This window comes from Plectrocnemia conspersa, unplaced genomic scaffold (assembly GCF_051122295.1).
Source record: "Plectrocnemia conspersa isolate PC_06_02 unplaced genomic scaffold, ASM5112229v1 ptg000013l, whole genome shotgun sequence".
In the NCBI taxonomy this organism is placed as follows: Eukaryota; Metazoa; Arthropoda; class Insecta; order Trichoptera; family Polycentropodidae; genus Plectrocnemia; species Plectrocnemia conspersa.
The window spans coordinates 21,640,898-21,785,076 of NW_028277177.1; the positions used below are offsets into that span (position 1 = coordinate 21,640,898).

General features: G+C 32.1%; 11 protein-coding genes and 2 long non-coding RNA genes across 16 annotated transcripts in view; 4 read left to right on the plus strand and 9 right to left on the minus strand.

Moving 5' to 3' along the window:
* Positions 1-2,204: 2,204 nt before the first annotated feature.
* Positions 2,205-87,429, minus strand: LOC148227575 (protein amalgam-like). 2 transcript variants are annotated; one of them, XM_088202283.1, is made up of 12 exons: positions 87,364-87,429; positions 86,486-86,592; positions 10,595-10,759; positions 10,385-10,531; positions 7,750-8,072; positions 7,525-7,675; positions 7,366-7,456; positions 7,136-7,277; positions 6,878-7,054; positions 6,619-6,811; positions 4,173-4,217; positions 2,205-3,829 (listed from the first exon to the last, which is right to left on the minus strand). In XM_088202283.1, exons 2-12 carry the CDS (start codon positions 86,556-86,558, stop codon positions 3,717-3,719), a joined length of 1,620 nt encoding a protein of 539 aa, XP_088058409.1. In that variant the 5' UTR covers positions 86,559-86,592; positions 87,364-87,429; the 3' UTR covers positions 2,205-3,716. The 2 variants fall into 2 exon arrangements, with proteins under 2 accessions (XP_088058409.1, XP_088058411.1); XM_088202285.1 differs by lacking the exon at positions 4,173-4,217.
* LOC148227576 (uncharacterized) lies at positions 47,835-53,545 on the plus strand. Its single transcript, XR_015811952.1, has 2 exons — positions 47,835-49,080; positions 49,170-53,545. It is a non-coding gene; the product is annotated as an uncharacterized LOC148227576 (long non-coding RNA).
* A 1,691-nt stretch (positions 87,430-89,120) lies between the features above and the next one.
* LOC148227577 (uncharacterized) lies at positions 89,121-92,154 on the minus strand. The gene is made up of 3 exons (XR_015811985.1): positions 92,050-92,154; positions 91,847-91,956; positions 89,121-89,232 (listed from the first exon to the last, which is right to left on the minus strand). It is a non-coding gene; the product is annotated as an uncharacterized LOC148227577 (long non-coding RNA).
* A 16,640-nt stretch (positions 92,155-108,794) lies between these two features.
* Positions 108,795-121,946, minus strand: LOC148227578 (uncharacterized). Of its 2 annotated transcripts, XM_088202635.1 has the most exons (16): positions 121,747-121,946; positions 119,979-120,102; positions 119,668-119,908; positions 119,471-119,598; positions 119,237-119,410; positions 119,009-119,143; positions 118,403-118,497; positions 118,169-118,334; positions 117,943-118,104; positions 117,695-117,800; positions 117,492-117,625; positions 117,321-117,425; positions 117,148-117,256; positions 113,911-114,028; positions 110,198-110,286; positions 108,795-110,032 (listed from the first exon to the last, which is right to left on the minus strand). In XM_088202635.1, the coding sequence occupies exons 1-16, from the start codon at positions 121,920-121,922 to the stop codon at positions 108,927-108,929; spliced, it is 3,168 nt and encodes a 1,055-aa protein (XP_088058761.1). In that variant the 5' UTR covers positions 121,923-121,946; the 3' UTR covers positions 108,795-108,926. The 2 variants fall into 2 exon arrangements, 1 of the variants encoding a protein (XP_088058761.1); XR_015812056.1 differs by lacking the exon at positions 113,911-114,028 and having other exon boundaries at positions 109,809-110,032.
* Positions 121,947-127,644: 5,698 nt separating this feature from the next.
* On the plus strand, positions 127,645-128,788 carry LOC148227579 (zinc finger HIT domain-containing protein 1-like). Its single transcript, XM_088202807.1, has 2 exons — positions 127,645-127,724; positions 127,787-128,788. The coding sequence occupies exon 2, from the start codon at positions 127,790-127,792 to the stop codon at positions 128,255-128,257; it is 468 nt and encodes a 155-aa protein (XP_088058933.1). The 5' UTR covers positions 127,645-127,724; positions 127,787-127,789; the 3' UTR covers positions 128,258-128,788.
* LOC148227580 (UPF0488 protein CG14286) lies at positions 128,239-129,138 on the minus strand. The gene is made up of 3 exons (XM_088202806.1): positions 128,805-129,138; positions 128,603-128,737; positions 128,239-128,532 (listed from the first exon to the last, which is right to left on the minus strand). Exons 1-3 carry the CDS (start codon positions 129,031-129,033, stop codon positions 128,285-128,287), a joined length of 612 nt encoding a protein of 203 aa, XP_088058932.1. The 5' UTR covers positions 129,034-129,138; the 3' UTR covers positions 128,239-128,284.
* Positions 129,139-129,824: 686 nt separating this feature from the next.
* On the plus strand, positions 129,825-130,787 carry Tim10 (translocase of inner membrane 10). 2 transcript variants are annotated; one of them, XM_088202813.1, is made up of 3 exons: positions 129,825-129,954; positions 130,050-130,191; positions 130,261-130,446. In XM_088202813.1, exons 1-2 carry the CDS (start codon positions 129,917-129,919, stop codon positions 130,183-130,185), a joined length of 174 nt encoding a protein of 57 aa, XP_088058939.1. In that variant the 5' UTR covers positions 129,825-129,916; the 3' UTR covers positions 130,186-130,191; positions 130,261-130,446. The 2 variants fall into 2 exon arrangements, with proteins under 2 accessions (XP_088058939.1, XP_088058938.1); XM_088202812.1 differs by lacking the exon at positions 129,825-129,954 and adding an exon at positions 130,512-130,787 and having other exon boundaries at positions 130,261-130,445.
* Positions 130,788-131,412: 625 nt separating this feature from the next.
* On the minus strand, positions 131,413-132,806 carry PIG-M (Phosphatidylinositol glycan anchor biosynthesis class M). The gene has a single exon (XM_088202809.1). It carries the CDS (start codon positions 132,804-132,806, stop codon positions 131,544-131,546), a length of 1,263 nt encoding a protein of 420 aa, XP_088058935.1. The 3' UTR covers positions 131,413-131,543.
* On the minus strand, positions 131,413-139,061 carry LOC148227583 (cx9C motif-containing protein 4). Its single transcript, XM_088202814.1, has 2 exons — positions 138,935-139,061; positions 131,413-133,423 (listed from the first exon to the last, which is right to left on the minus strand). The coding sequence occupies exons 1-2, from the start codon at positions 138,984-138,986 to the stop codon at positions 133,245-133,247; spliced, it is 231 nt and encodes a 76-aa protein (XP_088058940.1). The 5' UTR covers positions 138,987-139,061; the 3' UTR covers positions 131,413-133,244.
* On the minus strand, positions 132,819-133,016 carry LOC148227584 (uncharacterized). The gene has a single exon (XM_088202815.1). The coding sequence runs from the start codon at positions 133,014-133,016 to the stop codon at positions 132,819-132,821; it is 198 nt and encodes a 65-aa protein (XP_088058941.1).
* Positions 136,448-138,907, minus strand: Vps26 (vacuolar protein sorting 26). The gene has a single exon (XM_088202810.1). The coding sequence runs from the start codon at positions 138,827-138,829 to the stop codon at positions 137,753-137,755; it is 1,077 nt and encodes a 358-aa protein (XP_088058936.1). The 5' UTR covers positions 138,830-138,907; the 3' UTR covers positions 136,448-137,752.
* A 2,695-nt stretch (positions 139,062-141,756) lies between the features above and the next one.
* LOC148227586 (mitochondrial import receptor subunit TOM20 homolog) lies at positions 141,757-143,886 on the plus strand. The gene is made up of 4 exons (XM_088202811.1): positions 141,757-141,951; positions 142,032-142,132; positions 142,354-142,458; positions 143,097-143,886. The coding sequence occupies exons 1-4, from the start codon at positions 141,825-141,827 to the stop codon at positions 143,220-143,222; spliced, it is 459 nt and encodes a 152-aa protein (XP_088058937.1). The 5' UTR covers positions 141,757-141,824; the 3' UTR covers positions 143,223-143,886.
* A 16-nt stretch (positions 143,887-143,902) lies between these two features.
* Positions 143,903-144,179, minus strand: part of Hmbs (porphobilinogen deaminase-like protein l(3)02640) — a 15,824-nt gene continuing 15,547 nt past the window's right edge. Inside the window, exon 4 of the mRNA XM_088202808.1 lies at positions 143,903-144,179. This exon is cut by the window's right edge and continues 1,786 nt beyond it. The gene's annotated coding sequence lies outside the window, so the exon portion shown is untranslated.

Consider the following 144,179-nt stretch of genomic DNA (forward strand, 5'->3'; position numbering starts at 1 on the left):
GCCAAGACAAGATTAACGATCATGTGAAAAAAGTTAACCAGAAATGCTCAAAGAAAAAGCATCTGATTTTGGACTTCTTGTAGATAAGAAATAAGCAGCTGATCTTTAATTAAATTTTGTATATAACCTTCAATCAGAAATATCCAGGTTCATAGTTCAGCCATTATCAATTCGCTAAAAAATTTACACTTCAAACTGGGCATTGACTGCCAATTTTGCATTCGTATCTTCATTGCTCGACCTATTTATATATGTATTTATTTTATTATGGTCAATACGTGGCGGCACTCTAGTAACACAAGTGACGGTCGCGGAAGGCAGGAGATTCTTTTGGTGGACTTCGATAGATAGACAATGGCCGATGTTGCCTCGTTCACCGATTCATTACAAATCTTAATAACGTCTAAACTTTACTATATTTTAATAAAATACAAGTGCAGCGGCTCAGTCTATGTCTAATTGCCATCCGTCCGTCAAACTTTTATAATATGACCAAATTATAATTAAAAGCACGTCAGACATATTTACTTCGGATTATCAAATCATTAGAGCATTCGCTTCGAAATATTTATTTTACATCAATTGAAAATGCCTAGATACATTTGCAAACATCCTTTAATTTAAAACCGCTAGTGTTACAGGAAAAGAATTCAAATACTACATCATCTGCCGAGAAACAGTATAAATTATTTTGAAGATTAAATATGTTTTCATTACAAAACACTTAGATAAATTTGTAAATACAAAAGTTAATATTGTGGGGCGCCTATTTATTTATTATTGCTAAAACTAGACGGCACTCTGGTAACACTGATGGACAGAGGCGTATGGCTACACTTTCCATTGGCGGATCTCGACAGGAAGATTACAACTGTCGGCGCCTCGGATATCGATCTCTCTTGTCATCATATTTCAACATGAAACTACACTGTACTAACTTAAATAAATAATACTGCAGCGCCACCCAATCTGTGTCTAATTGCCCCTCGTTCGCCAAAATATTGTAGAGGGCCTATTTATATTTATATATTTTCATTAAATTTTATTATGGCCAAAACTAGGTGGCACTATGTTAACACTGGACACTTCTCGTGGTAATTCTGGCGGGCTCGCACGCCGGTTTCCGAGTAAACTGTAATAATATTTAATAAAAATACTCTGTGTCTAATTCTACCCATCACCTCCCGTCGCCAAAATATATTAATTAAAAAAAATATGTTGACTTTAAATCACTTAGGATAAGTACGTCAAACAATTTTTCTATGCTCGTAGAATTTATAAAACATTTTCATAAGAAAATTCATAAAAATAAATAAAATCATATTGGGATGCGCGGACTGATAATTAAAACTCGGATCTAAATTCAAATGTTTTGATTTGCCGTGATTAAAGATTCGGCACACCAATTGGAAAAAGACCACTAAAACTTTCGTTGTCTTTTCGCCTTGTAACAAGGCGGTGTTCGCGAATACACATGGCATGCGAATAAGATGTTAACTAGAAAAATATTAATTCATTTTTGTTTAGGAGTTTAAGTAAATAATATGATATAAGAAGATACACATACATTAAAAAGAAACAATAAAATGGTTTTCATTATTTAATGCAATGAAAAACATAAAACCAAGTTGAATGTTGTGGGAGCATAGATTTGTTTTGGCCAAAGCTTGGCGGCACTTGAGTAGCACTGGCGTGACGGTTATTCTCTCAACTGGCAATCTTCCTGGCAACAATAAAATGTAAAATATTTTTATTTTAAGTCTCGATGAGCTGAAGACAAAATTGTGCTTTACATTCTATCGTTTTCCGCATGGAACGACTACGAGGTGTGTCACTGGAAAGCGGCAAGGATTCCACTCATTGTACTTTCACTGGTCAGTTATATTAGGAGGCTGGAGATTTACTGCTTACATGTGAGTTAGGATTCCTTGTATATTTTGTAAACTTGTACCCATGACATTTGTGTGTAAAAAATTGTTAAAATATTAATTGAAAAAATATTTTTTTTTAATAGCAAAAACATTACTGACAATTATATTTGTTTCCTTTGTATTATAAATAATATTTATTGCTTCTCTTTTTAGAATAAACAGAATATTGCAATTAAAGATTGAAAGTTAAAATAATCAAACCGGAATTTAAATAAGGTAAGTAATATGTAAGTATCGTTGTCAAATACCTGACTAAATAAATAAATAGAAAAATTCATTTTATAATTTATTTTTTATAATAAAGAAATTTACACTTCAACTAATAATTATTATGACAAAATAATACTATGTACGATAGCAGCGTATATTTTTAAGCTGTTCATAGAGTGCTTGCTATTCATGATTTTTTTACATATAATCGCTAAAGTGTGTAATTCTGTAATAAAATTCGTTCTCAACAAAAAAATACGTTTTTATATAAGTATTGTTTAAAAAAATATAGCAGTACATGAACATTGTTATTACATATTTATCTATTTAACTTTGATTAAGGCAGACTTGTAAATATATATATGATACATTATATATTATATATATATATATATGATTTTATAAAATGTAAATGTTGCTCATTTTTAATTACATATATAATTATTCGAATAAATACACATATAAAACATTTCGAAATTTATATAATAAAAAATATTACAAGTATACGTGTTTAAGAAATTGAAAGGCACTCTTTAATTTTAATCGTCAAGGCATTCGCAGTACACATGTGATACGCAAAATTTGAACATTTTACATTGTTCTAATAAATTTTGATAAACATTTTTTATATATAGCTAGTTTTAAGTACAGAATTAAGATTAACACAGAAATTGGAGAACATCTTATTGTTTTACAAAAATAAACGATCAAAAACATGATTTGCTGATTTCGTTGTGATAAAATAACCTATATAAAACACATCCGAGCAATTATTAATTTATTCCTATGGATTACATATACTTTGGTTTTTTTCATATCTTGATACACATTATCAACAAATTAAGCATAGTAACACATATGTATAAATATGGATATTATTTACGTACACGTGAAAAGATTGTTAATAATATTTCGTTTAAATTATACGCTACGACGAGATAAAACTAAAAATATAAAATATTACTAACTAAATAATAAACTAATATAATACAAGTTCGTTAAATTAATAAATAAATTTTATCATACAAATAGTAGCGTTGAGAGTTCTGTACAAACGTTGCAATAGTAACTCAGCCGAATGAGCGATAAAATGCATTGCAAAGTCAGCTGAGAAACATTTTTGTGTAAATTTACTTAACGATTCGTTGGAATGAATAGTGTTTTGTGACGCAATCCGTATTTAAAACTCTCCACTTCACCCGGTAAAAGTTTAATTCATTTGAGACACACGTTATATTAAATATTTACAATTGTTCCGTTTTGCGAAAATCATATTTAGGTGAACATGTAAACAGCTTTGTACAATCAATATTTATGTTTAAATGCTAAGAAATATTTTATGCATTCTTGAAAAAAGGACAAACATTCAGATTCCTATATAAAATTAAAATATTGACTAATTTTTTTTAAACAAATATAAGAGGCAATTATCCATCAGCACATTACACACAATCATCCCATTTAGTTTTAAATAAAAGAGCAAATAGTTTTTAAACGATTTTACCACAAAACGTTACATCAAGCTTTTTGCCCGAGGTGTTCGATTTGATACCATATTTTATACACGTAAGCCTTTTACAATACTACGGCTAAACACAGCGTGAATATCGATGATATGACAAACGACATTGTCACCGCTGATTTCCTATCCGCTCCGTTTCTGCCCTCAGAAATCTCTGCGATGGGAGCTGAAATTTTTAGAATACGTATTTAGATATTATTTTACAGCAAAGTACTAATTTTTTCCAACACCATTAATGTGCATTTTATTATCCAAAACCTCACTGAATGACTTCTATTTATCAATTGAGCATAATTATATAGAAAGCAGTTGCATTTAATTATTATATTTATATAATACAATTTTATGAATGAGACAAATTTTTATTTTGTTGTTGTGCTTTTCTGCATAACTATGCTTAATTATTTCGTATAGAATCAATTCATGAATATTAACAAGTTATTTATTAGCAAATGTATCATTAAGTGAGTTGTATGAATTTTTAATAAGCATGCAAGTGATTACATTACCTTCTTCCAATCTTTCTTCTGCTCTTATTTCATTGGTTTCATAATCTGAAGAGAGAATTAAACACAAATAAATAAAAAAAAGAGTGTAACCAAAATATAAATAACATGCCGTGAATTGAATAATTTGACGTAAAAAACACGCATTGTTGTATTATAAATATTATTTATATGCTTATGTTATAGGGGGAATCTCATAAATTCATCATCATATTTAGGTGGGCCTTGGCCTCATCCAAGATTATTCTCCACCTCGTTCTATCCTAGGCCATGCAATGCCAATCACTGGATTCTTTATAAAACCATTCAGCCAACACAGTCCCTCAGGTTTATAAATTGTTAGTCACTTTGCAGGTTTCAAGTCATCCGTATGAGATAGATGTCCGGTCCGCCTGAGACGTTGTATTTTAATATACTTGACGACGTCAGGCTTCTGATACAACCCATATAGTTCGTTGTTGTCACTACGAAGGCAAGTATGTACTGTCCTTTGCTTGAATATCTGCAGCCGCTGATAATCGCTGAAGCTCAGTGTCCACATCCCACACCCCTTACCAGTCTTATGTAGGCGTGTTTATGTTCTTATAGATATATTGGAGCTTTTAAAGTGTATGCAGATCAAAGAACCACTTGGCTGAAATTAATCTCCTACTAATCTCAGCGCTAATTATTACTAGATGATCAGTCAATGTTTACGTCTCTATATAGGGACGTCATTTGGTGGCATTTTCCCCTCCCCCCTTCCACCCCTTGAATTTGGTGAGAAAAATGAATATCATTTAATGAAATATGAATCTTAATGAAATCAAAATATTAAAAATAACGACCGCTGACTCGCCAAATTTTACCTCCACCCACCCTAGAAAAAGCTGAAATGATGTCACTGATTCTAAACCAGAAATTCTCAGGTTATTCCTCAAAGAAAATCTAAAAAAAGGGACTGAATCTCTCCAGAAAATATTTTTTTTCAGTGAAATGATATTGGAATACGCTTTAACCGGTAAATATATATGTTTACCAGTGAAAATATAATTTATCTGGTGGATGCTAGTAAAATTATATGATTTCAACTTTTCTATATGTAGTAAATAATGCATTTACATACTTATATTTTCACTAGTGAAGTGCAAATAGATTTTCAGCAGTAGATATATATTTTTACTAGCGAAAATATAATTTCACTGATAGGCGCTAGTTAAATTATATACTGCTCTAAAATGTCTATAAAATTTAATTTGACAATTATGAAACGTACATTTGCTGTCAAGCCCAAAACTAACCTAATGAAAGTTCTAAAAAGAATTAAAGTTCAAGAACTTTCATTAGGTCAAGTCCAAAAATACAGTATAGACAGACATCACATCTCACATATTGCTCTATAGTTAGTCTGCACTTCTGCACAATATTACACTGTGTTTTACAAATATGATAGCTATCCTTAACGATATTACTACTGACTTCTGATATGAGTATTGGTTAAAGTGTAATCAAACCGAATTTTGGTCAATAGGAGGGCGCAAAAACATCTATCACTTCTCAGAAGTCAAAAATTCACGTCAATAGCAATAAAATCGTGTCGGCGCTGTCGCAGTGGGAACGCTTGGTAGCAAGCATTCTTCTGAGAAGGCATAATTGTTTTTTATGCTCTTCTATTCGTCAAAATTCGGTTTAGTATGCATCATTCGATTCTCACGTAAAGTCGTAATATTATTTTTCAACGCTAGATAACCGACCGTTTTCACTGTGACAGCTCGGTTTTATTGCTTTTGACGTGGATTTTTGACTTCTGAGAAGGGATAATTGTTTTCTGCGCCCTCCTATTGGTCAGAATTTGATTTAGATATGCTTCATTCGATTCTCACTTATTGAAAGTTGTATTATTGTTATAAAAAGTCTTAATATAAATGTTAGATAGCCGAGCGTTTCAATTTTTATGTTTTTGACGTGAATTATAAACAGAGGCCCTCTTGAATTTTGTCAGAGAAATGCATTGGATTTAATTAAATACTATAAATATTAATGAAATAGAAATATTAAAAAAATGAACACTGACTGGCCAACTTTTGCCCCCCCCCACTGGAAAAATCTGAAATGACGTCCCTGTATCTATAGCTTCTCATAGATTTGCCCGATGTCTAGAAACCAAGGTGTTTTATTTGGTTAGAAAATTGGAAAGAACATTGTTTCCTACACAAAAATATTCATAAAAATTATGATGCAGTATATTATAATATATCTTCAAATCTTTTCAATGGTGAGTTTACGTCAAATTCGTCAAATTAACAAAAACATATGGAAATGAATAACTTAAATAAATTATAAGTTAATGTGCTGTGATTAAAAAGCGCTCAACCAATGTGTGCTTCCGTGTATTCAATGAAGTGATGATGTCCATAATCCAAAATCGTCCCTTTCCCACCGCTCCGTAAAAATAACATAAAAATCTCACCACCATCGAAGAAGTGCTGTTCAGAAAGTTCGCTCCAGCCGTGAGTGTTCCTAGCTCTCAATCTCGCCGCATATTTACCAGGCGTCAGACCTTCGAGAGCGTGTTTAATCGTGTATTTATTTCCGACAGGGTCGTCGATAGCTGGTCGGACAATGACCCAGATGCCGTCGTTTTCTTGGTTGTTAGGTTTTGTCTGAAATTTCATAACGTCATCGATCACATCACACGTCTATCGGTATTGTATGATAAAATGTATTACCTCATCGAGTTTGAAGTAGTGCAGTTCGGCTTCCGTGAGCGGTTGTACTGATTCGATTGTCCATTGCAAAACGGGGTTCGAGCTCTTGGGATCTTGAGAGCCGATAACCCACGTAGCGCGACTTGGCTGCTTTACTAAACGTATGTGTCCCGAATGGGTGCCGTATAAGTTCGAAGCCTTTTATAATTAATAAGAATGTTAATCATATTTGCATATAAATATTTAATTGAAATTGTGTTATGATAGAAAACAACGTACATTGCATGTGTATTTATCAAAGTCGTCAGTTGACAAGTTTTTGATTTTCAAAATGGAATGCGAGCCTTCACTGTCTTCGTTTATGTGATATTTTTCATTCTCGTAGAGCACTTCGTTGTTCTTTCTCCATGAAATGACAGCTCTGAAATGTGAAAATAAAACATGAAGTAAGCCGTTCAAGTATATCCATAAAGAACTACAATGATTTCGTATATATAATATCGAAATACCTTGGATTGCTGCGGACGTTGCAACTCAGCTGAGCGTCATAACCTTCATCGGCGTTAACGGTAGTCTTTTTAATATGTATCTCGGGAGAATCTAAAATAATGAACCATCCATTGCTTAATATGTTTAAAGAATGTGATATTATTATATGATAAACATACGCAAAACTTTAATGAAGACTGATCCGTGCACTGGTTTTCCTACACCGTTATCCGCTAAGCATTGATAGAGTCCAAAATCTTTTCTGTGAGCGTTTTTAATGTAAATGGAGTGGCCTCTTAAATCAGCGTGTTCATTGTCAATACGGTTTCCCTGATTGAAAAAATACATTTGAAAAATCATAAATACGATTCAATTCACATATATTATTTGTAGTAGAATATTACAGATTTGCTCCAAATGATTCTAGGTGTGGGAAGACCTGTAGCGATGCACTGGATGGTCACCGGTGAGTTTTCAACGACTAATCTATCATTGTTTTCCGGTAACATTTTTACGATTACTGGTGGAGTGGCCATATTCAAATGATATTCAACGTTAGCTTTGTTGTTTGAAAGTTTACACATGTATGAGCCGATGTCGCTCGCTTGGAATCTGCTTATGGACATGGTGTTGTTTTGGTACAGATTGTATCTATGTTCGTTGGTCGTTCTGATATTTGCTAAAAAGAGAGTTTCATCGCCCTTTGACCAAATGATATTGAGACTGCCTGTAAAAAGAAAATCAATATCGTTAATATATGCATATTTATACAGCTTGTGTTTAAGTCGCTTCACCATTTAAAATATAATATATATTATTAAAAAATTAGCCCACAAACTCAATGAGACCATGTTTAAAATTTATACTAGAAACTGTTGAATTCATTAAGGACTAGGATTGTCCATTCGAAAACTTTCTCATGAGTTGGGAAGAAAAATTGTATTTTTCGGTGAAGTTATATTTTCACTAGTGACGACCAGTAAATATACATGTATTTCTGCTAGCGAAAATATAATTTAATTGATAAGCGTTATTAAAATGTCTATAAAACTCAATTTTCCAGTTGTGAAACGTGCATTTGCTGTTCAAACACAAACCTAACCTACTCGAATTAAACAAACCCAAATTGATTAGTCTTAGAATTTTCATTAGGTCAAGTCCAAAATACAAACTAAGCCAATTAAGCTCTCAGGAGGAAATAATTTATAGTTAATGTGTATTTTTAAGTTATATTTTCACTAGTAAAGTCCAAATAGATTTTTATCAGTAGATGTATATTTCTACTAGCGAAAATATAATTTAATTGATAGGCGCTAGTGAAATTATATCCTGCTCTAAAATGTCTATGAAACGCAATTTGACAGTTGCGAACGTCCATTTGCTGTTTAAATCCAAACCTAACCTAATAAAAGTTCTAATATATTAGTCTTAGAACTTTTAATAGGTCAAGTCCAAAATATAAACTAAGTCAACTCATCCCTCAAGGGAAAATAAGCAGAAGAAGAAGTGCAGACAGGCGACGCATCTCGCATATTGCCCCATAGTTACTCTGTACTTCAGTATTACACTGTGTTTTAAAAATATGATAGCTATCCTTAACGATATTACTACTGACTTCTGATATGAGAGTATTGGTTAAAGTGTAATCAAACCGAATTTTGGGCAATAGAAGGGCGCAAAAACAATTATCACTTCTCAGAAGTCAAAAATTCACGTCAAAAGCAATACATTATTTTTATATTGAAATATTTACGTCAAAAGCAATACATTATTTTTATGTCGAAATTTGCTTAAAAGAAAATGGCAGTTTAAAGCAAATAAGCCCAATGCGTTACAACGGGATTAATCAATAGTTTAATAGTACAATATCAAAAATTTGCTCTCTTCGTTATTAATTGCATATTGATTTTATTTATGAAAAACTGCAGACTATGGTAAAATATTAAAAAAATTCATATTGCGCGTAAAATATACATTTAAAATTAATGCAATATGTTTTGAATTGATTAATATCCCGGAATCACTGATATTAGTTTTTAAAAATATGTTAAAAGAGGCATACAATTAATAGAACTGTGTATCTCAAATTTAGTAAAAATTCGGCGACAACAAAATAAAACAGTTATAGGTATCCGTGCGGATGTCCATTAATGGTATCTATTGATAGTTGCAAAGCATTTGCACTGAGACCGTTAGACCTGACTTTAATAAAATAAGGCATAAATATCTTCACCCAACATGTGCTAAACACATCATGTACAAATTTAAAATTCACCATTACATACAAAAACAAAGAGTCTAGTACCGCCCCGAGTTATCGGCATTGATCAAAATATTGAGGTTTAGAAGAGATGTTTGACTTTCCCCCATTCCTCACCGCCGTACTTGAGTACCTCTGGCAGGAAATTCTATCAGTACTTAAGCACTTTGCTTCCGTCTTTGAATTATGAGAGTTCAGCTGAACTTGAATCTAGCTGAGCTACGCTGAATCTACCGAGACCCAGAGAAGCCAGAGAAAGGCAGGGGATTTCACTTTGTCCGTTCGATCTATTTAAGCAACTCGATCTTCAATATGACTTTGAGACTACAATGAATATAACAGATTAAAGTAAAATACCCAAAAATTTTGCACTGCGCGGCAAAACACCCGAAGATGCGTTTATAATTAAAGACTATATGATTGTATTGTATAAATATTTCCATGTTTTGTAAGTATTACAAAACATACAGCTAGAAATAATTTTAAAATATATATAAATATGTATGTATATAATGAAAATAACAATAAAAAAAATCTTTAGAGACCATTATATTTCAATTTCTACTTATTTTCTTTATACTAAATAAGAATTCAGCTTCAAAGTATTCTAAATTATTGTGACCGCGTAACACTAAAATTTTAAATAATTTTTTTATGGGAAATGGAAGTTTAAAGAAAAATGTGGTATCTTTTTTAATTATATAAAATATAGAAATATTAAAAATGGTTAAGCGACTTATGTAACATAATATGTACTTAAAATATATTATAATGTATACCTGCATTAACAACATTGCATTGCAACCAAATCGATTGTCCTTCCTCCAATGTGTAATTTCCTGATCGAGATGATATACTTGCCATATCCTTTGGATTCCCTGTTCCTTCGACTTCAACGTCGTCCTCATAGTCGTTATCTTCATCAGCTGCACAAATATAACATATTAGTATTTATAATTATATTAATCATTAAATACAATTTTACTTACTATCATCATTCTGAAACTTTGAATCAGTATCGTCGTCATCGTTGGCGTAGTATTCGTTAGATGACAGTTTCGAATTAGCTGATAAATGATCTGAGCTTTCGTCTTTCAAACTTCGCACGTGCCTTTTCAATTGAATGTAGTTTTTGTGTACGGAACCAGCTTCGACTGTAACAAAAATAAATGACATTTAATAATCATAACTCAAATTGATCTTCAATAAATTATCTTGTTTAGTTTAGAGCGACGTTAATGAATGACATGGGTGTAAATAATTGACAAGATTGAACAGTCCTGCGATTTATTTTATCAGCATTACTGCTCAGAATATTTTTCATTGATAAATAGGTGTTTATTGATAAATAAATGTAAGATAAAAAGAAAAAAATCTTGAATGCGCGTTGCGAAGTTACCTAACCGGTTTAGTTCACAATTCAGGACATAAGTACTTCTTCCGATAAATATGCCCCGGTAAGGAATTTCCTGACTGTTCCGACTCCTGAACGTTTAACATATTTTCGATTGAAAAATGATAGGAATGACAATGTCAGCTCTTTGATTTCAACCGCCTTATGAAAGTTTAATATGCAGGATTGAATCTGTATGCTTTCTTCATCTGACAGTTATCATTCATATCATTCTATCTGGTTTTAAAAAGGGTAGATATAGACTATTGTATATATTCACAGAGTAGCATATTAGTTTAGCAAGAATCATAAACCAAAGACCATTGATCTTGTTCACTATAATATTAATAGAACATTGTCGTTCATTGTTAATTATGTTCGTTTCAGTTGCGAAACAAGACGAAAAAGGTTAACGCCCACTGCTCTATGGTCGAGGCGTTATTTATGTACAGTAAAGATACCTCAACATCCTGCCTCTGAGTACTTTAGATAAATCTGCGTATTTTTAGACGGTACTACTAATGCAACGGGCATTCGGCGATCATCTTCTCTTCATACATACATATCTTCTTTTATCCATGAAGACATATTGTTGAAACACATTTCGAGAACGACTTGTTTAAGTTATTGATTTTCTACTTAGCTACCACGTCAGATCTTTATTGGTTAATAAAGTTTAATTAAATGCAATGAATTAGGCTCTGAGAGAGTGGTACAAGTATGGGCATCTAATCTCTAAAACTCGTCTTAAACTCGAGACGCATTAGCGGTCGGGGTAAATTAATTTATTATCCTCTCACATTGGTGTTAGTTTTGTTATAAATTACTCCTTCGAAAGTAACTGAATATATGCGTTCACATAAAGACATAACACAGATTAGGACCCTCATATAGTTTTATTGACTTTGATTATCGTGATGAGAGAGGAATGTCAGTTCGATTCATCGATTCGATGATGCACTCGACGAGTTTGTTTATTCTTCGGAAAAAATAACATTGCTAAATATGCTTTTATCGTTCTGTTTTGTGATTGCGTTTCATAATACTATATCGGAAGTTCAAAAGGAAGTTATCGGGTCAGTTTTGTGTGTTGTTATTCAGGTCGAATTTCCCAATGCGATTTTTGTTAAGAAAACGAACGATGATATCATTGTTGCTCGACAACGTTATAATCATTAATGATATTATCCATAAACAATGAATGAATTTCATAGATGTGAGCCGAATCAATCGCGGTCAATAATAATAAGAGCGCTAGGTTATCGAGCATTTTTTTCGCTAGTGTCTAGGTCAAAGAAGTATTTACAAAAATATTACAATAATATTATACTACTATTAATTCACAATAAAATAGCATGATTTCAACCAATTTGAACCATAAATTTGGCAGAAGAAATTTGCAAAGTAGATATGATTGTGTATTTAATTTTTTTTGGGAACTCCAGAAACATGATAGAAAATCATTGATATATTTGTGATGAGTATACCACTAAAAATATCATGACTATTAGTTGTTGACATTTAAACGGATATCCAATAAGTTAAAACACTTAGAAAAAAGATCGGAACTACCTGAACAAATCTAAAGTGTCGGTGCATAATGCGAGGGAATGAGTTGCATATTTCTGCCGACGGTATCGAACGTTAGATGCACTGATTTTTTTAATAATCATGTGTAAATAGTCTAACTATATATTGGACCAGAACAAATAGACCCCGAATCATCGCATTTGCCAGACCATTGAAAACCGGACTGGACGTTGACTTCCCACCAAATCAAGGGGTATATAAACCCAATCACGGTTCTTACTGAAGCACTTCTATCAATATCTTCCATTATAAATATTTACGACAATTTAGTTGGCGGAGGGATAGAGCAATAGTTTTAGAAAGAATGTGTATGATATGAAGAATGTAAAATTTAACGTGATGCAGTAATGTTATTTCAGATTTTTCCAGGGGGGGGGGAGGAAATTGGCCAGTCAGTGGTAATTTTTTTATATTTTTTTTTCATTTCATTAAGATTCATGATATTTCATTAAGTGACATTCATTTTTCCGGCAAAATTAAAGGGGGAAGGGGCAAATTCCTCCACTAGCCCCCTTTTTAAATGACGCCCCAAAAAATTAAATCGAGCTGTCGCCTATTCCTATTGACCAAAATTCGGTATGATTACACTTTAACCAATACTCTCATACCAGAAGTCCATCGTAATGTCGGTAAGGATAGCTATCATATTTTTAAAATATGTTTTAAAATATGTAATATCAAAGTGCAGACTAACTATGAAGCAATATGCGAGATGTGGTCTTCTATACTTCTTCCTCCGCTTATTTTCCCCTGAGAAATGAGTTGGCTTAGTTTGGACTTAATGAAAGTTCTAAGACTGTAATCAAGTTGGGTTTGGTTATTTCGAGTAGGTTAGGTTTGGGTTTGAATAGCAAATGTACGTTTCGTAACTGTCAAATTGAGTTTCATGAACATTTTAAAGCCACGTAGCCCTGAAATATCGGTATTGTTTTTCTATTTACATTAATGATTTATAATTTTATAGTAACGAACATATTGTGATTTTGCTAGTAGTGGCCATACCCAGTATGTGTTTTACAAATTTATTTAATAAAACCGTACATTAAAGCTTATTAATCATATAGGAAATAAACTGATAAGACGTTTTAACTTTTTACTTTAAAATGTTAAATTTATTTTTCTTACTATTTTTTTGGTAGCACTTGAAAGTCTGAAATGTACAAATAGTTGAACTTTTTAACGGAAGTAGAATATTTACGGCTGACTCTCGAGAGGTCGACATTCCGGGAATGTTGAAAAACGAAGGGGGAGGCGGTCGGACCGCATTTTATTTAGGAACTCTGGTGCAGCGGTGTTGCTGAAACCACACACCAGTGTTCCTCAAATGCTTCCTGATTCTTTCAAATTTGGAATATTACTAAATACATTGGGCGAGATGAAGGGAATAGACCATAATTTTAAAGCCTACGCTTTGCGCGTGGCAACAATGCATAACAGTGTCCATATCGTAAGCGCATCAAATACGGCCATGAACGCGAAGGTGGATCGCTTTTCCGTATTACCCCACACGAAGAATATGTATTCTATGTATGAAAAAACTATTAAGAATAATGATATTGTTGGAGGTATATAATTATAATGCAAACAATATGCATATTGTTTGGTGCACAATTGTGGGTGTTGTAAAAATATTATTCAGGTTTAAAGTTACATGATAATATTTAACAATTATCTATAATATAATTGTTTTATTTAAAAAACTGTTGAATTTTTTCGTAAATAATGTCAGATTTATATCGTCTTTTTTCTGGCACGAATAACCAAAGTTGTTCAATAAATTAAACACGTAAGTGAATAAAACTTGCTCAATGTACTAAAATCGTGCCAGGATTGAAAATTATTTTTAGTTTTACTTGCGCTTGATACACAATAAGTAATTATGTAAAGCAGTATTTCGCAATATATTCTATACGTGGATTTTTTTCAATTTTCTCCCCTTTTTTTTTCTAAAATTTGGTTTAATTGTAGATAATTGTATTTTTATAAGAGGAGTGGCATCATATTTGTTTTATTTTTAATTTATGCCTTAGAGGAGAAATCGCGGTTTTCTTTTTTACGCATGCGACCTTAACGTAAGAAGGCTGTCTTATCGGGGCTCAAATGACAGTAAAAATACACTTAAAATCGTTTAATTTGTCGAATTTTACTTCTACGTAATATTATTAGTAGATTCATCCTCGCGTTCGCGCAGTACAAGAACGAACAGAGGGGAGTTTCTCGCTCGGTTTGGGCCAAACATCTCTCGGCCATAGCAATTTTTGTAATGGGCATGACCCAAATAAATCGGAATAGACATTAATATTATTTTTAAATAATAAACGGTTTCCTTCGTCTCATTGTCTCGCATTTCAAAACAAAATTAAGGCGCATAGAATCATGGATTTTCGATCGGCACTAAGAAAACACTGAAAAAATTTCATTCGAAATAGTATAAATGAATATATTACGAATATTCAGGCGAATAATTTGAATAATCGAATATTTGATTAAAAACCCAAATTTCGACGTTAACAATTTCCTTATTAAACAATAACGAATAATATGGTTCCGCCCCGATTTATCAAGATTGACTAAGCAATAGAAGACTGGAAAAAATGTTTGACTTCCCGTAATTGTCAAGGGTATATAAGCCTGAACATTGCCGTACTAAGTCACTTCCATCAGGAATATACTTCCTTGAGACACTTCAGTTAGAACTTGACACATAACTACCACTTCGATTTTGACTTGGAATAAACGACATTTCAGTCGAACTACACCAAAACGAGCAAGAAAACCCTTAAAATCTCGAGATAGCAGCTGCTTTCCACTCGTTTTATATGTATTATTGCACAAATAGTACTTCTATGGTTTTTGAATCGATTATTGAAAAAACCATACTGATTTGCTATCATACTACTAAAATCATACTACTTTGGTATACTAACAGTTTTCATTTTGTTTTGTTTTATCGTCATGATACTTCTTCTAAAAATAGAACTAGTACAAATCTCAGCCAAATTCATCATCTTGTTTTAAAATTACATTTATTAAAAAAATCATAACTCCGTTTTAAAAAATCTTAGAGAAAAAGTAAACATGTCAAAAATGTTTATCATATTATAAAGAACAGCTAATTACCATTAGGAATGTTTTCTTATGATCTAAAATTTATTAATGCTGTAAATATGTTATTAAAGATACCCACTATTGTAAAGATTGTATAATAAACAATTGATTGAATATAACAATCGAAGACAACGAACTTAAAAGGATAAAAAATATGCCCATCGCTATGATCGAAGTCTTCAATTTATCTCGAATAAATTGATTGTCACAAAAGGTTGTCCTGTTAACGAAGTCATCGTATACAATGTACGTATAATATACGTACATCACAGACGCGATGCCACCATGAACGACGCCTTTGTCAGGAGCTTCACACAACTCGTGACTTATCCTCGCGCATGAATCGTTCGCCTGTGTATCGAAGGGAATCTATTAATATTCACACGTCATCCTTCTCCCCTCGGCCGAAGATTCCTCGAGGATAATCTTACCGCGTCATAAATTATGCATTCCCTTCGAACGAATGCATTGTCACCGTGCCACCGAGGTTCAGGGTCAGCGATGTGAATATACCGGTGCAGGAGAGAGGAGACGAGATAGGTCAGGGTACTTTTTGACCCTGACACCTGCGAGTCCGGGAACACGGCGCGGCGAAAGTTTACTATATCGCTTTCTATGGTTTATGACAATCTAAAAGGCGATAAACGTGAGAAAGCGTCAGCAAATGCGTGATCTTCCAATATTGTTTAGAAAAAAAATCTTCGGATAGTTAAAACGGCCGTAAAAGAGACGACTCGATATTGTTTCAATCAAGTTATAAAAATACACTTTTTATAGACGATAGATAAAATTAATAAACATAAGCATAAGCCATTTGCCTACCGGAAATTAAAGTCTGATTTACGTGGCTCGTGAAGAATCTACTGATACCACTGATTTTTGACTAGTTACTTGTATAAAACGTTTTAGATTCCACTGTCGTTTAATATCAGTTCAGATTAATTCTAAATCAGAACACAATGCCATTATAAATGGGCTGCATTGCCGCAAACTGGTTTGCTTATTACGTATACCAGTTTTTTTGTCGTTTCATGTTAATCAACTTTTTTTATTATTACAGCCGCAGTCTGAGGTTAAGAGCAAGGTTAAGCTTTGAAAGCATATCGTCGCACATAGATAAACTGCGCTACAAAACCGCAGCAGCAGACTTTCTGTATACCATCGGATGCGAATCTTCAAATGGCGATGCATAAATATTATGACTGAATATGCTTTCAACCAAAGGCGATCAAGTCTATTCAATAGTCGTAAATGAAGTCATGATTTTCAATTTATATATTCGAAAATGCGATGAAGAAACGGGGTATTTTATGACGTGTGCGCTTGTAAAATATATAATGCGATACTTTCAAGAAATAAATCAAAAGTTCAATCGGTTGATTGTTAGTATGGTCTGAATGGCGTGCGAAAGCTGCAGTTTTTGAAAGCATCTGGCGTCCGAGGGGCACGAACGAGCTTTTGCAGCTTTTCATCCGACATGATCGGCAGAAATGTGCGAAAAAGGAAACAATGAGTAAAGAGGAATTTTAATCGAGATCCACGACGGCACTTATATCAATCATCTGTTGAGAAAGACAATGCTCAATTAATAACGACGTTCGTTGATGATGGACGACCACGTCCCTCGCTCGGGTAATCGATACAGAGATGAGGTGAAATGGAAAGATTAATATTACAAGATGATAGTATGTTGTGGCAGTCGTAGTAATATATTTATAAATAAAATACGATAACTTCAATTGAAGACGACCGTCGCCAACTCTATTGACAACCATCTCAGATTTTACGGTAAGATACTCGTGTAAATGTTTTCATCGTGAATATATAATATATTATGATAAGTGATAACATGTTATTAATACATACATAAGTAGGGTAGTTAAATATAGTCCATTAAAATGATTACAATTTTAGATTCAGAAATCCATTCTTTTTGATGTAATATTTGATTAGCAATAAGATCTTTTGATCTCGGCGGTAGCAATATATCAAAAGGTATATATATAGCTTGGCTTAAATACTAAGGCATCCTAATATGTTTCAATAATTTGAGAAATCATTGGTACACAGATTGACAATTTTCTCTACAAGTTTGAGCAACTTCTTCCTTAAGATATTCAACAAATGCCCCATTGAATTATGCAGAAGCGTAGTATTTATAAATAGTTTCTAAAAGGAATCTTTTAGATTAGATTCTAATTCTTATAAATTCATTATTTAACGATTTTTTTTATTTATTTCTATACTATTTGTTAACTTTTAACCGTTCTAATGCCACGCGCCTCATGCGGGGCTCAGTCGCTACACGCCTGTTACACGAATATGTTACTTACGCAATGAAATAATATAAGAAGTATATAAAGTAATCTATGAATAGTTGTCTTAAAAATAGCTTAAATTAATATGCATATTTTCAACGACGCCAAGGTTGCCACTAGTCACTTGCGCCTTTGTAATATATGAAACGTAATTTTTAATAGCAAATTATAATTGGTGTAGAACTTGACTAAAATTTCACGCGTTAAATGATAAGGAGACATACAAAAAATTTTGTATTATTGTTATATTGCTAGTTTAGATTTTATAAAAAAAATGTATTTTTTTATTCTGTATGTTAGTTTGCTAATAAGCAAAAATTAATTCAATATTGTTTTTTTGTGACAATAGCATTTCGATTTTTAACAGTTGAAAATGGCTGGCATTGGGGTCCTGTAGTATGAAATATATCGTGGCATGAAAGCGGTTAAGATATTTTTTTAAATCAGAAATATTCATCTAAAAAACAGACAATACATGTTCAATGTCGAGTATCGTGTTTCGTATATTTTAGAATATTATAATTAAAAGTCCTTCAGCATATGAGACAGACAAATATTTATAATTTATAATACTTAGTATATTCATTATATAATATATTGCAATAAACATGTATATAATTTTTTTTACTTTTTACGCGAAACATATAAACAACTAATTGCTATCATTAAGCCCTTAATTATTCAGTGAACCTTTTTTAATGTTTTTTTGACAGCGTGACGTAATAATTACTGTCGGAGAATCCACTAAAAATATATTTACTATTTGACCTTCAAGTATTTATAAAATGCTTTTAATAATAATTAAAATAGATGACATAAAAATGAAATACACAAAACCAGCAACTGAAATTGAAGGTCACTTTCACCGTCTGAATAATATAGACGACCCCGATCCTTTTATAATCAAGCAGTAAGCAAAAAAAAAACAGGGACGTCATTGGGAGCATTTGGCCATAAAAAATCAGTGATATTTAATTAAATACTATGAATCATAATGAAATATAAATATTAAAAAAAGGTGAAATGACGTCCCTAATTCCAAGCTAGAAATTTTTGGATTAACCCTCAAAGAAAATGTAAAAAATAGTTTTGAATTTATCACGATATTTTTTTAAATATGTCATTTTAGTGGAATCATATCGGAATACATTTTCACCAGTAGATATATATTTAACATTTCCATATATATTATCAAATCTAAAGCTGTTAAATTAATTCTATAGTATAGAGATACCATAACAATAATATAAAACCCAAAATCTTCGGAGCTTTTCATTTGCCATTGCTTTTTGCACTTTGAACATTTATTCTTTAGTATGAACCATATGATGTCAGTTGTTGTTAAACTGTTTCAAGATTATCTCTAATAACAGTGATCTGAGTACAGCGATTTACTTTTTAACTCCAAGCGGAAAAGGCTTAGAAAGATTTTGGAATTTTAGAGAAGAAATTAAAAAATATATTTTCAAGGTGCATTGAATGAATATTTGTTTGTTATTGTATGAAACAGCCACAGGAAACAATATATCACTGGAAGACAAAATAGCACCGTAAGGCCACAATATTACTCGTTACTCATACATAATTCAATCTCGGAGATATCCATCAAGCAAATGTCACTTTCTAAGGACGTATACTATTTTCGTTAATTTTAAGAAGCGAGAGGAGTGATTGACTGGATAATCGCTGCAAGCGTAGAGTGCTTATTTACTAAATAATATAATTTAGTTCCTAGTATTTCCCATATTTTTAATTATATCTACATCCAATTAATTTATGCAATAGTTTCAAATGTGTCCCGCTGTTATAGTATATGCTATGTAACTAAATTTTGATGAATTAAACTCGTCGCTCTCGAAAAATAACACTCAGTATAATATTATAAATTTACTCACACTCAAAACCGTGACCCACATATTATAACAACCCAAACATCCTCTGATCTCACCTAAAGATATTATACATGCATTTATGCAAACTGCATTTTGGTCGCAGGATGTAACCGCATCAAAAATGCGCACCGTTAATGCCAACAGGAATTCCTTAACAATTGCCAAAAAATGAGAAAAAAATATTGGCGACCGCTGTAATAAAAATGCGGTTCGTTGACACTGTAAATGTACGTACATACGCGTATTACTCGCATATAACTATACTAATTCCTTATGATTCGATCCGGGCTCTGAGATTTCCAAACAGTCATCATCTTGACTCGTCAGATTTTTTGAGCCGTTCTTTTTGTCCTTTGTTCAAAACCGTTGTCCGATACGTCGAAACAAATCAATATTCAGATACACGTGTCGATGCGTACTATGCGATGGGAATATTTTATCGAAGCCCGTCCCAAAATGATTGTACATTTTTGAATAAGAAAGAAAATATGCAAACGATTCTTTATGATTAGAGTGAAACAGAAAAATCTGAAAGAAAAATAAAAGTATGTATAATACATTAAATGTCGATTTGATCTTTAACTTTGGAGTACATGATCCAGTACAAGGAATGAAAGCTCATGGTTTTCTTTACCTTGTAAAAAAAATTTTTTTTTCAGAATTAAATCATATTTTCAATGTCGTGCATTTAGTAGATATATTTTTTTTAGTTATAGAGTAAACATAAAATTTCAACCAACATCATCAATGAATAAATAAATATTACACATGAAAGTAGTAAAAAAATTCTTCCAGAAGAAAGTGGGCGTTGATTCAAGACTCAAATAACACATCATATAAACATCTTTTTTTTGGTAACGTTCGCTTTTAGTATACATATTGCGTAACGTACAATTCGATTTCGTTTACGTTTGTAAGTAATTTCAAGGTTAACTTTGCCATATTTAGCACATGTGCAATGTTCTTCATAATCATAGATGTCAATTTTGCCACTCGTTAGAATCTTGTATCGAATAAGCTACAGATTGAGAAAGAGATACAGAAGAACGTGTCGGGGAGTATTGTGTAATTTTCTTTGAGAGCTACGATGGAAGTTCGTGGGAGGAGTTGGGCCAAATATTTTACTGTCATTCACAAAAGCGAAAATATGTCTTAACATTACGCCGCCAAGAAAACTTCTCAGATTGAATGCGAGATAAAGCTTTCGTTGCATGCGTGATTTGGGTCTCTGCTCATCGCTATTCTTATAAGATTGAATATGATAGTCGAGCAGATCATGCTCAATACTTTTTTCAGATCGACCTTCATGTGAAGCACGTAATTCTCAGTGTGTCACATACTTGATTTTGGTACTCTTCGTACATTTGTATGTAAATGGCCATACGCACTTCCCTTCTTCCATGCCGTACACAGGAACACCCACTCGCGTGAATATAAATTAACCAGCCGAACTAACTAACTAACCACCTAACTGTAAAGATATTTCCATTGAAAGTTTTTTAAGCATAGAGGGGGGCACGCCCGTTAAAATCATCGATCAATGATAAAACACACGAATGGGAGGTTCACTATTAATGACCCTCGTTTGTCAAAAATGATCGCCATGAAACGGATCCGACCGGAACAGGAGAGAGTGGCAGGTTCGACGCCAATTTCCTCCGTTTGTTCTAGCTTTCAATCGATTTAACGGCGGTGCAAGGAAATTTATACAGCCAACCAGTGCTTTTAAAAGCATAAGTTAAAAAATTAAATAAAGAACATACTGAATATCTTGAATTTGGCTATTCCGAAAGAGGAATAATGGCACAGAACAAAAATTGAATAAAAACCATGACGTATAAATATTTTGCCACATCGGAATTAAAAATAACCCACTCTTAGATATTTTGGCTATCGATTATTCCAGGTATGCAATCACATATTTATAATCATTAAAAATGTCGTTTATTGGATAACATTCAAGAAACTACACATTTATAAGCTGTCCGTTGGGTGATGTATATGCGTTCCCACTGCGACAGCGCCGATTTGATCGACATTAACTTTCAATCCTCATACATACTAAGGATATATTATATGTTCACGTTTAAAACATACCTGGTTTATTTGCAATTCTTAAAATCTAACGAATATGTGCATTAAATCGGAAGCAATGATAATGTTTATGTAATATAAAAGGAAAAACTCACTTTTTGGCCTCGGAGCCCGTCGCTGGGAATTCAAAATTTAAAGATTTCATTACGACGATTGTTTTATGATTGTTTATCTAGTTTAATCAATGTATTCTTCTAATCCTCAACACATTATGTATATATTTAATTTTCATGTGTATAACACACTTAGTTAATTTACAATCCGATTATTTATATTCAGTCAAATGACGAATTAATGAAAATTATTGTCGCGTAGCAAAATTTTATTATTAAATAATAATTATTTAAAACTGTCGTCATGGTACTGTCGGCCATCTTGTTTTATATTTGAATGCTTATTTTTTATTGGTCGAAACAACAGAACGCATTACCGGTGCCTCGGAAAGCAATGAAGCAAATTCAATTTTTATTTTTATTATTATAATTAAATTCCTTTGTTTACGTGTATTATTATACAACGTTACGAGAACAATATGAATTTATACTATCGCGCACATCGTAAGAGATGTTAACCCTTTTAGTGCCAAGCGAAATTAGGAAGTGTATGCTAAGAATTCCAAATATTTTTGCCATATATTGATGTTTTTATAAATATATTAAAAAAAATATTTCTGAAAATTTAATTTTTTTTTGTGTGAACTTCTATTTATTATAAGAACAAAATAAAATATAATATATTATACACAATTATGTACTCAAAAAGTAGTAAATAAATACAAAACTAGGAACGGCGTCTTTACGGCATTCAAACGGTTAAACTGTTACGGATAATGATAATTATTTATAATATCAATAAATTTGTATTAAAAAATAAAGCGCGACTGTAAGATTCACAAAGAAGAAAGAAGTATATGCTGAACGTTGATCAAGTATTTAATCACTTTATGTTTTTAAACGAGATTAACTCACGCGTGGTGCATGTGTCGATTCGCACCAACCCGAGTGATGCTCGCGCGTTTCGACTTAATACACGGAATAAGTCTATCCATAAATTCTGGAATAAAGTATGGTGAAGGCGCTGATGTCTTCTTGAATTAAAAATAAAGACTGTTGAAGACAAGTCATTAAGTCTGCATGCGATTGAGGATCATGTGAGGTGACGTATCATAATCATGATTCATGATGATCGTTACAGATTTAAAGTCTCATCCAAAACACTACCACTGCGGCAAAGCTTATTTTAATAAAAGTATATTTGACGAGCGAGCTACTTCATCTATAAGGTCATCCTAAGAAAAAATAGTAAATATAGGCCTTGGTTCGCCTCGGGAAAAAATACTTTGGCGTACCGATCAAACCATTAATATATTTTTAATATGCTCTATTATTCGTTTTTTTGGTCATTTCCGTATATGGTATTACATAATACAATATAAATTTTTAATTATATAAAGACGTTCTATTATTATTTTATAATGTAACTAGACTTTACAGATCTCAGTGATCTCGCGTATTAAACGTCTACACTTAACTACTGCCCCTTAAGTACTAGACAAGAATAATTGTTTAGCACAAGTATACTTATATATAAGATCGTCGGCTTATTGGCGTTAAATTGATTAAATTACACCTTGAGATCTCGAAACCCTGTCTTTACACTCATATAACCCTTTCGTTCGCCGCCTTTGAAAGGTCTTTATCCGCGCTAACTCGCACCAAGACACTTAATCGCTTCGATCGCCAACGAAACAGGATTCGTGTCCTCGTTGATTGAAAGCTCGCCAGCCGGTTAGGGGCGATAATAAATCAGCAATTACCTGAAACAAACGAAAAATGCCGGTTAGTGCGTATAATTGATGCTATTAAGCGTCGAGCTTTTTGTTCAGAAAAAGGGGTGTAAAATACACTAATTGTGCGTGCACACGACTTGCGCATAAACGAACGCCTGTGTGAACACAAAACGAATTGAAAGATACAAACATATAACGAAATGTTGTATATGGTCGTTTGTTAATTGATATTTTCCTCTTTGGATGCAGTCGGAACGTTTGCGTCAATTAATTCGCGCGCGCTTTGAGAATGTGGATGGAATTTGGACGATAGGCAGGGATGGATTGAAAAAGCACATTTAATAAAAATGTATTTATACGATTCTCAGAAGTTCTAATTATCATATACGTACATTCATTTTGCTTGGTATGATTTTGGCGCTATGAAACGCGACTGGTTTTGCCAAATAAGTAATTGAACACATGCTATGACAGCAAGGAGCAAAACCTACTGATGCTTTGGAATTCGAAATGACTATGATAATATCTGTATAAAAGCCTTTCACTGTTATTGGAAATTGTGCATACGTATTTAATCGACAACATCTTATCGTATGATTTATAGCATTTACATTAAAACATTAACTATTTAACCGGCGAATGAATCCTTACCAAAAAATACTCATTCATAAGCATTTTTGCATTTTTTTTCTGATCGTCACAAGTTCGAGGAATTCAAAATGTAATGTTTACTAATCATAATTCATAGTCGGTCACAAATCTTATATTGTCAAATATTGTTTTCGGAGTGTTAATCAGAAATATCTGTCCCTTTTCGTACTACCTACTATGAATATAACTGTAAATTTAGCAGATTAAAATCAATGCTCGTCATAAACGCGTATATATTGCACATATCAATACAGTTTTTTGTAGAATAATAATAGTCTAAATAAATTAAGAATTCCAGATAGTGTAAACATTTATTTTTAAACTCAAAGCTGCCATTTGGTCTATAAAAAAGCTTTAAACAGGTGTCACGTTAGGCGTCGGTTTATTTATATAATATCAGACACATTTCAGCACGTTCATACTGCAAACAAACATGCATTTATTCTCTACAGGCTTCTTTAGAATACGTCAAACTATTATTATAAAATATAAAAAATGTCGATCGACGGTTACTTTTTGACATTCCCTGGCAGACGGCCAAGCAATTAATAGCATCGGCTGTAGTTGTCTAGGCTCAAAATAAAAACACGTGCTCATAACGTTAATTCATTCCCATACGCATATTATCTAACTATTTTACGACCGCGTTCGATACGTTGTGTGTGTCTATATTGCTGATCAAAATTGAAGTTCGTTAAGCTCGCCTTCGTTATGGAAATTATGGAAAGGAGACACGCGACCATCTTCGGAATGAAAATCACGATTCGGTCGTAAATCCTCTTTTATTTAATTTATCGACATACGTAAATATTTTTCAACGGATCTCGTGTAGCGAGTGTGTTGTAGATATGAGATACTGGGTCGAGCCAAGACAAATTGGCGTGATGGTTTCCATTGCGTTTCGAGCCGCTCCCATCTTTTACACTACAGGTGTGTAGCTTGTAATGGCGTGGAACATGCTAAAAGATGAAGAGCGTTTTACATTTTTTACGTATTTTATTTTTTCCGGGTTGATTTAAAGCACGTAGACACTTCACAATAAAAAATAAGTCGTATTTAAAAAAAAAACATTTTTAAAAACATTGGTTAAATGTTCTAATTCTTTCTATATATTACAATAGTTTTTCGGATATCATTTTAAAGGATTCTATACTTTTTATTACATTACGTTAGTCAAGGAGACGTCATTTTGATTTATAAAAATGAAGCGTTTGTTGCTACGCAAAACATGGTTGTGAGCGAGTAACGTGAATTTTGCTGCCAATATAGCAGTATTAGTACGGAAAATTCTTTCTTTCGGGTTACACTCAGCGTTGTGTAAATTGTGTCATTATGAAATCTTTGAATAAAAAGGCTTGAAATCTACTAATTAAAACTTTCAGGTTTTTGATCAAATTTAGTGACACGCATTTTTTTAATATGTTGATTTCATTAAATTACATGCATTTTTTTTTGACAATTTAGAATTCACGTTAAAAGCAATAAAATCGTGCCGTCGCTCGATTATATACCGTTCACATTAAGACTTTTTATAACAATAATAAGTGAGAATCAAATAAAGCATATGTAAATCGAATATTGACTAAGAGGAGAGCGCAAAAACTATCCTTTCTCAGAAGGCAAAAATCCACGTCAAAAGCAAGAAAATCGTGCCGTCGCCGATGCAGTGGAAACGGTCGATTATCTAGTAATACTACTTTTATTAACAATATTACGACTTACAATAGGTGAGAATCAAATGAAGCACAACTAAACCGATTTTTGACCAATAGGAGAGCGCAAAAAAGAAAAAAATCCCTTTTCAGAAGTCAAAAATCCAGGCCAAATGCCACTTAGTTTGCGGCCAAATTATATATATTACGCTTCATATTGAGAAGAAAAAACATTCAAAGATGATTTTTGTAAAAATAGATATGCAAGTAAGAGACCATGGTCTTGGAACTGCAACACATAAGATACTATGTATTAGGATATAAAATTGAATTTTCTTTGTAAGATACGTAAAAAACACTGCTTTAATAAATTGTTCAAAACATGCTGTTGAGATTGAAACATGTTTGAAAAATAAAAAATGTTGTTAAAAATTAATATACGAAAGCAGAAGAAATGAACATGCATCAACATCAACTGCCGCAACTTAGATCATTCATGAATGATGATAGCTCAGTCTGCCAAACTGTGTGCTGCAGCACAGTAGTGCGTTGCGAGATATTCCAGGTGTGCCGATATGAACAATACCATATAAATAATTTTATGAAAAAAATAAAAGTTCACCTGAATAAACAGTTTACCTCATCAAAGCGAAAATATATAATGAAAAATATAATACATCCAACATGGTTTTATATTTGAAAAAGATAACTCGGTTCATTTCTGTATGATTTGTTCAACAACACTCTCAAATGAAGCGATAAGGACACAATAGAATAATTTGAGATGATAAAAAATAATTTTAAAATTTAATCAAAAAGGCAGAAGTTTTACTTGAAGCTATAAGACAATTAGATCTATAAGATTAATAGTTGCCAGAAAAATGTATTTTATTCATTGCATATTTTACTAGGTTCGTATAAGTATGTATATATATATACTTCGTATTTATTAAAAAGACAGTTTCGATTGATCCCTAAAGTACTTTATTATATATTGAATCAAAATTGCAATATCGTGTAGTAAAAATATGTCCAATCGACCTCACATGTGTGCCTCGTGTGAATTTGTTTCTTCGGCCATGAGAATGCGCTATGCGGTACGATTCTGGAAGCACTTTTTCTTTCCCTTCAACTACACTAACCAACAAATAAATTATCAAAAAAAACATATATGCTTTATGAGTTTATGACCCACATATGAGCGAATTTGAAACGTGGCGGCCATGTGTTTATGATTTTACGCCCCAATTTTTTCATTCATCCGCATATGTACATATACCATAAACATGGTACAACGAGTGCCCATTGTATAATAGTACACTGTGTATAGTTTCAAAAGTGCATCTTTATCTTATCGCCGGTAACTCGCGTAAACGATCGGTGTACGATTCGAAAACAAACAAAACGCATTAAGATGTTTGTTCGGTTTCCACCGAACGGAGGCGTTTAACCGGCTGTAAAAATAACTGCAGTGTTAAAATTGTACAATACAAATATATGTGTGAAATTAGAGTAAAAACATTACATATCTTAGCGATGACACATCTCGGTTAACCGAGGCGTGTGTGGCGCGAATTTTTGTCAGATTTAACCACAGACTACGATGGCTGTCACAGTTGTCACATTTAACATATGGTTAGATTTTTTTCAATGCGACGCCATATTAAAATTATTGCGCTAATCAAATTTGGGTCATAAAAAATAATAGCCATTGATAAGGTTTTAAAAAAAATGTGTGTATAGTCTGAAAGTTAACAAATTACCAAATAATATTGGGTTACGGGTTATATTGCATCAATTAGTCGTCTGCAAACATAATAATAATTTGATATGCATACTTCGTGCGTTTAAAACAAGTTCGACGGACGATGTGAATGATGTTTATGAAATTCGTCAGCGAAATTCCTTCGTACTGAGCATGGTCATGGACTTTAGGATGAAACATCGCGTGTGGGCTCTCTCTTTCAACTTTCGAGTCATGCACATAATGTTTATAATAAAATAACCCCTCTAAAGTATTTTTTTCCACGTTTTATCGTCAAATGTGGTATGAGGGAAGAGAGCGTTGACACGTTGATTGTATGCACACAACGAATGTGTGAAAGACATTAAATGCATTTAAAATATATATGTATATTTCACAAAGGTGCATATGTATACAGGGGAAAAAATACCTCTGCTTTTCAATGTGTCTTAGGTCCTAAGTTAATAATTATTTTAAAAAACAATGCTTAACCTTTCTTTTACTGTGATGTACAACGAGTGTACATTTCATCTTATTATATGAATATCTCTATATATATGACGAATAAAATGTTCATGCTTTATGTATTAATCTGAACGTATTCATAGTGCTTAGGGATTTACAAGTAAATTTAAATTAAAATCACTTTGGGTGATTCAAGATAGTGCTATAATTTTTTTGTTAAAATTGCCTTTTGATGCACACTAACTAAAACTAAAATTTTGCCTATAGCCATTCTTCTAAAATATGAACTAATAATGGTAACAAAAAAGAAACTCTAGAGGGAAAATCAATTATAAATACTAAAATTCGATTTAGAAAAGAGCCGATGATTTACACATTCCTCAAGTTTAGCACAAATTATTTAAAATATATTGCATTTAAAACATTTAACGATTTACCAAAATCAGCTATTTGTAGAAATAGTTGTAAAGAAATTAAAAAATATATTCTTAATGAATTCATGCAATTTTAATCAAATAAAATAAAATTAATAAATAATACAATAAATTGTTATTTTTGTTGTCGTTTAACATGCTTCTTATTTTTTTTTATTTATTATTTTAAAATTAAATAATAAATATTTTAAATGTATTTATTATATTTTTCTAAATGTATATGTATTCAATTCATAATTTTAATGTATTAAATTGCAACCGCAGATTGAGTTATCTCTTACTCATACGGAATTACGTAAATAAATAAATAAAAAAAAATATATATAAATTAAGTAGATAATAACAATACACAAATAATTATCGGAAATAACAAAAATTAACATTCTGTCAACAAAATCAAGGTTGCCGGTTGTTTTTTTTTTGTTTCGCACAGAAATGACGTTTGCGTACTGTGATTTCCAATGTATTTATTTATTTTGAACACTTTTAACTATAAATTTAATAATTATTTCGTAGTATTATTCGTGTTTTTCCTATTTTAAATCATTATTTTAACATGTACACTGAGTGTACATCACCGGAGCGCATATATTTTTTTGCTTATTATACGAAACAAATATAAATCGGCCGAAGCAGGGAAGTCATTTCAGCTTTTTCCAGAGGGGGGGGGGGCAAAAGTTTGCCAGTAAGTTATGCTTTTTTATTATTACGATTTCATTAAGATGCACAGATTTTTCTGACAAAATTTTCAAGGGGAGAGGCCTGTTTAGAATTCACGGCAAAAGCAATAAAATCGTGCCGTCGCTCGATTATCTAGCGTTCATATTAAGATTTAATATAGCAATATTACGACTTAAAATAGGTGAGACTCGACTGAAGCATATATAAACCGTATTTTAAGCAACAGGAGAGCGCAAAAAACAATAATCCCATCTCAGAAGTTAAAAATTCACGTCAAAAGTAATATAATCGGCTTCGCAGTGAGAACGCTCGTTACCGCTGCGACGGCGCCGACACACTTTTATTGCTTTTAACGTGAATTTTTGACTTCTGAGAAGTGATAATTGTTTTTTGGCGCTATTGACCAAAATTCAGTTTAAATACACTTTGACCAATACTTTCATATAAGTAGTCAGTATTAATATCGGTAAGGAGAACTATCATGTTTTAAAAACATAGTGTAACTTTGGAGCAATATGCGAGATACGACGTCTTCTATACTTTTTCATCTGCTTATTTTCCCCAAATAAGTTGGCTCAGTTTGTATTTTGCACTATAAATATTTTTAGAACTTTTATTATGTAGGTTTGGTTAATTCGTTTCGCAACTGGCAAATTGAGTTTCATAGACATTTTAGAGTAGCAAATAATTTCAAAAGTCTAGAAGATGAATAAAGTTAAGGACGTGCTTCTTCAGTCGATTAAAATCAACTGAAAGTATTACTTGAATCAGAACCACGTATAAAAAAAGTTCAACATAAATAATATTAACCACTTAAAACAGCAAACGAACATAAAAAAAAATCGAAAAATAAGTTCCGCACGAACTGAACAAAAGCAACGAAATACCGCCATAAGTTTGTTTTGCGTTTGTTATATTATATAGTTTTTATTAACAAAACAGCAAAAAAACTTTTGAACAAAGTGCAAAATGGAAATTCTACGCCAATAATGCATATCGCTCCGGATGAGACCATAGATTCTTCAGCGTTATTTTTATTCGCGTGCGACCTTGACACTTGTGGGAAGGCCTCGAAGGACCAGCGAAACTCTTCGTTTCCTGTTTGAATCCGTTATTATATCTAGTATACTTGCTTAACAACAAGCAAGCTTATCTCGCATCAGAATTCAGTATATGAACAAGGAGAAAACTCGCACAGCTTTTCTGAACATCTCCGAAATAAATCAGGAGAGTTGGGTTATGCATAAAACATTACTCCTATTACGGTTTAAAAATAGTGCCGCATCAATAGAACGATAAAAAATAGTTTGAAATATCTGCTTGCGATTTGTTACTAAAACACAATAAAAAGGAGTTGGACTCAGTACAATAATACTAGTTTAAATAAAATAACTGGTGTGATTGATAGGATATCGTGCACTGCTAGCTGCTGTCACAAACTATTGATTCCACCAAGTACTGTTTATAATTAACTAAACTGAAATAAGTAAGACCTCGTGTTTCTATGGAGACTTGGCTGAGATGTTTTAGTGCATCCACGGAAATAATTAATTCAGAATCCTTCAACTACCAGAAAGATGTAAGAATATAACGTTTATTATATTTTATTAATTTTATTAATGAATTAACAAATTAAGGATTATATATTTTTTTTAAAGAACAGGACGACTATATGCTACAAATTAATATATCAGCAATTTTTTATTTGCATACCTTACAACACACATGGTTTTCATTATTAAAAATGTATTAAAGTGTAATACAATATCAAGCAAATTCTATAATACGTAATAGTTTATTTTCTGCGTTTATTTTTTATACTTCGTAATATATAAATATATTGTACTATCCTAAATCGGTTTCAGATCTGATAAGTGAATTTATAGTACTATTATAATCAATCTTCACACCAGACACCCCTGGCGCGAGATTACACAAGGTTTTAGTTGAAGCTAAAGGTCCATTACTTAGGTTTAGACGTTTGAAGCTTCCCATAAGCTGCCAGTCATTCTCAATGTCAAGCTATTGAAGTTCTTTGAGCTATACGTACATTATAATACATGTATGTATAATTCTAGTTATTTTAATATTTTTTTTAATTTTCAATATGGTTAACATGGACGCCGCTCTGTTTTATCACATAATTTATGTTAGCCATAACAACGACACACCCTCTCTATGCAAATCGACCCCGCCCTTGCACCCAGATTTATCACATCTTTATTGTTTTTAAACCTACTATTCGACCTTAAAATAGTATATACTAATATATTACAATCGATTAGCTCAACTGTGAGAGCTAAAACGGTCCGCGCGTCTTCGACTTATTTATGTTTATGGACGAGTCTATTTTTTTCACAACCCTAACATTTTTGCGGTTGATGGGAAGTGAGCAAAACAACGCGGGGGGTAATTTTTGAATTTTATGTTTATAACGCGTCCAACACCTGTTCAACAGCGCTGCTGGATTGATTTGTTTGATTTTGTGATTTATAAAAAAACGTTAGTCATTGCTGCGACTGACTACATAAACGAGTGTGTTTCTTCAAAGATAAAAAAATCAAATCTCCCCTTTCAGTTGGCATGATAGGGGTGCACATAAATTATATATTATAAGGTGTGAAATTTCACGTTAACTAAAACCCATTATGGGAGCGCATGCGAAAAAACGGCAGAGGGGTAATGTGATGGCAAAAATATTTAAATGATTAATATGCGCAAAAATAAAATTAAGATTTATATGGGTAGCGTTCGATGTGAATAGTAATTAAAGATTTTTTACGCTGGTAACATTATTAAGCGATTTTTCAAGATTAAAATGTCAAACTTTGAACGCGAATATTTAGCATATTTAGTTTGAGCGCATTGTGCGCTTCGCATAAAATTTGAATGGATTATGTATTTCTGTCGTTTCATATAATTTGTAGTAAAATGAATCTGAGATATTATACTCTGATGTGATCGTCTCAATGACATATATCTGTATATGAAAATCTGTTGTGTGAAATATGATCATAACTTAAAAATCAAGTTTGGTGATTTCAATTTTTTTTACTGCAGCACGGAATATTTCAGTGGAATTGAACTGAAACCATTCTCTCAAATTGCACAGAGATTCGAATTCTGCATATTTTTCCCTAAATGAAACTTTTTTTATCTTGATGTTACGCAGAACGTCAGAGGACTTCAATATTCATAATTATATTCATCCAGGAACTCTTAAGCATACGTCTATAGATCCACATCTCAAAAGTCTCTATCTTTTAGATTATTTATTGATTAAATGTCCATGCCTTTACTCCATATAAGAGAATGGCAAAAATATAACATTACACCTGTGCATTTTATTCTATTGAAAGTGAATTATTTAGAGGAGTGTTTCAAGCATATGGCTAATTAAGTTTATTGTTCTATATTCTTGGCACTCTTTTACATTTGGATATTGAACCAGTTCTGATCTTGCTGAAAAGATAATTTGATATGTTTTACAATAGTTTAACCAGTTCAATGTATATGTTTTTATATATACAATTTTTTTTATAAATTTCATACACAATTTGTGGCGTAATTTTGGCGCACTCAATACTTATTATGACAGATTAAATTCTTCATACATGTGCGAGCTTATGTATAATGATACCGCTTTTTCCCCGTAAGTTTCAAATGGCGCTACCATGGGAACTTCACATTTGAAACCTATTAATTTGTTTGAATAGGATAGCAGCTCAACACGTCCATTTTTTGCACATCGCACAATACCCTATTTATCTATGGGGATGACACAAAGGTCGATTCACCCCTTAAGATTTTTTTTACGGAATAATAAGACGAAAGTGGCGTCTCCGGCTTTCGACAGCCCTCAACATATTAAATTATGGCGCCCCATATCTCCCGCTAAGATTTCGAGCATGTCAAAAAAGATAAGACCTATAATAAATTACTTCATTAGTGCAAACAAAATATTTTTAAGCGGCGCGTCGTAATCAAAATCGGATCAGATAATATCGGGGCGTACGCATGAATTATATTTATGCACACCCTGTTAATTTATACATCAATAACAGGGCAGCCACAAATGATTTAATTAAATATAGCTTGATGCAATCATTTACTAAAAAAAATACAAATAAATAACAGCTAAATTTAAATCCGGATTCCTAAAATAAAAAATACTATAATTAAATACTCAGCGGCCAGTCGGATGATTCAGTTTTTAATACGTGTCTATGGTAATGTGATTAAATATTAATAATGATACGAACAACTTAACTTGACTGTTTATTTAAGAGTGCCGCACATTCCTATGGTTAAATACATACATATGAATTAACCGGCACTTGACGTTTGTAATTTATTACGCGCTTCCTTCCTGCCTCGTGCGTACTATTATTAAAACCAACTTTTATTTTCAATCTAGTGCTCGATAGATTACGGAAGATGGCAGCTTAATTATGAGAGCGTGAATTGCTTTTAAAAGCTTGGATAATAATTATATGTTTACAGGGTTGTAACATAAGCTCGCAAAGCAAAGACAATAGAAAGATTGGAGAAGTTCAGTTCTCAACTCACTTTGATATTGGGATAAAATTACTTTACAGAGATTAGATGTTAATAGTGAATCTGCGAATCATTAATCGAGATATCAAAGATAAGGACGGAATAGCGTAGTCAGTAACGTCTCAGACTAGTAACTCCGAGGTTGCGGGCTCGAGCACCGGCAGCCGCACTCGAATTTTTATTTGTAAAAAATGCACTATTATTTAAAAAAATCGGCCCATCTGTAGTGACATCTATTGATATTAATAATTAATAACTAATAACATAGATCCGTTTCCCAGACTAGATATTCCATAAGTCTCAGTTGGTACAGATTTGCCCGTTGTAAGGCATTAGGCTTACGCCTGTCAGATTACAACGGAAGATTTAATAAAATAAATAATATTAGCAGTTACTTTATTCACTGGTTTAGAATTCCATATAGTAATTTTTAATTTATATCGTTTCTGGGACATCATCACAAATAGTGATTATTATATAATTATAATACTGATCGATCCGCATGGACCTAAAAAATGTAACTAAAGACTGCTGGTTCAAGACATACCGAACAGAAGCTGTGGAAGCCGCAATAGCACACTTCACCACGCACATCAATTAGCAAATTGTAAGCTGCTTCCTTTTCCGTTTGACGTCTCCAATTTTAAGGCGTGATCTAATTTATTCATATTATTTTTCTCGGCTATCTATCATGAGGTAATTTTGTTATATTTTCTAGACAAGCTCGATTACGTAACTAGTTGCATTAAAGCGGCAGTCTACGCAGCTTGCACGAGTTCTATTTCGGAACGATCCCGTTTTTCCCGCCATACGCCATAGACAATCGGTAGGGCTGTGCGTTTTTCTTGTCTATGACCAGCTCAAATATCGAATTTCACTTTCGTGCGTAGTAAAATGCCGCTGCAACCTGTCTTATTACGGCGTGGGTTGACCCGGTCCAGTTCCGATCCGTTAAAACCCAATTGCCTAATAAATACGACACAAATAAACAACGGGAGCTTTTACGGAAATAACGAAATGATTGGTGGCGAGCTGTGTAGCGAAAAAATAATTGAAAGTCACCTCAACAATTAGCCAATCTCTACTGTATCTATATTTAAACAAATCAAACTCAAATCGCACCGAGTATCAATTATATATTCATAATATTCAATATTGAATTCTTTCTACTGATCATTTGCAAATATTATCTATTTTTTTTTGTTTATTTTGGACCGTTCTTGTTGGCCTTGAATATGTTTAGTCTATAGTTATATTTGCAATTGTACCGGCGCCAGCGGATGCAGTTTTAATCTCCTATTGCTCAAAATTAACAACATGTACTCGAAACTTTTGGGGAACGATCACCAAACATTTCAACAACATAATATATTAATCATTATGGTTTACATTTTCACTACAGATGTGTACTTTACACTTTAAAAATGAGCCGCGAAATAGTATACAATAAGAAAATTAAAGAAGAAGTCTAAGAATGTGAGAAAAATAGAAAACTATACACATATTGTATGATAATTCCTCTAAAAAGTGTAGAGGTTGTACTTGCTCTTAGGCAACAGGTTTTTTGGGTAGCTAAATTAGATCAAGATTAAATAATGAAACACGACTCTGTAATTGCTTTTTTTCATTATCAGTATCTTCAAATAAGTTTTTTATGGAAATACTTTAGCTTTTAGTTGTTTACAATTTTCTCCCAAATTCGTTGCTCTTTAATTAACGAATCAAAGCAATTAAACGTTGAGAAACACTGATTTGTTTCTATAATTTACTATAAATGCAATATAAATAATAATAAATAAATAACAACCAATAATTATGGAAAAAATACGTAAAATTAACTCACTACTCAAAGGGTTAAGAACTGATCGCATTTTATTTTTAACCGTAAATAAACATGTCTGATCATTATACAATAGATTCGTACAATACTAAAATAGATAAGGGCAAAATATTATGCGTGCGTTTTGAAATTTACAAGTTGAGTTTTTATGCTGCGGTGATAATTAATGACCTTTGAAAGCTTGTGGTTATTGTGCAGTACTGGGGGACATGCACAAATTATACATTCATGTTAATAACTAAACCAAAAGTGGTTTTTAAATCATTGATAAAATGCAAACCATTGTTTTTTGCATGATATTTAATTCATTGTTTAACCTCGCAAACTTCGATATTTACGTACGTCAGCGTGACAAATACACTTTTTGTCACGCTGACAAAAAGTGTATTTGTCACGCTGGTTAGTCGCAAATACTGATTTTACCGATAAGCAATAAGTCAAATCTCGCGATTGTATTTGATTATCTTAAGTCACAGACTTTTACTGTTTACATTTAGTATTATTTTTTTATAATTTTCAATATTTTTAAAGCACTTTTTTAATAAGTAAATACTGAGCATCCGCCTATAAAACACATTTCAAAGGTCATATGAATTTAATTAAAATGCAATACTAATTAAATTTAATATTTTTCTATCAAAATTCACGAATAATTTAAATCTCATTTATATTCAACCCACGGCGTATGAAACGAGAAGCAAAAAATAATCCTTTGTATGAATAACAAGCAGTAATGAGGGGAAAGTTACAAAAAGTATTATTTTTACACTAACCGCATACTGCATGAAAAAAATTCGATGACTAGAACGTAGTATTGTATTTAAAATATTAACTTTTACACACTTGCTAGAAAATATGTGAACTTAATTAAAAGCTAAACAATATAGAATTAATTGCTTTTATGGCACGCGTGTTATGTGTATATATTTTAATAAAATTGGAAGCATGTTGACATTTTAATTTTCAACCGTAGAGCATCTGGGGAAACGTTGTCATGGTGACGGCCTCCTCATGGGAAAATGTAGTGTTTTCCCAACACACTTAGACGATTCTCAATACTTCCAGTATTTATTAAATATTTTTTATTAAAATAAAATAAATATATAAATTCATGATCATGAACCACAAGCACATTTGTATGTAAAGCTTTATGCGCGCATATACGATAATGCACAACATAATACACATATAAAATGGGGAAATGCTTCACGGTGAATGGATTACGAAAATAAATATACGTATATAACAAACACATATATATATAAAAGTACGCAAACGGAATTGGGGAACGGCGAACTATGTCGGTTACTGGGGGAGGAAGATGGCGCCGTAAAGACTGGACATTATTGTGAGCCAACTCTGGCACAAATAAAGTATCAGTATTCGACGCCCCAACACACACACACACATACACAAGTTCACCGTCTATGAATTATAATGTGGATGTTTTCCTCATCTCTCACGATAAGAACCTAGGGGCTCTTCGGGAAGAGAGAAAATTATAGGGAAGACTAAAAAATGCAATAAAGCGCATCGTAAACGTAACGGAAGAAACACGCTCGGAATTTCCGATGAGATTGGAAAAGGTTGGCGATATATGGGCCAGCTCCAAATTATTTCGAGTTCACAACCGTGAAAGAACTCATAGGGTCTGATGTCGTGACACCTGGCAAAATAAACATTTAATCCTTCGCTTGTCATCCATTACGCAGACAATTTGCCCCTGGAAGGTGGCACAATTTGGGGCGGTTTGACATAATTCGTATTATATAAATTAAAAAATAAATTATTACTTTTAAACTTCAATGGTGTTTTTCAAATAGCAACATGATTAATAATGTCTTTAAAATCCAAGGTTTAGCTTGAATGCAAAACCATACATTTTTTACTATGCTTCAGATGCAAAACTCGTTTTTAATAATGGCTAGACATATATTCAACCAAATCGCTTCTTAAAAAATACAATTTTACTTCCAGATGAGTAAGCTATAATATTTGAGAAATTTGGCACTGTAGTGAAATTTTAAAAGGGGTTTACGAATTAAGGATTTGAAGAATACTGTGAGTGATGTAAATACATCACTCACATGAACTCAGTAGAATTTTAAATTTAATGCAGCAAAACATATACTTTTGAAAAGAACCTCATCAATCTAATATTACTTTTTTGTTACTCCTAGACAACAAGGTTACCAACTTTAATAATAACTTCTTAAATTCTTACGAACGAAGAAAAAATATATGTATGTATGTACATTGCTGCATTTTTGATAATATATATTACTATATATTATCAAAAAATGTAAAAAATAAATCAAATCAATCAACCAAAAAAGGCCTTAAATGTGTTGCTATGATAAAGACGTTTTACTAAAATTAATTAATACGACTTGCAAAAAACGATCCTGAAAGTGGTGACTCCGACGTAGTAGAAACACTCTTATCGTGACGTCAGAAAACGGACCAATAGAAACAATTTAGAAAAACTTTAAGCAACAATTACGAAAAGTGTGTGGTTACCGTTTGCCAAAGGGATATTAGCAATTATTGTCCCCATATTAAAAACTAATTAACAAATAGTCGGTCTATGCTTGATTAATTTTCGATTTTATCAAAAGTTTTTTATGATTTTTAAACAACTCATAAAACGATTCATTTGTTGTATATATATTATTTTATAAAGTCAGTAACATAACGAGTCGCTGAAAAATTGAAAGTTTAATAGTTTATGAAAAATAGTATACGACAATATAGAAATTTTTACAAACGAAGAAAATACATACATATGTATACATACTTATACTTATGATTTGTACTTGAAAATAAATGGCGAAGAAGTGTGTGGCGACTGGTTTCCAAAGGAGATAACGACGTTTCTTGGAACCAGATAAAAAAAGTAACTGACAATAGTTAATATTTGTTTGATTAATTTTCAGTTTTACTAAAAGGCCTAAGAAACTAATTTGTATAATAGTTTTGAACGATTGAATTCCTACAGCTATTATTTTAGAGGTAGTAGTCTAACGAATCGCTGGAAATGTCAAGTTTTATTAGTCATATCTTAACGTTTAGTATGTTTTATGTACGTTTTTCTATGGTATTAAAAAATGTATTAAGATTTTTTTACAACCATGCACGTTAATAATGTATAGGAATTTAAATTCATAGTAAAAAATACACATATGTTTTGTATAAAATAGATATAATGTTAAAATTCTAAGATGTCACTAATTAGATAAGTACATGAGTAAGATCAATTCTTATATTATTAATGTTTTACACAATGTTACAAATTCGTATTTATGGCTTCGATTTCTAATCCAATTATTAGCAAATCTTGTTTACTTTGTTTTAAAATGTACATAAAATATATGTTTATGCTTTATTTATGGCTTTCGCTATTTTATCGCGTTTATATGACGCTTTCGACACTTTAAGTCAAAAATAATCACTTTATAACTCAAACCCAAGAACAACAGCAAAAAACGCATTAACGACTAACATTCTTCTACTCACGCGCCCGAAAAAATCTGTGTGGTATTGATAATGAAGCTTTTTTTCACGTGTCGTGATCCATACGAGTTTCCGATTAGTTTCGGTCTTTTGGGTTATTTTATTTCGTTAGATTCTCCTCAAGGGAGTCCGTTTAAAAATAAAGTTAAAAAACCTCAAATAAAACACGCAGACACCGCCGACCGTTTCTCACAATTCTCCAGAAATCCGCAGAACACTCACATAGTATTAAATTTAAAACCACACAACCAATTAGGAGGGGGACGCAATAAAATAAACCGATTAACGACACACATATGGCGTCGATCAAAGCTAGTAGGTAAGCCAGCTGCTCGTTTTAATTTATAAACTCTCAACGAAAAATGGTTGACTATCGCTACACGCCGGGCCACACGTATACTTCTCTCCATTTACCTGTCGGATTCGGCTACCCGTCGTCTCAATTGGAAATCTCCGTGAAACCAGAAACCTGCCCCGGTGGTGGTTGGTTGGTTATTAATTCGAACCGGGAGAACCGGGCGATTTGTGTACGTGTGTTTGTGCTATATATGTACATTATGTTATGTTATAGATAGCATCGGTCGTAATAAACCAATATAAACTTCTCGCCCTCGCAGCGAACCTAATTGTTATCCTTTGTGTTGAGAGATCTGGGCAGTTAACCGCAAGGGCCTTGGTGGGGTCGGTGTGGCTTGGTGTGGTGGTCACGATCAGAAATTAGCCATTATCTTATTAAAGCTTTTTAAACTCCTCACGTATACTCACGAGTATAACGAGGTATTGCGATCATGTGAAAAACCCTTCGCTAACAGTTTTATTATCAATAGGAAACTGGTTTGCTAAAAAATTCGATGTTTATATTTTCTAACTGCCTTTTCGAAATCATGAACTCAGCCCACGTTTCTTGAAACTATTTCTTATGACGTCACATATTACATATAATAAGGAGTCAGATCGCAATCTGAAGCCACAAGAATGGGTTGTAATAAAAAATTGACAAAATTATTTTTAATAAATAAATTATTGCTGTTGTCCACTTCAAAGTATTCCTCATTATATATAACCGCGTTTCTACCAATCCGTAAGACATTAGGTATAGTCTTTAGCTCTTTATGGTCCTAAAGAGATAACAACCATAGCCATAAGATCTAGTAGCGGACTAAAAAATAATATAGAAAAATTACATTGTAATTGCCGAAATTCCAGAAATTATAAGTAAATATTGAGCAGCTGAGTGCTAAATATTGTGCAGCTCATATTTATAAGTAAATATTGTGCAACAATTAAAACAAACATTTTCCTATAAATACAAATACATCTCATTCTAATCACCACTAGATATATATAAATCAATTTCCAAATATAATCACACTAAAGCAAATTAAAAAGTCAGGTTTTTAATTATTTTTAGTAAATTGATTTCTTTCTCATGATATGTCAGCGGTGTATCAAATTTGTGGGATTTAATTTATAATTATAAATAAATTTTAAAGCGGTATCGTCGATCAGATTTCACGACTCACGACTCACGTTTTATAGAGCTTCTCAAAATTTGCTTAGCGACAATTTATTCTCACTTAATTCGAATCTATTAGTATCGAATAATTATTTAACAACATTCCTACTAACGACTCAAATTAGAATATCCTGTTTCAATGGATTTTAACACGTGTTTCACGTAGTGTAATCAAAGTGATTACATAACATCTTAGCTAAAGAAGATAATAAAAATACATGAATATTAAATATTATATTTTTTTAGAAATTAAAATAAACGATTTTTTCAATGCATTTATGAACCATGGTACTTGTACATATTATACAATTCGAATCGGCACGTTTAAAAGTCGTAGAACCTTCAATGAATCACCATAAATCTAATGGCACATTAAAAACCAATCGAAATTTACGAGCTTGTCGAGACGGAAAGGCGAAACTCTGAATACGCCGTCGGCAAAATTGTTCAACATAAAAGCGACTCTTGCTTTTAAAAACTATCGTACCTTACACACATTGGGTCTATTTAATCGCGGCTGTTTACCTAGGTCATTAAAGGACCACATACGACGGTTCGGGGGGCACGATCCTTCCTGGCAGGTGTATCAAATAGTGATGCATAGGAATGGACTAATGGTATTTCACATCTGCTTAGTGAAGAGGAGAAGTGGACGATAAACTAATATTCCTGGCAATTCGCTCAAGGTCGGCTTGGAGCATAAAAAATATATATTCACCAATTATATGCCAGTTTATGATGATTGTTTCTATTTGTGATATTCGGTCATGGTCCTGGTCTACAGCGCTAATTAAAATAATGGCTGAATTTTAATTCGACGCTTTGATATAGTCCGAAAACAGATTTTAATTGGAATATTCTCGGTGTTGAATTGTTATTTTGCGGTGAACCATTTTCATAAGACCAGCAGATGTAACCATAGACCATGAATTTCTACGACTGAATGTAGGTATTATATTGTGTGCCGTTTATGTATAAAGCAGAGGGGTAAGTATAAAATATATATTAAACTAAATGTTTAAAATTGAAAGGAAAGAAATTGTCCTCAATATAATAACAATGAATTACTTAATGGATTATAAGTTGTAACATATATTTTACAAATAAATATAAAAACTAGCCACCATTGCGACATATTTTATGCGAAATATTTTAATTAGGCATTAAAAATTATTAAAAATATCTAACCATAATATTTATCTGATAATTAGTCGTGTTTTCTTTGCTGCTCAGTGTTGCCATATAATGAATTTCCAGTCCAAGTCAAAAGCAATAAAAACGCTCGGTTATCAAGCGTTTATATTTGAGTGAGAATCGAAAAAAGCACTTCTAAACCGAATTTTGCCCAACAGGAGAGCGCAAAAAAGAATTATCCCTTCTCAGAAGTCAAAAATCCACGTCAAAAGCAATAAAATCGTGCAAAAACAGGAAACAAGATGAAATTACAGATGAAAAGAATTACATATAAAAAAATTCACACTCGAGTAATTTCTCTTTCTAAAGTAACATGTTTTCTGTGTGCATATAAAATAACAAAAATATGCATTTTATTTATAAATATAATTTATTAGTGATAAAAATTGATTTTAAATAAAAAAAATATTTTATAAATTATATAAAATAAAATTAGTAGGTTAAATTAGTTTTAAAATTGTGTAAGTCTATGTTTTATATCTAAACTCAACTTCTATTTAGCGGTTATAAAAATAAGAACTTGGTATGTATTTTATGTATTTATTTTTTTCAATAGTTTTTGTTTCAAACACCCTTGCGTTTTTTTTCTATTTTTTATATGCACACTTTAAGGGTTAAATAATATGTTACTAGAAATGTGAGATTAGTGCAGTGTAAAATTTATTTCGTGTGTATTTTTCCCTTGTGTAATTTGCTTCTAAATTGTTATATCGAACTTAATGACATAGCGACATAGCTTGGCATAAAATTAATTACCTAGATTTTAATCCATGATAATCTAATATGAGGTGATTAGATTTTACTAGCTGATTAATTAAGATATCCCAGATACGACAGAAATTATAAAACGGCGTGGGTTCACGTGGGATTATTTACCCACGACTTTCAACTTAATAATCTTAACTTACTGATAGTATAGTTGTGCACTATTTTATTTTAACAAATACATGAAATGACTTATGATTGTCGCTTTTAAAAATAATTTGATCACATTTACATTCCACTAAAGTGTAACAAAATAAATTTATTCTACGATCAGTTGCCCTATTTCATAATCGACTCGATAAAACGCATATTAAAAACACTTTAACAACCATCTGTAATTTCATCAGCATCACCTACATTTACATGAAACACTCCATATATTGACCGTCGGCGCCGGACACCATCAAAAAGACTCGATTATTATTCCATAAACGGACAATATGTAATTACTGTGTACTGCGTTTGAAGCACCACAATAGACCCACGTGATTCGTATTAAAAAAAATGATTTTTTTGTAATAATATTATTAATTCAACAGCTGTGCTACACACACGCCCACGTTAAATAACTGACACTAGTTCGCCTAGATAAAATATCGTACAATGACCGGTCAAGTCGGTTTTGACTCGGGAGCTTTCGATTTTCGAAATTTCATATTTATTAGCCATACAATAATCCGGAAGCTTTCACGACAATAAGGAAAAACCATTGTTTAGATTCGAAGATTTATAGGCGTCGTATAAAAGATAATGTGGTTTTATGGTGTTGCTTTGATAATATCAATAATTATTACAGCGCCTTTACAAAATTATAACACACGAACAGGTTCGATTAGACTAAGATGGTGAGAGGCGATAAATTCACCATGCTCATCAAAGTTTATCGCATAGGCTATTCATAAATATAAATAACTCCTATAAGTAAATTAATTAAAATAATATTTTAGTAATAAGCGAAGGGATGATAAATATGTTTTTTGTACACAAATTCGCAGAAACCCTTGTTTGCCAAAAAAATCACCCTCTAATTCCAATCGTGCCATTCACGGACGATATAATCATATTACTCATATATACAATGAGTCACTCTCTCCACACTTGTCTCTCACATCGTATGTGAACAAATTCTGGGTGGTAAAATACATATTTAACGGACTACTTTTAACTGAGCCGCCAGCGTCTGTGCAAATGTGTACATTTTATGTACATAAAATAAATCGGGATACACGCGTATGCTTTTTAGCACAAACCTTTTTATTTACACATGTGTCTGTGTGATCAAAGCGGCGCTGTTATATGTGTGTAATTATTGGAAGATCGTCGGTGACTTCAGAGTTATTTAATGATGGTAAATGCACAGTATTCAACATGTTTTTGCGTCTAAGAATCTTGCGATATCATCGCTAATTTCAGATTTATAAATAATATCGTTCGGATAAGATATGACGTCCATAATATATTTTTCATATTGGCTTTTACTATATAATAGTGGTATAAGTCGGTGATTATTACCCGAAAGATCAGAATCAGTCCTGTTGTGACAACCCTAGGACTTTTAAAAGTTGAAAATAGTGTCCACATGTACCGAAAATGGCACTCGGGGGTTACTTTTGGGTTATAAGAGTCATTGACAAGTCGTTGATACTTGACATATATTTTTTTATTTTAAAAATAGCCGGCATTGTGGTTGTGTAGTACGAAATATACTGTGGTACGAAAATGGTTAACACAACTTAATCAAAAACAGCGTTGTTTCAAATCACTTGATTTATTTATATATTTCTAAGAAATGAAATGAAGCAATCAATTTCAGATTGATATGCTATTAAAAAGTTCTTTAACTCCTTGTAAGATATTTAATTCAACAATCAGATTATTCTCTCTCTAAAGATAAATTAAAAATGTGTTTAATTTTGTTGTAACGCAACGCATGCACGTATTTCAGAAAAATAACTGTTCAGAAAGTACAATAGCACAATGCGTGATATTTCTTAGTAATTTTTAGGAATGTGAAATTACATATACTTTATGCAGCAACCATGTGTCAGGTTAAATCACTTCCAGGAAGCAGATAGGGATGACTTGTCGATAAGCTGTCTAAATATATGATGTTTTGATTTCAAGAACCTCCTTTTCTTTCCACTAGATACCAGCGATAACAATTTCGAGCCATTATCGTGCTGTCACTGTCACTAAAATATGACATAATTTTCTGTAAAGAGTCCCTCATCGGCGACTATAGATACTGCAACGTCCTCCAGAGAATCAATGTCGCCAGAGAGCCTGCACCCCAGATACTGTGCCCCTCGGATATCGCGTCCCACTGTGGCTGCATGTACAATTGTTTTATATTTTTTATATTTGTCTAATGTAACTCAATCAAATAAATTGGATTGATTTTTCTTTGACTCAAAAAAATATTAAAATAAAATATATTCAATTCTGATCGTAAGTATTATTTCATGTTACTGGGACTAGTTTTTTATAAATCAATATTAAAAATGATAAGAAATTTTTAGTGTGACTTGAGATTCTATTGAGATTCTTTGAATTACTTTATTTATTAAAAGAATTAAAACTGTTAAGACAATACTAATCTTCAATCGATCTAAATCATCTTAGAGATGAAGAAACAATTCAATACAATATTTTAAAATCATCGAAATCCGAGTTTATTTTTTTAATCTTCCGCAAGGATATCATTTCAGCTTTTTTCAGGGGGGGGCTACAGTTTACCAGTCAGTGGTCGTTTTTTTAATGTTTTGAAAATCAAAATATTTCATTAAATGACATGCATTTTTCAGACTAGATTTAAGAAGGGAGGGTCAAACGCCCCTATCTGCCGCTATCCCAAATGACGTCCATGTTAACAATTCACGTAAAAATCAATAAAACCGATTTCCAATGCATTTACTTGTTTTAAACACTTTGACTATTAATTTAATAATTATTTCGTAATATTATTCGTGTTTTTCCTATTTAAAATCATTATTTTTTCACTACATTTTAACATGTACACAAAGTGTACATCACCGGAGCGCACATATTTTTTTGCGCCGTAATGGGAAGGCTTGGAGGAAACAAATGTAAATCGGCCAAAGTCATTTCAGCTTTTTCCAGAGGGGGAGGGGGCGGGCAATAGTTTGCCAGTTAGTTATGATTTTTTAATATTTCGATTTCATTACGATTTATAGATTTTTCTGACAAAATTCAAGGGGAGAGGCAAAGGTCCCCTCCTTTTAATGTCCCTGCTTAGTATTCGCATCAAAAGCAATAAAATCGTACGGTCGCTTGATTATCTAGTATTCATATTAATACTTTTCATAACAATATTACGACTTAAAATAAGTGAGAATCGAATAAAACATATCTCTACCGAATTTAGAAGTCAAAAATTCATGTCAAAAGCAATAAAATCGTCCCTTCACCGTCACAATGGGAACAAATAATAAATAAATTAAATTCCGAAACATATTGAAATACATAATCGAGTAAAGATTTTTATGTCTAGCTGTAAAGGTTCAGGTGGACTTGTTTATTCATGAGTCAATTTAAAATTAACAATCATTAAAAAAATATGAATCACTGTTTGGGATTTTTTATTAATATTTAATTAAGCTGTACGTGATAATTTTTTGTAGCTTGTTAGTGGTGTTTTGTTTACTTTAGACGTCATTCGAAAGGTTAAATGATTAATGATTAATGATAATGACGCATATATTAATATTGATACATAGAATAATGCATAAATTGTTTTTTTTTGTTATTCATAATACATAATATTTTGCGATAGTCACAGTATCATAAGCAGTTGAATTATATTGTATTTTTAATTTAGGCAAACAAATAATTCCCACCAAATTAGCTCAGTCTAAAATTAATTAGCTACACACTGCTATCGCAACTAGACGAATGAATGCTCATTGCTCATTGCCCCAAAACACATTATTTGCATAGTATATAGTTTCGAATAAACGTTTCGTTGCATTCTACAGTGATATATTTTTATTGTCGCTATTATCTTACCTGAAACCCAATTGTTTCGGGGATTTATGGGGCGTGTGTGTGTGCACAGTGCGGACGGCATTAGCATATTACGACTTCCCATACAACCAGGAAGTGGAGGTTGAACAAACTTTGAGTATTTGGACAAAACAGCAGCGGGGCTGCACGCTTTTGGTGATATGACTTCATCGCTAGTCACACATTAAATATTAAAAATAATTTTAGACCTGACCGCAATTCGCTGAATTTTGGTTTAAAATAACTAGACTATAATAGAAAAATGATCATCAAATACAATATTAATGCGGTCACGTGTAAGAAACAATTAAGTCAAATTTTCATTCATAAATTGTGATAAAATAATGAGTTCTAAGAATGGAAATGTGAGTGATATCGACGCTCGGTTAGCACAGGACATACATATTTATGTTAAGTGATTTATCAATGTACACTGATAACACAGTCGTTATAACTAATAATTACGGGCTTAAAGCATGTACAAGTACATCTTAATACAATAATTATAGATAATTTAAATATATATTTAACAAATAGAAAATTAAATTAATCAAAATAAAACAGTAGCCTACGTATTTATAATTCATAGACAACAACCTCCATATCATTAAAAGCGATCGATATACATCGGGACTCGCTTGAATTTAATAAACGAGTATAAAGATCTTGCCGCTATTGCAGCTTACAGAGTAATATTCAACAAAAGAAACGCTGCAGAAGATGTATCATGAGAAAGTACATATGTCAGCAGTATATCGAGTATAGAAATTTGAGATTTTTTACTTATCAAACAAACAAAAAGTAGCTTAACATGCTTAATGTAAAAGCCCTGAATGTTAAGTTCGTGGAATTATTTTTATTTTATTAATTTATTTAGCTAATATACACTAAACAAATTTAATCAAAACATATAAAAAATACTTTAATATTATAATTTATTTATTTATTCACGAAGGTGCTCTAATTAAAAAAAATAACTACTTAATGTTCAAATTAAGATTTTTGTGCTATTTTTAAATACATACAGTACATATTGTGAATAAGTCTTCGAACGGTCACATACAAAATACGCGCCGAGTCGTATTTTTTAAAGTTACTGGCACGCCTATCCCTTTTTATTGTCGGGGTTGTTCATTCATTGGAGGAGTCATAAAATTTTATTTGACGTTTCTACAACGTTCATGGGTTGAAAAAGAATCAAGAGAGTCGGCAATAGTATAATTGTCACAAAATACGGTTTTTATTTTTACCTAAAAAATTATATTGTATTCAACACTCCTATTGTATTTGATTATTTGCATCTTGTTGTTTTGAAATAGTTTTTGATTCTCTCCGTGCAAATTAAAAAAAATAGAATTTGAAATACCGTCGTTTAAACCCTGCCACAGCAGAGTCTTTATGTCTGCAATACACTCTCTGGAAGTTGGCCAAGGTTGGCCAAGAACGGAGAATATAGTGGGTTACTTCGATCTAAAATCTCTCGGAAGTTGTCCGAGTTTACCGAGAACGGGAGGTAAAGTGGGGGTAATTCAGTCGACTTGGCCAGCTTCGAGCGCTTCCGAACATTGTCGGCAAACGGACCGAAGTCAAAGAAACCGAAGTCGGAGCTGCTCTTTCGAGCGCGAGCGGTGAGATACTTCTCTCGCGTGTTAAATCACGAGAATGAGAGAGATAATGATATGGTTTTACGCAAACTGTGATAGAACGAGTAGCTTGGTTCAATTTCAAAATGCGCGTAGGCATCCTGTGGTCAAGTTATAATACCACATGCTTATCGGGGACTTCAAAAGACTCTTACTGACATCTTTGAATATTTTAGGACACCAAAAGGGATTAATTATATTTTTGATAGTATATTCTTCTAACAAATATCGTTATTATATTTTTTTTCATATAAAATTAAATAATTAAAAAATAATTAGTGGTACTTGATTTTGTTTCAAATATCCTTGTGTATTTTCCTAGATCGGTTTATATAAATGTCACACCATAACGAATTCTTATTTAGAATCGATGGCGACAAATTCTAGGATAGTCACAGATGTGGTGTTCGTATTATGAAGTAGCATTTTTATGCCTTACGGCATTTTACAAAAGCCGACAAAGATTTTGCGTAAATTGAATATTTACGACCGAAAAGTTTTAACTGATATTGTATTGGTGAGTGCCGACACAAACTTTTATAATTATCAGTAGCGTAATTTTAATAATATGACAATTTAAAAATTGCGATTATTTGGCACATTTTTCAGTCGCGTGCAAATATGCCAGCTGTACATGACAGCAGCCGCCGTGCGTACGTCATTCACGCCCGCCGTCTGGACGGCATATGAAATTTGTGGCAGTCGGCGACCTTGGCCGACTTCAGTTGAACTTAAGTTCGGACAACTTCCAGAGAGTGTAGTGCAAGCATTATAGTGCTGTTGACCTATGAATTCTCTTGATATATTTTATTTAAATGAGTGAAATTAGTGTAATGGATCGACAAAAAAAGATTATTCACCATCAATAAGGACATTCCGTGCGAAAAATCCAGTAATTGAATAAAAAATCAGCTGGTGAAATCCATTACGCGATCAAAAAATTAATAAAAAAACGCCCTAATCGAGGACCGTCCGAAGAGTGAAAGACCTAAAAAGATCGACGAATAACCGAAGCACAATTTAGTGGTCTCATCTTTGAGGTCAAGAAAGTAGTCAAACCATGATCTGGCCAAGGATCTTAATGATTAGTTCCAAAAAATCGAATTTGGACTCATCTGTCCAAAGGATCCTTTTTCAAGCTTGATGTGCTTGGGCAAAAAATCGTCTCTGACGATCATTCTTTCGAAGGCCACATACCCTCGAATGTTTGTAATATTCTACAGTACGACTCTTTCAACCACCAATAGGGTTACAGAAAAGCCGCATGACTCATTAAGGTCCTTGGCCAGATCAAGGTTTGACTTTTTTTTTGACCTCGAAGATGAGACCAATAAATAGTGCTCCGAATATTCATATTTTTAGTAATTATTAGTATTTTTCATATTCTAAAACTACTTATTTTTATATATTTTCTTATGTACATTGAATTTTTACACTGGTTTACCCTGACATATCGCGACAGACTAGGTAGGAGGTCGGGCCTAGCCTCAGCTCGCGCAGTGTACTGAAGTTAAGCGCGGCTAAGTAAGGATCGTAGTTGTTAATGAGTCGAAACTCTTGAGCCTTATGCAACTATTAAATGAGAGCTGGCTGAGATAAAAAAATGTACAATGAGTGTACATCACCGAAAGTTTAACGCTAATAGCCCGAAGTGAGATTAATAGTTGCATCTTTGACACAACAAAAGACAGTAAAAATGAGGCTACTTTTAAAACCGTTATTCTATCGAAATATTAACTTGAAATTCAATTTGTATAATCTTTGGGTATATTTTGTTGAGCGACGAACAATTCATAAACATCGAATTATAGCTCTTCTTGCTGTTCATATAATGAATACAATATTCTACCTCGGCATATACCGGTTTTGGAGGCAATTTCACGCGGATTTGATCATAAATTGTGAGAAGAACGCATAAGTGATGAAAAATTGCATGTAAAAAACAACAAAACACCGTCTTCCTACAAAACCATTTATCTTGGTCGATTGCCAGATTTTGTGCAATCGATTTTTTCAAGAAACAATTTCGTAATGATTGTTCAAATCTAAGTTTCCTTCACAAACACATTAGTTTTGACTTGGTCAGCTTCTGTTTGTTTACTAGATCGCCGCAAGCAAAAGATTCGATTCGTCATCGATCGGCTAATTATAAGCCTGTTTTCTATTTTCACGTTCGGTAGCATCATTTCAGACGGAACTGATTTTTATCTGTGCGCGTTGTTTTAGCAACAGGTCGTGTGAACTATGAGGTGCTTTTATCTATCAGGCTCATAAATTTACACGGTTTATCTATGATGTGTTCGGTCGAACGACCGCACTTACATGCGTATGTAGAGTAGATAGAGTGATGTTGTTTGTTCGTTATTTTATTTCAATTATTTTTGTCGGTGTTAGAAAGAGAAATGACTTCATTCATTGACGCAAAAAAATGTTTTTCAGCGTGGACCAAATAGTTTTTTTTCTTAGTAAGTGAAGAACAGAAATACACTGTGTTTTTTTTCAGTGCAAGTATTTTGATTTTGATGCCAATACAAATAACTCATGAAAATAGGTCAAAATGACATACTTTACGTTCGAGCTCATGCTGCAAATTTGTATTTAAATATTGTTATAATTGTCTCAAGTGCTCGTATCACTTTTTTAATCAGTATGTACATAATAAATGACAAATTGAATTGCTCAACAAGATATAAACGTAATATTCATCAGAAAAAATACAACCATAACGCCGCTAAAGCACTTTAGCAAACTCATTAAGCAACACGTCCGACAAATTGCCAGTCAAGGCTACCACCATATTACACACATTCGTTCATCCTACTGTGTTCTGATATATAACGAAATAACCAATAAAACCGATATACTTGAACCTAGTCATATATAATTGCGCGATTATTAATGAGAATCTGTTCGTTATTCACCATTATGTGGCAAAACTTTGTCGGTGAAGTCATCGTGACGCAACTCAGCCGAGCTTCACTAACAAAACACAAAAGCTTGAAGAAACGACTTTTACGACTTCGGCGAGACTGTTGCACCGCCGTCGAAAAAGAGGACGAAAAACGCAGCTGAAGTGGTCGTTAAAAACCAAAGAGTTTCGACACCAAAGTATCAGATTCTGCCGATGACGAAATCCAATTGCATTTCCGACAGATCGCAATCAACAAAGCGGCAAAAACATACCCATTGAATTAATTATATTTTTTTCAATATTCATCATTGATAAGGTAAACTGTAGAACAGGTCTAGATACGCATCATGCGGAATTATGTCATCTCGTCACGTAGCAGGTACGAGTACGCGTGTCCGCTATTTATTATTATTGCAACGATGAGTAACCGTAAAAGAAAAAAAATATGACACATATTCAATCGATCTGGATTTAGTTCCTCTTCCTAGATATATATACAAATAATCATTGATGCCTTACAGAATTGAAAACATGACGTAGAATTATCGCAAATAAATTCGGTTCAGTGGGGTTCACGTGGGATACGTAGTTTACATTTTCGGGTCAGTCGTTGAACCGCATGTTTATAAATGAATTTATTGTTAGTTACTTAGCGTTCATTATGTAGTATTTTAAATATATTTATTGCTATCAAAATGGTAATATCTAATGCTTAGGTTAACGGTAGTAGAAATAGTAGTAATAAGTCGATATTGAGCCTTGATTGCGATTATAATTTATATATTATTTTATCGTTTCAAAACTGTACTCATTAATTGATTTACGCGGTAGATATGCTACAGGAAATATTAATAGAGGCATAGAACTTTAGCACCCGCCCTCCAGGAGGGCGCTGTGGCAGTGGAAATATGGAAGAAGTGAGGAGCGAATTAGACTTTCTCGTCCAGATCACGTCGGGAGGTCACCGTTTTAGCACCCACCCTCAAGGGAAGGGGGCTCTGTGGTGGTGGAAGCCAGGAATAATACGACTGTGTGTCGTTGTGTATTTTATTTGTTCCATATTTATACTAAATATTTAATACGATAAACGTGTATTATTAATAATTACTTATTAATGAGCAACACGTGTAAAATATTAATTACATACAATTTAATTAATTTGTAACATGTGATAAAAATTGATTCGTTGTTGCTATGTTAATAAAAATAATATGCAGTTAGCTTGTTGGTTCCAGCAGAACACTACTTATTAACGTTTTTTTAAATCATAAAATAAACGATCAAAATCTTCAGCGACATGTGTGCATTTCAAAAAGTAACTTAAGACACGCTGCATGAGCAGTGGGGGAGGTTCCAGATGTAGGCCAGATTGCTGCGCTACACGTGTATGTTTAATTTTTTTCTTAATTCTTAACCGCGTAAATCGAGGGATAAATGTAAGTGATATCTATACAAAAATAGTATGTAAAAGCTACTCAGGCATAAAACTATTTCAAATCTAAAAACAGGAGGAGTAAATTGTTCTTTGAACAGTGTCCTCAAATTAAGCTGTTGTGGCAATTAAAAATGAAAGCTCGAGAGATGAAACGTCAAGAGGTCGATTGAGCCGTCTCGAATGAATCATGCTTGCGAATTCCATTGTCTGACCGCCGTCTCGCCTCTGGTTGTAAATTTAGTTCGACGTTTGTTTTTTATCTATTGTATATGGCAACACCGTAACGAAAAAGTGCGTTGCTTATATTTGCACGTATACATAACGCAAAGGGGCGATTGCGGTAAAATTATCAATGGACCAATTGTCGATTATTTTAGGATGACCCAGAGATGACCCCCAGACCATTAACAATTAAGTTAAATTAAAAAGTAGCTGATAGCTAACAAAATTGGGCAATTGCTATACAATTTAATTCACGTCAACAATGACAGAATAATATAATTATGTTTGATGATATAAAAATTTTGCAATGTACTTATTTTTAAATTGAAAAATATGAAAGATAAAGAGCCAAAGATGACTCATTAGCATTGCAAGAAGATCGAGATAAGAATATCAATGAATGAAATGTATATTATATACATATATACATATATTACTGTTCTCCATTAATGCCAAGTCAAAAATTTACATAGAATCTTTTTTTGTTAAAAATTTGTACGAATCTTTTTAAATATTTTACGACCACTTCATTTTTTATAACGCTGCATAAAAAAGACGGGTCCGTGCCAGATGAAAACATGCATGCTTTTTTAGAAGCTTTTTTTGCTTGAAGGCGAACTTAAATCCTTTTTTTCAAATAAACTAAAGCCCAACTTTCCCCACTTTTAAAACAGTAATGATCTAAGATATGCCTTGGTATATTCTTAACTCAGAACTACACTTTTATACAAATATATTTATTAAAATAAGTTAAATAAATATCTATGTTCTCAACTTATTAAGGACAGCATTGCGAAGAGTGATAGTGTAGCCGGGAAAATGAAGAAGATCTATCAATATACAAGTACTATTATGAACTAATTTCAATGACCTTAAACTACTTCACATCCACACACATTATAAATATATTTTACGCGCCATAATTCATCCGCTTATTAAGTTTCCGGTCATTCGAGACAATTCAATCGCTAAACAAATCGATTGAGTCTAGACGTACAACGCAATCATTATATTGTTAGACCCAATAACGACCGATTGACTATCGCGACATATATACATACATACAGGACAAATATATATATAGTATACTAAAATAATCATAATAATAAAAATAGAATTAACTATATTTGAGACACGGTCAGGGATCTGTTAATTGAATAAACCCACGCCTTTAGAAAACAAAGTGGGTTTTTAATAAGTGGGTTGATTTCGAATGTGAACCAAAGTAACTAAGGCTCGGTAATTTTTCAAGATCGTCGCCGGTCGATAAATAAACGAGCTTTTATTGGCGTTTGACAGCAGGAGGATCGAACGGGGCTCAGAAAATCCCACACATGGTAAATTGAACAATAAAAAGGCGACTGTTATTGCTAAATTCGAAGAAATGCTATTAGCGCTTGATGAACCGGAACGCCGTTGCGCAGCGTACCCCCGTCTGAACGGAATTCAGAAATTGCCTCTAATAGGCCTTTATGTATGCAAGCACATGGTTTGGTTATTGCAATTCAAATTTTAAAATTGCTAATAATTGTAAGCTATAGTATAAGGCATACGAATCGATTTTTTCGTTTACCCTCTATATTTTGGGATAAATAACACACTTTGATCGAAAACTGATAAGTGTAACTAAATGTTAACAATAGAACTATGCAATGTACCTGACTTTTTATGTTTTTTGTTTGGCAAGCTTTGAAATCACTGTAAAAGTTGTCAATCAAGTATCGCGTCGACGCGAAGAATAGCATAACTAAACATAACCTAACCCCAAGTCATTGGGCCCAGGGGCCTTCAAATTGTTGTTAAGGTTAAATTAATAATAATACTAATACATTATAGATGTGTATTTTACTATAAGTTTAATGGCTTACGCTTACATTAATAATTATGAGTGATAATACATAGATTTAAAGAGAGCGTTCCAATCCTTCCACAATTATTGAAAAGTGTATTTTATATATACACAACAGGTAGCTTATATTCATGGAATATTTTCATTTCTGCCACAAATATTAAGTTGATATTTGAGTGTTATGTGCTATGATTATTTTGCGCACAGTGAAAATTTCAAACAGTAAAAATTCTGATCATAGATGATCAATATACGCATATTGTATGTATATTTAAAAATACGTCATTTCTCCATATATTCACTTTAATATTCATTTAAGAGCTTATAAATTTGAGGAATAAAAATATAATTTTGTTCATGAGTTCTATAAAAGTTCGTGTGGGGATCTTCTCCTTATTAAAACTCACGCACTTAATTACCGTAATCAAGGTTGATCATCCATAATAATAAGGATGAACTTGACAACAGAGTACCGCACAAAAGCTTTCGTTACGTCCAGAAAAAAGGTTTTCACATAAATAACACGTAATTACTCTTTGATACATTGAAAGAATATTTATTTACTGCGAAACGGGCACGGACGACAAAAAGCATCATAAAGTCACAATATTCCCGTTGCACCATTCGACCTCAGAATGGCTCGCTTCCTAGGGGCGTATACATATTTCGTTGGTCGAAGAAACGACTGCAACAATCGGCTGGATGGTTTCTGTATGATTCGTCAACGAGCTTTCCAACCCTTGATACTTAAGTCTGGTCTCAAATTCGAAAGTAAAAGTTACAGGGGAGGGGGGGGCAAAAGTTAGAAAATCAGTAGTAATTTTTTTTATATTTCGATTTCATTAAGTAGAAAAGCTCGGCTATCTAGCGATTTGATTATTTTTCTGACCAAATTTGGTTTAGAATCCACGACAAAAGCATTAAAATCGTGCCGTCGCAGTGGAAACGCTCGGTAATCTAGCGTTTCAATATAATAATTTTACCATTTACAATAAGTGAGAATCAAATGAAGCATAACTAAGCCGAATTTTGACCAATATGAGTGCGTAAAAAACAATTATCCCCTCTCAGAATACAAAAATCCACATCAAAAGCAATAAAATCGAGCCGTCGCAGTGTTTCTATTGCCATTTTTGCTTTGAGCGTTTTGTTAACCCTTTAAGTAGCTAGTTAATTTATACACAATTGTTAATTATTAATTTTACGTTTTTTTCCATAATTATTTCTGATGCTATTTATTATTATTATATTATATATTGCATATATAGTAAATTATAAAATAAATCAGTGATTTTCAACGTTTGATTGCTTTGATTTATTTTACATTTTTTTGTATTAATTCAGAGACTCTAATTTTTTTTACAAAATTAATATAACATTATTTTGTACTCTTTAATTTAATGGTATTATTTTCTATAAAACTTTTTATTTATTATTTCTTTAGTTATATATGTAAATATATATCTATCTGGGGTACCTCAAAACAGTGAAAGATCAACCACCGTACATGTACGGCGATACCGCTCAAATGGTTTAACGATACCTGTTTATAAAAAATGACCGCGAAACACATTAAAATAACCTGGAAGTGCATAGCGAATACCTAATCATGTAACATAACATCGATGCACTTTACCAAGTAAGTCTCTTCGAAGAATTAGAGGAACTGTTTTCATACACAACGCATAGAATTAAAACGTGTTTGTGCGGCTAATTCAGCAAGCTTCTGCGTCCGAGATAAACACCGATCAGGAAGTTTGCAACATCTCGTCGACTCACCGCAAATTCCAGGACGATGTTCCGAGCATGCAATCGAACGTTCGAGCATTCTACTACGAATTCCACAGATATTCTCCTCTAACAATCGAAAATGCATTCCGGCACCGTCAGCATCCGCGAGACACCATAAAATCGAAATTATGTAAAACAGAAGTAGACGCTCCGCTGACAGCCTAAACAGTGCACGAAATACTTTTGCATCGGAGGAGGTTTTATGGTCGTGTCGAATGCGTTTCGTATTTTATGCTGTATTATATGAGCAGAGCGTATATGTGTAATACAATAATAATACTATACAGGGTCAACGGACCTGACCGCCGTGGCTCGAAACGCGTCTTTGAATCCAGCTCCAGTTGCTGGAAGCTGAGCTGCTGCGAGAGAAGATACAAAGAGGAGAGGATCATCAATCTGGCCGACCGAAAATAAGACGATCGCGATAAAGAGAGCACCGGATTAGCTCGTGACGGTGTTGACCCAAACAAAGGGTTCCATATAGCTACCGGGATGAAGGTATTTTTCAAAATTCAACGAAATCAAAATATAGAAGGAAACATCTGAAGAAATTCATAGATTTATCTAGAATACACAATGTGCTTTTAATAAAAAAGGATGTTGAAATATAAATCAAAGGAACATCAGTCATCTCGACGATGTATTTATACACAAAAGCTTTAAATTAACGATGCTTGAATTACGATCAATTTATAACTCAATCAGTAATGTGCGTATATGTATATGTTAGGAATGAGTATGATGATTTTTTTATAGGAATTTATATCACATCGATCGTCGATTGATCATCGTTGGTGATTCATCATATCACAAGATCGCATTAAATAAACGGAAAGCTTCAATAGAGTGGCTTTTAATTAATTCTTATTATGCTTACTAATAGTTCAAGCATCATACTATTGAGTTAAATATACTGACATAATTATTATCCTCCTACTAATACCAAAACAAACGAAACACAGATTTTTATCATTAGCACACATTAGATCAATGAACCGCCGAACAAAACTTACACATTACGAAACAACAACGAAAAACTGTGCAAATATAATTGAGTTTTTCCTGTTCAACAACTACATAAAGACGTATTACCTTGAACATTTTCTTCAATGAGTACTACATGACCAAATACGAACTCTTTACATAAATATATTCTACAATTTTTCTACGTCATTATATCCAACAATTGTCATCGTCGTCATGTTCAGAACTAACTGATGAGAATTCCCTTAATTTCACATTAATCCCCATTAAGAGCAATGAGAGGAGAGCTATATCCACTACACAGAGAGATAAGCTCATTACGTATGCCGATACGACTTTCGACAATTATGACTCGCCATTCTCATAACAATAAAGGTTTGAATTGTTATTTAGATGGAAATTTAGATACGCGGCACCGCCTAGTACTACACACATACTCAGTATTTTTCCTTATCTCCTGGCGACCTCGACGACGAGTTCAAAACACCATGAATCATAATCGACCATCGAAAAAGCGTAGATACCTGCAACAAAAAAAAAACATAATATTATTCCGGATCGATGGATAAGGGTATAAGCCCGCATAATGCACCTATACTTTTAAAAGTTATACATAAAATATTTTAAGAACGACAATAGGGATAAGTGATCATCAATAATCGCACTTTAAATTCTTGTATTAGCTATGAATATTCGTAGTATTTTAAGTGGATTTTTATTACTGATGGTTTACGGCATTCTAAGTTCATCTATTGACCTTGACATACCGATTAAAATATGCTATAAATGAACACGTATGATTACATATTCAACAAAGATATCATCAAACAAGAAAATATATAAATTCCAGCTTATCAAGAGTCTCAGGATGTTGATATTTACACGGCAGCTGTTTATTTTACATTCACCTATGTATCCGCGTATAAACATATCTGTATCTATTTAAGTATATAAATAATAAGGCGCTTATAAAATATACCTCTAAAAAGGAAGAAGGAAGACAACACTTAAAGAAGAACACTTGATCGCTCATGAAGTGCATCATCGTTGCAATGCAACTTAAAATATCTAAATCAAGCAAGTTTAAATGCCTCATAAACGGGGTTTGACTCAGAGATTCCTTTTTAAGGAAAATCGTATATCTCAATCACATTTTTACGCAATGAAAGTTCGTTGGCTTCTTGGATGGCATAAATACCGGTAGAATTTTCAAGTACATCTGATACATAAAAATCAATATTTTCCTTCCAGATTACAAACACTTGTGTGTGTGGATGTGTTATATATTTTTATTTCGTTTCAAGTGAATAACCTCACACACACGTGCCTCGAATTGTCTCTCGACAAAAGGAGCTTTGTGGACAGGAGGCATTTTTCTCCTCGGTACCTGGTCCAGGGATTTAACGCTCGCCGCAGGTGACACGAGGCTACGGCTCGTAAAAGTAACATTGTCATTTTTAATTATAAAACTCGACCATTGTTAAGGCTTAGAAGCAGAAAAAAAGAGCACACACGCCGCTTCTTCCACATTCTTATCTTTTGTATGAATAGGATCTTGTGTGTATACTCAGCGCGGGGCTAGAAAATGGTTCAAGGACCTGGTGGAAGGTACGAGCTTCGCAACTTTTGTGACAGTCCTAGATCAACATGACAAGATTATGTGCTACCAAAAAAATATGTTTAGTCTAATAATCAATAATATACAATATTAAATTAAATCAATGAATACACACTGATTGAGAATGAATTAGTATTTGATCACGTTTGGCTCCAAAAGATAAAATCAGACATTACGAAAACCCAGTGCCCTTTACGGACATTATTGTTCACGTTGAGATCGAAATCTCTACATTCCAGCGTTTTCCAATACTTTCGCCTCTTATCTTTGATAGCACAAATATTATGTTCGCATCTTTCAAAGAAAAACAACAAAAACACTAGGCAAATCATTTTATTTATTTTTTAACTTTCACATTGAAGTGCAGAATGAAGATAGTCAGTAAAGTAACGGAACATAAATTATTGAAATTTTTATTTTATTTTATTTTTATTTTTTTAGATTAAATTAAGACCATCGTGGCCTAACAGGTTACCCCAATGCGCCACGATGGTCGAAAACAATTTTTAAATGTATAAAACATAAAAAACGACAATACTTAAAAATAATAAACATAACAAAAAATTATAAAATAGCAAAATTAAATGATACAAACTAGATCAGATCCTCGTAGCTAACATTAAATAGGTCAATATGTAATGCCAGCGTATTAAAGAGCCGGATGGCCACAGCTATAGGCGAGTCGGCAAGTGCGGATGTCCTAGCCCTAGCGGCCATCAAAAGAGGTCGCGATCGTGATTCTCGAAAATGTTCCGGAACCCAAAACTGGAATTCCTCGAGAATAGCTGGATTGTCGACAGCACCTTTTAGTAATTTGAAAAAATGCTTAACGACATACAGCTTTCTGCGAGAACTCAGCGAATCATATCCCAACGCTCCTAAAGGAAAGGCGCTGGGATAATTGGGATATTGTAAAGGTATCTTAAATAGGTACCTTTTTTGAATTTTTTCCACTAAAAGGGAATATTTGGCTATTCGGGGATTCCAAATTATAGATCCCGATTCAAGAATGCTACGAACTAAGGTGTCATAGAGGATGCGAATAACTGACGGATCGTCAAAGTGAAAGGCATTCCTCATAACAAAGCCGAGCATCTTGGAAGATTTATCACAGACGTCGTGTATGTGTAGAGAGAACCTACATTTGCTCTCGAAAGTGATTCCGAGATCTTTAGTGGAAGTTTCTCTAGTCAAAATGTTACCACCGAGGTGGTAGAACATGAAATCATATTCAGGATTATGATTAATGGAATATAGTAATACTGTTGTATTTATAAGCTCACTGCTTTTCTATACTATCTTCGGTATGTGAAGAATTTATTGGCGTTTATATTTATCTGCAACGATTTTACTTGTATAATGGAATACTTATAGATTTCATTTAATCCCTGTTTTCAAATCATATTACAGACCTTCCAGAAAGCCTCAGTCTATTGTCTCTGAAATTCTGAAGAAGCAGATATGCCATCTTCACATATTTGTTTGGTTTTAGCTTTTTAAGAGCATCCTCAACGCATATCATATAATCTCTGGTAAGTGCTGTTTCTGGTTAGATTTTTATAAGAATTACTTATTTGACAAAGGAGTGACTACCGAGTTTTTTTTTACTAAAATATGAATTTGAACACTCGCCGCTTTTAAATTCTAAATGCTGCCCAACTGAAGTAATACTATACTATCAAACAATCTAAGATTAGAATATTTGAGAACGAGTGGTATCATACAAGCTTCCTGGAATCTAGACAAAGGGCGAAATTAAAGACCATCGCATATATAAACATAACAAAAATACCTAGCGGTTCCCTTGTGTGAACAGTTCCGCGCAATATGGCTCCTATTGTCCGCGGGTAGGCAGGTGAAAAAAATGTGTGCATAAATAATAGGGGATGCAAGCTCTACAACTATGTGTATAAAAAAATCAACAACCCCCGCGGTTAGGCATGAGATAGGCATAGGTGTAGTAGGTAAAGTAACAAATTTACAAAAGGAACGTGTTTCGCTGTTATGTCGGCGTCGTCATTTTATGTGCTTCGCTCTTGCCATCAACTAATAATAGCCATGGAGAGTACACACAGGCGAGGATGAGTAGCTGTTGGGATTTTTGGCGGGACAAAAAGTCCTTTCTGTGCCGCCACCGCATAAGATTTAAGCCCAGGCTCGTGTTCTCAGAGAATAAAAAAAGAAGGGCCAAAACCGCGTCATCGAATGTTCTTTGACTGGATCGACCAGATACGTATGCGTATACACTTGTTCAAATACGAGACGGACTAAATATAGATTAGTCTGTCGTCTTGAAAGAAGACTCGCCTTACTACTTCCGACGAATATAAAATACCATAAGATATGAAATCACTCAAAAAATATCAAAAAACAAAAACAGGACTTTCGCATTAGGATAGACATTTTAATGGCTTTGTCGATCATCAGTCAATATTTTCGCCCACATCGTCATCGATGAGTACATATTTACGTTATTTAGTCACACCGTAAACTGGACATGCGAGGTCAAGTACATAAAATCATCGTAACGATAGAAAATACTTTAATGTCAATATCTTGGCAGTGAAATGCAGCAGTTTGTTTTTACTTTAAATAAAAATAATTGTGTCACCTCGGCGCCAATGGAATTTTGGCTACTATGTCCAGCAATAAACCTAGCGTTATTCTAAATTTTATTGTTATCGTCCAACATCTGTAAGCATTACGCATAGGGGGCGAAGTCAGTGTCAGGGCCAGCTGCTAATTAAAAATCACCACTATACGAACATAACAAATTGCACGGACGTGTTCGACATCTTCATTGGGGGTAGTTAATGTGCTAGAACGATACCCCGCTAACTATATTATAATAGGTAGAAATTGAAAGAACGTCAATTTATTTCCTTGTTGCTTAATTATACTTAATTGGGTCAATTCTTGGGGTCTACGACATTACACGATACGAAAACAAATATGTATAATAGTGTATGCATAGTCACGCAGTGTTTCTATTAAGAATTCTTTCTAAAGAATTTCTAGAGAAAGGGCAAATCTTTTAATTTAATATTTTAATATCATAACTATATGCTGCTACAGTTTTAATACTACATACATAAATAAAAGCAATCAAACGTTGTTTTATAATTGCTTGGAATTTATATATCAGTATATTAGTTGAGCAGCAGGAAATATGTAATTTCTGTACATAAAAAGTGTTTTATTATGATTATTTTGGCTAACGAACTTAGCCAAGATATTAACTAGAGTTGGCCTAAAAGTACCATATCGATATGATTAAAACTTATTAATGAAAAATAAATTTTATTTTATAACGTTTTTTACTTATTCATGTAATCACGATTTTTTTATGTTTTTAATTTCCGTCATTTTGTAAAAAGATAGTGAATCAGGCTGTCTAATAAATTTAGATATTTACAAGATCTATTCTTTTAATAAGTTTCATGATAGCAACACTAAACTTATTCGAAAAATATCTTTTGTAAACATCTCGGGAAAGTTTGTAATTGCGACTAATAAAAAAATTGAGAAATTCGAAGTTCCATTAAAAAAATCATAGAGAAAAAAGCAAATAAGTTAAAATTGGTTATTAATAAAAATTAAAATAAAATAATAATAAAAAGGGGTCAAAAATATTCTATAACGAACGGAATTTTTAACTGTGGAATGTGCTGAAATTTTGACTCAGAAATTTATAAATGAGTTTGAAGATTCTTATTAGAATTGTAAAATAAATAAACATACCTAAAATAAACGACACCATTTAGAATCAGCCAAAATTATGATTGTATAACATAATTAAATTTTATGTACTAAACTATATTTTTTCTGTTAATCAACTAAATGTATATACACATAAGCTTAAACTAAAGAGACTGATAAAAGTAAAAAAAAATACAACGACTGAAGATGAAATTTTTAATTGCTATGAATACAGGCATCTCATCTGTAAAAGAGGGCATAATCATATAGCATTCCGTAAGATATGGTCCGTCAGGACACTGATAATATCAATATTCACAGAGTCGCAACTGGCTCGTAGATATAACAATTATTAATGTCGTGTCCATATAAAGTTCATCATAAAACCTGAAAGCTGGATTTATTGAGAGTTTAATTAGAAGTGTTCAAAACTTTCACGATAAACTTTGACCATGAAAGCTGAGAATAATCACCGAGTTTCATCAAGGACTTCACTCATTGAAACCATCACAACCACAGCATTATTCAACGATACCCAAAATAAAAGATGTCGTGCTTTTTTGGTCTTGACTTTTTGGACCTGTGTTTCAATGTCATATCCACACACATATATATTTTTTCACCTTTTTGAAGCAATTCTGGATTTCGGAACAAATTTGTCTATCATGTCCAAAAATACTAAAAACACAGGCTGACGATGATAGTGATACCAACTTTTCATTGCAATATATTTTTTTTAATTAATCAAAAAATATTTGTGTTATTTTACCATACATAATATAAAAGTGAATAAATAGATTTTTTAATACACGTATTTAAAATATAATGGCCCCCAACATAGATAATTAAATAGGGCTATATAATTTTGAAACGTTTTAATTGCAGCTAACATGGATTTATGATTTAATTTAGAATAATGAAAAATATTATCAGCGTTTTTATCGTGTTTGTTATGGTTGAAGTGAAAGAGTAATTTTTAAAATCTTGAATCGTATAACCATAATTTATTTCGTTCAAACGTAAGTTTTTTAATAATCGAACATGTTTAATGATTATTCATACTTCATATGTACAAATGTATATTTTTAACATGATTAGCAAGAAAACGGCGAATAAATTAGCATATATTAAACAACGCGGGAACTGGACTTACGTGAATTCAAGGGTAAATTATCATATAAATAATTTATAAAAGCAACATTTCTGTAAAGACGATTAAGCAAAAAATCAGAATTTTCTGCAAAATACAAAATAATAAGTCAGCACTGACGCATTTATAACCGATAATGCGATTGTGTAAAATTGACGCCAGCGAGTCGCGACAAATAGTCCTACAATAATTAGAAATGCTAATTTATATTTTATTTTATAATCACCACATTTGGACATTGAGCAATTACCAGATTTCGCATCCATCAACGTGTAAGAAATTTCATCGCCAAATATTTAGACACCTGTTTTATACAATATATATATAATTATGCATACATAAATACAAGAGAAAATATTTTTTTCAATGTATTTAGAATTATGTTTATTTATTATTGGCTGGCAAATGCCAACCCGTATCTCTAAGTCGAATAGCATCACGCCACCCCTTTGGTACCGAGTCGTCGTAATTATTAAAATTCTAATATGCGATTTGATCATATTTAGCCATGCAAGTCATGTTTCACTGGAATGGTATGCAGGTCAGCGGACAATACGGGGCGTGAGGCTATTTCATTAAAAAATCAACCCCGTCGAGAGCTGGGCTTTGTATGCAATGAATTAAAATACTTTTCAACTCTAAACGTGTGTCATAAAATACGTATATTTACAACCGAGAATTCCTCGGATTTTATAATAGGGAACTGTACTAAAATTAAATATGTACAATGAAAATTTAATATTGTAGTATTAAACTAATTGATAATATTATTTTTAATAATTGAAAATACATAGATCATAGACAATGCCTAATTTAACCTTTCTAATGCCACGAGGCACTTACGGGGCTCAGTAACTTCAAGACTGTATTGCCAAGATATATGGGACTCAAACGAAAACTCACTACCGCTACGAAATATTATTACAAAACTATAGAGACGTCTCTGAAGAAGCGTTTTAAATTATTACCACTTGAACAAAAATTTACTTTGGCACATAAATGGTTAATAACTCAACACAAATTTTTTCTTACAACTATATCAAATAATGATAAATGAAGTAAGAAATTCAAAGTAAATACATATTTTATTAGAAAGCTTTTTGAGGATAGATTCCAAGTATATATATATTTACTTAATAAATACAACACGTAATATAAATATTTCGAGATTTGATGACGATTGTAATATTTACGAGTTACTTTTGCTCAGTTAAACCATATTTTATACAAATCTAATCCAGATAATTTTTGAAGTAAATTTAACAAAGATTTTCATACAATTGTTGTAAAAGTTGAGCTTAATGTAATAAGCACCAAAAAAAATTGTAGTTATTTCTTACTTTACTCTACTAAATATTTTTGCCTCTCATTTTTTAATTGTCTATATCACGACTATTCAAACAAATCATTATTGATTTGCCTAAAAATTTATTAAAATAAATTATTTTACGTACTTTCTAATGTAAAAATACATAGGATTTCCCTATTCATCACCAAAACAATAATAAATCACATTATAAATACATACTCAACTCACTATTAATTGTGCAACGCTCCGCTCCGGTGATTAATGCACTCCAAACGATAACCCCGGATAATTGTTGACATGCCCCACTGACCTGAGTACTGGCGTAATAATAATGTCAATCTAATTTTCCAAAAAAAAACATCAATCGAGTTTTTTTACAAATAAATAATGATCGTTCAACGATCCAATTTGTGCAATGAATGAATGAATGAATGAAATTAAAATCGGCAGTAGTCAGATAGTCAATATTGCACAACGTCATTCTTAACGAGCACTTCGTTAAATATTTAATTTTTCTAGCACATAGTTGTTTGACTATGCCAGGGGTCGGCAAAGTGCGGCTCCGGAGCCGCATGCGGCTCTTTGGCTCCTTGAGTGCGGCTCTGGCACAAATATCCACGGGCCAGGGCGCTAATTCTGGTCGAGTGTCCTTTCCATGTAACGTTGAATGTGTGCGTGAGCGTTGACGTAGTACCTGTTTCGTCCGGTAGGGGCGCAGCGCAGCGTAGTAGCATGACAGCTGTCAATCTGCGTATTTGGCGGTTACAGACGGAGCCAAAAGTATGACCGGCGTCAGAAAAGGGTCTGTTGCCATTTTGAAAGAAAAAATGAATCACGAGATATTGGTTTATCATTGCATTATTCACCAAGAAGGGCTTTGTGCGCAGACATTACCGGAAGAAATTAGTAAAGTTATGGGATTAGTGATCACGATCATCAACTCCATTGTAGCTAAAGCTCTTAATCATCGTCAATTCAAAGAATTTTTAGTTGAAATGGAGAGTGAGTACGCTGATCTTTCGCTTCATAACAAGGTTCAATGGTTATCAAGAGGGTACGTTTTAAAACGTTTCGCATCCCTATTGCCAGAAATTGAAGCATTTCTCCTTGAGAAGGGTGTTCACTATCCAGAATTTACAATCAGTGGATCCAAAACTTTCATTTCATGGTAGACGTTATGTCTAATTTAAACCAGCTTAACCGTAAACTACAAGGGAAAGGAAACACAATTTTTTCGATGTTAGAAGAAGTCATTTCATTCGAAAACAAATTATCCCTTTTTGCTCAAGATTTTGAAAGACCAACCTTGTTTCACTTTCCGAGCCTGCTGAAGCATCGCCAAGAAAATAATTTCTCTATTGACAAACACCATTTCAAAACAATAATTTTTAATATGAGGGAAGCCTTTCTCAGCAGGTTTCATTCGTCAAAAATCCTCTTAATGCTACAATAACTGAGTTGAAATTTTCTCCTGTTGGCATTGACATTGGTAACTTTGAAATACAATTGAAGGATTTAAAAAACAAGGAAATATGGAGCTCCAAATTTCAACGTTTCTGTATTGATTTGGAAATATGGAGAAGAACGAATGTGATCTTAGTTCACAACATAAGTGGTCTGCTTTGAAAGACCTGGAGAATGAAGACATGATCATTTTCAACGTCTGGAATAGTATTCCTGACTTTTACGATCAGCTGAAAAACTTGCGTTTGCTGTTCTCTCCCTTTTTGGTTCTAAATATACATGCGAATAATCCTTTTCAAGCATGAACTTTATCAAGAGTAAACTGAGAAGTCGTCTTATTGACGAGAAATTGGAATCATGCCTAAAATTAAAAACTACAACATATAAACCTAACTTACTGAAACTTTTCAAGGAGATGCAAGGACATTGTTCGCATTAAGTGTTTGTCAGTCATTGTCATGGTTTAAATTTATGGATACCTTACTTTCATATCATATTTTATCAACGAATAAATCTTTATTAAGTGTGAAATCAAGTAATTTAATGAAGGTCTAAAATTATAATAAAGGTTTACTAAATTAAAAAACAGATTTGGCTCTCAAAACTATTTTGAATCGTTGTAATGTACATATTTGGCTCTTCGGCCAATAAGTTTGCCGACCACTGGACTATGCTATTAGAGCAACGAGCCAGAGAAAGAAAGGTCGCGGGTTCAAACTCCGCAATTACCGCGCCGTTGTGTGTATAATAAAGAGATGTTTATTTATTAATCTCTTACAGAAATATGTGCGTTGAATCTCAACGAGATTCCATTATACAAATTATGTAACACAGATTACAAAAATAATATGAATAGAAGCCAAATACCTATTTTACGCCAATAGTAAACATATACTTATTGGCATAGTATACGAAAATATAGTAAACGTTCACTGTATCGTTTTGTTTTGGTTTAATACCTGTAATATATTATCTAACCAGTAATTTCAATAATGAAGTCATTACAAGGGGTCTCGGGAGACAGAAGCCCGCGTGCTTTGAACACATTACTAAGTAATTATTGACACTCCTATAGTAAGATATAATCAATTCTTCATTTTATTTAAATTAAATAAAATTTTCATATTTATAAACTCAAATTATGAGTAGAATAATAAAATTTTAGCTGCGCGGCTTAGTAAGCTGAATTGTTTTCTTAAAAAATAATATTACTTCTAGTGAATATGTTGCGCATACAAACAAACCTCGATATTTTCTATTAATAAAATGTACTAGTTTTGTGATTTCACTTTGCTATTTTAAAAGTAAATGGCAGTTTATAAATTAAATAGAGAAATGAGGAAAATGGTAGTAATGCAAAATCATATACCTAAAAATGAATCTCGACAATTTCTTCAATTAAAGTTGCAGTATTTTAGAAAATGGCTATAAATATTGTGTTAATGTATTTACCCTTTGGAGGCCAATTAATTTTCAGCTAAATTCCCTTTTTTAAATATGCTGTTAAAAATACATGAAAGTTTTAGGTATTCATATAAAAACAATAGATCACAAGTTTTTATGTTTATACCTAGTGTGTGTGTGCAGTTATTTTAATAACATATTAAAAAAAAATATTCCAAATAGCCAATGTCATAAAATTGGAGTTTTAGCATGGTTTAAAAGAATCATATAGTATTTTTGCGACTGATTAAAAAGGTGTAGAAGATTAAACATTTTATTAGAGAAAGTAAAAAAAATATAACAACTTTTTGACAATAATTTTGGATATAACGAAATTTGATAAGATGATAGCTGTCGTAGTTAGAATTATATTGACATAAGTTTGTTTCGATCTTGTTTTAAAATGGCAACTAATAAATAATTTGAATAATTCGTAAACCCGTTAAAAAAATTATAGAAAAAAGTAAAGGAGAAAAAATGTTTTATAGTATATTTATATAATAGTTATTAAAATATTTAGGAGTAAAAAAAAAATATACAAAAATTTACCTTCATAGTTAAGTAAAGTTTCTACTATAAAATAATTAATTTTAATCCAAATTTGTCAATTTTAAATTTTAAATCAAAATAAAGTGTATTCTAAAAATTTTACAAAAAAAAAATTATTTAACGACAATTTATTAAAAAGTAAAGAAATAAAAAAAATGTTTATTAAGAGTAATTATAATATTAAAAAAAATACACATTCAATATGCAAAAAATCTACCTAATTCTTGCGGCCTTTACCGGATGAAATTTAATATTTTTAGCCAAATTTGTCTATTTTATTTGGCTGCGTATTGCGAATTTTTTTATACTTTATCAAAAATAAATTGCTGCTATAATCATTTGTACATTATGATAGATATTACTAATTTATGTACCTCAAAATTTTCATAAAAACTCCTATTTTATTTAACGAAAATTAAATAAAAAGTAACTTTGATCAATGAAATATTTTTCAGCTATAGGTTTCAGATCAGTTTCCAGAACCAAAAAAAAAATAGTATGAATACTTTTTTGATATATAATAATGATAGGTACTTTCAGGTGTAAAATTTGAACTTGATTTGTTGCTACATACTTAAAACCTATAAGTAAACCTATAAGTAACCTTGCTAGCCAAATAACATTTTTTTATATTATGCTCCCTAAAATTGTTTTTATATTAAATATTATTATTATTATTAAAAATAATTGCAACTGTAGCTCGGATGTGTCATATATAATGGAGAAGTCTGAGAATTCTAAATATCAGAGATATTGATGACTCAAGGAAATTCGCATTGATGAGTCATCCCCTATCTGGCCGCACCATTAAAATTCACTTTTCGCGGCTGGTGTATAAGACTTGTAAAATATAAAAGACGTTGTAAAAAATTACATATTAAATGACAAATATTATGTTTCAGTTTAAAAATTTAATGAGAAGGATGTGATCATGTATTTTTAAATTAAAAATAATATTTAATATTATTTTAAATATTTTATAATATATTGTTCCATAGTCTTCACTTAAAAGGTACGACCTACACCAGTATTGTTGAAAATTATTCTCGATAAAATAATTACATTACCATTGGTACATCTTCAGCCATAAATCTAATAATTGATTAATAATTTTTTACTGCTCACAAAATGTGATCATATGTTAAATGATATACCTTTTATTTTGTAGTCGTATTAAATTAATCGGAAATGATTCTTTTAAAATAAAAGGTAACCAAATATGCATACATAATTGTGAAAAACTGTGAATGAAACGTTGGAATCTTTGAGCGCTGTCTTAATTTATTATTGCCTTCCGAAAACTCGCGGAGATCCAATTAGAACCGAAAATATAATAATGCCGACAGTCAGAAAAATTCCTTTCCTTCTCTGTCCGATCTTTCATTTTTGATTTTATTTCGACAAACTTCCGCTACGATCTCGTTCACCCCAAGCGTGGGGAGTCAACGGAGCGTCTCTAACGAGTTGAAAAATGGACAGTCTTCGATACTCTTCGAATCAATTCCACAATTGAATTCTAAAGTAACTCGAAAGTTCATCAAACCCATTACGGACCCCCGAACCATGCGATTTGCGATAAAACCTCAAGTATTATGACGGAGTTATGAGACGGCCGTAAAGTTGTCCTTATGGCATTAAAGCCAACGGTATCGACAAAGGGCCATTAAATCGAATCATTGTCTTCCAAGACACAATAGGGCCGAGACGCGGGGATCTTCCATTCATTGAAAAAGTGGATTTGATTCAGTCTCGCCTCTCGACCACTTGTTACGAGACGTGCCCTTATATAGGATACCGATTTGCGGGGAATACCTTCGAGAGCTTTGCCCTTCATGGACTGAACGAGATCACAGCTGGAAGGTCCGAAACGAATACGAAAGGGAACTTGAAAAGTATTGTATGTACTTTATGATGCATGTTTTAATAAATTGATTTCGTTTATTTTCGTCGCCTTAATGAAAAACGCTGCTTGCAGCAGTATGGGGTGTGGCCTCGTTCACACTGCAGCCCCATGGTAATGTAATGGTCTTTGTCATGAAGCACGTTCCAGACGGAATTTTTCTGGTCTTATTGATTTCTTTATGGTCCGTTCCAGTTTAGCTCGGAGCACTGGCGTGACTCAAATTGAGAATTAGCAAGGATGTTTTTATTTCGCTACAATATGTATTTATTGTAACAATCGCAAACCAGTTAGTTGTTTGCGTGAGGTAACGTTGTGATCCAATCGATGATCTCAACTTTTTTATTTTTTAATGATAGCGATGAACTGATGATGATGATGACCTTTTATTATATTTATTGACTCATTAGTTCTGATTTACCATGTTTTCGATATGGATATGGAAAACAAAATAATAATAAAATACGTCATCATTGAAAGTTATTTCTTAGTTTGCTCTTCTAGTTAATTAGTCATAAAATTGATTTTTGAAATCGTAATCAGTGGAATAATTGGAGAAGTGTTATACTAGATATTATTATAAATTATCTTCCACCAGTATTGACGCTATTTTTTTTATAGGCAAACTTTCTAACTTTATATACATATAAAGGTACTATTCAAACCCAAACCTAATCAACACGAATTAACCAAACACAGCTTGATCTAATGAAAGTTCTAAAACTAATTATAGTTTTATAACTTTCATTAAAACAAGTCTAAAATACAAACGAAGCCAACTCAACTCTTAGGGGAAAATAAGAGGAAGAAGAAGTACAGACAGACGTCGCATCTTGCATATTGCTCTATAGTTAGTCTGCACTTCGATATTACACTATATTTAGCTATCCTTACCAATATTACTCCGGACTTTTGATACGAGAGTATTGGTGAAAGTGTATTCAAACTGAATTTTGGTCAATAGGAGGGTGCAAAAACAATTATCACTTCTCAGAAGTCAAAAGCAATAAAATTGTATCGGAGCCGTCCCACTGCGACGGCATGATTTTATTGCTTTTGACGTGGATTTTTGACTTCTGAGAAGGGATAATTGTTTTTTGCGCTCTCCTATTAAGCAAAATTTGTTTTAGATGTGCTTCATTGGGCGATTATATGGGCGAGTGTCGCTCAATTGATTAATGAGTTTGGAAGTTGAAAAGAGTTACTGAGTGTTTTATTTAATCGATCTTAAATCCTCATTGAAACCTTCTACACTCAGGGACTAACACAATTAAAGATTTAAAATTCAAAACGTTAACGTAGGTAGTGGATATGAGTATTAATTCAACGTACTAGATATGTATGTGTACCTTAAAATATTATACTAATGTATAAAGCCATTAAATACGATCATTCATAATTATAAATGAACCTTCGAAAGGCCATTATTGCTCACCATTGAGAAAAATGAATGATATTAATTATGACAATTTCACGACACGCCTAAACCTTGACCGCGTCACACATTTTAAAGATGACTAAACGATAATAAAATAATTATAGAATAGTAACAAAGCATATTTTTTTTATAATAAACAGGTTTATTCTGATTATTTGAAAAATGTATGTATGTGTGAAGTGATCCTAACTACTTGAATAAGATCCAAATGTTTCTTTGGATACCAAGAAAACGTTTTCTTGTTTATCGACCCTAAAATAAACATTTTATCATGATATCACCTAAGCAAGCCAAATTGGCTTACGTCTTCCATGACATCACCGTTACGACATTCGTACCTTTTCAAGTGTCAAAAAAATAAGAAATACGACCTTTTTTAGTACATTCGGCCGTGACACACCCGAGATTTTCTAGCGTATTGTGAAAACCATACGTCTAACCGACATTAATGGGCAAACATTGTCATAACGAGTGTCTTGAACCCAATGACCCGCTTAAGGCGCGCAACAAAGGACCTCGAGGGGGTGACTGCGTACCCCCGCGGTCGAACCCAGACACGGCGGCGTTGGTGCAACCAGCAACAATGCACTGACCCAAATTTTACATGCGATTCCATTCAAAGTGCCGCCAGAAGAATGCAGTGAGACTCCATATCATATCTGGATTCGAACAGATCACGCGATGGATTGTAGCGCAAGAAACCGCACCGCATAGTATTATTTTTAAACGCTGACTGTATAACACCCAGTGACCTAATTCCGCATTCGATGCATCAGACGAAGGAAATGCATCAGACTTCTTGCATCATGGGATGGGTTCAAAAGAAAAACAACGATGTCAATGTCGTGTCTTCCGGGGATTCTTCACATGCGAAGTCGAGACCGCAAAAAAATTAGTACATTCTAATTTTTCCTTTTAGATTATGCGTCACCTTCTAATATAGATATTTATGTAATGTTAGCCAAAAGTCACTTTATCATTTACAAATTAAATTGATTTTTCAGGGTATATATAATTTTATTTTTCTTTCAGATTCTAAAAATAGAAACTTGGGAAATATAATATTGAAAAATTAACGTAAAAATTATATAATTTTATATTGAATATCTGCGCTTCACTTTTCTTTGGTTCAGCATTTCCAGAAACAAGGGACATCAATGAGCTCCCACGAAGTAGAAAACCCCGATAATTCACACCCTGGAAAATATTTAACATTTACGAAGAAAGAATAATTTATTGAAATTATTTTGCGGAGATATTCCAAAAGTTTTTAGGACTCGAATCAATATTCATGCTAATCAATATAGCATGCATAATAGAGACATAGAGAGCTATGAAAATGAGGGTTATTTGCATGATATTATTATTTATAAGATAATAATATTTAGAAATCTATGATATGTATTTAGAAAATAAAAAGTGGTTTATTTTTGAAATGGTTAAGCTACTATATATGTTTTGTTGTTGTTGAAAATATAATATATAGATATTCTCTATGAGCTGAAGTAGCTTATTATTACAAAATTTTCAATACATATTTAATATGGACAACTTAAATCGATTTTAATTAATCATCACAATATTCATCCGTGATATTGTTAAAATCTAGGTAAATCTATTCTATGATGATCGATCGGAACATTTTTATAAATTATGTTAGATGTTATATGGGAATCTAAAAATCAATAAGTTCTACTAAATACGATATTGCATAAAACGCTTAAAAATGTGTTATTATTTTGTATTAGCTTCACCAAAGAATATTGTAAACAATCCTATAACAAAACCAAAGTATATAGGTAGATGTCATACACTCAAAAGAGAAAGCAATTACGCATTTGTGAAGAGCCGCTCGATTTAAAATTAATATGTATTTCAGGAGTGTTTTATTACAACACAGTTTATTAGAATTATTTTTACGTATTGAAAGATATGATGTTAAGTCCTAACCTTTCTTTTACTGTGATGTTCATCGAGTGTGTGAATATCACTATAAATTTGTCATATATTAAATTAATAATATATTAAAAAAGATAATTACAATATAAATATAAATAATTTTAGAAAGTAACTCAAGTATCAATTCACCAATACAATTAAACGTATCTCTAGTGTTTCTCATATCTCAAGAAATGAGAAATTGATCTTAATGATTTAATTTATAATAATTTGGGTCAAAATTTATGCAGTTAATATTTAAAATATAAAAAACACAAATAATGGTAAAATAAATATTTTACAACAAAACACCCAAATTATTACATTATTAATTTATTTTAAATTCTTCGTAATATAATCGTAATTCCTAGAGTCGGTCATAAAACGTATATTGTCAAAAAATGTCGATCAAAAATCTCTGTTTCTTTTCGTACTACCTGCTCTAAACGCAGCTGTGAATTTAGCAGATTGAAATCATATAGGATTTGAACCCATATACTTCGAGTCGATAGTCAGTGACTTATCTATCGTGCTGATCTTCTATTCGATAGTATGTGTAAATGTTATACACCCGAAAGAGAAAGCAATTACGCAATTACAATATTTGCAATAATCAATCAAATTAATGCAGCAGTTGAAAAACATTTCAAAATATTCGTAAGAATTTAATTTTTAACAAAAAAAAATGTTTCATAAAAAAATTTAAGAAATGAGAAATTATAATTTTGTATTTTTTTCGAGAAATTCTCAAGAAGAAACACTAAACTAGTCGTATGTTTTAGCTTTGTTTCGATGTTTTTGCGTACAAAGGTTTTCAAAATTATTTTGTAAATATATAATTGTTCCTACTTTAACTAATAATATATAAAAATAATTAAATTGAAATTAAATTTGTGTATTTTAATTTTAAATCATTATTTTTTTACACATTTTTACATGTACACTAAGTTTACATCACCGGATCATAAACGTGTCGCACCTTACAGAGTTTAAGAGTTTTTTGACAGTCGCTTCACAAATAATATTGTTTTAAGAAAAAAATAAAGAAATATTAATTTCTGCCTTGTGATATAATTGACTTGAAATTAAGCCCAGAAAAATATTTTTACTAAATATTCTTGAGTTTTAACTAATTGTGAAACATATAAGTATTTATTAACAAGTATGCTTTTTCAATTGTATACAGCTAAGGATGAAGCAGAAAACAATTATTGTAATAGGAAATGACCCTTACGGTACGGCAAATAAAAATGCAGTATGTATGCATCGCGTGTACTTTTAGACGTAAGAACTTTGAAATCCAATTAGCTAAAAGAGCAACAACAAAAAAACGAGGTTCATTTAATATTTGTATATAAATGCTTCCAGGTGCACCTCAGAGAATTCCCCATTTCAACCTCATTTTAGTTTAATTTTCAGGTACATCAGAACTTACTTATTATTTATATAAAGCACTCATATCTATAAAACTACTCTTAGTGCAATCAATTGGAGAACATGTTTGAGGGGTGCTAATTTTTGGCGATATTGTTGGGTTTGGCAGGATGTGTACAATAATTTACAACATTTAATAATTACAGTTATATAGAAGCAATTCAAATTTTCATTTCTGGTTTATTGGAATGTTTACTAAACAATCAATCTGTCTAAGAAATCACTTTTCGTCGCTGCTAAGGAAAATATTTCCAATACGGGCAGCCAATAATGGTCCCATCAATCCACGCCCTGCTCTCTCGACTAGAATAAATAACCAAAAAGAACTCGAGTTCTAAAATAGAATCGGTTGCATTCGAGATGCACTAACTTATAAACAAGAACAAAACGAGGATTAAAGATCGCTAATCTTGACCACCAACGATTTGGTTATCTATTTTTGCTTGACCCACTATTTGAGATTACATCATAAATAAAACCGCAAATACTATTAATTGTTTATACGTGCGGCCGTACAATTACGCAATCGTAGACAAATTTATGATGCATAATATAATATGGGGAATATTGGTTTGTGTGCATCGTTTCGGTTGTGGTACTTGTGGATAATAACGGGCCGACAAGTGATATAAATTGGTATGCACCACCGAGATGCTGATGCATAAATCATCACGAATTGTTTGGACCAAGACAGCTTTTTATTATTGAGCGTCTTGGGAGCCTTAATGCCTTTGATTTGATTACTCAGTAAGGCTAGACGAGTGCTTGAATTTAATTCTGACGGTTAATCGGTCATTTGATATGGGTCTCTTATGGGCGGTGAAATATAGGGTGGTTTAATTATACATGACATACATATACCATATAAGCTGAATGGAAAATATAAATTAAATTTGCATTTTATTCATGACACCTTTCTAATGAATTTAATTGAGTTAACTCTTGCACTGTTCCATTAGCGTCAAATGCATAACTAAGCTTTATTCAAAAGTTCAATTCACAAAATAATATACAACAATACATTTTTTATTATAATAAAAGAATTTGAGTAAAAGTTCCGCAGGCTAACGCCACTCTGTGCTCGCCTATTATCTGATTTGTCTGCAATTCACAAAGCTGCAATTACCGAGATTGGAAGGCGTGTTCCGATCTGACACATCTACAGCACTAAAGTTGCTCTATGTAAATAAATACATAACGCTCTACATGAAATAAAATAGTTTTGTAACAACAAAACTCTTTCCGGCGGAGGAAACAGTTCATCGTTGACCTCTCGCGTTTCGTTTCCCGTAATTAACACGTTCAATTAGAGGGAAAATGTGCAACGTCACAACAACGCTTCACAGAATAGGTGAATTTTAGGAACACAAAATGCAACAATTACCTAAAATAAATAAACACGGGGTCACGATAGAGATACGTTTGCATGCAACGCCATAAATTTCCTATAACAATGTTCACATGCCAGTTTGGGGTTGCGAGCTTCAGAGTTTAAGTTGATGTATTACATACTAATAAAATATTATTATTTCTAATCGATCAGATCCGGAAATCTTAAGTAACCAAGTTATATTTATCAGAATTCGCAACTAAAGAGTTGTTGTAAAACAATACCCATAATATAAAGGTGTTTTACAGGTGGTCTACGTGGATGGAGGCCCGAGGGCTTTTGGGACCCTCGTTCCGAAGACACGAGCAATTTAAAATTTGAATAATGGACAGTCGAATTACAAGCGTCTTGGCACAATACCGACGGTTGTTGCGCAATGTTATGATGCATTAAAAAAGCATAATAACAAAAATAAAATGATGCGCGTCATAGGATAACGATACATGCCAAATTTCACGAATGCCCAATGAGTGTGTAATTTCGCAATTTTTCGGTTGAATAATGTGTTTATAGCAAATTATAGGCTCTCTTCGCCTCATTATATTAAATTATTATGAAACATTGGCCAAAATGACTATCTTTTTTGTAATAACTATATTTTTACATTCACTCTCAACAACGCAATTTTTGGATACTGTTAGGAGCTAAAAAGGTCACCTAGGAATGTTTTATACATAATTTAAAATTTCTAAAGAATCCATTAATATTATAAAATTAATTGATTCATAATTTAATTATTAAATTTATATCATATACTTTGATTCACACATTATCGTTACAAATACGCGAAAATATTGTGTAAAATAAATAAAATATAAGATCATCCCGCATTGATTGCTCTAGCTCCTCGTAGCTACTGCCGAAAACATCATTGTATCTGAGAAGTCGAATGGATCGTATCATATGTGCTTTCTAGTAATATTTTTAAAACCGGGTTGAAAACAAAGTATTTTTTCATATTTAATTACTAAAATACTGTATAATTAGTATAATATGTCTAATGGATTTTTCAACAATATAAATGCTTTATCAGAGATGGATTTTCTTATAAATATATTTTTTGTGATGATCTAAATATACGTTTCATATCAGCAGAAAAACGGACTATAATTTCCGCGAGCGATTTCCTTAATATAAATTTAGCCATTGGAGATTCATATCTGATTTTATTTTTTTTTATATTGACCACTAACTTTGTCCGCATTAAATATCTTTTAATTCCACGAAATATTTATTGGGCAATAATTAAAGTGAGTCACTTACTTATTCCCACATTGTTCGGATTAATTTTTTATTATAGGTTCAAAAATTATAAGAAAAAAACATCTATAAAATATTCGATTAATGATTATTGTAAAGAAACACAAAGCACAACAATATTCGTCCAGAAAAATAACAAAACTAAGTAGAGATGATAAATGCTTTTGAATGATGTTGCTGAGGTTCAAACTAAATCTTATCTGTCGGTAATCAAGTAAAAAACTAGCTACGTGTGGAATGGTTTTTGACTAGCAAAATGATTAGAGTAAAAATATTGTTTTTTATTAAGCATCAAATATACGGTAGTCGAAATAAAAATTGCCGGGTATCGAAACTTGAGTATCCGGGAATAATTTTCCAGGAAGGTTCACAAAAATAATGTACATTTAAACTATAACAAAAATATTTCCACAAGAGTTCATCATTTGTAACCTGTCTTTGTAATCAGAAACGGATTTTAGCTTTTTTCAGGGGGGGGGGGGGGAAGTTGGCTAATCAGTGGTCGTCTGCGAAGACCGACACGATTTTATTGCTCTTGTAGTGAATTTTTGACTTCTGAGAAGTGATAATTGTTTTTGCGCCCTCTTATTGACCAAAATTCGGTTTGAATATACTTTAACCAATACTCTCACATCAGAAGTCCAAAGTAATATCGATAAGGATATCTATTATATTGTTAAAACAAGTATGGAGCTATATGAAAAATGCGACACCTAACGAAAGTTCTAAAACTATATTTGGGTAATTCGTGCAGGTTAGGTTTGAGTTTGAACAGCAAATATACGTTTCGCAACTGTCAAATTGAGTTTTATATATATTTTAAAGCAGCACCTAATTTCACTAGCGCCTATCAATAAGTTATGTTTTCGCTAGTAGAAATATATCTACTAGTAAAAATATAATTTCACCGAAAAATACTTCGCATGTAAATAAATAATGATAAGTATGTAAATGTATATATAACTACACATGGAAAGGCTGAATTTATATAATTTTACTAGCATCTGCCAGATAAATTATATTTTCACAGGTAAAAATAGATATCTACCGGTAAAAATGTATTCCGGTATAATTTCACTGAAATAACACATTTAAAAATATATTCGGAATAGATTCAAGACAGTTTTTTTAAGATTTTCAGATTTATTTTATTATATTGATTTCATTTAGATTCATAGTATTTGATTAAATGACATGCATTTTTCTAGACAAATTCAAGGAGAGGAAGGCGTGACAAAATCCCATATGTATTTTGTAAAATTGCAATTGTTCAAAATGAGCACAGGTATTCAGTGCGGATGTTGAGCTCCCGTTATTGCCTACTTTAATCTTGCAACACATTATTTTACATCCTGGTTAGTCACAAAAACAAGGGCACATTATTTTCTTACTGTTTGATTTTTTAATTAATAACTTAAAAAATTGCATCTACTCAATTTTAATTTTCATTAAAACATGCTAAATTGGCATCTATTGCCAAAAATTCCAAATAATTGACAATTGGAGCTTGAAAACCTATTTATTGTTTAAATTGACTGTCCTAATTAAACGGAATGGTGTTCTGGATTAGTTACTTTATTTGGTTTCTGTTCCTTGGGATTTGGCCCAAATAAAAAATAGTGTACTAGCTTTATTTATCAATAAACCAAGTATTTTATATTTATTTTTAGAAAAAGTTACTGACGCGTGAAGATAAATACCAGGTGACTCACTAAGAAGTCGCTGACGTTTAAAGGGTTAATTTCCCAAAAATAGGTTCATGACAAACTTTTTCGAACTACGGTATAGACGACATTGACCTGTATTTTAAAAGACACTGTCGAAAAGCGTGTTGCTGGTTTACTAAAGTCTACCGACAGTGATTATATATATACAAAAATATATATCGAATACGGGGACTTTCATACATCTCCACAATTGAAAATATATCGAAGAGAAACAAAGAGATTGATCCCACAGCGTTTCAATATAAATTCGGGAATGAAATCCGGTCCTTTTGAGTTACAAGAATTGAGCTAAGAACGATTTACATAATTGAGATATATGGATTCTTTCTTCGTTGGTTAAGAAGATACACAAAAATTTAGATGTTCCGCCTGTAAAATGTAGCGTATTTATATATTAATTTATCGAACTAGTATTGATAAAAATATGATTGATGAAACTTTTATATGCAAACAATAGGATAAAACACTACAATCTTAAACAGCAGCTTTATAAATGGATGTAGTATGTCCTTTAGTGATCCAGTCATTACGGTTAAAATTAAAAATGGTTGGCGATGTTTTAAAATTAATATCATTTTAGTTTCTTTCGCCTTTACACACCCTTACAAAACAAAATCCATTAGATACATATCCCTACCCTTTTGGGCGCGTTTTCAACGCATGGGGGAATTAATTTGATTGCTTCCTCAAACCGAACTATAAGTATAGTATCTGCCAAACCCTGCACTGTACATATACGAATGCTAAAACTTTTATTTTTTTACGTTCAACCATAAACTTAGATTTCATCGGTGGCCTAGCGTTGCACAAGTGCAATAAATACTTAAAAACACTATTTCAGTTTATGGGTTAATCGTTTTTTAAAGCAGCCAAGATTTATTAACGCGTCGAGGAGTGAAATTTATATTTAAGATATACGTCAGATATGCAACATTAGCTTCAGAGCTACGGCGCAAAGCGACGATTATCTACGTGAAACGCTAGAAAGCTTAGACGTATCAAATGTCGGATTTCTACGCGCGTGTGTATTTGTGCGATCACCCCAGCAAAATTGATACCTATTATATAAAGTATATATTGATACGTCTGACTGAGCCCTATTACTTTGCTACCCTCGCACAATCAAGATTGACTCGTCAGCCAATCGAGACGAAAGACTTACCCCAACACTTATTGAACAGTGCGAAATTAATTCACGGATATGTGCGAGCGAATTATCATCGGCCGAATTTCAGATGGGATATTTATCGGTGTCGGCTCTCGTCTCTAAGAATAGACATGACTCTAAAACGAAAGCGTTCAGAATGATCTGCATATTTCTTCTTCCCTATTGCCGTACAGCACACACGAGTCGGATAGGGTTCATTAACCGGGAAGCTCTACGAGTTTCTCGGCACATGGGCGAAGAAGTTATAGAATCGAATAGTATGGAAATTGATTCCGTGAACGAAATTCATAATTAGGCGTCGAAGTACTATACAATACTATGCTGTACAAGTCGAGATATCCCCCAATCGTATATCACTAGCCCGAAGGATCAAAACAAACAAATCAACCATATATCATCGAAAGTATCGCTTTAGTGCTATTCGCTCCGAAGTTAACTGTAATAAAACATGTTACGCAAACGCGTTCCAAACATTCCAAATTCTAAGCATAGCTTTCAGCGTTCTTTTAAGATATAATAGGAAAACAATTTGCTTTCAATTTGTTTATGAAAAGCTCGGACGTCGAAGGGAGGGCTTCCAAAAAGTCACGACCGAAGGATTCCATCAATCTAACTCAGTGGGCCGTGACCCTCGTGGTGTATGTGCACGTTTAATTAACACGAACGGGAACGATCACGATATGCGGGCCGCACTTCAGACAGAAATTAAAAATTTCGACTTCTCTTAATGAGAAATACTCGGTATATATGGGGGTACTGTGATGGGACGTTGCAGATAACCGGCCAAAATTTCACACACAACTACCACCACAAAAATGTATTGCCGTCCATGAGGATGGATTACTTAATAAAGCACTTATTATACTTGATTACTCAATTATTTAACATATATGAGTCAAATCTAATGGCATATTTTGTTGTATAAGTACTACATAATAATTCATAGAGGACGGCGGCTTGAGTGCCAAGCGTAATGAATTAGGTGTAGTGATTTCCTATTGCTTTCTACGCCAGATTTGCTGTTGATAAAACGCTTACAAAATCGATCAAAATGTTGCTTAATTTTCCAAAAATAAGTTCCTGATAAAGTCGGTGATTATGGATCGAATATCGGTGACTTTCTTACACCTCCGCGATTTTTCAATGTCACATTGAAAATAAATAATCAAAGAGGTACTTTTTACGACAGATTTATTGATAGAATATTTAGGAGGGTAAAAAATATAGATACTTCTAATAATTCTATTCTAAAAAAAAACAGAAAATTGTCATAAGCACACACATTCGGATATGATATTATTTAGCAACAAAATCAATTTTTTATAGAAAAGATGCTTTAAATTTTTTCCATTCAACTTGTATATCAAAATAGTAGCTTGACACAAATTGTGTCAGTACAAAAAAAACCAAATAAAATTCAAAAGTTCAGGTAAGTAATGCAAGAGTTATAACTAGGGATTCTATGTCGAGACAATATTTCCAGGAATTTTCGGATGTTTCGCTGTCTCGAGTCCCGGGAATTACAAAAAGACCAAAAAATGTATATAATATTTCGTATATTTGATGTTTTTAATAAAATCTGCATCGGCAATGAGAAAGAAAAAATACTCTCATATTTATATCTATTAATAATTTATTTTGGCAAGGGGTTATTTCGTATTCCCAATAAAACCTTTTGACTTTATTTGTAAACTACAGGTATCACTTAAAACAAAGAAATTGCAAGAGAGGCAATATTTCAAATCCCACGATGCTTTTCGGCGAGTAATAAAAAGTAATTTGGAAGGAAGAATTTCTAGAAAAATATTTTTTTTTTAATTAATAAAAATTATTATTGTACTAGCTTCATTTTTCAGTAAACCAAGTATTTTATGTTTTTTTTTTAGGAAAAGTTAATGACGCGTGAAAATAAATAACAGATGACTCACTAAAAACTCGCTGGCGTTTAAAGGGTTAATTTCCCAAACATTGGTTCATGACAAACTTTTTTAAATGACGGTATAGATGACGTCGACATGGATTTTAAAAGGCGCGGTCGAAAAGCATGTTGCTGGTTCACTAAAGCCTGCCGACAGTGATTATGGATATATGAATGTACTTGCAGAAAATTATATCGAATACGGGAACTTTCATACAATAGATTATGTTTTAGAGGTTACTGTTTATTTACCTTATTTACAACAATGTGTTCGATATCATTTCTTCTTAATTATTGAGAGCCGTTTGTAATTGTGTTTAAAATGCCAGTGTAATGAAAAAATTAGATGTGTCAGGTCTAAAATCAACTATGCATAAATCATGCATTTAACAGTAATAAAAAAATGATACCAAAAAGAGGAAGAATGTCAAGCAGACAAAAATTCTAATGAAGAAGACGACGACTATAATGAACAAGATAATCAGGAAAGTGACTTTGAAAATATTTAATAAGTATGACTTTGAAAATATTTAATAATAAGTACAGAAATTTCTAATGAAAAATTATGTTTGAAACCAATCTTCAATAGCGCCATAAATGCAACTCATAAAATTATTTCTAAAAAGTTCGATGAAAAATACAAATTCACAAAAATACAGAGAGTAAATCTAACCTAATTTATGTTTAGTTCTTAAAACTAGGTAGAATTTCGGGGGAAATATTTCTGAAGTAATCGCTTCCAAAAAACAGCAATTTAAGTCCTAAGATACCACTTTATTTTTTATTTTAAAAACTTTATTGAATTTTTTTTTACATAATTTTTTCTATGATTTAAAAGAAAAAGAACCATTTTCTCTAAGCCCGGGACTTTAAAAATTGTGTATCGTATAATTGGAATTTAAAAAACTATAGTTATAGCTCTAAATTAAATAAAAAATGTATAAATAAAACAATAGTGAAAGTAGTGATAAGATAATAATTTTGACAACCGTACTTCGAGAGCAAGAAACAAATACAGTCCTATGTACTTTCACATACCGGTACCGTTCCACATGGCTACTGATCAGTCACACTATGGTACCGTATAAACAGATACAACACTGACATAAGTAATACAACTTAATTGCTGCTTAATCCAAAACATAAATACAATTAATATATTAAGTTCAGACGTATCTGATTTGATGCGCGCCGGTTTGAGAACGCAATGACGCGTACAGAATGCATAAATTCGCACATAAATAAGTGTTCAGGCAAATATAGATAATATATACACACCTTATATGTGCTACCTGATATACTATATCTAATCTTTCTATAAATATAATTCCATAGACCATGGTCTCTTACTTGCTCAACTTGTTTGTATCGATGAACATCACAATTTTTTAATTTTCATCAAAAAAAATTTTTTTTTACAATTTTTGCTACATGATATTTTCATAATAATGTGAGCCAGTGGCGTAGCTAGCGGGGGAGGGAAGGGGGTAGACCACCCCATGCGGTATTTACTTGGGGGCGGTATTTTCGCGATGGAAGGTCCGTTCGTGTAGTGTGGTTCTTAAAATATATATTCACGAATAGCTAAGAGCTGAATTGAATATATGAAAACGATAAACAACAATTTAACAAATGCTGATTTTACCGCCCCTATAAATACAAATATTTTTGGCCGGCCCAGTTACTTTTGAGCATGTGCTAAAGTAATGAAGTGTCTGATAACAACTAACATATGTTATCAAACTTGAAAATTGTTCTGCACATTTTTTTGTGTGAATATAATATGTGAAGGGTATAAAGATATCCATTAAGTTCAACATTTTGTATTAGATAATTGTATGGGGGGGGGGGACAATGTTAAAGCGGTACAAACCCTAGCTACGTTACTGATGTGAGCGAAAATATTGTATTAAAATTGCTAACATTGCTTACAAATAAAACTCGCAAAAAAGGAAGAAACCTTGTAAAATTAATACACTACTCCGAAAAATTAGGCATTAATATTAATAAGTAAGTGGCAAAGCATTTCTTCCGCGTTTGATAGTTCATTTGCATAATATTTACTTTATAGGCCGATGACTCAAATATGTGTCATTGTAAAATTATCGTTAACAACCGCTTATGTGCTTTCATTATCGATAAAAATGATGTAGAGAATTTTAAATATATTCAAATGTCATAATCAGCATCGATTTTAAAAATGGGTTAAACTTTCTAAAACCCATTTCTAAAATCATATATGTACCTTTTTGAAGCAATTTTGACGGAGAAAAACTATTCAGAGGCAATCAAGTACTAGGTATGTACATTATAATTTACAATAATGTGACCAGACATCCTCATTTGAGGAAGATTGTCCTCATTTTTTCTCCTTTTGTTCTTATTTGTCCTCCCCAAATAAAATTTTCTGAGTTGACCATTTTTTTAGTGTTCTCCATTGATATTTTTAACATCTGGTCACCTTAGTTAAAGATTCTTAAGAACTGAAAATTAATACGTTAGGTATTTTTTAAGCTGTTCATTTTATTTTATTTTAATAATTTTATATCTAAATCTACAGAAAATAGTACCTTATTTATAATATATATAATACATGTATAGAGATCGACCGAATATATTGTAGCGAAATTCGTTGCGTCAACGAAAAAATCTGACAGTTGACAATATTGTAAGTTTATTATACTGTCTAGAAAATTTTGCTCAGCTAAAATGAGGCTATTTTTCAGCTCCCATGGAGCTTATATGACATTAGGTCAAATATTCACATAGAAATCCGAATTAATGCTGCAAACATTGCTATAGGTTGTGTGATATAAACTCTTCGTTCGTATTAAGCGCAGTAAGTTAAAAATATATGAAACCTGCCTTTTACTAAAAAATTCCTTAACTCAAGATGAAATATAACGCTATAAATCTTTACAGCGTCGAAAGAAGTGTGATAGAACCGCCAAATAATTTAGATTGGGACTTATATTATATATTGTATGTACTATATAAAAAGCAACATGAGATATATCTGCCAATGATGCATGTACTTCGTTACTGTGTTAAAAATAAAACTTAAAACAACAAACGATGACACAGAAGACTCATCGGAAGAAATAAAAGAAAAATACCTCTCATCTTATTACATCAACTATTTCGGATCCAGAGCAAATATGTATTCGTAAATAAAAAAATGTAGTTTTGATCGTTCTCTACATTCCATATGATACATAATTAAATCCATTTCCATTCAAATAAAAATCAAACATTATTACCGAGAAAAAGCGTATCCTTATTGCCTGTTTTAATTTACATAACGTTATCTTATGCATATTTTTCTTCTTGCCCTGTCGCTCGTAATGAGGATGGATAAAAAAGAGCTTTGAACGGTTCAATATAGTATACATGTATAGGAGATGATAGATAAACAACTAACCTGATGAGCACGAAAGCGCCGTGAGAACGAAACACGTCGCGAACAGCAGCCGGAACAAACTTAGTGACGCCATCTTGAAAGTTCACTAATAAAGTTCCTTACAGACACTGAAAAATTCAATCACAATTCTAAAATTTTATTCCCGAACTTTAAAAAATATAACGATAAATTCAATTTGCGCCACTGCGCGTCCAACACAATTGCGGCATAAATTGGTACTATTGCTTTATATAAGCAGCAGCGTTTGAAAAACAAATGATCTAAATATAATTGCAACGCGCATGCGTGCACCTGTTGTTTTTTTTTATTTATTCAAATTGCGATCATAAACTTGAAAAGAAACAAAAGACTCGAAGTTCAAAGGTTTCAAGTTGATAAATTTTCATTATATGACAGGGGAGAAGCTTCCGAAGTGTTATAGTGATAAGACACGCTAATTATTTAATCGCACGCATGGCAACACTGTGCTAAATTATTAAAAAAATATTTGGACGTCGAAATAACGCACAAGCGCATAAACAAGCTTGATATTATTTTAAAACGAGCGATCCGTTTTTGTATGCGCGAATGTGATTCTATTTTCGCACAGCACCCGCCATTTCAACGGTCGCGGGCTATTTTGATAAATGCAAATAAATATAGCGAAACGAGGTGAAGGAAAACTAACTGCACTATATATACGTCCAATATTAAAATTTAAGTTTTTCATTCATGAAAAGTAATAGTGCGCTATGGTAAAATTTTCACGGTTGTTTTATGAATGAATCTTTTTGATCCGCAATTTTGTTTATCATATGTTATAAAAGTTTTTTATTAAGCGTTAATATTGAGTTTATCGTTGTTTAAACTATTGTTATAAATATTTTTAATTCACGAACATTCGAGAGGACGCAACGCGACGAACGCACGCGACGAAAGCCGATGGCAAACTGATTCGGAACTCCGAGAGCTAAAGTAGTTGAATGTCAGGTGCGCTCAACTTTTGTGCAACGGGCTCATTTTGCTCGTCAGAAATACCACAATATAAATATTTATCACATAGGTATTTTTATTTATTATATATTTTCCTCCGTTTCATACTTGGAAATAATTTATGATTCAATCGTTAAATTTATTAAATTAAAAATATTATTCATAAATACGTAAATATAAACAAATAAAATTCAGTAAATATTATAAGTTCTATTGAATTTTGCCATTCTTAAAAAAAATAAAGTTATATTCAGGGGTCAGCAAACAGCGGCTCACGAGCCGCATACGGACCTTTGGGTATGCGCTTGCGGCTCTCTTTTGTCGAATTAACAATTGTTTTTATTTGTCATCAAAAATCAAGCTTTTGAATTAATTATTGATCTGGGAGTCTAAAATAATAACTTTTGGAATTATTGTCAATTAAGGAACATGCACGCGAAAAGGATGTAGCAAAAACTGACACTAAATGCATGTAAAAAACCACTTTCCATTAAATAAAATCGTGTTCATTGCAACCGATAGGGCAAAAACTATAAATATTACAGAAACATTGTATAAATATCGCCGAAAAAGCAATGCCTTCGTTAGCGTTGATTATTTTAAAACAGCGATATTTAATATGACGGAATATTTTATACGAAGATACAAAGAATTTAAAAGTAGTAAACAAACCCATTTGATATTGATACAAGCACTTTTGAAATACAATTGGTAGATTTACCGAGTAAAAAGTTACAGAGCTTTAAAGTGTTCTAGCCCTAAGTGGTGTGACTTCGCAGGCAAAAAGACGCCGTAGGAAGCTGGTAATAATTTATCAGTGCAAATTACATATTGCAACAAACTATGATGGGCGAGATTGTTATTCTCCGAGCGGTGGTGGAAAAGCTGGGGGAGGGATGATGTCAGTAGAAGATCCTCAGAGGCCTCTAGATCATCTCTGGGAGTATCACTTTTTCTCTGACCGTATAGCCTGTGTATCATTGTATGTTAGTCACTCAAATTTAAATTATTTAGTGTTTCGAATATGACGATTTCTCTCGGGTTTTTGTTTGGTAAAGCACCTTAGTTGCTTTTTACTAGATAATTATGTAGTATCCCCTATTTCTATCCTTCCGAATATAGTAGAATCTTATAGCTTTTAAGATTGCGTAAGTTCGGCAACAATGGTATATAAGTTCTCCCACCTGCTCGAAGAAATCATTTTCTAGCTTTTTTCTATATTCGCAAAGCGGTTGGTTGTCTTTATCGGAGGACATGATTTTATTATTTATGTCGTTAACAACAGCGTTTATTTGCGTATCATGTCAACTTATTCTCACATCATCAGCTTTAATCACTTTTTGTCAATTTCCTGTTTTGGTCAATCGTTGTTTATTAATTGGTAATAAAATTAAAATAAAATTGAATTGACCAATAATGCTGGTTTGAAATTTCACGTATCATACATGCATTAATTCAGTCACCGCCCTACGTCAGATGGTTAAAGATCTTGGATTATGTGCTTTTGATAACAATGTTTTTGAAAAGAGGGAATTTTACTCGTACATTTTTCGTTTCATTTATATCCATAACTAATAAAATGATTTAAGCATGTTTTACTTATGAAATTTACTTACGAGATTTGCGCCGCGATCTCTACCAACGTACGTGGTGATGACACGGCGGGCCAACTTTTTTTACGGTCTCGCCTCCTGTTTAGCATCACCTCTAAGACACCAGCTCGAGTCCACGATTACGACATGTACGCTTCATTTCGGACAATGTGTATGTCAGAGCTAAAAATAGTCATTCAAAGAAAATTTTAGTATAACCAGTAGAGTAGTCAGAAGCTGCGTAGATTGTAATAGAAGCTCATGTAAAAAAACTTCAAGTTTTAATATTTGTCAAAACTTAAAATCGAATTCTCCTGAAATCACAGAAGAATAAAAAACATACACAATATAAAGAATATTTACAAAAAATTCCATAAATGCAGAATGTATTAAATTTTAGTTTCATTTAAAAGCACTAAGAAAAAAATGAACAAAGACACGGAAATAATTAAATTTTCTAGATTTGAATATATGAAAACTCTTAGGATTAGGTGTCTGCTTTAGATTGATTTTAAGATCAAAAGAAAGTGGTTGAATTTATTTGTTTTTTTTTTAATATTTCTCTCGGTCAATTCGGCGTAGCTCTTTTATTTCAAGTGAAAGTAGGGGAAATTATTTAATACGGCAATGTTCTGAATTGTTAAACTTTGAAAATGGGGGAAATCAACGTTCCTTTAGTCCTCGATCCTCTAACAAATGTCAATAATTCAGGGCGGAAACAGACTCTTTACTGTATGTAACATCATAACGCAGATTTTAAATTCGTAACCCTGTTAGGAGGTCTGCGCTTCTTGTGCTAGTGTTATGGTCTGTTAATGAACCATTAATTTAAATGAAATATTGTTTGAAGAAAAACATAGATTCTAAATCTAAATCAATTAGTTTTATTACGATTATTAATTGTAGCTACATATTTTTATTATAAATTATAAAAACACTTTCAAGTATCTCGAAGCTACGTTTTACGTACTACGTTAAATATTTTGTTTTTAAAAAGTATTGTTAAAAAAATAGATCTGCCTGTTTTACCCCGGAGTAAATTAAACTAATATTTGTGATATAAAGGTTAGTTATTAATACTTAAATCATATATTTTCATGACGTATTTGATGACACATTTGCGATTTCGAAAATATTTCACAAGGCTCGCTGATTCATAAACAAGCAAAAAATATAGTAGAGCACTTTCGTCTTATTTTGATTTCTCATTGTTTGGAGACAATGAAGTAATTCAACGAAAAAAATGCATAACATTCGATATACTTTGCATTCACATACGAATATACGTAGTCATCGCGAAGGTTAAAATATTTGCTACTTATGCATAATATTACAGTATTTCACCGTAGGCTCACTTTGAATATTCTAGAAGACTGCCAGCAACACAAATTTTATTTATATTATACATACAAGATTAGATTCGACACGCCTGTATTTTTATGGTTGAGTAATAAAACACATTTCGGATAATGCCATCATTACGAATGTATTAACAATTTTATTATCCGCCGAGAATAATTATTATGGCACACACGAACTGGTTCAGTACGTCTGAAAAAAGTTAATTAGTCAAAAAAATAAGAAATAGAATAGGTGGAAAACTATGTCTCTCTATATAGTTATTGTATTCATTCTTAAATGACCGTCTAACAAAAAAGCAGATAGAAACTCGCGGAAGAATTTTAAGCTTCATATACATATTAAGCTGTGTTAATAAATAATACAGTTACACGCTCATTTGGGAAAGAATGTGTTTAAATTAATTTATCGATGGAAGAAATGTAAGTTTGGCCCATGGTCGTAGTTAAGATGTCAGTTATGTCATTTTTAATATTTATGGTTAGCTTAGAATATATTTTAGTAATTTAAAAAATACACAAGTGCTCATTATAAGTCTGTATAAGCGAACATGGTATTTTTTAAATTTTAAGTCTGTTAGATTAGCATCTTTTATCATGCTTCTCTGTTAGTGTACGCGCCCGGTCATGTGTTAAACTTAGAAATGTGCATCTGTAAATTGAGACGAGCATCAAATGAAATTATAAGTCGTTTTATGACAGATAGAAATTTCCCTATTGTTTATTACAGCCATTATATGTATTTAAGTTAAAAAGAATCATTGTTCTTGCAGCTTTCGATCCACACGTAGAAAACGAATGTTCTTTAATAACGACCATAATGGAGGCTGAAGCGAAAGTAAGCCGACTATGAATTTATAGCACGTACTATTATTAAATATATATTATAATATAGTCACTGACAAATATTTACGTTCTTCGAGTATTGCTTCGGCAAACATGGCCATTATACTCTTATCGTCTTACCATAGATTCATAGATCACTCGTATAAGATTGAAAGTGAAACTATTTACTTAAAAATTAACATTTTTAAGTGGTATTTGATAATAAAAAATCTGGTATATGAATTCGAATATATTTAATCTAGCGTTTCAATTATAAGACTCTCTAAAATTATATGTATTCGAATTATTGACAAAATGTACCGTAAATTATAAATGATAAAATCAAATACAAAAAAACTGCGTGCAATAAAATATTATGATATACATATATTAAATCGGCGTATAAATTGACATAAAAAATAAGGTTATTAAATCAATGTGAAAAAAATGCTATCGAGTGTAATTCCTGCAAAATAATAATGGATATCAGACTACAAAAAATACTCTACCACAAAAATTAATTACAGCAATAAATTTTCAACATCAGTTCAATAACTAATGTGTGATATACGCTTTTATAAACTATACTGGACCGCGTAAATATCTATACATACTGGATGACGTCTCTTCGTTGATGCTCTGCATAAACTGTTTTAGAATCGTTTAAAATCTTCCGTAAAACCACTGTCTGTTCTATGGAGTCTGCTTTGGCTCTATATTACAGCTGAAGTGATGAAGGGCATAAATGTAAAATGTAACAAAATTCCATTTATAAAAAAGTTCTTACTATCGGCTAAATTGCAATGTTACAACTTACCTAGAGTGCGCCTGGATCAAATGATGTTCTTGAGGAATTCGCCAAATACTATTCCTCGTGCCATTTTCTTATCTGCAAACGGCATTTTTATGACGCATTGTTCCTAAAAAAAATATTTAATTATTATTTAAATGAGTAATGTTTTCTACAAATTTTTCAATCCAAATCTCAAGTGCGCTTCATAACATTATTCAAAATCTCAATATCAGGGACTCCTAAATACTTTATGAATATTGCTTGTCTACATTTTAGATACAATTTTTAGTTTCTTATGAATATTTTATTGTCTTGTCAACGTACTATGTACCGCAGAAAATAAATTCCATACAATTTTTTGTAGTGTTTTTTTAATATAGAAAATTTTATATTGTTTGTACTAAAAAATTTAATGACATTTACCATGAAAAGGACACATGCCCACCAGCGCAGTTAAATAATATTATATTACTATTATACAAGCAGATAGAGGTATTAATACGTGGAATCCATTGCGTACTTTATTAAAATTAAGGTAATTTTAATATCTTAGCAACGAAACAATTGAATAAAACTAAAACAGTTACATAAATTTAACCTGCATAGATTTTTCGGGATAATGGCGGTCTTACCGAAATGATACTAAAACGGCGAACAACAGCACGCGAAAATGTATTTAGAGTTCATTTTAATATTAATTAACACTTTCCTGCATTATTTTAGTAAACATAAGTGGCATATTTTTCATATAAAAACAAATAATGATGATCTTAAGGCGTAAAAAGTATATAAAAAAATAATTTTTAAATATAAAATAAACATATTTACTTCTCAGTTAATGCGTTGTGTAGAATTTAGGATGAATATTTGCAAAAAGCACTTATCAATGTAAATTTCAACAATCAGTTATATATAAGAAATCTATTTTCATTTCTCCTCAAAATCTTCTTTAAATAAAATGTCTATTTATGAGTAAAATATCAAAAATATACTTTTGTACATTCTTGAAAACGAAATATAAATTAAATGATTTAAGGAAGATATCAGTAAATTAGTAAAACAACCCATTTTTTGCATTACGCGGATAATCAAGTTTCAACATGTTCTCTAAAAATACCGTAAAATAAATTTTATTTATCTATAGCTATAAATTAATATTTCTCGTCATTAATCCTTTCAACGCCAAGCGCATGATATGATGCGCAACTAAATCTACTGTCTAACGCCAAGCGCATGATATGATGCGCTCGTTAAAACCTTCGTTTTTTAAATAAATGGATAGGTAAAAGTTGGCAATATATGTTTTAAAAATCAGTTTGAGTTCCTAGTAAACGATTTCAGTGATTTTATTTATAGAATTTGCGATGAAACAGTGGTATATATAATTATAAAGTCACGCCTTAATTTTAGTCGTTTGTATTTCCCGCGCGGTTTCGATCGCGCTTCTTTAGACCACTTTTAGAGTTAGCACAAACGCATCGCGGAAATTCGTTTTCTTATACTTTAATTTATGAATCGAAATTAAATTATGTCATCAATATTTCAATGATAATTGTGATTTGTAAATACTTGTGAATATATTTATACGTTATTTCGACTGTTTTAATATTGTCAACTGTTTTTGTAATTGGTTTTTATTGTTTGTAATAATTAAATAATAATAATAATAATTACTATTAAATACTTATTAATAAATATAAATAAGATATAATTAATAAAATATAAATATTAACTCTTAGTAAATATTAAATAATAATAATAATAACAAAAACGATTCCTTGTCGTAGAATCATTTTATTTTACTTGTTCTATTATTTTATAATTTATTTGTAATGTGTTTATTTATTTAAATTAAATTAATACCATCGTGACCTAACAGGTTACCCCAATGCGTCACGATGGTCGAAAAGTTTATTATTTATTGTATATATATATGTGTGTGTGTGTGTGTGTGTAATATATATTACATATTCCGCCTGGAGTGTAGATATGTTGCACTTTTGCCGGTCCCAAGCCCGGATAAAGGAGGAGGGTTTCTATCATGGAGCAAACCAACCAACGTGGATAAATCCAAATAGTTATGAAAAAATCACAAAGAAATAATAAATCCGCCCCGATTCATAATGACCTAGACGATCGAAATCTAGATAAACGATTGAACTTCAATTTTGGAAGCTGGAATGTGCAATATTACAACCAGGAAAAATGCAAACAATAGCGGAAGAAATACTAAAACTCAAGATATATCTAGAAGCCCTACAAGAAATTAGGTGGAAAGGCCAAAACCGATCACCGGTTGTAGTACCGTGAAAGAAGAAGAAGAATATGTATATATTATAAATTATACATATAATTATATATAGTTAAATGTAACATCGTATCTTGCTATCAAGTTTTATTATTTATTATTTTTATATATAAAGAAATATGACAACCTTCAACAACAACCAATTGCAAACACCATTGATCAAAAACAAACGGTTTGGTTATTAGGGTTATTTTTGTGTACGATATATGTGATTTTGTATGCATCAAAGAAATGTTGTCGATTTGTAAATTTTTATAACAGGATGTAGGTCAGACGAAGAAAAAATGCGTTGCAGATTTATATATTAAAATTGTCTCAGTGTGAGCATGACCCTGCTTGTCGTTCGCTTGTATAGTGCCGCACGCGTGCATGTGTGTGTAGGTGTGTGTACGCGAGCCAACACGCGAACCGACCAATAGATTTAGTTTTGTTCATTTCATATTTCCAAAAATACGACTAAAAATGTTTGTTTATTGATATAATTAGAATGTTTAAACCATGCTAATCATACATATATAATTTTAAAATATAAAAATTGAGTATTTTGGCTGTACTGATGTGTTAAACAGTGTAAGTAGCCAAAAAATTATATCGCTAAAAACGCATGGCGTACAGCGAGTAATTAACAATTTACCGGTCGGCGGTCTAAGGGTTAAAAAAAGTATCTTTATAGATAAATTTAATACATATATTTTTTGCGAGGGACCTAAATTTTTCCGCCACTGTTTATAATCGTGTTTTAATACGAAGCTACTAAAGATAGATTAATTATTTTTTTTTACGATTATACATTATTTTATTATCAACAACCCAACATTTAATTGTCACTGTCGCCTAATTCACGATCATTCGTATGCATTTACAACTCGTTTAATTAGGTGCGATATTCAAATGACGAACCAGGACACTCAAATGCAAGACCTGTTTTTATATTGTAAAACTTTGTAGATAACTCGTAACACCCCTTCTTTTTTTGACCGTCTTTAAGTCACAAATTGACCAAAAACCCACGCCATTTCCCACGACTTTCCATCTCTAGGATCATCATCAACATTCATTCGGATTTCAATGGACATTTTTACCTGTCAACGTGACATGTACCTATTTTTTTTCTTTAGAACCATTATTTAACAAAAACGCTAGAGCGTGTCTTATTTTTTATACTATTAAATTACAACATGTTTATAACAACTTTAAGAGATAAGGTTTTAGTACAAATATTGTAATTTATCTTCTAGGAAGTGTAATAAATCAAGTGTAAAAATAATTACACATTATACACGACTTTTTATTTTAACAATTAAATACTATAAGCATTTGACCGCTTAAATATAAATAGACTTATTTTTATTTGTGGTTTGATATATGATATCACATATAAGACATTAATTCATAATTGTGAATCATAAACCCAATCGAAATCTATATTGTACTATAAAATTTACATAATTTTTATGTAAGGAAATTATTATGTATTTGTACTTTGTATTTTCATCTGGTAATAAATATACGGGTAACGTATTATTATATCATTATTTACGAGTACTCGAAAAATCAATTAGCATTCATGACACGTCACGTGCCAAGGTAGCATGACATCATAATTTTCCTGTAGTGTATCATCGTAACCGCTACGTTCCCAAAATGTCCTGCTAATTCAATCATGAACTAAAAATCCCAATTCCCCGATGTATTACGAATCATATTAGCTATGTATTTATCCTCAATGTATTCATAAAAATCATTACATATTGAAAGCTTACATCATAGTGATAAGAAAATGTGGTAATTGCATAATGCACTTCTTATTATATATACATATATTATCTGTACAATAACAAAACGCAGTACTTGCATGATAATCCATTGCAAATACACTTAAATGTGTAATATATATACGAGGCAATAGAATGTTAGTTGAGTGTATTGTATTACATACATATGTATTTTTTATATTTTTTTATCTCATTCATAAATAAAAATAAAAAATATTTATTCTCAAGTAATTCCTTTCTTTCAAATTATAAGATTTAAAAAAATGTAGAGCAAAGTACTGATCACATTCAAATGCCTCAATCCTTGACGCCGATCATTAAACCTGAAACGTGTCTCCTTCACCTTCAAAAATCCACAGCTTCGGATGTCATCTCAGTGTCGGCTTATCGCATTGAATCACTTTAGCCAACGATAAGACCTATATGTCTCATTGTTTCTCAATGGCCGGACCTCATTTGAATTCAGACTCGGTCAGGAGCGATCGGCTGTTTCGACACGTAGATATCTCAAAGGTAAAGTGTGGCAAAGAGTCAGGAATGACTTCACTCCATGATTCATCAAGTAAGAGAAAACTCGATTCGTGAATCATGGCAGAGTATGTAACATGCAATCATGCATTTTCCTGGACGACAAGACTAAATGGTGGATATAGTGATGATGATGATGATTGATACTCGTTTCATATAGAACGAACTTCCATAATATCCATCATTCCATGACACTTATTGCTCATTACATCATTTATGCATTCAATTTTATGCGTTATCATTGTAGGTGGACTTTTGTATAATAATGTATTGATCACAATAAATAATCACATTTCAATATCTGATCAATGTCAAACTTCCTTTTAGATCATTTCTTGATATCATTTTTAATGCTAGATAAGTATTTTAAAATCATAGAACAGTATGCTTATTAATTCTTTTCTGTCTGGAAGATATTTATAATATAATATAACTGTAACTTGAAACATTAATGAATTCTCAATATTGACGTTTTGTAATAAATTGTAATTTAAAACTTATTTCTAAGCAACAAAGATCCTTTCTGCTTAATTTGTATTGCCTATGCAATTATTTATTCTATCACTATGTTCTAAAAAAAGATGTAATGATTAAGCTTTAAGATTTTTGTTATATATTAACAATTATATATGTATATTATTAATTGGAAATTAAATATAATCGCAGTTAAATTTAAATGTTACGTTTAACAAATAATGTTGACTTATTAAGTACCAATATTAAATTATTGTTGTGGTTAGTGGTTTAAATGTACGTAATTTAATTAGTCACATAACCACTGAGTTTTAAAAAGAAATTAAGCTTTTAATTGAGTAATATAAACTAACGAAAAGCTTTTTTTATATTTGGTACAGATTTAAAAAAAGTATACATTACACAAAGCTTATTATAAAACATACCCTAAAAAGCAGACATTGAAATCTACTATTGATATTAATATCCATAAAACTCAAGTAATAATTTTCTTAGTTTTAGTTAACATAACTAATATTGTGAATTGGCATTTTTCAATTGTAAATATAATAACTATTTTTTTTAACTAAGATATTATTTAAAACATTTTTTTAAATAATAAAAATTAAATGGTTGTATAGTACTATTGAAATAAATCGAACATGCCAACTATTAACGTAAAATGCATTTGTCAAAAATATAAACTTGTTCTTTTGTTCAGATCAAGTATTTATAACCAATTTCTAAAAAACTCGGATGGTTAGGAACGCTCTCTTACAGAACTACTTAAAAAAATACTAAACTAAAACAATAACTTTGCTCAGGTCAAGTATTTATAAGCAACTTAAAAAAAATGGAAGGCTTGGAACGCTCTATTATGCTTCCTCCACACTCTCTGGAAGTAGGCCATGGTTGGGCAAGGACGGAAAATATAATGTGTTAATTCGGGGCTACTTCGGTCGAGCTCGGGTCTGCCCGCTCTAATGTCTCGGCGACCTCGACCATATTCGGTAGACCTTTGGTTCGGTAACTTCCAGAGAGTGTAGAGGAAGCATTACAGAACTATCTAAAAATAATAAGCGAAAACCGGAGCTAAAATATTGTTTTAATTCAACATGAAATCATACATTTAGTTTTTATTTCATTTTATGTAATATTTTTATGATAAGGCAATGTAATAGATTTCATTAGTTATTAAAAAAGTATCTATAAAGCATTCTTAATTAAGAGTTCTTTCTTAATTCTAGATTAGGATTTTTTGGACCATGTGTCCTATAATCTATAGCAGCGGTCGCCAACCTTTCAGACCTCACGGACCACTAAACTAAAAAAATTGTATCCCGCGTACCATTATAATGATTTTTTCATACAAGTAACATTCTAAATATCAAATGATAGCTGTATGCAAAATACGGATATCATTAACGGATATATAATTAATGATATAATTATCATATTTTAATAAAAATAATAACAATAAATAATCATAGATCATTGTGAAAAATGCAAAAAAAAATATTAAATCTTATATTGTGTCATTAAAGATACAATTTATTACATTCTTGACGAAGCGATGAAAAATTTTTTGAAGTTGCTAAGGCATGGTGTCAACAATTCGTTAGTGAGCGGCGACTTTAGAGTAGCGATCGCTTCCCTTATTCTTCACCGTCGCGGCCAGGACGTCAGCGTTTAAGAACGATTCATTCAGCTTCTCAACGAGCTTGCCAAACACAAGGGTGTTTTCGGCGATAGCTATGAGGAATAAACACAATACAATAAAATCAAATGGTAATAGCACAGATAGTATAAATGTTACAGACTTCTTAATTCTGAAATATTTATGCTACAGTAGTCTGACATTACAAATAGCCAAAAATAATAACGCTTATTCTTTGATAGAAGAACAACCTTATTTCAAGACAATTTTTACTGCTTCTATTGTTTATTTAATGAATATCTTGTCTTCAACTATTAAACTTCGTCCATATAATTTTTATTTCACCTACGCTCCACGATTACAATGGATTGATTAAAAATGATGTCCATAACAAATATTTACGATTTCTAAGTATCACGTTGCACAGTGATGCATGATTGATGATCGGTAATTATTTATAGGCATAATTGTTATCCAAAGTTGATATAAATTACGACCAACGCTTACATAGATAGAGCGGTTAAGGAAGTGATTTTTAACGTCCATTTTTTTTCTTTTAAGGCGATTAAAATCTATGGTGGTTCATTACTTTACGTCGATAAGTGTGATCTGGGTTATGTTCAAGGTTGTTACCACCTGTCTAGCTGTCCATAATTACACATTGGAGAAATGTAGATTGGTGATTTAAATGGAGAACTCGTATTAAAGGGTTGGGTAGAGAGAAAACGCTTTATTGAGCAGTTGAAACTGACTTCAAGGATGTTCAAGTGACCAATCCCAATTTAAGATGTGTTGTGTAGTATTGCATGGGTTCGCATAAGTTAGTGTTTTTTTTTTATATTTGAAGTTGTTGGCTTCCATCTGTTTCGGCTATAAAGAAGTTCATTGTGACTATCTCCAGGCTTATTCGAAATTAATTTGTTAAATCAAAAGCTCGTGCCGAACACTTAGCGCTGCACTTGATGATTTCGATCGACGATAGCAATTCAACCGGAGTCATTCAAATTTAGGACATCTGGTTTTCAACGACGATCTTCGCACAGCACGTAATAAGTGTTTTTCATATAAAGTAATAATAATAATTATTATTATTATTAATTTTAAAAGATAACTTTAAAGGAGGAATACAAATACGATTGTCGGATTATAAATACATATATGATTTTCTCTAGAAGCTAAAATGGCTAATTGTTGTAGTTTTTTTAACCTTATATTTGATGAAAGACCGGATTAAATTATATTATATAGCAATCATTAATTCTGATCTATTAGATACGATAGAAATTGAAAAACATTATGATTTATGTGGGATTCGAACCCATTTCTTTCGAGTATTAGTCATTGACTTATACAACTGTATATCTATATTGGTATTTAAAACTGCTCTTTATTGTTTTGAATTGTTTATTAAAGTAATAAAAAATGTTTTTTTTTATATAAACGAAAAAAATAATTAAAAATCCTCCTCCCATATTTTTGTAAAAACAATATTAAGTATTATAAATCCACCCCTTCTTATTCAATTAATTTGCAAATATTTATATATTTAATGTAATTAAATTTTTAGCTAATTTGATTAATCCCACTTTGACATTGCACTCGTATAAACGTCGCGTTATGGCCAACGCGCCCAAGGCTGCCAACCGCACGGCGCTCGATCCCAATCAGTGATTTATTCAAATCGTTTCGCGCGACAAATGAAATAACACCATGAATGGAAACACTGGATTTATATCCACTAGATTTATACACAGTCACCATCGAGGAAGCTTAGCTTCGGCGAGCATTGAATGCTAATGACTTCGATTCATGACAAAATGTCACTATATAGAGTTTCATTGATCTACCGTTTCGATTATGGCAATTTTTAGACAAACACTAGCCGCATATTCGTTCATATACATATTGCATAATTCATTTAACGATTCATAAAAAATCACTTATAAACAAGAAGCAGAAGTGAAAATGTTTGTTGTTCGTATAACGAAATGTTTACCTTGTCGTCAGTAAGAAAATCGGTAATCATGATTTGTTATTGAATAAACAAACGGTGGCTGGGTGCGTGTTGGAATTTTTGGATTCTTGGCTCAACATACAGCCGAATGCACCTGGTGTGGATTCGAGTACGCATGTACGTCAATAGGAAAGTTAAATAAAATAAGGTATTATGTGAAAATGAGCCGGTTGTATTTTTAGCTCGCGTCTTGCTAGGGAAGCAAACAAGACCTACGACTAGACACTTCTAGTTATATCTTTTAAAAACATGTCATATGAATCTGAGTTATATTAAAACTATAGAACTGCGATAGAAGAAATATATTAAAAATCAATGGCGAATGGATTATGTCAGTCACTTCAGCAACTTCCCAAGTGAACTAGATGTAACAATTTCATTTATTTATGTTTTGCTAACCTAGCGACTACTTGTTGATTTTCTTATTTCGAAGGCAAAGTTATTTTGCTTAAAATTATTATTAAATGTGCAACAATGTTTGAATTGCGTACAGTTTATGTAAATAATATAAATATGTGATGTTATGCGTCTCATAGCTAGACCAGGGTTGGCGTGAAGAGGGAAGCGGCCTGTTCTGCTATGCTTAGTCGAGATGAGGGAGGTTTGTAAGAATTGTCATGGGGTGAAATTATTTCTTTTTTATAATCTTTGCGTGACCGTTGTAGTTTGAACTTGTCATTTCGGGTAGCATATTCAATATGTTGTCGGCATTGTCAATGCAACGCCTTGTAATTCAATTCTCGTTATCAACAAAACATGGTGTATTGTCTAAAATCCAAGAGAAAATTACAGTTTTTAAACAATTTTATTTAAATAAAATTTATATTACCATTTGAAATATGTATTTGAAAATTGTGAAATATATTTCAAATAAGGGGGGAAGGAGCCATTTGGATAGTTCGTCCCTGAACGCCAAATACCCTAGCTATGCTTCAGAGGAGTACGAAGAAGGACAAAGAAGGATAAAAAGAAGACAAAGGAAGACGTCGGTCATCTTAATTTATATAATCCTCTTTTTAGTCACTCTTTTGACTAACGCTCACTCGCTGCCGCTCGTTTGCACCTAAATTGCTTAAATTTTAAAACGTATTTATGTAGCAAAACGTTGCTGGCCGCTTTCGTAGCCGTTAGGGCCAAACCGAGAATGTGACGCAGCAGCAAGTTCATAACCTAATAAATAATTAATATAATTATAATTCCTAAAGATTTAATAAAAAAAAATTATGTAAGGATCGTTGTTCGATCACTATTATTGCTATTGTAACGAATTCAATTCGGCCCACAACTGCCTCTGGCAAAGACCATTCGATATTTGCCATAAGTTCGGTTCAGACGCGCATTAGAAAATCTATTGACTGATTAAAAAACATCCCTCGAACATATCAACTCCTACTTGAACATACTTACAAAGATTTTGTAACTAAAGTTCAAAGCTAGTTATTTATAACATAACATAAGATTCTCCTAGATTTTAAACCAGTATTATATTTAGATTAAAATTTATTGAAATTGAAATTTTATGTAAAACGTACAGGAATTGAATCGAACAGATAAACGCCGAAGATTTATTAACTTGACAGACTCCATAGTTCTTGTCTCAGAAGTACTAATAAGGACCATTTAACTTAGCGCCGCTAAGTAAACACAAATTCCACAGACACATATAAACCATTTCTAATCAAAAGAAACCAAACACAGCTGAACCGTTATAATTTCAACAATGATCGCATCGCACTTTATGCACGTCTATATAATTATTAATAAACAATTTATAGATTTACACGAAAGATTATTCGGCGACAATGTGTCATCATCGATTTGCATATACGGTCACACTTCGATTACAGTTATCGATTGTAAAAGTTAAACGCCTCGCCTTAAACTCGGTTCATTGTAATTATAGTTAACGGCCCCACGTGCATTGTAATTCTAACAACAATTTTTGGATACGAATTAATAAAAATATGTTTTCGGTGAAACAATAACGGTGCGGATTATACATTAATAAACTATTCATAGAAACGTATGCGAATATACTTGATTCTCATAGCTATAAATTTATTCATCGACTTCTCGAGAACGTATTGCAAATGATTTATTATTTGTGAAATTTTAGTACGTGCTAGAATTCGATTGTTAGGTCATCAGTTGCACATATCATACATTGATATTCGATGCAAACAAATATAGGGTTCGATGACTAAGTGCAATCCATTGTTGATATGGACAGTAATTAAATTGTAGTGTAAACTAAAAACAATGTAGAAGACCACCCATGAAAAGGGTGATGTCATGTCTAAAGGGAAATATTGTACTAGCAGTTGCACGTTTACCATATGGACATTCCTTTGCGAATTTCCAGAATGTGACTACGATCGAGGACGATGATATGAATTTTTAATGATGGGGATCGGCACAATGATGATATTTTTTGCTCTCAGATTGTCTTCTCATGGGCGTGTTATTTTTTAAGTAGCAATTTAAAAAAGATTAACCGACTAAATTTTTTATTAATTAATTTAGATAATATCTTCAATCCATCTAATCTATATGTAATTTGTACATAGACAATATAAATCCTGTCTGGTAAATCTGGGTCTATAATGATCCAACCTTCTGCATCTATGTTTAGAAGTCAAAAACTTCCTTACCGCCTCATTAATATGTATTAACCCAAATCTGTCTTCTTTCACTGCCACATCACAAAGATATCTCCAAAAAATGTTATCGCATTTTGGTTAATTTTTGCTGCTCCAGAATTCGAGACTTAACTAAATTTATTTCGTCACGCATATTCGGACCATTATCTAATCTTGAAATTTTAAAAATTTCTCTCTCTAAAGTCTCTAAAGCTGATCGTTTGTACCAGGGCTGTGGAGTCGTTAAAAAAACACGAGTCTGACTCCGATTCCGATATTTACCAATAACACGACTCCACTCCGACTCCGACTCCTTCTCCGACTCCGACTCAAAAAAGTTTAATTTTATCAGTTATTTTTGGCGTTCTTCTACACGTTTTATATGCATACACTATACACATTCCTTATTACGCAATTAAAATTTCATAATTTAAAAAAATGCATTTTATATAAAAATATGTTCGGGGTCGCTCATTTTTCACGACTCCGACTCCGACTCCAACTCCGGCCAAAACACCACGACTCCACGACTCCAACTCCGACTCCGACTCCACAGCCCTGGATTAAATAATGGAAAATTATACACCTTTTTGTCATTAATGTGGGATGTAACGAAATTTATAAACACGCGGTTATTGCAAACAATTTAAACAATTTCTAAAACTTATTATATTGTTATTATCAATATCCGACGACTTCTGAATCGCTGGATATTGTTACTCAAAATCTTCTTCTTCCTTCCTCCCCAACTGGATTCAGAATGGTTTTGTATTAGGAGCGCAGAGTTGTGAAGCGATCGCGCACGCAATACGTGTTTGCAATAAACCGCATTTAATTTATATTAAAAATATTTTTAATTTTTTCTCCAAGATTTCACCGAAATGATCAGAACTATTTTAAGTTTGTGATGACCGCATTTAATTTCAGTTAAAAACATTTTTGATTTCTTTATTTTTTTTAGGATTTCACAAAAATGATGAGGACTATTTTTAGAACAAGTTTCATGTATGTATTATATGTATAATTAAATCTAAGTCAGTAATCGTGTTTTTAAATTTCATCACATCCCACATTAATGGCAAAAAGATGTATTATGCTCCATAATTGAAACAATTTCTAAAACTTATTATATTATTATTATCTCAAAATCTTCTTCTTCCTTCCTCCCCAACTGGATTCAGATGGTTTTGTATTAGGAGCGCAGAATTGTGAGGCGATCGCGTACGCAATACGTTTTTGCAATTTGCATTTAATTTCCATTAAAAATATTTTTAATTTTTTCTCCAAGATTTCACCGAAATGATCAGAACTATTTTTAGTTTGTGATGACCGCATTTAATTTCAGTTAAAAACATTTTTGATTTCTTTATTTTTTTTTAGGATTTCACAAAAATGATGAGGACTATTTTTAGAACAAGTTTCATGTATGTATTATATGTATAATTAAATCTAAGTCAGTAATCGTGTTTTTAAATTTCATCACATCCCAAAAAGATGTATTATGTTCCACAATTTAAACAATTTCTAAAACTTATTATATTGTTATTATCAATACCGTCAACTTCTGAATGTTACTCAAAATCTTCTTGAAGCTATTTTAATAAATTCCTCCCCAACTGGAACAGAATGGTTTTGTATTAGGAGAGCAGAATTGTGAGGTGGTCGCCTCACCACATTAACACACTAATGTCACATTCACATTCCACATTAATGACAAAAAATGTTCCATATTTTCTAAAAGTTATTTATCAATATCCATCGACTTATGAAGTCGCAAGATACTGTAGTGCTTATCAGAATTCAAAATCCTCTTGAAGTTATTTTAATTTTAATAAAATTTAATTAGAAATATTCCTCCCCATCTGCGTCGCCCACTAAATGGTCTGTGTTAGAAGTGCAGTGGTGAGGCGACCGCCTCACACTTCTGCGCTCCTAATACAAAACCATTCTGTTCCAGTTGGGGAGGAATTTATTAAAATAGATTCAAGAAAATTTTGAGTAACATTCAGAAGTCGACGGTATTGATAATAACAATATAATAAGTTTTTGATATTGATTAAATCAGGGCTGTGGAGTCGTTAAAAAAAACACGACTCCGACTCCGATTCCGATATTTACCAATAACACGACTCCACCCCGACTCCGACTCAAAAAAGTTTAATTTTATCCGTTATTTTTGGTGCTCTTCTACACGTTTTATATGCATACGCTATACACATTCTTTATTACGCAATTAAAATTTCATAAATTTCATAATTAAAAAAAATGCATTTTATATAAAAAATGTTCGGGGTCGCTCATTTTTCACGACTCCGACTCCGACTCCACAGCCCTGGCTTGTACTATATTTTGTTGCAACTTATTTTAGATTACTTGTGGTCAAGTACTAGGGCCATCATATTTTATATTGAGTTGTCAACAGAATTTGTATCTAAATCAACGATTGCATCATGATCATTCAGTCATTTCTTGTTCAGGTGTTTAATTTATATTTTATTCTTCAGTAACAACAGGTTCACGTGTAATATTCGCTTCTTCTTCACTAAATTTTGTGCTTGCGATGACTTTTATTACGGTCAGCAGCAAGTGTTACGTCTTTATTTTCAAATCTGAAATAAATGTTATGAATTTACGATCTTGCGATTCTTTTAACTTTTTTCACATTAAAGTTTCCTCTTCTTAGTGCCGGATTTACGTTTGTAATTGGAACAGGCATGGTGACCGAAAGTTAATTTTTATTCTAAATGAATCACAAAAATACATAAAATAATAAAAAAAAAAAATTTTGTTCCCACTGCATTTTAGATATTTCAGAGAATATTTTATTGACATAAACCATATCTTGATCGATATATTTATTGCAAATCACTCAATAAACTCAAAACAATAAATGAGATCATCCTATAAATAGAAATTCACATCAGTTTTTAATATGAAGTTTAAAAATATTTTCGATAATAATAACAAAGGCCTTTCTGAGATCGCAACAAACGAATTCTTCGAGCTTCGGTCATAGCAGGCACAGTGACAAGTACGAAGACGAACGATCAAAACTAATAGATATCGTAACATATTTTTTTTAATCCGGGGGGGGGGGGCTATGCCCCTCCCCTTGTGGGGGTCATGAGTCTAATTATTGTAAAAGAGGTAGTAAGACGAAATAGCGAACTCTATTTATCCAAGTGTTTAGCTGATCCGTCGGAGCCCCGTGAATTAAAAGAATGCCAAATTTCTCCCAAGGGGAAAAGTTTAAAAAAATATATTGCATAGAAGCTATCATCAACATAAGCAAATATAAGCTGGAAAATTGTAAGAGGGGAGGAGGAAAGAGAGATAGTTTTTCCGAGCCTCTCGATTTTAAGAACCTCATTTTTTATTACAGTCTATTTTCTTTCAACAGAGAGTCACAAAAACATCGTTCAACTTGTGATCATCACATGCTCTTAAATTTATGTTCTGTGATTGGTTGGTAACACTAAGAGTTGTACTGGTAAGTATACTATATATAAGTATACTGTATATATAATTCTGCCTTGCTCTGAAAGTTTTTTTTTTAGATAAAAAATTGTTCATATGTGTCATAACCTCTCTCGGGAGTCACACGTACTAAAAACTAATTGCTTTATTTATTTGCAACTTTATAAGGCATTATAATATACAAGCGCACGGGCTAATCGGAAATTTGGACGAATTGGAGCACTTATATGTGCTCATAATTTATTTAAATAATAGCAATTACTTAAAAAGGAATTCTGATTAGATATTTAGCAAAATAACAAATAATTTGTTTTCGCCCCGAATCACTGCATTGGTGAAAAAAAATAGGATAGACGAAGGACCTCTCCTAACTTAGAGAAGGTATATAAGCACAAACACGGCGTACTCAACTCACTTTGACCAGGAATACACTTCCGATCAGCAACTTCCTCGTTACCGAGCGTTCCCACTGGGACGACGCCGATACGATTTTATTGCTTTTGACGTGAATTTTTGACTTCTGAGAAGTGATAATTGTTTTTGCGCCCTTTTATTGACCAAAATTCAGTTTGAATACACTTTAACCAATACTTTCATATTAGAAGTCTATAGTAATATCGGTAAGGATAGCTATTATATTTTTAAAACAGTGTAATATTGAAGTGCAGACAATATGCGTGGTGTGACGTCTGTCTGAACTTCTTCCGCATATTTTCCCTTAGATATGAGTTGGCTTAATTTATATTTTGAATGTACTTGACTTAATGAAATTTCTAAAATAATTATTAGTTTTAGAATTTTCATTAGGTCAAGTTGGGTTTGTTTAATTCGTGTAGGTTAGGTTTGGGTTTAGAGCAAATGGGCGTTTTGCAACTGTCAAATTGAGTTTCATAGACATTTTAGAGCAGCATATAATTTCACTAGCGTCTATCATTTTCGATAATTGTTATACTATATATCTACTGGTGAAAATATAACTTCACTAAAAATATACATTCACTGTAACATTTATACATCGCATATAAATAAATAATGATGGTATTTAATGTTTAACTACATATGGAAAAGTTGAAATCATATAATTTTATTAGCACCTGACAGATAAATTGTATTTTCACTGGTAAAAATATACTAATATTTGTACAAATTGTACATAGTAAATTTCAAAATTAGTGAAAATCTCTGGGTTCTCATTATTGTTGTCATTGATTAAGAGGCGAAAGAAAGTGCACCGAAATTAAATATCTGCAGTACTCCAAAAGATAAAATATTAGTCGGGGCGATGAGTATCTCAAGAAATAATTAGCAAGACCATTCGAGACACCAAAGCTACTTATCTCTGAAGAATAAGTTCATAACAAACTTTGCCAAATGCTTTTTGAAAGTCGGTGTAGACTATATATACTGAGAACAAAGCGCAGGCATACACTTTTTCTACTTCTTTACAATATTTTAATTGAAGTTACGATAACACCGTGGCTATTAATTATGAAGCTGCTGTGAATATATAAATAGTAATATGATCGCTTAGATATTTTTAAATGAATCAATACATGTTTAATTAAAACTTTACATACACCAACGTTCATGTATAGATGTTATGATCTAATCAAACTGATTAATGCTATCTTCATTCCATTGTCACAGGAGACGTGTTTGATACCTATTCCTTTCATTGTTCCCATGAATGGTACTTTAATTGCATAACGTGACATTGAGTACAACTGGGACAGCAAAATTAACATTACACGGAACATTAGATTCAATTAATTATGATCTACATGGTAATTGGAAGTAATAAAATATGTGATTTTACTTTTAAAATATTTATTTTATAATAAAAATCATTAGGAACAAAATAATAAAAATATATTGTGTAAACTTAAAAATGCATAAATAAATATACATACAATCAATGTGTTTCTCTATTTTACTCATATTTTCATTGAATTTAATAAAGTGCCAAATTAATAAATTTAGTAGTATTATATTTTTTTATATATTTATATAAAATGGTCCTTTCTAAAAGTATATAATAGTAATTAAGTACCTACATCTTCTCAGCACTCCCTTGATTAGGTTTATTATAATTAATATTTTGCTTTTCTTCCCTATAAGGCTGCTTAGATTCACTATCTTGTCTTTGATTTGGACTATACGACTTCTCAGATGGATAGTCTTTAGGTTCTGTATATTGTTTTGTAGGAGTGGTGTAAGGTTGATTCGTTTCTGTATAAGGTTGATTTGTTTCCGTATAAGGTTGATTTGTTTCAGTATAACCTTGATCTAAGTATTCTTGTTGTTTGGTGTAAGGCTGCGATTGTTCAGTGTACGGCTGCGATTGTTCAGTATATTGCTGATTTGGATCCACATATTGCTGTGGATCATTTGTATATTGTTGATCTTCGTACTGCTGATTTGGATCTACATATTGCTGTGTAGGATCTACATATTGCTGTGTAGGATCTGTATATTGTGAAGGATCTTCATATTGCTGAGAAGGATCCTGATATTGTTGAGTTGGATCTTGATACTGTTGCTCCGTATAATCTTGATTTGGTTCTTGATATTCCTGTGCCGGTTCATTATATTGTTGATCATATTGATTTTCATCAGCTACATAAGGTTGAGCCTGTTCTTCGAATTCTTGGTTTGGATTTGTGTAATGTTGTGGTGAATTTGAGTACTGCTGTTTTGGATCATATTCTTCGTTTTCCTCAGTTTCATATTCTTCAGGGTTGACTTCCGCCGTATAGTCCTCCTCGGGCTCTTCTCCGAATAAACTTCGCTCATTAGTAGTAATTAGGTGCTTATTATCTAATTTGTGCTCTTGACTAGGTTTTATTGGTGAACTTAATGATTTTTTATTAGGTTTTTCAACGACATCTGCGACTTTTTTCTCAGATTGCTTAAACGGCTTATCGAATACTTCTTTTTCCTTTATCTTAACTTCAGAATTGTACTTTTCGTTATTATCGCTATTGTCTATTTTTGCATTCCGTTCAACGGTTTCAACACGGGACTCAGGTTTTGGACGTTCTGGTGAAATAATTCGTCCACTTGGTTTGATTTGGTCGGAGTACTGGTTATCATTCTTGTAGTAGTTTTCTGAGGGGTTATATTTTGGCTGCTGGCTAAGTCTATTAGGTGATTGTGCTGAAATATGTTTCAATTATAAATATATTGTAATTAAAATAATACATATCAAGTATTAGTATAACATTAAAAAAACACTCAAACACACAAAAGTAAAACATTATCAATCCCTACTTACCAAAAAAAATATAATATAATTTTAAATTGAGTTACATTATCTTTTACCTGTAAATGAATTGTTAACATGTGTTGTATTTTGTTGCACCTGTAACGACAACTGTTCTAATTTATTTTGGAGAGAGGCCATTTGGTTTCTGAAATTAAAAATATCACTCAAACAATATACATGCAATGGTTAATACAAATCAATAACAACAATCAAACTCACACGTAAACATTAAAAACAATAATCTCACATTTAAGAAAGCATAATTTTTATTTACATATATTATATTAATAAACGGTTAGAGGAGTATGTAAGTTATTATATAACAATACTAAGTTGTTATAATTTTTAAATTACAGTATTGCTCATAAATAATCATTTTTATGTGTAATTGTTTATTAAAAATAATGTTAGCTGTATTTTACTATTTTTTTATATATATCATGCAGCATGCAAAAGTGTCACACATATAATGTATAATAAGCTAATGTACCTGTTCAATTAAATCAAATTTATTCTCAATTTCTTTGCATTCGTACTCGTCTTTGACGTTATCTCCATTATTTATCTTATAAATATTATTGTCATAAGCTTTATTATCAATATATTCATCTCTAATTGTACTACTCGACGAATTTGTTATGTCGCTTAGATCCAGACTGAATTTGTCTTTCAACGTATCCTCCATTTCGGACATTTTCGTCTTCGAACTTACATAAAACGAATCATCGCATATTCTACTCAAAATTGGGTGATTTTTAGTGGGTGATGTGACACTAGAGCTACTACTATTCAGCTGTGATATGGACGTTAAAGCGCTTTGGTATTCCGAAGAGCAGTGTTTCTTGTAATTGTCCCAAACGGCTCTTAGCTTTTTCATCAAATCGGAGTTCCTCTCCTTCAACTGCCGCTTTTCTCTCCTGCAAATGCACTAAAGTCGTCTAAAGGGTGCGTGATAATATAACATGTGTAAGATTTAATGTTTGTGCTACTTATGTTTGTGTTACTACTGATACTAATATAAAATAATGATTGAAACTGTTTTAAAGTATTCATTTATTGAATCTAATCACAACATTTAACTTTGTAATGCAAAGTATTCTTATGTATATATATATAAGATATATTTATAAAGAAAATAAATAAGAACAACGCTATATGTATTATAATAAAAGTATGAAATAATTCCATGTAATAACAAATCATAGAATATTATTGTATATTATTAAAAAAAAAACATTAACTAAAATGATTTATTCGTAGTCAACTATTAACACAACGCGAATAAAATATATATAAATGAGTGGCCTAGTATCAAAACTTCGTTCATTGATGAAAAATTCTTAGACTCGAATTTATCTTTACGTCAATCCTTGTAACATTATAACAGCACTTCGTTCCAGTCCACAGGCGAGTGACGTCAACCATTAAGATGGAAGTGAATGAAACTCATATTCATGAGATGTAATATAAATTAATCCAGATTTTTCTATTGATGCCACAGCAGTCAACATATTCGTCGATGGTGATTGGGAAAGTATCTAAATTGAGTCAATAGTTGCTGCACCAAATAACTTTAGTGTAACTATCCGTAGCTATTTTCTTTTGAATTAACTTTGAAAATGGAGATAATATGTCTAGTACATTCAAGGTGAAGTCGCTTCAGTTATCCTATGACTTTCAAGTCTTTTCACCTAACAAATACAAATTTGAACATTCGTCGTTGATGCACAATCGTACATCATGTAACAATTCATCAGTCTAAAAACTTTTGATACTAGGTCTCTCAAATATTTAAGCTTTCCTTAACAAACGTGGTTTACAACCATCTATTCAAGAATCTACTCAAACTCTTAACATTTTTTTATCCGATAAACACCAACATGATAAAAATTAATTCAACAGATCCAAAACATTTGGCAGTTTCACACTAGCATCACTACGTCTCGTCTAAACATCTAATTTCACAACCGATAATACATATATTATAGATAATCATTCCTCCATGGGAACGGTGGGCGCATCTTCCTCCTTCTCGTTAGCCCTCTCTTTGTGTCTTTTTCTTTCCTTTTTATCCGACTTTTGCCGCGGCTTAGGCACCACTTTAACGCTGATATCTAACTTAATCGGCTCCTTTTTCTCTTGTAAAAAGGGCGATTTGATATACAGCGGAAAGTTGAGCGTGTGTGCATTGCTTTGACTAGCTAGATCGCAATTTATCGAGTCGTTTGCGGTTTTACTCGAGAAATCGGACTCGCTTTCTACGGAACCCTTCCGGGGTGGGGCAGCTGCGAACTGCACTTTGCTTTTGGATGATGCACGCTCTGTTCTCATTGGTTCTGATTGGCCGATCCGACTGGCGGAATGTCCTACAACACACCAATCAAAACAAAGCGGCATTAACCAAAATTATTTGTTTTCTTTAGACAAATTATTGCTAAACAATATTGCATGAAATCATCGGGGGGTATAAAAACCAAGGCAGCATTCTTACATTATAACTTTTATTCTTCTTGGATGAAAGACTAACGACATAAATTACTTTTTTATAAATTATACATTTTTTTATATACATATAGTTTTGCTATCGAGTGATAGATAATGCAGTTACACATTAAAAGGTCCGCGGGCCGGAATGGAGTGTTATCATAGTGTTGCACTCTCTTCAAGCATAGATTGACGTATATTTTTTTATTTCGCTATAGTATGGAGAATCAGCAAGGTAGGGATATAACATTGTAGCTTCGGATGAAATACAAGTGAGTACTGAGATGGCCAGAAGCGCATTTATCCAGATGATAAACATTATCATGTCTCTCATTACACCGCCTTGACTCCAAACGATGCACTGTTGTGTATTTCTCTATACATGCGAAACTATGAATATATTAGTGCCAAGCATGAATAAGCTCGAAGTCTATGAAATGTGGTTTTACAAACAACTTCTATCTAAACTTTCAAAAAAATGAAAGTGCTGAATAGGAAGGAAAACCCTGTTCATTTATTTTAAGGTTTAATCGTGACGGAGCATGGTATAGAAAACTCATCAAAGAAGTCTGCGGCTAGTCACCAATGACCGAACATGTTAATAGAAAGACTTAATAGATGCACTCTTATTCTTCTTTTTTCTGCAAACATATGTAGATAAGTACAGTAGTTTCTATTGACATAAGTTTATATCATTGAACTAGATTGAACCATTCTATTTTTTTTATAAATAAACCTTTATTAATCTCCAGTTCAACGTGAGCTTCCCAACTAATTAAAAATGAAAAATATAGAATAATAAATATTTAGCTTTATATTTTGGTTACTTTGATCCATCCCAAGTTTATTATTTTGTATTAATGTATTAACTGACTCAATTTTATATCAGAGTTTGCTGATTTTGCTTTTATACCCTTCGAATGATCTTTGTCTGACGTACAAATTTATGTTAAAGTGTGATGTGTGCCAAAATAATCTTACAAAATTTAATCCCAATCTTGAATGAACTTCAATTATATACTGTGTGTACTAAGATTAAATTGAAGGTCGGTCAAAAGAGAGAGAAAATTTGTAAGATTAGCTACGCTTTTGATTCGAGTCAACAAAGATTGTCATTATGCATACTTAAAATAATAAACAATACACACTAATAATAAACTAAACCCATTTATATTGACCGACCTTCATTATTGTATATTATTATGAAAAAATTGTGTTGTCGATAAAGCGAAAACAATAATAAGAATACTATTTTAATATAATATAGTCAATTGTCCATAATTACTTGTGTTTTTGGTTAGCGTCATCTAGTTTTGAAGTCAACAAATGACACTCAGCGGTGAGTTTTTCCATGAGAGAGTTCTGGGAACACACCATCGTCTCCAGCTCGCTCACTGTTTGAGCTGTAGGACAGTGTCATATTATTATACGCATGCTACGTCATTATATAAAAATAATAAAAACAACCCAAATAAACACAATCTGTTAGTAACACTTCAATCACCCACTACGGAAACTGCTAAAATTATATTATGTAACAAAATAACGTGAAGGTCGGTCGAAATGATTTTTATTTACTATTTATTTTCATGGAGCAAAATGTTGCTTTTTACCATAAAAGATCATAGAAATTGGTGCGAGTGTAACTTAAAGCTAATAATTGTAAAAAGGATGCTTGTGAATATTTACCCTTATTTATAGTAAAGCAAGAAAATATTGTAACCCTTTACATTATATAATTATGTTGCCGGAAATGTTAGTAAGTTATGGCCAGAGATATCCAGTGTACATGAAACATACTATGTTTACTCGACATATGAATTTTCATTATACATAATCATTACCAAATAACACTTAATGGATAATAATATTTATATATTGATGTTTAAAATATCAAATTAGTGTTACTTCTAAAAGCAATATTGTATATATTGAGTAAAATGCAAAGAATTGTATTATATTTGTATTACACTTACTATTTAGTACATGTCTTATATTCAGGGCTGTGGAGTCGGAGTCGAAGTCGCGGAGTCGTAGTACTTTAGAAGGAGTCGGAGTCGTAAAAAATCGACCAAATCCGACTCCTTTTTATAATTTTCAAATCAAATCTGATTTAAAAACTTCCATAAATGCTGATTTATTAGAAGCAATTATTTTTTAAGATCTAATTCAGTTTAAATCAAGGATGGAATAGATTAAATTTAGATTTAGTATTATTAAAGATTTAAGATTAGATTTATCAACCTAACAAAATAAAACCATCGAAACAAGCTTTTTCCCTTGCGAGTATAATTACTAAATTTGTTTTATTTTTTTAATGTATTGAGTTATTCAATATAAATATTTTATTTTACCAATATTATGTTTATTTTTTTTATTAAATTTACTTTTTTAAATATAACATCATAAGAAGTTAATAAAGATTAATTAGGGAGCCTTTTTTGGTTAATGATTTTTTTAAGCAAAAAAGTCCTTTTATTTTTTTATTATTATATAAAATCGCTGACATTATTTTCAATGGGGTCAATTATATACTAGCAAAATAAAATATTAAGCTCGTCGAATAGAAGTTGGACCATAAAAGTCGGAGTCGGTAAAATTTTAAGCCACTCCACAGCCCTGCTTATATTTCTAAAAGCAAAACATAAAACAATCTTGATAACAACCGGTGGTTCCATAGAACCAACCAAGTTGGGATGTTTTCATAATTCTGAGTTCAATATAAAGTTTCTTATGAAATGCATAGCTTTTAAATTTTTTTAAAGGAAATGCAAAATTTGTTTGACTTTAAAAGTTTGTAAAATTCACATTAGAAGATAATTTAAATGAGGAATATATAAAATATTTGTTCCATAAAAATAATTGTTTATGCATTAATGTTAGGCAGATTAGGTGCGAGCGAGCATTGGTTAGAATAGTGAACACCCAATGAATAACTCTCTGCAACGAATCATTTTCCATAGAAAAAAATCGAAGATCTACGTTATATAAATGCACAAAGAATTCGTTTTATAGAACAAAGTATTTATTTAAATGCACATATTTCTTAAAATAATTCTCTGTTAAATGGCATCCCTTGCATTATATTTCTGCATATAATGTAGTAAGTAAAGTATAAAATATGGACATATCTAATATTGATTTTTAACGCCTCAAGTATATATTTATAAGTTTAAAACAAAAACAGATATTCTGCAAAATATGTTAAGTCAATTTTAGATTTCACAATATAAAGCACATTCTTACATTTGCACATTACAGATATATTACTTAGTAGTGAGACATCTATCGAGTTATACTTTAGGAACTTATTTAGTTGAAGAAAATATCATGGTGTTAAATTGAGTAAAAGATTAAGAATATTAAAATTCCATTAAAAAAATGTTATTATATCCTTGAAGAAAATTAACTGATATTCCAAATGAAGCTGCATAATAAAGAAAATTATGATATATTTTTCTTGATTTACTGTTGATTTATTTTTGTGATTCCTATTTCAAGATGTTCTTTTTTTAAGAAAACGACACAATATACCAGATAAATTTTCCTCGGGAACTGTTACTTTTAATAAAATAACTTGGGGCTAAATTGATTAACATAGTAAGAAATTTTAAGATTTCTTTGTCAAGATTTTATAATATATTCGATGACACAATATTTCAAATGAAGCTACTTAATGAAATGAAAAAGGATATATTTTTCTCGAGAATTGTATTTTTTTGTCAAATTTAAGATATTTTTTTCTGATTCTTTCATCAAAATGTACATTTTTCATTGAATAAAATGACACAATATATCATTTGTTTTTTTGAGAATTATTTGTTTCTTAGAAGAAAATATCATATTGTCAAATTGAGCCACCGAGCAAAAATAAATAAAACCCCTCCTAAATATTTTCTTATTTCTTTTAAGAAAGTGCAACAATATACTAGATTAACCCATTTATCAAGACGTTTTAAAGTTGTTACCCCAAGAAATTAAATTAATGCAATAACAAGCATAAGAATAATAAGTTTATGGATGTTATGGATATCGGTTCATAGGCACTAGTAAAATAAAATGTATATGTTTTATAAAAAATCTGAAATATGTTTTTAAAAATTCTTTGCAATGGTAAATTTTACACATAGTCAGCAACATAATTTATATACAATAACCACAAATCAATATTTTCTCTCAATTGATGCATATTTTTTATTACCTTTATATTTATAGTTACAAATAATTTTATCTGTTTAAATTTGTTTTTCTTCATGGGTTTTAATTTTAGAATGATAATCTTCACTCCCAATATATAATATATAATTAAATAAATAATTATGATGTTTTATATAATTATTTCATTAATAGTAATACTAATATATATAATATATAATTGTATAGGATCAATGATATAGTATGTGCACCCATCAACCCATGCACTAAATTACTATGTTAGAATTGCAAATATATTAAAATATGTGCTTTCTTATATACAATATGTACATTATTTTATTTTAACATAACTAAATTAAAGGCTTACCATGTTTAGACTCCATGTCCATGATCCTGTTGGTAAACTCTTTCTCGCGCGGTGCATCTTTATCTTTGGTCGGAGAAGGAGAAGCCGGTCGAAGGCTTCGTAAATTCATCTATAATCGATATATTAAAAATGAAACATAGATTTGTAATTGATTTAACCATTAAGAATACAACCTCTTTTTCCATATTGGCAAGCTGATCAATGAGGCGCAGATTCTCACGTCTGGAATGGACTAAATCAGCGTCAGCTCTGTCAAGACGTTGCCTGACAGATTGAACCTGATAAGAATAACAATATATTATATCATATATTTATATAAAATGGTTTATATTATGATATATTACTTCTGAATTAAGTCTGTTGGATTCGTGCTTTGCCTGTCTTTGATGTCGTTCAAGCAAGAGACGTGAGTTAGCTAGCTCTTCTTCGACAGCCGAACGATCAGCGTGAGATTGAACGATGTCTGCTTGAAGAGATGCTGTATTTCACAATATAAATTAGATAATCAAGTTTATGTATAACATATCAATATATTTAAAATACGCGCCTATCTTGTTCTTCAGCTCCATTTTAAGATCTTCAATCTGTGAATTCTTCTGCAATAATTCTCGTTTCAAGTCACTTTCTTCGCGCTTCTGTCTTTCAAGTTCCATCTGAAATCATTGATAATGTTAGATTCTAACAATTAGATAACATAATTCATACTTTACTGATTGATTTATATTATGTCAATGAACATGAATGATATTATGATATGAAACGTGAAGTGAATTGTACATTTTCATCATTCGTTACTTGTAGCTTTGTGGCAGAGTCCCAGTGTGTGGTTAAATCGCTTGTCAATTGTTCAACTTGAGAACAATATCGTCTTTCAACAGCGCTCCTCTCTTCCATAACTCTCCTGGCTTGCTCCCCCAAGAGCTCGCGGACTCTAGACTGTTGCCGCTCCAATTCATCCTTTATAATTAAAAATATATATTAATGATTAATAAATATAATGAAATATTTCATTAAAATATACCTTCAAACGTCTGATTTCCATCTCAAGATGAGCTTTATCATAATTAGCCTGATATGCCAAATCAGCAGATCTTTTCATCTGCGATACCATATCTGAATCACAATCTTTCTGATCGTCCAATGACGATTTCAGTTTTGTAACTTGTGCTTCAAGTGCAGATTTGTCCCTATAAATATTCATTTGATTGATATGATTTATGTGAAATTTTAGTGAATATATAGAGTGAAGATATACCTTTGCAGATTATCAATTTGTCGTTTGAAACTGTCCAAACATGGAGAATCAACGACACCTTCTGCTAGCTTACGTTTTATTTCATTGTTTTCATCCTGAATTAAAGATTGAATCATGTTTATTAATTACTTCTGCCACAAAGATATGATGACTCAATTTATATGTTAAATATATTATACGTATAATCTTTATTTCACTAAAAATTTCTTTGTGTGGGGTCATGTATCTCCTCCCCCGCTACTATTTGACTTGTACTATCGAGGCAAAGAATGATTAACATCATTAGGATGCGAAATATAAATCATAGTGTCGAAAATAAATCTCGACAAAGAAAGGTAAAAGAGAACGACATATCTCGAAGTGCTTTAAAAATAATAATTTTAAAAGACTAGATATCTTGTCTTTAAAAATCAAATATAAAACGAGCTACAATTACCAATAAAAATATATAGTTACAGTAAATGTAACTACAGTAATACACTTTTTACACAACTATGGTAACAACACATACTATTGAATATTTTTTTAAGGCTAAATTATTAAGAATCATGTATTTTGTATTTCATAAAAGTTGCCAATATAATGTATTTAAAAAATATATTTTACTTGTATCTTCTTGAAATCGATGCTCGATTGTGTCAATTGGGCTTCCAGTTCTGATATTTTCGATTCAAAGACAATGTTCGGACCTTCCAAGCGAGACGACGATCTTGTCATAGGTTTTTTCTTCAAAGCGTGATACTAAAAAGATAAACATGTTAAAATTAGTTACTATTGATCTTAGAAAACAAATTGTACTGTTATATATATTTTAAATTTTATCAATATAGATACCTTTGCATCGCTTTCTAATCCTGTGCTATCACCATCATTTTCATCAGATTCACTAATCGCACCTGATCTGTGATCCATTACGCTGGAAATCAATTGATTTTTCTGTTTTTCATGAAGCGATTCATTTTCTGATATGACTTCTTTGACTTTACCGAGCAGATTATTGAGCTCGTCCTAATAAAAAGCACAATATAATAATAAAACTGTATCAGTGTTATAAACTAAAATACTCACTCTACAATAAGAACTCTCTCGCTCAAGCTGCTCTATATATTCTTCTTGTTTTTGTATAAAGCCCATCAATTCGGGGTCGCTCGGCGGTGCTTTTCCAATAATAGTCGGTTCATCGCTTTGGTTCATATCTAAATCATTTACATTAGTTTGATATATTGCTTATAATTTAAAAAAGAAACGATTATATGTATATGTACCAGCATTCGTAGTATGAATTGGTATAGCGGAATCATTGTTAAGATAACTTTTAAAATTATCCCTCGGATAGAAAGGATATCGTTTTATCGGTCGTTGTGGTGGTAGAACTACAGGATTGTAAGATCTAACACCACCGTAAAGGGCCACGGGATATTTCGGTTTTGTGGTGATCTCGTATGCTTCATCTCCAGATTCGTCTAGATTTTTCAACGAGGCACCGCCTAATTTGGACGCTCTTGGCTATAAATGATTAAATTTATAAGTTTAGCTATGTATATATGATTTTATTTTAGATTTATTTGATACTTACACTTGGAGCATAACTTTCTGCGAGAAAGTAACGGAGGCGAGATACAGCTTCTTTATAAGCGAGCTCCGTGTAATCTGGAAGACGTTTTTTGATGCCATAATCAGTCATTTTAGGAATGTTTTTCCTGTGAACAAAATAAAGTAATAGTTTCTTATACATATTCAATAAAATAATATTTTTTTTAAATGCATACTTTATTGATTTTATTATACTACATTAATAATTTGATAAAATTATTAAGATATTTATAAAATATTGTAAAAAAATAGCTTAATATATGAGCTCAACTCATGACGGCTTGTGTTGACTAATGCTAAGCTGTGTACAGTTTGGTTGTTACGGCAACCATTTTATGTTTGGGCGTTAACCATATTGATCAAACATCGGTATTTTTAAACAAAAAATTTTCACCTAATAGATTAGATTAGAAGTGATTTTTGAACCCGTTCTGTTCTGATCAGTGGCAGGACCAGGAAATTGGTAGGGTAGGGGCCATTCATAATTCATTCCCAAAAATAAAAATCTTTTGTTTTAACACATGTTTCGTATTAGCAAATATTTTTTATTTTAGCAAATATAATAGATATTATAGAACAGAATTTTTGTACTAAGTTTGCCCTTTTTCGGTCTATGGCATTGCCTTGTACGTAAAATACTAATTCCTACTTGAATCGAGTCTGTATATCTTTTTTCCAAGAATGATATAATAAAGCGTACGAAAATAACAGTACGTTATGTTAAACTGTTTAAATTTTCAATATATTCATATTTTTAAGCGTAAATTTCAATTATATACATATATGTACATTATGTAATTCTCTAGGGTGGGGACATTGCCCCTCTGCCTCCTCTTTGGTTCCGCCAGTGGTTCTGACCAACGCTCACCTGACCTGTTTAAATTTTAAAACGTATTTATGTAGCAAAACATTGTTGGCCGCTTTCTTAACCGTTAGGACCATGCCAGCAAAGTGACGCAGCGAAAAGTTCATAACCGTTGGCTTCTGAGCGTGGCGCCTACATTTTTAGCAAGTACCAAAATTTATTATATATGTTATTTCTTTTGAGAAAAATACTAAATATAATAAAATTATGAAATATTTCTAGTACGTATTTTAATATTATTATATAATTTTATTAAACATATTTTACTAGTAAACAATAAGATTTTATTTAAAAATTAAAAGTATATTGAGATAAAAAAATTACTTAAATGGTAAATTATAAATAAATATTAAAAAAAAGAGTTGGGGGGGGGGGGGGAAATATACTACAAAAAGCAACAGACAGCAAATTTGCAGGAAAAAATTCTACCGGCACACAAACTGATAGTTAGAATCCACTCGGTTTTTGTATCATAAATAATAGAAAACTCTTATTCAAAATTTAATATTTTATGAAGATTATTTTTTTTACTATATTTTAATGTTAATAAAAAATTGTGTAAGATTCTTATTAATAATTTATTTTAAAATTTAAATAAAAGATTTAATTTTATCTTTTTATTGTGCACTACGTGTTTTTAATTCAATGTTTAAAATGATGCTCTCAGTGCCTGTTTTTCTTGAAAAAGACGAAGAATCAATAATTCTCGACATATTTTTTTTATATGATATAAAAATATAAATATTTACTTAATTTATTAAAATATTATTAAACCGCTTTTATTTAATAATATCATTTAATTTGTAACTTGACTCATATTTATATAACATATTTATTAATTCTTTACAAAATTATTTGTAATGAATTAATAAATAGTATTTGGTACCTGATTTTGGACTTTTTATTTTTGCCATGGGCGTTTTCCTTGTCACCGGTCACCCCGTTGCCGTAGCCATTTCTCTGCACGTTCTGCCTCGGCTTTGTCAGGTAACTGGTCGAACCCATTATCTTTGAGTCCAAGTTGTCCTGAAGGTATCTCTCTAGTGTGGTGCCTCCGTACATTTCCAGACCACACAACTATATAGAAATTCGACGAAAGAAAATCACCCCTTTTATAAACTTGGGTGTTCGTGACGCCGAAATGGGCTGCCATTAAATTCACGAAAGCTCTTCTCAAACTTGGTGCAAATATTATAATCAGAATATTTATATCTAACTCATAATCTGATAATATTATATATTCGTAATATATTGATTGTATATTCTAATAATAACTCCGAACGCGTCATGTATATATTCATAATCTAAAATTTTAAACGGCTATCCCATTTTTTTTAATAATATTTAATTAATAATCCATCTCGAAAATTATTGCCGAGGAGGATAAAAGAGAACATATTGCCGAGAGAGCTAAAATAAGAAAAAATGATCAAATCACGGAAATTTCTGTACTAAGACCATCTCGGAATTTTTGTTTGAGGAGAATAAATTACTGCGGGAGCTAAAAAAAAATCATTGCAAAAATTTTGCTCAAAGACGTTGGAACCAAAAAAAATGGTCGTTTTGGAAACATTTGTTCAATGAGGACAAAGAAGAACAAAGAAAAACAATCTTCACCTACACATCTAGTTGAGTTCTTACATAGTCAATGTACAAGGAAAGTAAAGATACAAGGCTAATATAATTGAAAAAAAATATCCATTAGGTTTACAACACTATTGTTGTGTATTTATAAAGCCCGTGTCAATTACAAACTCTATAAAGTAGGAGGTTTTTTTGTACAGAAAGGCAAACTGTGGCAAAATATAATCACTAATTTTAATCATATTATGAACAGGCATGTTAGTTGGTAATCATTTATTTATAGAAAGAACAACGTTCGTGACATTCGTAACGAATAAAGGAATGCATGCCCATATGTTATCACTGATTAACTCATTTTTTAAATAGGCATTAAACAATTGATGAACTTCTTGAACAATGTCAAAAAGTATCTTAAACTATTTTTTAAAAACGGTAAACATTTTTTATGGTGTCGTTTTTCATATATATTTAACATACAGTCGGAATATTTTTTTGTTCAAATTTGTAGCTATTTTTTCTTGATCAACCTAATCGTCAAATACTGACAAGAGAGCTATTTCGGCAGTTAAATATCATAAACGCTTACTAAACTTCTTTGAGGCTGCTTTTGAGATGATTTCGTCTACATTTTCATAATATGCCTTCGTCGTCTTTAGAAAGTACGGATATTGGTAAGGAAATTTTACTGCTTTTTTGTCTTTTTATAGGTATTTTAAAGTAAAGTGGAAGTTCCTGATCGGAAGTCTATTCCCGGTCAATGTGAGTTGGTTACGGCTTGTTCGAGCTTATATACTTTTTCGGAGTTGGTAGAGGTTCCTCGCCTATCCTATTTTCGTTGGACAAATATTTATTCGTCGAATTTACTCTTCTAACGCCATTTGTCTCACCCGCTCTTCTTTTTCAGCATGTTTTATATCAACTCCAGCTAAGTAACCGAGCCGTCTTGTTTCTCTGTCGCTGCAAAAAGGTCTTATCTTCCTCTATTTTCATCAACTGAAGTACATATGCGCGTGCTTCTACGGCGTTCGCAAACATCTTGGGTTTTAAACCTAATTTTGCAGTTCCCTCCAAAGTTGATACAAGTAAAAAGTTTTTTCACGCAATTAGGAACAGATTTCGTGGGTATTCCTGCCTTTTTAATTCCCGTTTTTCTACCAAAATTCAATAATGAAAAATTACATTTATTCAAGACGAATAAATTTCAATATTATTTTTTTCGTGTTTTGAGATCTTATCATTTCAATTCTGGAATAATATTTAAAAAACTTGGAGGAAAATTTAATATACTTTTGAGGTTACTTTCCAATTTATCTCAGTATGCTTAATAATTTTGGCGAGAAACTATTTTTATTCACTTTGTTTCGCGAAAACTGATTTATGGAAGAAGCTGATTTAATTCATTACGATGACATTTTTACAACTCTTTTGTTTATTTTTTTCATATTTGTCATTAATAAAAAAATATATTTTTACCGAAAGCTAAAGTTTCAAAAGCAGAGCTTATCATCACGGAGAAGCTTTATGGAGCCTGGTAGTGTCTAGCGTGTCAGCGATTGAAAACTTTAAGGAAAAGAAAATATAATGCGCGTCCGGGGATAACATAAAAATGGTAATTTTTTGCCTATTCTGCACGTGAAGATCATCATCCATTTTATTTTTATATTAAAACCAATATATTATTCTAAAAATATGCACACTATGAATAAATATATCAAAAAGGTCATGGAACTATTTTTGTAATATTTTTTATTTTATAGCGAATTTTATTATTTAATTTGGTAATTAATGACGAAATAAAAGCACATACATACATATTATTGAAAAACAGATTTCATTTCCTCATACACCAGAATGTTTTCGAATATAAGAAAAATAAATTAGTAATTGTAAATTATGTATGTAGAATATTAATTTTTTGTTGTAAATTACTATTGTGCAATTATTTGAGTGCGTTCCTTACTTTCAGATTTTAAGATAAACTTTATTGTAAAAATACAGATTGTTTTCAGTATGAGGCAAAGTAAGACTTGAACACTCTCTAAATGTAGAAACAGTAATAAGATAAATGTCTAGGCTGAACTTCAAGGTTCAATTCAAAAGCATATGATTTGACAATAGTTTATACTATTTCATCAAAATGTAAACGGTATCTGAATTGGTCGTTCTTTATAAGATAAATATAATTATATCAATGATATTAGGCTTAGATTATTATGCAATAGAGCGATTCGATATTTAATCTCTAAAAATATGACTGCATTGCTGATCCAATGGTTGGGTAGATGGATTATATTTACTGGAATCAAATCTCCTGATTCTATTGCCAATTGTTCATAATATCTACTTTCTATGGTTTATGTCGCTAATTGTCAATCTCTGATCAATATAAAATTTGTATTCTGTTATTAACATTTTTCATTAAAATAGAAAAAGGTACACGCATCTTACTTACATCCATTAACCGACGTAAAATACAATTCAATCAACGTTAACTAGTTCCAAGTTGATAACCAGAATGAAATTATATTATATCGATTAAATAAAATAAAAACATTCTCAAATTTCTTGCGTTAGCTGAAGACCCGTCAGATTTAATGGTTTGCCTTTCATTATACACAATTCGTAATAGTGATTGCGATTCGAATGAAACGGTATGAATATGCGATATGAATCCTTCTTTCGAAAGCAACAAAAATTGATCGGGAGCAACCCTCTGACGAGCAAACAAATTGTGTTTGGTCACGCGATGTGCAACTTTGTGCCAGGCGCCATGGGCCACTAATCCACGACTTCTTCCTATGTAGCAGCGATATCTATGCGAATGAATTTATTTTTATTTGTAACTATTACTGTGGAGATCTATACTAAATAAACGTTTGCGAAACGTTGGACTAATTGGATGAATAACTGTGTTTACGATATAAAATCAATAGTAAAGGAGACCACCGAAAAAATGGTAAGTATCATTTTGTATTATATTATATATATATTATATATATATAAATAATATTGAGAAACATGGCTAACACAGCCGCAATTAGTTTTGTTGTGATATAGTGTGTACAGAATAATACATATATAACATATACTTTTACATACAATTAAATATCAAAAATATCAATTTATAACTAATTAGGATCAGAAACATACACAATGAAACCATAATCGCGAAACGTGCTTAGTGTTATGGATGAGTCAAATTAGACGCTTCAAAAGCTTACTGTAAATTAATTTTCCTTTGCTGGAAGTTGGCAATCATGCTGGTTACATTTATCTCGTTTACTACTGTCTTAAAAATCAGGTAAACTTTTTCCAAACTGCTGATGTAGCTTCTTCAACCAAGATGTTCTTCTTTTTTTATCTTGCCTTGGATGACTAGGTGTAAGAGTTGTTAGTTTTCGGGACGAGTAGTGAATTGTCCATCCAACTGATATGGGTTATGCGTTTGTAGATACACATTTTGAGGATTAATAGACGGTATCTGTGATTTTTTCGCTTTTTATGATCATTCTTAAAAGTAATATCAAGTCGTGTCTGCAAAACGAATGTTGACATGTCTTTCTTGATTTGGAATTTTATCTCTAGCGTTTGGTCTTAGTCTTCGTCTAGAGCAGAGGTCGGCAAAGTGCGGCTCCGGAGCCGCATGCGGCTCTTTGGCCCCTTAAGTGCGGCTCTGGCACAAATATCCACGGGCATTCGCACCAGATTTAAAAAAAAAGGAAATATGGAGCTCTAAATTCGAACGTCTTTGTGTTGATTTGGAAAATTATAATAAAGGTTTGCTAAATTAATAAATAGATTTGGCTCTCAATTTTTTTTAATCGTTGTAATGTGCATATTTGGCTCTTTGGCTAATAAGTTTGCCGACCACTGGTCTAGAGTAAAAGGAAAATATCTCACGGACCGGGCCTGATTTCATATAAAGCAATAGCGAAAAAGCCTGCCAAAGTGAAAATATCAGTCAAGTAAACAACATTAGCTAACTATGAAAAATCGTTAAAACATCGGTTTAAATTTAAATTGGGTATTTATTAAAAATAATCGTATAGTTGTGAAGCTCAAAAAGGCGATTGAGTACTTTTTCCCCGAGACAATCAATAAACTTATGTGTGTAATAATATATATGTATGCTAACTTCCCATCTCTTTGCACAAAACTTTAAAAACTTGGAAATTAAATGGACGGGCTTTTTTGAACATCCAATGTTCTTTTTAAACCTTTTTACATCTTTTTGGATGGTAATGACTTCCTGTGTATACAGCAATGACTTGAGTCAGCCCATAAACAACTGTGATGGTCTCTAATACCACTAACCGATTGGAGACGGAAATTGGATAAGGGAAATATAAATGAGTGATCGGCAGACGAAGCACCACCGGTCGTAATCTTCCCGTCGAGGTCCGCCAAAGAATGTGCCATCCAGTTTTAGTCATAATAAATAAATAAGTGGGCCCCCTCACAAAACCTAGAATATTTCACTGCATGGTCGAATAATGCGCATAATTTTTAGGTTTAAAATAAAAATATAATAAAATAATGCCTAAAAATTTCCTTGGTTGAATAACTCAACTCAATTTATTGTTTATAAATATATAGCTTTTGCAAAAAAATCCGAAATTTCCACCTCCGCTTTTTGTCTTTAAAGGTTATTTATACTTTTTGTTTATTAAAATATAGTTTTTTAATTAGTTGTTTTTTTAATTTATTGTGATAATAATCGATATTGAATAATTATAAAACGACCAGTGACCCGGTATTATTTTTAAATTTTACCAATTTTCCGATAATGCATTTTTTGTAATATGCATGCTTCATTCTTAACTTTATTCCGAACAAACCAAAAGTACTGTATGTAAAAAATCAGGTAGAAAACTTATTTGAAAAGGGATCATATGCTTAAAACAATTAATAAGTCAAACCTATACAAAGTTGACTTACAAGTTTTATTATTCTTAGTATATTTATAATAAAATATTATTTATATAATGTACATTATAAGTATATATTTTTTTCTTTGTTTTTGTTAAGAGCCGAAGTGAATTTGTTGATAAATATTTCGATAACCACCACTGCTTATTTTTTCAAAATACTATAACTTGCAATTTAATATTTTGTGAGAATTCTTAAAAAAATGATATGAATTTCAAACGTTGAAAATTATCTGAAGTCACTATTATTTACAATACAATAAAGACTACTATTTTATTTTATCCTGGCAACCCTGACTGTGCTTGACAGTTTAAAACTCTTGACGTTTGTGAATATTTTGAAAATCTTTAGGTTAGAACTTATAATATTTTTAATAATATATGAATTATAATTTGTTATTTATCGTTGTGCAGATCATGCCTTCAAGAAAATCAAAACGTTTACAAGAAGTAAAAAAATATCAACTCGACGATGAAGCGCTTCAGAGAAGGCACCGAAAAATGTTAGAGAATCTGGAGAAGGATAACTATCAAGAAGATCCAAACGCCGAGCTGGACATTCCGAAGAGTATGTTCAAATACGAAGGCGTCAAACGTCTCAGGGAGAAAAAGTCAAGGTTTAAAAAGAGCGGTCTCGCCGAATATTTCAAGACACGGTTTAGAAAGACTTTCGATCAGCTGGTCGAAGAAGACTTGAAGAAAAATCCCGACGGACCAAACTACGTAACGGCTAGAGCTCCTCCTTCGGCTAATCCGGGCCGAAAATTATGCGGAGTATGCGGATTTCCATCCAAATACAATTGCACTATGTGCACCATGAAATACTGCTGTTTAAACTGCTTGGAGATACATAAAGAAACTCGTTGTTTGAAATGGGTAGTATAAATTTATTAAAGCAATACACAATACACGTTATTCGATAGAAAAATTAAACATAAATGGCTTGTTATTAAAATTGAATTTAACTTCGTTGTTGTCGGGTGGTTTCATAGGTTCTTCTTTTGGAATTGCATCACTTTCTACCACCGCATCAGAGATTGTAATATTATCTTCGTTCGACGCTTGAAAGTTGAATTTAAAATTGTTTTCGCCCATGAGAAAAGTAGATTTTCTTATAAAAGTATGCTTTTCGTTTGACTTCGTGAATAATATTTGGTCCACTAGAATACGTTCAATTATATTATTATTAACATTTGATTTAAATAATTTGTATATAGAAAAAATGTATACTTTTCTTTGCTTTCTTATCTTCTTTCGCCATCACCGACCGATAATCGCCAAAATGCATCCTCATCAACAGTCTTTTTCTCACCGTCGGTTGTGATTGGCTTTTGAGAACCTTCAACAGCTGCGTCGATTCTAGAGCTAAAAATTGTATACAATGTAATATTTTTATATATTAAATTATTGAGTGATTATGATTTTTTTATACCTTGTTTAGGGTTTAACCTTCCATCTTCAAGACTCGTTTTCAACTGGCTAATGCACCAATAGAGCTCGACTTCAAATTGACGCATAGCATCTGATGCTCCTTCGTTCGAAGTTGTCGGCACAACTTCGTTTGCATTTGTACTTTGATTAATTAGAGGCGGCGGCGTCGGTTTTGTTGGAAACGATTTAAGCTTTCCCTGCCTATTGTGTAACTTTAACTTTGGAGGCATCTTAACTTAGTTTACAGGAAAGTCGAGCTAAAACATTACACGTAACCTCAAATTCAATGCACGAGAAAATGGCTGACGTTCAAAATGACAACTGTCAATATAAGTACCTATACACATATATTTGGTCTAAACTATATTATTTAAAAATAAAACAGCAATTTTTATTTATTTTAAAATTAAAAATACATATTGTTTTACAAATATGATTTTTGTATATATAATAGCTTTTTTATTATTATACATTTATACATTTTATTTAGTAATTTATTATAGTTTAAAAATAAAAACTAATTTTAACGTGCTTAGGCCAATTATTTTCATTGATCATTACTTCGCATACAATCACAGCGCAATACAGGCAAATATTGTAAAAACATATATTTGCAAAAACATAAAAAAATTAGCGATAATTTATTATAACTCATTTTGCGCTGTAGTGAGAATTTTTATATTAAAAAAATAATCTATCGGATGGCACTGCGAAAAACGCAACTTTTACAATTAGCAAAATGCAAAAAATTGATTTTAATAAAATATTCAAATATTAATATTTTGGAAACTGAAAGCTTAAATTGCCCGATATTTTTATACAATATGTAGGAGGTTTTCGGCCAGTTGCGCAGTTATTATTTTTAATTCCTCTTCTAGATCCACTGAATGTTGCACCTAATAATAATGCAATATAAATTTGAACTAAAAAAGCAATTTCTTTTTGTCTAAGTTAATATATATTTTTTTTTAAATGTTGATTTATTTTAATTTAAAAATAAATACCACTTTTCCAACTGTCAAAAATATTTTGCAATAGGGCCGATTTCTTACTCGTTTTGGCCAATTAATTCCTGTTCATGCAGTGACTATTTAATGGACTTTAAAAACCACTATGACCCTCAGTAAAGTCGCGAAGATTAACGTTTGCTGGTAACTCTTCAATAAGTTTTCACATTCTTAGTTTCACGGATGTCTTTAGACAATGATGTAATAGTTAGGTTATGATTAAAAGTTGTTCTCTCCAGGACAGTCCTCTTCTTTTCGTCGATCGGAGCGTTTATCTATTCGAAGAACTCAGTTGACAAGAGGCGATCTGAGGACATGAAAATTAGGCAGCGCATGAGAGAAGCGTGTATACCCGAAAAACAAAACGTCGACTAGATTGAGGTTATATTCCTTACCGAATATATTGATCCCTTATATGTAATACAATCAATTTCATATTTATATTTACAGACTTTTTAATAAACATTAACGCATTTAACAAATATATAATAAGATGGCGATGCCACAGCTCGATCCTTCGAAGATGCAGATGGTTCAAGATTTAGAGATTGAGATGATGTCCGATATGTATAATCGACTGACTTCAGCGTGTCATAAAAAATGCATTCCACCCAAGTATGCCGAAGTGGAATTAGGTATAAATCTTATCCTACTATATATTTATATTGCTTTTTTCTTCAATTATATTGTCGACTTTGCAGGAAAAGGCGAATCGGTATGTCTGGATAGATGCGTGGCTAAATATCTAGATATTCATGAACGCATTGGAAAGAAGCTGTCATCAATGTCGATGCAAGAGGAAGAGGTATCGAAGAGGATGACAGCCGAGGCTTTGAAATAGTTTTTAGTTTATTTTCAGCAAATGACTACATGTTTTTTGTTTAGAACTTTTATTTGATATAATAATGTTATAATTATAAATTATTAGAGTAGCACTATTTTCAGTGTTTTTTTTTGTTAATAAACTTTGTAATTTATGTACTTTTTTAATTCATGTTCAATACCCTCATCTGTTTAATATAATGAAGTGAAAATAGTACCCATTCTTGGACTAGTTCTCGCCTGCAGATTTTTATGACTGCCAAGATTATCCACCGAAGGATGTCGATGAATCCACCCCACCTCTTATGTAGGTGAATTTAGTGATCATATTCTAACCCATATTACTATCGAATATCTGACATTACAGAATGATTTACATTTTTTATGACTAGTTTTAAAAATTAAAATATATAAAATAACACATGTTATCTTAACCCTTTGAAGTTCATCATGCTTGAAAAAGTAAATTAATTTTTAAAATTTTACCCCGATATTATGACAATTAATTAAGATTTTCTAAAAATCGTCGGGATTTGTATAACCCTGAACTTGTCCCTCCTCTTAGCAGGCCATCACTGCAGCGGGCTGCCATTTGAATGCTTTTGTCCTTGGCCAGCTTCCCCATTGAAGATCCCACCGCAAATAGCTTGATGCCGAGCTTTTGACTTTGGCTGGTCTGTCCCTATTTGAGGCATCCTACTGAAGGTCCTATTACCAATTCTTTGAAATAAAAACATCTTACATAACCTTATATCTCATATAATAAAATAAAACATAAGATACTTTTCAAGCAATTTATTATATTTATCTATCCACATATAAAAAACGTCTTTATCATATGTAATGACTAAGCAACAAAATTAACAAAGCACTAACAACTATGACACACATCTAGAGTATTTATGTTTAAATCAATCCATTTTGATTTCATGCACATGTATATGCCCGGGCTTATAATTCTTTATAAACTCTTGCAGGACGTACAAGTTGGCTACGTAGAAAGCTACACTGCAGCACCATACATTGAAAAACACATTCTTCCCCAAAAACTCCAACTGGTAAGCATAAAACAACCAAGCGCCTTGATTAGCTATCCAGAGCAAAAATAAGAGCATGGCTTTCTTCTTGCTTATTTTAATATCGTTAATGCACAGAGGGAGAAGCGATAAGAACCAGATGAAGTACTGAGAAGTTATTACCGAGTTGTATATCACCAAAACGACAGCTTGAGTGAACACGGCGAAGTTTATAGTGTTTTTACGACCATATCTCAATCCAAAATGTATGATGAGAAACAGGAACGGGACAGCCTTGTACCACTGCGAATTCTTGTCGGTGTTTAGGTATTGTAAGTAAAAGAACAGTGAAAAATTGTGGCGGGTGTCTTTCCGTAAAATGTGGTAAATGTACGTTTCAAATAAGAATTCATATCCATAAAACCATAAGAATATTCCTGTAAAAGCTGATAGAGAAGAGACGCATCCGATTACAAGAAGGCATTGTTTTAAATTTGGTATCATTTGATACAGGTCAAACAAGATTCTAGTGTTTCTGTTGATTTTGTATTCGCCTAAGGCTATGAACATCGGCAAGCCGAACACAATCGGATAAATTCTTAAATGTATGGCGATTCCTAAAAATAAACCAGATATGAAATATTTTTTAATACCTTTTACGATGTTCGTTTGATAGAAGAGCAGCGATATAATGATAAAGAACGAGGCCAACGTGTCGGCGTTTCCTCGTGTGGCGATAACGATCGCGAGTGGATTATAGATCCAGAACAAAGCACTGTGCGACGCCATCCTGTTTTTATCCTTTGCCGTTCGTACCGAATAATTATTCTCTTTTACCAACTTCTTGATTGCGATTCCAACAACGATATCAATGAACGAGAACAGTATCTTTCCAAAGTTGGCGTTTAAGAGTATATTGGGAGTCAAGATGAGAGCCAGCAACGGGGAATAGCGATAAGTGTGCCTCTTATACGGCGAATCTCCATTTATGACATGCCACGCGGCATCCGTAAACACTTTATAATCCACATCAGTGTACGGAACTGCATACATTTGATCGTGCAATTGACCATACAACACTAGGAATAATCTAATTATGGTACCTATCACTAAATGAGTGCCGAACGGCAGGTTAATAAATTCGTCAAACGCCCCCATTGCAGAAATAGTTTATAAACGAGTCTTTAAATTTTTAGCGGCGTTCTTCAGACAATTTTTAAACTGGTCGAACTCTTTCGAGCAGTCGTTTTTCTCAATCGATTTTTTAGTCGTGACACATTTGGCGTAAGCTGTTGCGTTTTCACTACACTTTACCAATAGTTGCGGATATTTTAACAGTCTGCCACGAGCTTTCTTTACAGATTCCATGTTTATTCTTGCGCCTCGTTGGCTAACTGCAATCTTAGCAATTTGGGCGGAATAGCTTCAGATATGTCAGGGATCTCTCTTTTACTAAAAAATCCGTCGTATATTGGTTTCGAAAAATATACTAGCATAGTTACGGTTACAACGATAGACGAGATTATGCGAGGGTATCTGTAGACTAAGCGCGTATCTTTCAGCACATGCCTTCGTTGAGTTAGAGGCGGCCGAATATCATCCTTCTTCCACCCCATTAATATTTGTGTTAGTTTTTAGCTTCTTAATGGTTTCCTTTTCAGAAGGAGATCTCAAATCGATGCCAGAACAGCAGAGAGATACAGTATGAAACTTGACACAACACTGTCTCATACGCTCGAGCACATCAGCACACCTCGACTCTTGAAAATTGTTTTCTGTAAATAAAGAATAACTAATTGTTAATATTTAATTTTTATTATGATCATAATACAAAATATGAATATAAATATCTAATCTTCAAAAGACCATAAAAAACCAAAGGACATCAGAAAAATACTATTGTAAAAGGCAGATTATTTAGGAATATTTTTCATATTAATCATACAGTGCATGGTGATGCTAAAGTGATCAGATTTTGAAAATATCCAAGGAGACTAAAAATAAAAAGGTCATCATGAAAACTTTTGTCCGAGAAGGATAAAAGAGGACAGATTGGCGCAAGAGGCAAAGGTCATTTCGAAAATTTTATTCAAAGGTTACCTCCGAAAATTTTTTGGAGAAGAGAAATTGATATGGATGTTAAAAAAGCTCTTTTTGGGAGGATGTGTAGTTACCTTAGTGATGCATATATGCATCATAGCATTGTACCACATACAACTTTGTATCAAGACATTTAGTGTGTGCAAATGCATGACAATTCAAATATGAATCATCCGTCAATGGTACGGAATGTCACAAACAGCCATAACTTGCCTGTTTTGAGATTTGAAGTAGGGTGGCGATGCTCGTGATATTTCGCTACTTTGTTAATACATATATTATTCGTTTGCTGTTTAAAAGGTATGTGTTACATATTTTTTATGGTCTTTATTATATCTTACATTATAATCTTATAATGTAAGTTGTTAATTTTATGTGCATTATTGTTGCTATGTTATAAATAATAGTCGATTCATATATGAATCACTATGCATTTTTATATTTTTTGCTTAGTAATGAAATATATGGTATAATGTATTTCTCTTATTATTTATTACAATATGTATTTTATTATAGATGCATTTTATTTATAAAAATTTAATAGAGGTTATGGATTTAGAAAAAAAGGATGGAATTGCCCTATTTGACTCGATTGAAAGTATACCTGGTGGCAGCAATGATGAATTTTGTCTCAATAGTGATGATGAAGAAAATACTATTGTTTCCAAGGAATATTATAATATTTGGAAAGAAATAATACTAATAAAGTTATGACTGTTATAAATGTACTTTAGATGCCGTTATTATTTAAGTATCTTTATGTAAACAAATGTGTTATTTATTGTATATACTGTTATTATGAAATATTATTGTTCATGTTGTAATAGTGCATTTCTTAACTATTTATGTATTGTGAGAATATCTACAGTATCTGATCATTTAGAAATTATTATTGTATGTAGCTAAACCATATAAATAAGTTCGACCCACTGGTAAATCAGATCAGAGTAGGATATTGGTGAACGAGGCAAGACGCTAGACGTTGCCCTGACTGTAAATTAGTGCTGAATAAAAAATAATAAAAAGTGAATCAAAAACATTATTTTGCTCATTTGTGACAACTGCATTCCACTGAAAATTCCTAAGCAAAATCAATCCAAAAAGAAACTGCTACATCAAGAAATTACAATTCTTCTCAGCTGTTGTGGAGAAGAAAAACGATTTCAAATATATTAACTTTTGCTGGAAACACGGATTTACCAGAATATATAAAAAGTCTCCGAACACCTTACCGATATTTCAAGGATTTTTTATGATGAGCTAATAGATAAAATTGTAGAAGATAGTATTAGATACAGTGTTTAGAAAAACCCAACAAAACCATTTAAATATACAAAAGTAGGATTTAAAAAATCTTGAGAATATTTGTATACAAATTATCAAAGAAAAATGATGCGATATTGGTATTTAAATAATATGTTTTAATCAACTTTTGAAATAAACATTATAAAATACTTATGCAGTGTGTCCCATAAATAGTTTTTATGGTACAAATGATATTTTTTTAATGTTTAAAAAAATAAATAAGGTTAAACAATAAGCCATCTTATTATTTTATCAAATAATTCGTTCTGTGTATGATTGCTTAACGATAACTACACCACTCACAAGTCACGAGTCAATACAGTGGATATAAGAAGCTTGTTTATGTAATAATACATTATTAGAATAAACATAGTGTGATTACTATTGACTACTTTACTTTACATGTGGAGGTATAAATTCCGAAACAGTAAACTCCATATTGAAGAAAGTAGTACTGTGGGGGCCAATTTGTATATTTATTTATTTGTTCATTGTGGCCAATACTGGGCAGCACTTTTTTTTGGTGGACCTCGATGGAAGACAACGGCCAGAGTTGCCTCGTTTACTCGCATATATTATCATGTAACATAATTTGTTATATTTTTATAGTTTAGTTTACAAATTATGTTATATGATATATGCGAGAGAATGGTGGATGAGACACCACAGCCGCTGTCTTCCGTCGAGGTCCACCGAAATAATGTGACGCTCTCGGCCGCCATCACGTTTAATCTATACATATTATATAGCTCTAGCAGAAATTTAAATTTTGTCGATCGAGTGTCTTAAAATAATTCTTTATACTAAAAAAATAACCTTTAATATAAATTATTAAGACATACAAATACACAGGATTGACGGTTAACATTTAAAGCAAACAATGATTTACAATGTAATAAGTTTATTCATAATTAATAACAGTCATTTAACATTTTTTTAAACAATACAGATCATAAAACTTTAAAAAAAGTGAAACGATAATAAGAAGCTTCGAAACAAAGTGAATACGAGAATTTTGTACAAACTCAATTTTATCGATAACATTTCAAACGCACGCACTCGCTTTTTACACTGCCGTCTTCTTTGGTCCTCGGGATAAATCGTCAATTCACCCGATTATTGCTACACTTTAACGGTTTTTACAACATCTCGCACCAGTCGAATAAACCAATCAAACGTTTAAAAACTTATAAAAAATATATTTTTTTTAATAATATTATTATAAACCATACATGCGATATTGTAAATAATATGTAATATATGTATGAATAATATAAATATTAATTTTAAAGTACTGCTGACGTAAAAACGACATAACCACCGGATGATATATGCATATAAACTTTGATAATTTGTCGTTAAACACCACCGTTATTTGTCTTTTATATATATTCTTTTTACTTAACTATAATGGCGACCCTTAACTTTTGTACAAATTACACGGTGTTTTATATGATTCGTATGATAGACACTTGCGCATTATGATGCTCACAGTAGAAACATCCAACTGAAAATCATCGCGTAATGTGATAAAAGCTAATATTATAATTGAGCATAGCTCTGCAGAAAACAGGCAATCTATAAATTTTATAGTATTTCCTGTACATTTTTTACGACTAGTATTAATATTCTCAATAACTCAGTTTGGAGAATGTCCTCAAAACGATTATTTCCGAGAATTTTATAATACGAATGAAAAATCACATATCCCGTGACTTCTCTTTTGCATAATACACTTATGCCGACGTTATTTTTTCCAATAGTAGAACATTGATTATCCAGATTGAACATAACAAATCAATATTACACGATTCGCATGATGCATAGCATGTAATGAAACATATCGTCCATCTAAGAGTATTTAAATTTACTGTAGTCTCTTTTACCGAATGTCAAAACTTTAATACGACTAACGGTGTAACGGAAACTATCATATACAATTTATTGAAAACAGGTCATTAGCAGACAAAATAGATATTTAATTGTTTTATCATCAGCAAGTGCAAAATTACTATAAAATAGCCTAAAAGTTATAAAAAGCACCTATTCGGAGAAATGGAAAAAAGAGTAGATAATCAAAGTTCTACTTAATATAAAATAAATACAAGGAGATTGAAAAATTCGCAGCGTGACTCAGAGATGACAGTACTAGATGAGGAACTATTTTTTTGTAAGGTTATGTGAGCTGTTATTAGTTTCTCTGCAAAGTTAATTTGTAACTTTCATGGAATTTTCAAAAGTAAAAAAAGTGTGCACCGACTTGTTCAGAAATGGATGAAATAGAACTCTATAATACCTGCAAAAAAAGAACTTAGCACCGAGGCAAATTAGTGGATATGCATACTTGGAGCAGCTGAATTTAATCCTGAGGGAAAGCATCAAAGATGATTTTCGCAATAGAAGCGTAAAATACTAACTTGTGAATTACATTGTTCGGGGTCGAAGCATAACAGATGAAGAAATAAAGGTGAGGTACAAGGCAACCATGTAAAAAAATTTGGTTCCGAGAACCCCCTTCACTCTGAAATGTGCAGAAAATAGTAGAAAAGATGTATTAATAGGCTGCGAAATTTTCAATCTCTACGCCGTCTCATACATACAAAAGTCAAGGACAGATCGCATTTAATATAACAATATATAATATAATAGTTTCACTATAGAGTTCAGTTGGAATCCGAGCGCAGCGGATCGGCCGCTAGTTATTGAGCCGAAACGGGCTCGGGAAGGGGGAGCGGGTGATCGGGCTCGGCGTCGTTGGACGACTGCTCCTCGGGCGCTGCCGACTTGTTGAACTCCTCTCGGGCCCTGGGCGTCTGCGGGCCGGACGGCGTCATCGATTGAAACTGAGGCGGAGACTGCGGGGCGCCGTTGGGTCGGACCCGGTCGCTCTTCCGCCACAGCGTGACCTCCTGCTGCTTGAAATAGCGACGGTCCTCGGTGTCCATCAAGACGAGGTTGAGATAGTACCGCACTGAGAATTTGTTGTTGATCTCGCGCATCGTCGGCGTCAGTTCGTACCCGGCGAGAAACACGCGTATGGGTATGCTCTCGCCTCTCACCGGAGCGCCGTCCATTATCTCGTACTTGGCCACGGTCTCGTTCTCGGTGAAGGCGTTAGCGCCGGAGCCGGTCGTCTCGCGTTTTATGATGGAGATTTCCATGTGTTTAATCTTGATGCGGACCAGCAGGAAGTAGATCTTGCCGACGATGACGTCGCGCAGATGATATTTAGACTTGTTGTATTCGAATTCGATGTGGAGGCAGTCTTCTATGCCCACTTCCATCTTGATCGAGTTGTGCACGTCGGGGTAGCTGCACAGAGCGTGCACGGCCACGTCCACTTCTTTGACTATGTCCGAGATGCGCCGCACGACGGTGGCTCGCACGAAGTAGCGGAGGCGCACGTTCGATCCGGAGTACACTTCGTACGGTTTTTCGACGTTGGCGAACTCGAAGGCGTAGGACTTGTGCTGGAGCAGGTCGCCGGGTCTAGCCAGCTCCTTGACCAGCGAGATGAACTCGTGGTGGTTGCCCCTGTCGTAGAACAGCTCGATCTGGCCGATCAGCTCGACCTTGATGCCGTGGTGCTCCAGCTTGGAGCCGGGTTTGCGCAGCGTCACCTTCACGCATCCCGAGACCGTCTCTCCGTCGTAGTACAGCGGCAGCTTCTCCTTCTTGCCGTCCTCGGAGTTCTTCATCTCGACCGATTTGCGCCGGTCCGCGTCGTCGAACACGATCTCGACGTCGGCCGTCAGGCCGAAGCCGAAGAAGGACATGGCGGCGGTGCGACGTTACGCAAGCGGAGCGGAAAGAACGCGGCGGCGCGGCCGACCGACGCCGAAAAACTAACGAAACCGCCGGGACTCGAAACCTCGACTCACCTCTGAGGCAGCGCTGAATGGCGCAGGCTGTCGGTTTGCAGGGGTCCTTCATGCGCCGCTCGAGAGCCGAGCCTCGAGCCAGGAATCCGCACCGGGAGACCGGGACGTTATCCGATCCGTTAAGACCAAATAATGGCCGACACTTTTTTTTCTAGATAAGAACGAGGATCGAATATGCGCCGCTCGAATATAATCGCACGACGACCGGGTGCATAACGGCGCAATATATACATCTGAAAAGCATTTCAACTATGTTATTACAAAGTATCAGCCGTAGCCGTGGCGAATAATCATAAACAACAACTTTACCATTATCATTTTTGGCCATAATCAACAATTCGACGACCTATTTTTTTATTATTACTTTAATATTTAATTATTTGTTACGTACATAGTTGAAAAAATTAAACAAAACTAAAATATAGCATTTAATTTACCTCTCTTCTTTTTATGACTTATGAAAATTATAAAAAAAATGTTCTAATAAGACAGCTGATCTACCGATGTTTGAATGGTATTATTAAAATATGTACGATATGTAAAATATGAAAAAACGATAATCGTATTGTTATTGACAAAATCTATATGTACATTTTTATAGATCAATTTTTAAATTTATAATATTAGGGGCATTTCCATTTAAAAAAGCTCTTTAGAGGGAATCGAGGCCAAACACCACCTAAATTTTTTATTAAACTTATATTCAAATCAAATATCATTTAGATAAAAATTATGCACGTTTTTGTGGCGATTTGTTTTGATTCCGCGAGCGTTTTTATACTAACCCGTAGGTCCCACTTTTGCTGGCTCGTAGGTACTAGGAAAACTTGTGTTATTCCAGGGTTTCGAGTTGGACCAGATTATACGAGTTCATTTAGCAGCAATACAATTGCCTTTTTTTTTCGTCACTCAGATATTTTTTTGCAAACTCATATTTATCACCAGACTTACAATTAATAAAATTTATCACATTTATTTTTGCACTTTTGAATTAAAAAAGAAAATATTAAAATTAAAAACTTTTATTTGTCTAGAAATATACAAATTTCCTAGTAATATACTAACCAAAATAAAAACATCTTTCTAAATTAATCCAAAAACATCAATGCAGCAAAATTACTATAAATGATGCCGTAAAATGTATAATATAACCGATCTGGATATATTCTAGGTATTTTAAGGCATTATAATTTATGTGATAGACATACATTAGCAAAAAGCGTAAACTGTAAAATTTTGTGAAACATGAAAAAAACAAGAAAATATGGTTGAACAAAGCAGTCTAATAACCACTAACTAAATGGAACAATAAAATGGTGTTCTGTCAAATTATTACACTAATATAAACGTAGAGCTGAAATAGTAAAATCTTTTAAAAATAAACACTAACATGCAATTGACATAAATTCTGATAAAATACCAAGAGAGAATTGAAGAGTAAAAAAGTAGGTACCTTAGAAATACATGCGAAAGAAGTGTGTACAATTTTTGATAATACAGTGAGCCCTTATGGTTCTTAATATTCATAAGTTTGAGGTTCTTTCTTTTTCTAGCTCCTCTGGCTATTTCTGTTTTTAAATATTGAATAATGTGTCCAGTGTTGATTGCTTGATCGCTATGTTATTATTGATGTATTGTTAACGCCCGTTTCGCCTATTGTATGCGTTCGTGAAAGCCATCTTACGGCGTTCGGAAACCAGTCGGCTCTAATCGTCGTTATGAAACGGTCGAGCTACGCCGAACTCAATAAAAACTGACATACAAGTACATATACCTACGTGTTTTGGATTCAGACCTCAGAACCAACCAGTCCGCGTATCCTGATACACAACATGCCATATGTTCACTTTAGCTGTGTTAAAATGAAAATTTAACTTTTTTTTAGTCCTAAAGAACACATTGCTATAATATGAAAGCATTAGACATTTAGCGATGTTTTTCTTTATATTTCTTGTTTTTTTCGTTTTCTCAACCTAAGGTTTTTAGTTATGAAAATATTTAGAAATTTATTAATAAAATTAAGTTAAAATGATTTTTATACCTTTTGCGTTATTTACTTTTGTTAATCAGATGTTGACGGGTGGCAATAAAACGGCTGTCTTATTTGCTATGACCAGTTTGATTTACGGGTGGCAATCAAACTGGTTGTAGCAAATAAGACAACTGCTTAACTTCGGTCGTCAAATTTGCTACAACCATTGATGTGGTGAAACTGAACGGATGGTCTTCTCTTTACAAACTCTGGCTCAGTCGCACGCCGGTGCGGGCCCCGGCGTGTATATATATTACTTATAAAATAAGAAAAATTGGAATTTTGGAGTAATTTTGTTCTTACGGTAATTTAAATTTCCATGTTTATTGATTTGCCATAGATTTCGTTTTTGTAAAATATTCAACAAATTTCTAGGTGTCCGTATTAATGGTGTAATATGAATAAGGTGCTATTTTTTTAGAATTCCATTTATAGAATTTAGTGATGAATTTTGTAGTTTTAATTCTGATCGATGAATATTTTATTACTGTTTTTAAATCACTAAATATCTTAAGTATTATTATGTTGACACAAACATTTGATGCAAAATATTAGTGATGTTTTATTAAAACATGGTAATATTATATTTTTTGGTATAAAGATAATATATTCACTAAATGTTAGGCGTACTAATCTGGCAAAATAACGATTTTAATATAAACGATAACAAAACAAGTGGTATTAAAGTAGCCTTTTGGTATTCATATAGAAAATGGAAACTTTAGATTAGCCAAGATAAAAGAAATAGCTTCACAGCGCTGATTTAGCTCTTTGTTAGCGCTTACGTCGCAGTGCGGTCGGTGCTATTCACGGGTTAACCCCGCTCGGTGTGAAACGTTTTGGTGGTTCGCCGTCATCATGGTTGAGGTTTCTCGGATGTCTTTGGGCATAGCCGGCTTGGCGGGGTCCCTACTGTTAGCCTACGCGGTCTACTTCGACCGCAAGCGTCGCTCGGACCCGGACTTCAAGAAGAAGCTGCGGGAGAGTGAGTGCGACGAACTCGATGACGCGAAGCGTTCTTCGTCATTATTCGGACTCAACTTATATCTTAAAACGGTTTTGTAGGACGCGAGAAGTCGAGGAAGATCAATTATTCCAAGAACAGTAGTATGGATCTGCCCAATCTCAAAGACCATCAAGCCGTTCAGGCTTATTTCTTGCAGCAAGTTAGTATCTATTGTGTGTTATTACTATTGCACAAAATGTAATTATTATTACCAAAACGTTATAAATATATAATAATGAACATTCTAATTTATGCAAAGTCTATAGTTAATTGATGTAACACTTTTGTGCACTGTTCCGTTGTGTGTTGGAAAGTTTTCTTGATTTCATTGTTGATAATTTCATCAATGGAATTTTTATTCTGTATTTGACTGTATTTCAGATTCAACTCGGAGAAGAGTTGTTGGCTGAGAGACGTCTCGATGAGGGCTTGGAGCATTTCGGAAGAGCTATCACTTTGTGCGGACAACCCCAGAAACTATTAGAGGTAACAGTGAAATTATTTTCGATGATACAATTCTGTACGAATATTTTTTAAGAAAGTTACTTTTATTGAACAATACCGATGATATAGTAGCATTATTTCATTGATATACTTTTTCATTTAAGAAAATATCGATTCGATTATCAGCAGTAGGTTTGTCTAAACAAAAGAAAGCTATAAATGGAAGTGGAATATTTAGTAAAAAAATGATGTATGAAACACCATTAAATTTATATTATAAATAAAGCAAAGATGTATACAATTAACCCTTTCACTGCGTTTGATGTCTCCAGACATCATGGCGAACAAGCTCCCAGGCATGGTTGTTTCATATATTTTAAGGTTGAAAATTGTTTCAATGGAATATCTCTTGTAGTTTGCTCGAAAACATTTGAAGATATATTAAAATTAGTAATTTTTCAGAGAATTTTAGGTGTTTCGTATTTTTGTCACAATTATATGGAGCGCAACACCGAATGCTCGACACATATTCTAACTAGATTTAAATTATCTTGTATGAAGTAATAGGATACATTTATGTATAAAACACTCAATTCATTAAAAACAGGCTGCGCACGGATTTTGTATGAAAGTTGTTTGAAGGCGGCCAAAGTCTCATATATATCATCTTAATTCCTCAGGTCTTGCAAATGAACATGCCAGCTCCCGTCTTCAGCTTGCTGTTGCAGCGACTCCCCGAAATCAACCAACGCATTATGCAACAGCAGGCCCTCGCAGCTCAGGGCGAAGAGATCGACCTCGAGTAGTTTTTGTAATAGTTGTAAAATGTGTATATTCGAATGTATATTTTAAATTTGTTCAGCAAGTGTTATGTCCGTAGGCGCTCGTGCACGTATTTCAATTTGATTTTTTAAATATGAACGTGCATCGAATGTCCGCGGTATTTTGTAAAACTTATAAATTCTAAATATATGCACAGTCTGGACAATACGCAAGCAATAATCGATCGATTACTGAAAAAAAAGCATTTATCGTTTATTTATATTGTATAACGTTAATCTCAAAAAATTCGTATTTTTGTATGCAATTACAATTTATATATTTCAAAACTGGTGTGTGATCTGTGGTGGAATTGTTCAAATGTGATTTTTTTACTTTATTTTTCACTAGGTGTAATCGGAAGATATGGTAGGTCTTCGGCATTGTTGATTCAATTTTAACGTTGACGATAGATTGCGTGTACACCAAATTTGGTATAGAATCGTTCCGTATCTTACGCAGGCTTATGTTATATATAATCACTTGCTTGTATTTTATTTACCAATATGCTTCGACCGCAAAGTCGAGTCGCATCGAGAGAAGAGTAGTTTCGTGTGACTATTTTTAAAGTTTGTTGTAATTTTAAAACGATGTTGAACATAGGAAATGTATAGAAATGTTAATAAATGGAAATTCTTCTTGAATAAAAAAGAACAATTTATTTCATATATATATATATATCTATATTGTATAATAATTTATAACAATTTTAAAACTGCACCATTCAATTTCTATAACAAAACAATAACAAAATTTAAAAATAAAGGTTTTAATGTAATCGATTACAAAAGTACGCTTGAGAGCGGGCATTGACGACGCCTAAAATAGTATATCATTAATTAGCAAGTTCGCAATGTTAAAGCACCGTTGGAACATTTCTTAATCTTAATGAGTCCTTCTGTTTAGAATCTATACGTTAATCCTGATAGTGTGTGTGTAGCGTG

Excerpts from the sequence above, each read along its gene's own strand:
- LOC148227575 (XM_088202283.1), bottom strand. The coding sequence starts at position 86,558 with ATGGCGTCACTAAGTTTGTTCCGGCTGCTGTTCGCGACGTGTTTCGTT. Across the intron at positions 10,532-10,594 it reads AAAGTTTCAGAATGATGATA|CTGATGAAGATAACGACTAT; the intron begins GTAAGTAAAATT and ends ATATTTGTGCAG. Across the intron at positions 7,278-7,365 it reads AACGTCCGCAGCAATCCAAG|AGCTGTCATTTCATGGAGAA; the intron begins GTATTTCGATAT and ends TTCACATTTCAG.
- LOC148227578 (XM_088202635.1), bottom strand. The coding sequence starts at position 121,922 with ATGTACGGAGGCACCACACTAGAGAGATACCTTCAGGACAACTTGGAC. Across the intron at positions 119,144-119,236 it reads GATTAGAAAGCGATGCAAAG|TATCACGCTTTGAAGAAAAA; the intron begins GTATCTATATTG and ends TTATCTTTTTAG. Across the intron at positions 110,287-113,910 it reads GACGCTAACCAAAAACACAA|AAACCAAATGGCCTCTCTCC; the intron begins GTAATTATGGAC and ends TTTTAATTTCAG.
- LOC148227579 (XM_088202807.1), top strand. The coding sequence starts at position 127,790 with ATGCCTTCAAGAAAATCAAAACGTTTACAAGAAGTAAAAAAATATCAA.
- LOC148227580 (XM_088202806.1), bottom strand. The coding sequence starts at position 129,033 with ATGCCTCCAAAGTTAAAGTTACACAATAGGCAGGGAAAGCTTAAATCG. Across the intron at positions 128,738-128,804 it reads AAGGTTAAACCCTAAACAAG|CTCTAGAATCGACGCAGCTG; the intron begins GTATAAAAAAAT and ends TACAATTTTTAG. Across the intron at positions 128,533-128,602 it reads AGATAAGAAAGCAAAGAAAA|TGGACCAAATATTATTCACG; the intron begins GTATACATTTTT and ends AACGTATTCTAG.
- Tim10 (XM_088202812.1), top strand. The coding sequence starts at position 130,304 with ATGGCGATGCCACAGCTCGATCCTTCGAAGATGCAGATGGTTCAAGAT. Across the intron at positions 130,446-130,511 it reads GTATGCCGAAGTGGAATTAG|GAAAAGGCGAATCGGTATGT; the intron begins GTATAAATCTTA and ends TCGACTTTGCAG.
- PIG-M (XM_088202809.1), bottom strand. The coding sequence starts at position 132,806 with ATGGGGGCGTTTGACGAATTTATTAACCTGCCGTTCGGCACTCATTTA.
- LOC148227584 (XM_088202815.1), bottom strand. The coding sequence starts at position 133,016 with ATGGAATCTGTAAAGAAAGCTCGTGGCAGACTGTTAAAATATCCGCAA.
- Vps26 (XM_088202810.1), bottom strand. The coding sequence starts at position 138,829 with ATGTCCTTCTTCGGCTTCGGCCTGACGGCCGACGTCGAGATCGTGTTC.
- LOC148227583 (XM_088202814.1), bottom strand. The coding sequence starts at position 138,986 with ATGAAGGACCCCTGCAAACCGACAGCCTGCGCCATTCAGCGCTGCCTC. Across the intron at positions 133,424-138,934 it reads CATTCAGCGCTGCCTCAGAG|AAAACAATTTTCAAGAGTCG; the intron begins GTGAGTCGAGGT and ends CTTTATTTACAG.
- LOC148227586 (XM_088202811.1), top strand. The coding sequence starts at position 141,825 with ATGGTTGAGGTTTCTCGGATGTCTTTGGGCATAGCCGGCTTGGCGGGG. Across the intron at positions 142,133-142,353 it reads AGGCTTATTTCTTGCAGCAA|ATTCAACTCGGAGAAGAGTT; the intron begins GTTAGTATCTAT and ends ACTGTATTTCAG. Across the intron at positions 142,459-143,096 it reads AACCCCAGAAACTATTAGAG|GTCTTGCAAATGAACATGCC; the intron begins GTAACAGTGAAA and ends TTAATTCCTCAG.